This window comes from Marmota flaviventris, chromosome 5 (assembly GCF_047511675.1).
Source record: "Marmota flaviventris isolate mMarFla1 chromosome 5, mMarFla1.hap1, whole genome shotgun sequence".
Taxonomy (NCBI): domain Eukaryota; kingdom Metazoa; phylum Chordata; class Mammalia; order Rodentia; family Sciuridae; genus Marmota; species Marmota flaviventris.
Genome location: NC_092502.1, coordinates 150,246,904 through 150,386,817, shown reverse-complemented (window position 1 = coordinate 150,386,817; position 139,914 = coordinate 150,246,904). Strand labels below are relative to the sequence as shown.

General features: G+C 35.9%; 1 protein-coding gene and 1 pseudogene across 2 annotated transcripts; both read left to right on the top strand.

Moving 5' to 3' along the window:
- Nucleotides 1-34,702: 34,702 nt before the first annotated feature.
- C6 (complement C6) lies at nt 34,703-110,723 on the top strand. 2 transcript variants are annotated; one of them, XM_027936268.3, is made up of 18 exons: nt 34,703-34,817; nt 50,338-50,500; nt 52,400-52,556; nt 53,837-53,981; nt 60,702-60,843; nt 67,576-67,714; nt 70,274-70,474; nt 75,200-75,440; nt 80,095-80,217; nt 88,319-88,485; nt 89,813-90,038; nt 91,345-91,516; nt 91,766-91,877; nt 95,533-95,665; nt 96,538-96,726; nt 101,500-101,590; nt 104,082-104,323; nt 110,357-110,723. In XM_027936268.3, exons 2-18 carry the CDS (start codon nt 50,358-50,360, stop codon nt 110,536-110,538), a joined length of 2,805 nt encoding a protein of 934 aa, XP_027792069.2. In that variant the 5' UTR covers nt 34,703-34,817; nt 50,338-50,357; the 3' UTR covers nt 110,539-110,723. The 2 variants fall into 2 exon arrangements, with proteins under 2 accessions (XP_027792069.2, XP_071467991.1); XM_071611890.1 differs by lacking the exons at nt 52,400-52,556; nt 53,837-53,981; nt 60,702-60,843.
- Nucleotides 110,724-123,040: 12,317 nt separating this feature from the next.
- Nucleotides 123,041-124,030, top strand: LOC139705719 (peptidyl-prolyl cis-trans isomerase FKBP3 pseudogene; annotated as a pseudogene).
- Nucleotides 124,031-139,914: the final 15,884 nt, after the last annotated feature.

Sequence of the window (139,914 nt, the reverse complement as noted above, 5' to 3'; positions counted from 1 at the left end):
GTGGGACTCAGCCTATCCATTACACAGTTATTCTGTTGGTCACTTTGAGAATCCTCACTGATTCCCATGGTAAATGTCAGGGAGCCACCACCATGGCATAGCCTCCTGCTCCATGATTTATTTTCCTATTCAATCACTTTATACCTTTGTTAGTAACTTCATTCTTCAATCCAGTGCCAACTATAAAAGCAAAGACAAGAAAATCATTGACCTATATACTCCAACATTTCATATTGCAATAGTTTCTTTTTCCTTAGGAAACTATTACTCCTTAGTTGTAACTAAGAAAAGATGAAAAAACTATCTAAAATGAAAACTAAAATTACTTATTTTGCCACATGATCCATGAGTAAAGAATCAAGTACATAGAAAAATCCCTGTTTTTGAAGGAATGCTTTTCAGATAGTGGGTGAAAGTAATTTGTTATGCAACCTACAACTTTTTTTTTACAACTTTTTATTTAAACATCTTATCTACTTAAGTAAGTCTTTTCATAATATTGTAATGTTATCTACTTAAGTAAGTCTTTTCATAATATTGTAATGCTTTTTGTCCAAAGGGACTTTAAATATCATTCTCATAAGAAGTTCTGTCAGAACTGAATGCCTTTCCATTGATTCTAAGAATGAAAGCCCAACAAAAGGTTGAATTGCACCCCCAAAATTGGTAATTGAGTTATATATGTCCTGTTCTCATACACATGTGCAGAGTCTTGAAAATGGTCTTTTAAATTGTCCCAGGAGACAAAAACTTCCTGCTCACTAGAGGTCCTCCAAGAGAGAAAGGTAGTGGAATCAAAAACCTTTCTTGTGGAGTCAGAATGCAGGAAGCAGGGTGCAGGATGTGCAGTGGCAAGGCACATGGTCTCAAGAAGTGGATTCCTCCCTGACCTTCACACCACAGTACCAACTTCAGCTCCTACTGCATTGCAAATTACTTCAAGCAACTTTTACCATCTTGGAGTAAAATTGGAGCCTTTATGTAGAGTCTGTTTGCAAAAATTTTATTCCTCTTTATTCTCTCTCTACATCCTGCCCACCTCAGGTCTTTAATTCTAATTTTGTATAATATACTCCAGGAAAAGTGGATTTAGGAATGAAGGGAGGAAGGAAGGAAAAGAGAGAGGGTGAGAGATTGGGAAAGGAAAAGAAAGAACATAAAAGAAAAGGAAGAATGTTTTTGCTCACTTATTATATATGGACAAAATAATTATTAACTTTTTGCTAAAATTTTTTCACTCCAAAGGAATGTGTCTTGCTTTTACAATATACAGTAGATTTAATTCTATAGAATATTTTAAAATTCAATTTCTGTGCATTTCAAAATATGTCAGAAACATAAAATTTGAAAAATATTTTGGAAAAAAGAAAAATCATCACCTTCTGGTGTAGTGACATTGCTACTAAAAAGGACAATCTTGAGCCCTGCAGGGTGGCCCACACCTGTAATCCCAGTAGCTCAGGGGTCTGAGGCAAGAGGCTGTGGAGTTCTAAGCTGGCCTCAGCAAAAGTGAGGTGCTAAGCAACTCAGTGAGACCCTGTCTCTAATAAAATACAAAATAGGGCTGGGGATGTGGCTTAGTGGTTGAGTGCCCCTGAGTTCAATCCCTAGTACCCCCACAAAAAATGATAATCTCATTAAAATTAAAATAAAAGATGCAAGATGCTAATAACAGGGAGTTTAATAAATGACCATGAAAATTTTAATTAGAAGAAATATTTAGGTGCAACTTCAAACTATTTTTCCTATATTATTTTTAAAAATTAAAGTAGAAAGGTTTTTAATGTTAATTAATTTAATTTGTATTTGTTCCACAAAAACTGAAAACTGTTAGAACTATACATGAATTCAGCAACATTGCAAGATACAAAATAACGTGCAAAAAGCTAGTAGTGCTACTGTCTGCCAACATCAATTGTCTGAAATAGAAATCATGAAAGCAATTTCACTAACAATAGCTTTCATGACTCCAGGAATAACTTTAACTAAATGCATGACAGATCTCAACAATAAAAAGCATTGATAAAAAAAAATGGAAGAGAACACAAAAAGTTAAAAGAAATCCCATGTTCATGGACTAGCAGAATCAATAGTGTTAACATGTCCATACATTCCCAAGTATTAAACACAAAAACTATGGAAATCACAAAGTACTATTAACATATGACAATCTTCACAGAACTAGAAAAAAAATGAATATAAAATTTTTATGGAACTACACACACATACACTGAATAAACAAGGCCATCTTGAGCAAAAAGAACAAATCAGGAGACATTACATTACCTAACTTAAAGCGTAAGTAAAAAGCTGTAGTTAGCAAAACTGCATGGTATAGGCATAAAAACAGACACATAGACCAATGGAATAGGCTACAACATCTAGAAGTAAACCTATGTATACATAGTCAACTGATTTCCAACAAAAGTGCAAAGAACACACATTGGAGAAAGAATTGTCTTTACAATAAATTATGCTGAGAATATTAGAAAATCCACATGCAAAAGAAAAAACTAGAGACCTATCTCACACCAGTTACAAAAATAACACAAATGGATATAAATTTAAGAACTAAAATCATAAAACTAATGAAAGAAAACAAGAGAAAAGCCTCATAACATTGAAATTGGCAAGGATTTCTTGTGCAAAAGCACAAGAAACAGAAACAAAAATAAACAAATGGGATTACATAAAACTAAAAAGCTTCTACCCAGCAAGAAATAATTAACAGAGTTAAAGAGACACCTGTAGAATGAGAGAAACTATTAGAAAACTACATATCTGACAAGGGGTTGATTTTCAGAATATTTAAGGAACTCCAAAAAACTCAATGGTAAAGAAATCAAATAATCTGATTTTTAATGTGTTAGGTGCAGGACAGGCTGAATAAGCTGTCTGCAGGGCATGCCAAACAAAGTTAGCTACAGGATGACCTGGCTGCTCAAACCCTCTGTCTGGTTCTTTATCACCTGTTTGCTTCAAGCCCAAACGCCCAAGCCCCCACTCAAGGCTGAGCGCTTCGCCCCCCTGCTCAAGGCTGAACACGTAGCCCGCCGCTCAAGGCCAAGCACTTAACCCCCTTGTGTGCCAACAAGGCACCTTGCAAACCCAGAGACCCTGTTAGATTTAGGCAACACAGCAGAAGGGCTATAAAAGACTTCCCCAGCTGCCCCCTCCCACTTCTTTCCTTCTTTCTTTTCTCTTTGTTGCACTGCTGCAATAAAGATCTCTTGGTTGCTCTGAGTGTTGTGGTCACTTTCCTTTCATAATGGATTTTTAAATATTTTTAAATAATTTTTAGTCTGATTCTTTAATAATCTATTTTTTTAATAGTGTCAGGCACAGTGGTGAGTGCCTATAACCCCAGTTAGTTGGGAGGTTGAGGCAGGAGGACCACAAGCTTAAGAACAGCCTGAGCAACTTATCAATACCTGGACTCAAAATAAAAATAGAAAGGGCTAGGAATGTAGCTTAGGTAGACAGCTCCTGAGTTCAATCCCTGGTAACATGAAGAAGAAGAAGAAGAAGAAGAAAAGAAGAAGAAGAAGAAGAAGAAGAAGAAGAAGAAGAAGAAGAAGAAGAAGAAGAAGAGGAAGAGGAAGAGGAAGAGGAAGAGGAAGAGGAAGAGGAAGAGGAAGAGGAAGAGGAAGAAGAAGGAGAAGAAGAAGAAGAAGAAAGAATAGACATTTTTCAAAAGAAAATACAAAGATATAAAAGAGGCCAATAGGTACATGAAAAAAATACTCCAGATCAGTAATCATTAGGGAAATGCAAATCAAAACCAGAATGAGGTATCACCTCACCCCAATCAGAACAGCTATTATCAAAAAGACTAAAGTCAACAAGTGCTGGAGAGGATATGGAGAAAAGGGTAAAGGAAATCCATGTACACTGTCGGTGGGAAAGTAAATTAGTATAGCTATTGTGGAAAAAACAGTATGCAGTTTCCTCAAAAAATTAAAAGTAAAACTAGAATATGATCTAGCAATTTCATACTGGATATACATCCAAAGGAACTCTGTAGGCTGGGAATACAGGTCAGTGGTGGATCCCTGGCCTTGCATATTCAAGGCTTGACATTCAATCCCTAGTATCATCAGAAAGAGAGAGAGAGAGAGAGAGAGAGAGAGAGAGAGAGAGAGAGAGAGAGAGAGAGAGCACTCTCCCATGTTCAATGCAGCACTATTGATGATAGTCAAGAAATGAAAAATGTCCATCAACAGATGAATGAAAAAAGAAAATGTGGTACATATACACAATGGACTACTACTCAGCTAGAAAAAGAATGGAATCTTGTCATTTCTAACAACATGGATGGAACTGGAGATCATTATGAGTGAAATAAGTCAGGCCCAGATTGCTAAGTACCTTGTGATCTGACTCATATGTAGAAACTGAAAAAATTTATTTCATATGAGTCAAGAGTAGAATGGTGGTTACCAGCGGCTGAGAGAGTTGGGGAAATATGGGATGGAGAACGATTGATCAATGGCACTAAGTTATGGTTAGACAGGAGCAACAGTTCCAGTGTTACTGCTTACTAGGGTGACTATAGATAACAATAAGGTACTGTTCATTTAAAAAAGCTGGGCGCAGTGGCACACGCCTGTAATCCCAGTGGCTTGGGAGGCTGAGACAGGAGGATTGTGAGCTCAAAGCCAACCTCAGCAAAAGCGACTCAGTGAGATCCTGTTTCTAAATAAAATACAAAATAGGGCTGGGGATGTGGCTTAGTGGTCCAATGCCTCTGAGTTCAATCCCTGGTACCATCCCGCAACATTAAAAAGATGGAAGAAAATATTTTAACTGTTTTCACATTAAAGAAGTGATAAATATTGAAGGAGATAAATATGTAACCTTACTTAAACATTATACAATGTATGTATACCTGTATCAAAGCATTACATGGTACCACATTAATATGTATAATTTTGTTTTTCTGTATCATTTAAAATAAATTTAAAATAAATACTAAAAAAATAAACAGGAGGTGGAGTAGGAAGATGAAGCAGATCAATATTTGTTTCTCTGTTTGCTTAGCTAATATCTTTTTAAAATAAACCTTAAAGATATATATATATAAAAGAATTTTTTTAGTTGTAGATGGAAACAATAGATTTATTTATTTATTTATTTATTTATTTAGTGGTGCTGAGGATCAAACCCAGTGCCTCACACATGCTAGGTGAGCATTCTACCACTGAGCCACAATCCCAGCCCCAAGATGTGTACATTTTTAATCAAGTTAAGAGTACATAGGAGTTCCTCCTTAAAATACATTTTCTCTTAATGTTGTATAGCTTCTATTTAATATTTATTAAATTTTATTATGAAACTGGGTCTTAAAAACTGGAACACTTTTGGAGAAACATGCTTCTAGCCTAAACACATCAGTACATAATGAAATTTCTGGTAACAGCCCATAAAAAGTAACATGAAGCTAATTACTCTGGATTTGGCCATTGCTGTGCCTGAGTTCTGATGATGTTTTACTCAGTCATAAGTAAATGGTAAGTTTTCCACTTTTATTATTCTCCTTTATTTTTGGACATGTGTGTGAGGTTTGTGGTTTTGTTTTTTTGTTTTTGTTTTTTTTTTGCTTTCTTTAGATGAAAGTTTAGTAAGTTCAGTAGACTGTGTTTCATAGTCCATTCATCCTGGAGTTTTTTATGATGCATGATTTCTGTGACAGTGTCTTCAGTAGATGCATGGAGATTTCCTTTACACATACTGGAAGCAAACCTTTCTGTAGTATCTTTTCATTACTAATTGAAATGCAAGTTCATCAATATAACTTGGTCATGTTTTCATTTGTTCATTCTGCTTTCTCTGAACATCTTATTCATATGTAGGACTGATGGTTAGGACTAGAGAAATTGTGGGGTATTTGTTTTTTTGTTTGCTTGTTAACTGAGCAATTCTGGATATATTGAAGTGGGGAGTCTGAAAACATTAAGAGTTTTGATATTATGTATTTGGAATTCAATGCCTCAAATATTTTCCATGTGTCATTTCTCTGAAGAAATTTATGTAACTGATCACAAAGCTGTGAATGTGTGTTTCTGTGTGTGTTCATGCCTGTGCACACGTGTCCTGTTCAGGTTAACTCTTAGTCCCAGACATTTGCCAAGACATTGAGAATTTGAAAAATATTGAGCTTGTATTTTGAAGCTTGCAATAAGGTTCTGGTTGAAGGGGGGAAAATTGGTCTAAATTACTTTGGGAAAAAAAAAAACTAAAAGAAACTTTGGCTGTAACTTATAAATAACATAGAAATCATCTCTGTAGGTGGATAATCAGTTGATACATTTTAAAAAATTACTTCCTCCTTCTCCAAGGGTTAGGTTTCTAGGTGGGGGTGTTGTGCTCCCTAGAGTACATTTGGAAATGTGTGGAGGAGGTTTTTATTGTCACAATGACTGGGGACAGCCCCAGGCTCTTGGTTCGTTCAAGCCAGAGATGCCAAATAATCTTCATTCCTATGAGACATTCTGGCTTAATGAACTCTAGCATTAGAATGCCAGTAGCACCCCTGTTGAGAAGTTATGGTGTCCCGATTCTTAATAGGCATGACATATGAAAGATATTAGGAATATAAAATAAAACAATTAGAAAACAGAAATCTCTTCTTTCTAAAATTACAATTAACACCCACTGTAAGCAACTGATGATTTAAGTTCTCAATATGTGTGAAAGGGGTTTTCAGGTTTTATGTGAGGTGCTAATGTGCTAGAAACTGTTTAAATCTTATTGAAGGAAAATGGTACTATTATTTCACAAAACAAAAGGCTGCTTATATTTCTAAGAGTTTTAAATTGGAATAAATATGCAGTTTTTAAGGTATTAAACTTGACCTTAAAAATAGGATTTAAAATCAAAATTAACTCTGTCAAGAGTCCAAGACATCATTTATATCAATGATGAAATGAACATGAGATTCTAGAAACCTATACATACAGAAAAGCTACAGAAAATAAAATAAACCATGTATTTAATTCACTCATAGTCAATTAAATATTTTACTCTTTGTTTTCTGCATTAAGAAGACTAGGGTTATATTCAGAGATATTAATATATATCTTAAATCTCATCAATTTATTTTAAGTCATAAAAAATCAAGTTTTACAAATTTGTAGAAATATACCATTTTATATAAAAAGTTTATATTTTTGTAAAATATTTTCTATATGAAGTTTTAAATGTGATTAAGTGTTTTATACTGAGAGTTGTTAGCTTATTTCTTTTGTTAAAGAAAATCAGATACGGGAATAGTCCAAGAGAGAGAATTTGATGGTGAACGAAAGAGAAGGGAAATATGATAGAGGAATCTGAATAATTCATCAAAAAAAGAATGGTATTTGGAACACCTGTTGGTGTCAAGTGGACAAATAGTTAAAACTATAAATAGCAGAAGGGGCAAAGTCAGTGCACATAGTTGAGAGAGTTGGATAGATGTGGTAGTAGTTGTTTGTGGGCATGTTATTCTGATGGATCCTTAGTAGTAGTTATGCCTTTAACTTAAAGAAGGCTCTCTCAGATATGTATTCATATAAAAGTGTAATAACCACTAAAAGCCTGATGTTTTATCCTCTATAGTATTTTTAGTATAACAAAAAAAGCCACCATTTAAGCAGTGAAAAGTCATTCAGACAACAAGAAAGAGCAAGGTGGACTTGGGGGCAGAAGTAGGGGGACATTTGAACCTTCCATTGATATTGCATAATGAAGAGACTGTTTCTCTACCCATCTATAAAATCTATTCTGTTTCATCTGGTGACCTTCAGTCTCTCTAATAAGTGGTTCAACCTTTATATAAAATGCAGAAGCTCAAGAATAAAGTTTGGTTTGGAATAGGCTGCAATTATTACACTTTTGTCACTAGAAGAATAAAAAGCAGGAAAGCATTAAGCCTGGAAATTAAATTCCAAAACCTCTGTGTGATACAAAGATCGGCTGCTGCCAAACTGCAAAATATCCTCAGCAGTGGGGTTTTCGGAATCCTGACACTGGAGGGATGGATTTTAGGTACCCTTAGCAGTTTGGAAGTTGTGGTCTAATGTGAAGCCCAAAATCACATTTAATGGAACATTTGTTCTCACCACACAGCCACCCCATTATAGTAACATTTTGAACTGATAGTGTAATTTTACCCCTTCCTATTAACATTTCTGATCCTTAATGTTTAGACATCTTTCATGGTGATTTTTTTCCTTTCTTTGGGAACTGCTCCCTCTGCAGATGCTAACTTTAGAGTCCTCCAGTTCCCTCTGCTTACTTTCTGTGTTCTGAAAATCATAGAGTGCTTTAACCACCTTTGACTCAGCCACTGCAGGATTTTTCCAGCAGATGTGAACCCCAGCTGGGGCCTTGAACATCCTCAGGCACTGGTAAATGTATCTAAGTTGTTGTCCAAAACACTAAAAGAAAGTGGCCCTGATCTTGAGACAAATTTCTTAAATCTTCATGTAACCCCCACTCCCTGACTCTCACCTGTGCATACTTTGGTAGACTATTCTTGTGCTCTCACTGTCCACCATGAGAATATGCTGCAGTATTCTGTAAGTTTTCTTAATTAATGTCTTGAACTAATTTTCTTAGCATTTAGTACTTATTGCTTTGAAATTCCAAAACTTTATCAATCACTCCACTTGTGGGGCAACTTCAGGTGTAAGGTTAGCAGAAAAACAGAGTATCCCACAGGGACAGACTCTATAGAAATAAAATCTCCTCATTGAACCATAAATGCAGTCCTAACCAAGCTGACCATTCATATGTCTTCCTTTGGGAATTAAGAATTGGGTCCCCCAATTTGCCTTTCCCTTTAATAGACCAATAGTGTATAAATTCACTTATGAATTGCTGTCTTCCCTTCATAGACTACATGCAGAGAAAGGCAGTCAGTGTAGGTACAAGAATATATATGGAGACTGAAGTGGAGATGTACTCAGGCTTCATAGTTTCCTATTTCCTGATTAAATTCCCCTCCCCAAGCCTAGCCTTGCAGCTGCCATTGATTCCATGAGTTACTCTAGTACTTCTGTGTACAATTCCCTTTAAGTTATTAGTTCTGTTACTTGCAACCAAAAGATTTCAACTTTCTGTCTACCAAGAGTATGAAATAATCAAAGTGGATCCTATGGCATCATCTCAAGATACTGATAAATTTCCTTTGCCCTCTCAGATCATTTGTTCTCTGGGAAGAGGAATAGATGACTAGAGTTCAAACGTGAGACCTGTGCATTGTACTCTAGGTCATTACTGCAAAATTTGGAGGCCCAGGCTTTATGTAACTGATTACTCATTTGTAAAATTATTCTAAGAAATTTAAGTGACTGTCATATAAACCACAGCAGCAGAAATTATATTATAGGACTAATCACTTGGTGCTCCCTACCAATGCTGTTTTCTGAGTTGCTGCTGTTCTTTCAGTCAAAGATTCATAAAGACTAAGCATTATCAAAGTCATTAAAATCTATTTCAATGCCATGTTATGACTTCCTTGCCAAAAGGAAGCTTTTACCTTCACATTGAACTAAAATACATCTATAATATATTGATAATCTCTAATCCATCAGAAGATAATTTAAATAATCTTGAAAGTGCTGTGAATGGAGGAATCAAGTTTCTTTCCCCTTGTTAGCTATGTAACAAGGCTAGTGATAGAATGTATAAGGAGAATCGTAATTAAACTTAAGAAATGGAGGCTGTGGGTGTAAGTACTTCTGCCGGAACTCTTCTGCTAGCTGAAGGAAAGGGTATTCGTTCTCTTCTGTGTAATAAGTTTCATATATACTACAAGCAGAGACTTACTCTCATACACAACACATCTGTAGAAAAAATGTGCTAAATAAAGTTGTGTGACATTTGTCCATATTTGCAAACTTTTAAAGTTGGGAGTAGGGGTTGTTTGCTTAGAGAGCTAAAAAAAAAAAAATTGAAAGAGTCACAGACTCTTAAATTACACATTGTTTTGGGGCATAATCATTAATTATATTTTTTTCAGTGCTGCATATAATGCATTTTTACAACTTAAAAATGCCATACACAATGGAGTATTACGCAGCACTAAAAAATGACAAAAACATGGAATTTGCAGGGAAATGGATGGCACTAGAGCAGATTATGCTAAGTGAAGCTAGCCAATCCCTAAAAAACAAATGCCAAATGTCTTCTTTGATATAATGAGAGCAACTAAGAACAGAGCAGGGAGGAAGAGCAGGAAGAAAAGATTAACATTAAACAGAGACATGAGGTGGGAGGGAAAGGTAGAGAAAAGGGAAATTGCATGGAAATGGAAGGAGACCCTCATTGTTATACTAAATTACATATAAGAGGTTATGAGGGGAATGGGAAAAAAAACAAGGAAAGAAATGAATTACAGTAGATGGGGTAGAGAGAGAAGATGGGAGGGGAGGAGAGGGGGGGATAGTAGAGGATAGGAAAGGTAGTAGAATACAACAGTTACTAATATGGCATTATGTAAAAATGTGGATGTGTAACCGATGTGATTCTGCAATCTATATTTGGGGTAAAAATGGGAGTTCATAACCCACTTGAATCTAATGTATGAAATATGATATGTCAAGAGCTTTGTAATGTTTTGAACAACCAATAAAAAAATAAATAAAATGATCTTAAAAAAAAAACAACACTATTACCTTTGGAGAAAGAAAAACAAAAATACCTTGTTTGCATAGCTGATGTTACAGATAGTAGCACAAATTATTCATATAATCATGTCCTTCTTTGGGCCAAAAAGGAGTAACAGGGACTCAAAATAACTTAAAAATAAGCTAAATAAAACAATGTGTTTTTTTTTTCCTTAAGATAATGGACTGCAGACAGCATAAAACAGGGATTCCTGATAAAGGAAAACAAATAGGGTGATCACCATGATTGCCCACTGAGATTACAGTCTGGACAAAGGTGTCTAAGTCTCAAGATAAGGATGAAAACCGAAGTGAAGCCTGAGAGTGTCCCAGAGCTGTGGAGACAGAGGTGGTAGTTAAGGATTTCAAACCCATTAGAACTCACAGGGCCATGAAGGGTTTTGCTTCTATTTGTCAACTGAGTTGTTCACATGAGTGAAGAAATTACCCAAAGACCAGCAAAGAGCCACACACAAGGATTAGAGGTACAATCCCCAAGTTCAGGCACAGCTGGGAATATTTTTACCTTTAACAGCTGGAGAGGAAAACCCCAAGCACAAGATCAATGAAGAAAGTATACCATCGCACTTCATAATTGAATTGCTATTACATACAACTCAGCATAAAATTGTTTGCATCCAAATCTGTTACCTCAAAGATATCCCAACTATTTATCATGAGCTTCTTTGAAATTTAGTCTAAGTTTGTAAATTCGTGCTAATTATTTACATAGTGCCTAATATGACGAGCTACAGCAGATAATCGGTTGATTAAATCTCCATGCCTCTGATTTAGCTTCTCTTCCCTGTGATTCTTTTAGAATGTGTGCACTGATCTCCAGCTTGATCAAATTATATGTAAGACTATTTTTAGAAGAGACAGCTTGTTAACAGGGAAGACACTTGTTATATTATAGTTGTAAGAAAAAAACTTTAGTTGTTTGGTTTATTTTTTTAATAGTAGAAAAGATTCAGCACCCCTGGGGTATTTTAGAATTCCAAGATTGTCAGAATGAAGTATTGTCAGATTCTTTTCACAATGTATCTTCAGAGTTTTTACCTTATCATTAAAAAGGAAAAAAGATTCATTTTCTTATTTAGATATTCAGAGTGGGTTAAATCACATATTTTCCTTTGACCTTCTAGGAAAGTTGTTTTTTAAACTACCATACCTATACCTTATATACATTTTCCTCGAATATGTTCTTATGTTTTTATGAGTGGTGAGCTGAGTTTCTACAATTAACCTTGATATTTGCAATTTTTAAAAAAGCTTGGATCTGGGGTGATCTGGAATTCATTTCAGGCTGCCCCTGGCCTGAATTTTCAGGCTCTCCACAGGTTGCTTGAGCTATTCAATCTTGTCTTAAATAAATTTCTTTTACCTACCTCAGCTATTGTCAGTTTCTCAAAGAGCTTGCATGTAGAAGCCTGATTTAGTACACAATAACCAAAATATATACCCCAAAGGCAGAAGAATGCTATGTAGGATGAACCTAGAGCTCGGATTAGAAACTCAGAAGTCTTAGTATTTAATTAGGGGTCTACCTGCTGTACCTGGGTAATTTGGGACAAGTAATAAATACTCTGCATCTTAAGTTCTTCAGCCATTAAGTGGATAAAATAGTCTGGTAGAAGGATTGAGGAATTAAATAATATTGTAGCAGCACACAAATCTAAATTAAGATTTTAAAAAGCTTTAAACATGAAATCATTTTACATTACATTAAACTTATTTGTGAGAAGATGACATTTTATTCCTACTAGATTTTAAGCTGGTGATATTAGTCAGCTTCTCGTACAGCAAGAAGAAACCACAAAACCTCAATGACATACAACTGCAAATATTTGTCACTCACAGGTCTGAAAGCGGATGGTATCCCAGCAGGCTCACCTGGCCTGTGAGCCTTGCCTGGGCTCAGGAATGCCGAGTGCTCTCATTCCGGGGCCAGTGACTTGAGGCAAAGTTCTTTGTAGAGTAGGTGATAAGAGTACAAAACACCAATTCAGAACTTGCCAGGACATTTAAAGCCGGCTTAAATTTGATGTACTACAGATCAGTTAATATTTCATTGACCAGACCCAACATGGATGGGGCAGGAAAGGATCCTCCTTACATAAGGTGGGTGCCTGGAAAAGTGGATATATATATATATATATATATATATATATATATATATATATATATATATATATATATATAATGACACAGGACACAGTCTACTACAGCTATTGATAGTCACACACAATATCTTTTATTTTTTCTTTTCAAAGTCTAAAATATAACTTGGCACAAATTAAGTATTTGAAAGGTGCTTGCTGAGTGGGATCATGAATTCTAGTGTCACAGACCCATAGCCAATAACGGTAGAAGAGTTCTTATCCTCCCAGGTAATTGTGAAAAAACAAAAGCTAAGTCCCATAAGGTCATATGATATATGGAAGTTCTCAGCTTGTCTCATGACTCTCTCTGTTGGAACTCAACTATTATTAACCCCAGTTTTCCTCTGAAGCCTCCAGTGTGGGTGGGAGTGGAGATTCTCCATTCTGGAATATACAGTCAACTCTATTAAATAGAGCATGATGTGAAAAAAAATTCAGAGCCTCATATTAAATTCTCCATTTGTCATTAACTATGGATAATTGGCCCCTGATTAAATGCTGTTGACCACAAGTTGACAAAGAGATGGCTTCCTACATGCAGTTAAATAAATGCAAATCCTCCCCCACTTATAGAATTAGGAATATACACTTTTTTTCTACTTTAGATGGTAGTGCCTGATTTATTATAAGCTGTCCTTCCATGCTTTCCTCTCTTCTTTTCATTAACATGACTCTGAAACACTTCATTGCTGGTTTTCTTAAGAGTACACCTGTAAAGTAGTTGTTCTGCTCATACTCTCAGTTGAATTTCAGATAATCCCTTTCACTATGAAAATTAAAAAGTTAACCAGGAAGATCATATGCCAACTCTATTCAGTGCTGATTCCTAGCATTCAGGCAAAATAGACTTTTTACTCACATGTAAAACTTCAGCCCATTAGTGAGCAATAAAGCAGAGGTATGATACATTGAGCAATGGAAACAATTTAGCTGGGTGACCAAACACATCTGGCTAATCTCTAATACTAATATCCCTGAAGCTTTTCTGGAAGTTATGGCAGAAAGATTATGGATGAAGGAAAATTCTCCTCTGTGGCTCTCAAAACCAGAGCTTTAAAAGGCAAAGTGATTTATTAGAGCAAAGCAAAGTAGAGGTTTTGTGTGTGTATGTGTGTGTGTACACATATATACATATATATCCATCCATCCATACATACACACATATATATGTATATATACACACATAGATAGATTTATATATTTATATATACATATATAAATAAACAAATATAGTTATATTTTCTTTGGTATTTTCAAGCATTTGATTCTTTTATTAATTTAATTTTTTTTTACAGAATGGAGCACAACTTTTCTTTTCTCTGGTTATATGTGATGTAGAGTCACACCATCTGTGCAATCATACCCATATATGGAGTAATAATGTCTATCTCATTCTACCCTCTCCCCCACACATACACACTCCCACTTCCCTCTCTCCCTCCCCTCTGCTCCATGAAAATTCCTCCATTCTTCCCTTGCCCATCCATTAAGGATCAGTATCCACATCAGAGAAAATATTTAGCTTTTGGATTTTTGGGACTGGCTTATATCACTTATTCTCCAACTATGTCCATTTACCCATAAATACCATAATTTTATTCTTCTTTAAGTCTGAGTAGTATTCCATTATGTGTTTATATAACACAGTTTCTTTATCCATTCATCTATTTAAGGGCATCTAGGCTGTTTCCACATTTCATCTATTGTGAATTGAGCTGCTATAAACACTTAGGTGGCTGCATTGCTGTAGCATGCTGCTTTTAAGTCCTTTGGATATAGACCTAGAAGTGGGATAACTGGGTCAACTGGTGGTTCTATTCCAAGTTTTCTAACGTATCTCCATACTGCTTTCCAAAGTGTTTGTACCATTTGTAATCCCACCAGCAATGAATCAGTGTACTTTTTTCCCCACACCCTCACCAGCACTTATTGTTGCTTGATTGTTTGATAATTGCCATTCGGAATAGAGTGAGATGAAATCTTAAAGTAGTTTTCATTTGCATTTATCTAATTGCTAGAGATGTTGAACATTTTTTCATAAATTTGTTGATCAATTATATAACTTCATGTCTCTGTTCAGTTCCTTAGCCCATTTATTGATTGGGTTATTTGGTTTTTTGGTGTTAAGTTTTTTGAGTTCTTTATATATCCTGGAGATTAGTGCTCTATTTTATGGGTGTGGTGTGTGTGTGTGTGTGTGTGTGTGTGAGAGAGAGAGAGAGAGAGAAATTTACTCTCATTCTGTAGGCTCTCTTTTCACTTCATTAATTTTTTTTTCTTTTGCTGAGAAGAAGCTTTTTGGTTTGAATCCATCCTATCTATTGATTCTTGAGCTTACTTCTTGTGTTTTAGGTGTCTTGTTAAGTAAGTTAGGTCCTAAGCCGATATAATGAAGATTTGGGCCTGCTCTTTTTTCTATTAGGTGCAGAGAATCTGGCATAATTCCTAAGCCCTTGATCCACTTTGAGTTGTGTTTTGGGCAGGGTGAGAGATAGAGGTTTAATTTTATTTTGCTGCATATGGATTTCCAGTTTTTTCAGCACCATTTGTCGAAGAGGCTATATTTTCTCCAATGTTTTTGGCACTTTTGTCTGGTATGAGATAACTGTATTTATGTGGGTTTGTCTCCATGTCTTCTATTCCGTACCATTAGTCTACATGTCTATTTTGGTGCCAATTCCATACCATTTTCATTACTATGGCTGTGTAGTATAGTTTAAGGTCTGGCATTGTGATGCTTCCTGCTTCACTCTTCTTGCTAATAATTACTTTGGCTATTCTGGCTCTCTTATTTTTCCAAATGAATTTCATTATTGCTTTTTCTATTTCTATGAGGAATGTCATTGGGATTTTGCATTAAATCTGTATAATGTTAGCAAATGATTTTTTAAATATTATTTTACTCTTCGTAAAAAGAATACTCAAGTTTAAAAAAAACTAGAATTGCCTTCTTTTGGGTAGAATAATCAACATAAATCTGATGCATAGCTGAGTCAACTAGCATTTAATATGGAAGAACAGGGTTACTCATATTTGACCTAAAATATATTAGTGTATAACATATAATCAACATTTTTGGATGTGAGTTATCCCCCAAAAGCTCATGTGTGAGACAATGCAAGAAGGTTTAGAATAGAAATTATTGGGTTATAAGAGCCTTAACCCAATCAGCAAATTATTCTCGTAGGTGGTAACTGAAGGCTGGTAGGGTAGGGCTGGAGGAAGTGGGTGATTGGGAGTGTACGTCTGGGGTATATATTTTGTATTTGGAGAGTGGAGTTTCTCTCTGATTCCTGATCATCATGTGAGCTGCTTCCCTCTGCCACACTCTTCTACCTGATGTTCTGCCTCACCTGAATCCCTGAGGAATGTAGCTATCTATCTATGGATTGAGACCTCTGAAACCATGATCCCCCAAATAAACTTTTTCTCCTCCACAGTTGTTCTTGTAGGGTTTTTTAGTCACAGCAGTGAAAAACCTTACTAAAACAACTGATATCTGTCATTCTTGTATGGATTTAAACTCTTTTCAAGTCTTGTTATAATTTCATTGTCTTACCTCTTAAAGTAAATTGTTTCAATAATCTAAACCGTGGAATATAAAGATGTATTACATTTATTTATCCAAAATTATAGTTATGATTAGTTTTCAAATAAGTCTGTCTCTCCTATTCTCTTCTGAAACATATAAGGACTTTGTTTAGCTGCTAGGAGCAAAGATTCAGCCACAGCAGCTTAAATACATAAGGGTTCCTTCCTCTCATAAAAGGGCAGCCTAGAGTTAAGCAGCTCAGAACTGGCTTATGGGTTCCCCAGTGTCCCCAGCCTCCTTTGAAAATTCTTGGATAGACACATCCTAACCTGGTGAGTCACTTGTGACTCATCTGTCATTCTGATAGAGCAGATGTTACTTTCAGGGGTATGACTAAGTTTTTCCCACCTAAAGATGACTTTGGACACTCTCTACCTGCACATATGGCAGAAAGGTTTTTTATCAGATCAATGCTCCCACCAAAAATAATTAGAATAGCTGATGCAATTTCAAAACCATCAGTCTGAAAGCATCAGTGAGGATGTGAAAGACCAAGATCCCAAAGAGAAGCTAAGTGCAGAAATGAATCCAGCATTTTGGCCCAGCTTTTAGCATAGAGGCATTTGTTGACTTATAAGCAGTGTCCCAAAGATCCACCCAACATCAAGGTCAAGAGGAAGCCAGGAGGAGAGCAGCAACAAGCACCTGGAGGCTCAGCAGACTTTTCAAGTCAGGGTGGGGACAAGGCAAACGGTAGAGCTCATGGTTTGACAAGGAAGAGAACCTAGTCACCTTTGCTAAAGTCTTATCCTTCAAATCCTCTCTACCTTGCAAAGGATTAAGATTTATCCATACCATTAGAATAGGGGAAGGAGAAAGAGAGGGGAAGGAGAGGTGCTGAGGAATGAAATCAACTGAATTCTGCTATGCTCATGTACAAATATAGCACAATAAACCCAACTTTTGTGCATGTGGTGTGTGGGTGTGTGGCTTTTTTTGTTTTTGTTTTGCTTTTTTGCAGTTCTGGAGATTGATCCCAGGGGTGCTCTATCACCAAGCTACAACCCTTTTTATTTTTAATTTGAGATAGTCTTGCTAAGTTGCTGAAGTTGGTTTGAATTTGCCATCCTCCTGCCTCAGCCTCCAGATTTACTAAAATTACAAGTATGTATCACCATGTCCAGCTTTTCACATAATTATAATGAACAAATTTCAAAAAAGAAGACCAGCAAAGTAAAGGGAGAAGAAAGAGGTAAGAAGAGAGGAAAAGCAGGGGATAGGGGGTACTGGGGAATGGAGATTGGTCAATTATGTATATGTAGGAATGTCCTAATGAATATTATGTATAATTATAATGCATCAGTAAAAACATTAAAAAAAGTTTACCTCCACCTTAACTACTTTTCAGAAGGGAAGTATACTGTCTTCAGAAAATTGTTGTTTCTCCACTTATTTAGGATTCTAACTTTTTTTTTTTTTTTTTTTTTTTTTTTTGCGGGCAGAGGGGGCTGCTAGAGATTGAGCTCGGGGCCTTGTACATGTGAGGTAAGCACTCTACCAACTGAGCTATATCCCCAGCCCCAGTCAACATAATCTTGATCCCAAACCTGAAATGGGTATATTACAAGGGGATAAAAGAAAGAAAGGAAGGAAGGAAGGAAGGGAGGGAGGGAGGGAGGGAGGGAGGGAGGGAGGGAAAAAAGATAAAGAAGAAGAAAAGAGGAAAAATTCTAGGCCATCTTTTCTCATGAGCAAAAAATACAAAACTCCTAAATAAACATTCAGAATTTCTAAATAAAACATCATCAAAAACCTGTCATGGTTAAAAAAAATTAAAACCAAATTGGATTTACTCCAGATTTCTAAGTTTGATATAAAATTAAAAAATAATCATTTATATTTATTTATTTATTTATTTTTATTGGTTGTTCAAAACATTACAAAACTCTTGACATATCATATTTCATACATTAGATTCAAGTGGGTTATGAACTCCCATTTTTACCCCAAATACAGATTGCCAATGTCAATTACTACAGAATAAAAAAGAAAGATATACTCTTGCAATTGATGAAGAAAAGGCTTTTGATAGAATTCAATAACAGATCATGATTTTTAAAAAAAAAAAAAAAATCTCTTTTCAAATTAAGCTACAAAGTTGAACTTGTGACTAAAAACATACTCAGAATAAAAACTCAAGGCTCAGATAACTGTACTGGTGAATTTTATTAGATTTTTGAGGAATAAATAGTGATGACATTATATACATTTTTCCAAAAAGCAGAGGAGCAAATAATATTCCCCAGTTCATTTTATGAGCTCAACATCATTCTTAACCTTATCAAATCTTAATTTATTCATTTACAAACATAGAATAAATATAGTCATCTAGAGAATCTGATGTACCTCAAAAACATAATGTTTTTCTTTGAGTTCTTCTTGTCTTCTTGCTCCTGGAAGACATCTTATATTTTTTAATTAACTTTATTCAAGGAAACTATTCAATCAACTCAAAATGTAACTGCCTTCAAGACTTTTTTTCTTAATGGCTTACAGGTGTTCTAGTCTACCTTTCCTTTTTAGGATTTATCCAAATAACTATGCAGGTGTTGGAATGGTGTCACTGATCTGCAGACTCATTTCACGCCATGCTGGCTGCCATATGATGTGTTTTGTTCTACTAGTTACTAAACATCCTAAACCAGTATTCATCTTAAACCAGTCTTGCCATCTGGTCTATAAGGTTTTATAGTAACACTCACTATGAAACCTGTGTTCCCTGTCATAACATCTAGTCACAGCCTCTTCTGTTTTATCAGTTTTCTCTACATTTTCTTGTCACCCCATCTGGTCAAACAGAGCTTGTGGATACCATAAATAATTTTTGTGTACTTAGGAAAACCATCCCAGATATCCACTTCCTTCAAAATTACTGTTTTATGCTGCTCAGCATGTTGCTTATAATGTCATTCTGAGTTCAGGGTTTCTCTGCAAAGTCCATAATCTCATCAGTCTTAAGAAATCAGAGTTCAAGGTCCAATACTTTTGGATTTCTTCAAATTTATTTGCATGTGTTTTGTTCTCTCCCAGGAGTTCAGCTCAGAGAGAGAGAGAATTCAAGATTCAGTGGTGTGTTATAGCCAGCTCATAAAAGTAACCTGTTAAATTTTTAGGGATTTTGTCCACCATACATTAAACATAGATATTATTTTAAGATAACTATATGAATTTGTGTTTAAATTAGTCATATTTTTAGAAACAAAGGTAAATATTCTAATTTATCATACTCTAACAATTTTAATACAACCTCACTAAATTTGTTGGTACTTCATTAGTAAAAAAGACAACTATAATCTCCATCCTTCAGGTTATTGTGTACATTTATTTTTCCTGGTCTCCATGCAATGAAATCAAATTGGTAACTTGAAATTATCTGTGATGTGGGAATTAACACTAAAGAAAGTAGCAAATGCTGTGATTGTTAAACATTTATCAGCACATCACTGCTCAAGTCTCACCTCTTGATCATCATTTCCTTGAATTCATTGTCTCTTCTCCTTGTACTCTTCCCAGTGGTCTAAAGGTTTTATTACTTCTGCTTCACATGTGAAAATCCCTGCCCCTGTATCCTTCTCTTTTTCTGGGTCAAAAAAGGCAATAATAGAATTTATTACTTATCAATAAAGATGGGCAGCAGGGGACTTAGAGTTTCAAAAATATTATCCTCATTGCTTGAATACTAAATTGCTTTCCAAACTTCATCTTCATAATCAATAGAAGGACAATTCAATTCTCAGCCAACACTCCAAATCATCCCAAACTTCAAATTAATAAATCCATACGTGAGGATTTATTATAGCAACAAGCAGCAATAAAATGTCTACTTTGGGTTCTGAGTAATTCACAGTTGCAAATGGGCCTCCATATTTTACTACCTTGGCATTCTTGGTTTCTCATAACTTTCTCAGTTTCCCATGGTAATAAAGCTGATTTGATTTAATAAGCAATTAGTGAACATGAGTAATTGTGTTCCCTTAGCATCTTTAGCAGCTGGAATCACCTTAGTACAGCAATTTCAAGACAGGGGATTTTCTGTTTCCACAAATGGTACAGAGGAGGTAGGTGATTGCTTCATTAGTCACTAATAATCATTGATATAATTGGAGAAGCCAAAAAGTAATGAGTGATTCAGCTTCTCCCAACTCCTAACCTACTCCAATTTAGCTCTGGACTAAATCTCTATTTTCTCAATCTGTTGATTAAATGGACAATTTTCCAGAGACAACTTAAAAACACAAACATGTGGGCAATATATTAATTGCCAAATTCTCTGATATTAGTTCACTGAGTTTTTCAATTTTTTTCAAGCAAAAGAAGCTTAGAAACTTAGCATAACAAAATTTTCCTTACTAGAAAATGCTAGTTTTCTCCCCTGACCAGGATAGTACAAATTCTATTGTTAAAACACAGATTCTAGTTTGTCTCTGAGTTATACTGATACCTTGGAATCTTGTCATACTTTATACCTTTCTTCTTCAAAAGAAAAATGTGAACTTCATTGGGAAAAAATGACTTCTGTAGCATTCTGTAGATGATGCCGTGCAACTAGCTTTGCAAATTCTGCCCACCAAAACCTTGACTCTAATGGTTAACAAAAACCCAACTATCCCAGGTGTCATATAGAGTAATATTTGAAGATTAGAATTTCAATCTCAGAAATTGATTATGGAAACATAAATATTTGTGGAAATTCTTGAAGCAATATTTCAAGTTGATAATGCTGCCATATACTTATTATAACAGAGATAATAAAATAATTTAATATGCATGCACAGATGAGTCTTTTATCACCTGACAATAATCTAGCACCAGAAAAAATAAATAAATTCTGCACCAGAAAAAATGATCGGGTCTCATCTGAGTTTTTCTGTTTCTCTCACAGTGCTTTTGTTTCAAATCTTCTAAAGTGGGATAGCTTTTCCCCTTCTTATCCTTTATTAATAATTACAATTATTTTTTTCAGGAATTTGCTTAGAAGCAATTATTTATTACGTTTTTGCAGATGTGTTTACCTCCTTCCAAAGTGCTTTAAAAAGCTAATTGTCTGCTTTGCTATAATAGAAATGGCTGCCTCTTGTTTTAGCTCTATATTGGTTTTCCCCCCTATTCAATGGTTCCATGACAGATATCACTTTGCCATGATATAAATATTCTTTGTGTGAAGAGTTTTTCCATCTGTGGTGAGGAAGGAAATTTCCTTGGAAATCTGAAGTAAACAAGGACTTCATATCATATAACCCAATTACACTTTTTGTTGACCATCAACATGAGAAGAGTTAGAGGTATCATTGTTTAGCCATTTGGGGTCCAATAACTTTTATACCATAAGTTCTTTGTAGATCTATGATCTCATTTACTTTAAAAAATAATCAGAAACAGTAGTTAAAGAGTCTTCCTTTCCTTACTTTACAGCTGAGGAAATTGCTAAAAAACATTAATTGACATTTTCAAAGTAAAAAAAAAAAACAATGGCCACTGAGCCAGGTATGGCACTGCACACCTGTAATCCCAGAGACTCAGGAGGCTGAGGCAGGCAGATTGCAAGTTCAAAACCAGCCGAAGCAATTTAGCAGGTGTTAGGCAACTCAGTGAGGCCCTGTCTCTAAGTAAAATACAAAAAAGGCTGGGGATGTGTCTCAGAGGTTGAGTGTCCCTAAGCTCAATCTCCAGTAACAAAAAAAAAAAAAAAAATAGAATTGGTGACGGAGCTAATATGAGAAACAAATCTTCATACAGATAAAGGTTTATATGCTTACAAATTTAAAATATATGGAAACTACAAAATTGCATATGAAACTTATACATATAATAGAATTTTAAATGAAAATACATATATGTAAAGAAGAAATAGTGCCAGTAAAACACATTTTATGAAGTCACATATCTACTATGTCCTAGGTTTACAAAGATGAGCAGCCATGGTCCTCGCCACAGTGAAACTAATAACTTAATGAGAGAGAAAACTGCTTATCAAATAAAGACAAAAATATATAGCAGCACATTGTGAAAAGGGTGAACAATAACCAAGATGCTGTGAATGGCATTTAATAGTATAAATGATGGAAGTTAATTAGGCTGAAAACAAATATGTTTAGGAATTAACAAGGTGAAGATGATGACGTATAAAGTCCTGGAAGATTTTTCTTTAATGTTTCTTTATACATCCTGAATCTCCAAATTTCCACAAAATACATATTACTTTGCTAGTCAGAAATAATGCACAGAAATTGTTTTGTATAACAACCTTGATTGACATCAAATTCTGTCCTATCAGACCAACCCTCTCAGCACAAGCAACTCTAAAAGCTAAAATTAAAAAAAAAATCCAAGAAAAAAAATATTTTAGCAACTAAGAAAATGAAAGAAGAAAATCCATTAAGACAAATTTCCTGCCATTTTTCTTTTTAAAGAATGTTCTAATCTGTAAGTAAAGTGGCTGAGAAGACTGTAAAAAGTGAAGTGTCAGGGGAGATAAAAATTTCTCAGAAAAACATTTGGTTGTAAAGCAATTCACCAAATATGACACAAGAAATAGATCATCTATATAATCCTGTTTCTATTAAATAGAATCTATATTTAATTAAGTCTTAAACTTTCTATCATCTGAAAGATGAAGAAACACTTCCAACTTTGGAAGCATAATCTTAATATTAAATGTTGACAAACCTTCTTCAAGAATGGAAAATTATAGGCTGTTATGGTTTGGATCTGAGGTATTCCCCAAAAGCTAACCTGTGAAACAATGCAAGAAGGTTCAGAGGAGAAATTATTGGATTGACCCAGTCAGTCTTGACCCAACCAATGGTTTAATCCTCCTGATAGGGATTAACTGAGTGGTAACTGAAGTGGTAGAGTCTGGCTGAAGGAGGTGGGGATTGGGGCATGGCTTTGGGTATATATTTGTATCTGTGGATTGAAGTCTCTCTCTCTCTGCTTTCTGATGTGTGCTGCTTCCTTCTGATATACTCTCCTGCCATGATGCTCCGTGTCACCTTGATCCCTGAGGAATGGAGCCAGCCTTCTGTGGACTAAGACCTCTGAAACCATGAGCCCTCAAATAAACTTTTCCTCCTCTACAATTTTGCTAGTTGGGTCTTTAAGTCACAGCAGAGAAAAAAACTGACTAAAATCTAGCCAATCTCTCATAAACACAGTCACAAAAACACTAAAGATACATTTGCAATTTAAACAGATATTCCCAAACTGAATTTATTCTCAAAAGGTAATGGTTGTTTGAAGAATATTCTAAAAATACCTGACCTTTCTTCTTCAAAATTGTCAATGCTTTGAATGACAATGAAAATTTAGGAAATTCCTCTCTATATTAAAAGAGATAAAGCATCATTGTAACTAAATGAAAAATGTGATCCTGAGCTGAACCTGGACTGGAGAGAAAAACAAATCAACAAAGATATGATAAAACAACTAGCAATATTGAAATATGAACAATATTGACTGTATAATAAATGAAAACATTGTCAATTGTTAAAATTTCTAAAATGATTACTGTATTTGGATCAAGATTAGACTATGTATATAAGCTGTGAAATTCCTGCTATGGAATCTTTATTATTTTGCATGCCTCTATTAAAAGAAAAAAAATACTAAAAATTTAGTTATAGACCTAATTGGCTTTTATTTGTGATTCATGTATAGTGTCAGCCCCCACTGCATACAGCAGAATGAGACCTGACACTGGGCAATAAGCCGAAGGATCAGTTTTTCAAGTTGAAAACAAGAAAATAGAACAAGTTGGGGGGAAACCTGGTTAACATTAGGTTATTCCAGTTCATTTTTTTTTTTGTAAAGGATCAATCAAAAGGGACTTTCTTATTTATGCTGATGAAGGTAAATTGGAATCTCACAGTTTTCAGGGGAAAAAAAACTTGTCTGTTTTGCTATCTGCTTACTTAAAGTTTCCGTTTGATTGTGTGGCCTTTTGCATGAATGATACCATTTTGATTTGGTCTGGTCTGTTGGAGCCGTCTGCTAGAGCTCAGTCCAAAACAATAACCTTCCATAATTTTTATCACATCTAAGCTAAGAGAATATTGTTTTTATTAAAATAAACTACTTTCCATTCTACCTTCAACTTACCAATTAGAAAATTTGGAGATCATAAGATTACACAAGAACAATTAGGCATATATCATGATGCCAAGAAAAGGTTTGTGAGACCTTCTTTTCCATGTGGCACCATGTGAAGGTAGCCCATCCTAGCCATTGTGAGAGTTTTGCATGGTGAGCTGGCACAAGGGCTTTTGCACCCACCCAGGCTGCTGTATAATGGTTGTTCCCTGCTGGTTTTCTTATGAATTACTCTGGAGAGAAAATTCATTTTTATTCAGGCATAGTTTCACTCAACCATCTAGTCATTGTAGAATAATAAAAGCACAGTTTTTTGACTCTAATTCTCTAGCATTTTTTTATTATGTTTTGTTTTATTGCCTTCTCTGGCATATATCACCCTGGTCCTGGGACCTAGAAGGTATAATCCCTAAATGTCAGCTATAGGAGAAGCCATAGAAACCAAAGCATTTGTTTATTACAGTAGTGCTCGAGGCAAGTTTGGTTTCAGTCTAAATGTAAATCTTTCTCTCACAGAAATATAAACTGTATTCTTTATATCTGGGATCCAAATAAATTAGAAGACTCATTTTACAACAGAAATTCAAAAGAACTTAAGCATGTTTAAAGTGCTTACTATGGGGAAGGAAGCTAGGGAAAGTATCTGGTTAAATACACATAGTTGAGAGATCAAATTTATATCCATTAAAAAGGCTTCATGAATTTCTACTGAACATAATAATTGGGCATATGACCTTATTTCATCCATCTCTCATTACAACGTGCAGAATAAAGTGTTATAAACCCAAGGTAACCAGTGAACAGAGGAATTCTCAGTATACATAACATTTCAACAATTTTGGAGAAATAGAAAGCAGCAGGAGAAATGGAACATGACTTACAACAGCAGAGGAAGCTAAATGCTGAAAGGCATTCAGCAGCAAGTACTAAAATGAGCCAGTTTTCACCTACAGAATCCTGTAGAGGCCAAGAACTCAAAGGACCAAGTTACCTCAAGTCAGTTACCTCCCCATCTTCTTCCAGCAGGAAATAGCTGGGAACATCAGATCCTCCTCAAAGAACCAAGAGCATCAGAAATGGTGAATAGGAAGATATTCATAAATGAACTATTTATCCTTTCCATTTATTTTTTTCTCCTTTTCATTTCTTTAAAATATATATGATAGTTTAAATCATATTCTCAACCTGTATGATTATCCCCAAGAAGACATTTTTAATTTTATTTTTTTCCATATTTGTATTGGTGCATTACAGTTGTACATAATGATGGGGTTTGTTGTTATGTGTTAATACATGCATATCAATTTAAATTGGCCAACATCACTCCCCAGCAAGCCCCCATCCACCCACTGCCTTCCACCCCCTGGTTCCCTCCCTGTACTGATCTCCCTTTCCCAAGGAGACTTTTTAGAGAGTCTTTCCCCCTAACCACTCCACCTTCTCTCATGAAATATATCTTTATACTTAAAGTATATTGTGCATTTGTCTATATGTTGTCTCTATAGCTGGCTTTATACATTAAAACAAAAATGTATAGAGCCTACATATTTTGTACAATGCAGGAGTTAGAATAACTTTTTCAATGTTGAAAGTTAAATTGGAAAAACTAAAAAACTATTATCATGTAACTTAATTTTGTAACTGCACGATTATTTCTGAGCAAATTTTAATGTCACTTATTTACTTACATATAGTAATGTTTAAGATCAATATTTAAAGTAGTAACATATAAATACAGTGACAGCTTCCCAAACGTAAGTTTTACAAAAGTATTATAATTTTAAAATTAAATGTCTCAAGAACTATTTTTAGGGAACTTATTATTTAACTTTTGTTTCATAAGAGAATAACTTGTAATTATGAGTGGCTAGATATCCATTTGGTTATTGTTGACATTATTATACTAGAACTTGACTTATTGATGGACCAAATAACTTGTTGAGACTTGAATAATTCTTCTAAATAACTGTGGGATAACTCCCAATAAAACTATTTTTGTTTAATTCTCTAAACCTGTCACACACAAAAACATTAAGGATCAAGCACAAAACATCTCCAAGATATCTAGTGCTGACCAATAGACAGAAGTAAGTGAACTCTTGCAATATGCCTTCAAGATTAAACAAAAGAAAAAGCAATATGCTCAACATAGTTTTATAGCATTGACCTCATATACATTTTGTGTATTTTCCAGGGACTCAATGTCTCTCTTGTAACACCCAAGAAAACTCAACAGGAGAAATTAAATTTTACAAAGTGAGATTATATAAAGTAGGGTTGAGCTTTACAGGAACACAAACATTATAATACCTAAGAATTTTTCACCACCAATTTCACAACCAATTTCTGTCCTCTTGAGGGAAGTACCATTCTTATGAATGCATTGCTTAAAGCAAAAGCTCTAACAATATATTGTAGAGTTTACATGACATCTGTAGCATAAATGCCTAAGATCAAAATAAATCCAAGTAGCAAGTATTAAGAAATATGAAGATAAGAAAAAGAAAGGAAGAAAACCAGCTGTAATGTGCAAGCAACTGGTGGACTGAAATAGTAGCTTTGGTTTGTTGCATGAATCTTGTGTTGCTATTTTTTAAAACCTTCATAAATTCATTAGTTTAAATAAAATTAATATTTTAATGAAACATTAAAATAAAACTACTGAGGATGCATATTAGATCCTTGTTCTTCTTTAATCTAGTTTATATAAAGACCTTATTTCTGATTTTATACAAAACATAATCAGTCTATTTGAGACCAATAAGCACGCCAGGATGTCTTGAGGTGACTTGGAGATACTGAAAGACAATAAAAAAGCAAAGTAGGCAAGTTCTACCAGAATGCAAAATACCTCTAATTCCTTTTCTACCAATTATTTATTGCGTTCCATTGACTAATTGCTTAAATTCCCAGGGCCTTAAATTCTATTTTATTAATAATATGTTACTTGCATAAAAATGGGGCCTAAACACCAAAGCTTTCTCTTCCTTTCTAGCAGGAAAAAAATAATTCTATAACTCTCAGTCCTAATCTGTCTCTCCCTACTTCTATTCCCTTTTTATCCAGTAGATCCCAGATCAAATGTTTGTCTTCCACCCTTTCCTGGCCTCTAATTCTAATTATACCCTTCACACTTTCTCACAGCACCCTATTATTTTTATGGCACACATCTAGCTTATAATGTATTTTTGGTATTTGTTTAATAAAATCAGATTTGCCTAGTATACTGTAAGCATGCTCTTGAGATCACGAATAATGTTTATTTTATTCACAATTAAATTCAGGTTTTATAATGAACCTAAAAACCAGACTTTTGAAATACTTCCTGTTTGAGGGTGGAAAATAGATTGAGTTCATTTTCAACTTTAAGATCAAATTTTCAAAGACAGATAAGAGAAAGTGGCTTTTATCCAGACATAAAAAGATCAACACGGCTAAATGAACAATTACATTTCTGCAAGCACTGGAAAAACATATCATCTTATATGTGAGATTAGAGAAAAATGTTTTTAAATAAAAAATTTTTAAAAGATGACATAAAAGTGGAAAGGTATCTGTTAGGGAAGGAGAATAGATCCGGGGAAGAGAGCATTAGAGAGGATAGTGGGCACATTATAATCATATATGGAAATGTCACAATGAAACCCATTTATTTGTACAATTAAGATGCACAAATAATTATAATAAAGAAGTCAGGAAACCTAATTCAACAGAAGTTGAATTTTTGTTACAAAATTGCTTCTTTCATCATTTATAAAAATACTCTTCATCATGTTTAGTTATTTAAAAAACTGTCCTTCACAAACACTTTATAATGTGTTCCTTTTCTTTCATTTCCCTCTCTTCTTTGGCTATAGTCCTGGTTATTTGTAGAAGAATGATTTGTGAGAACTGCTGTCTTTCACTGCTGAATTAGATGTGCTGAACACAAGCTGTTAATGGGATTGTCAGACTTCCAAGCATTTGACTTAGACAATCTCCCTCCTTGAAAAACTTGAAAAGAAAAATGCTATATCTTTGTGTAATCCACATCTCAAAGAGAAGGTCTGTTTTCTCTCTCACTGCTTTTCACCCTTAAATCACTTGTTAAAACTTGGAGTTGTTCTCATGCCCCAACACAACACTATTTCCTTTGCCTCGCAGCCATAAACCTAGCTGAGACTCCAGTAATCTCTGACCTGAGCTGAAGTCTTCCTTCTTTCCTTGCTTCAGGTTTTGCCCTATGCCCAGAAGATCACATTACTTGCTATCACCAGCTTCCAGTAGTTTTCCACAGCCTCAGAATTCAAAATAATAATAATAAAAAAAATCTTCCCTCAAAGCACTTTGTCAGAGGTATTTCAAAGACTCTGCATCTCCCTTCAATTGCTTTTATTGCTTCATTTATTAGCTACTCACAACCCAAAGAATGAACTCTTCAATACAGCTCTCTCCAAGTTCTCTCAACAGTCAGACCTGACCTTAGAATGGCCTTTCCTTCTCAGCCTCCTTTCATCCATAGTATAGACTGATCCTGGTGATCCTACCCGAAGGAACCTGACCTTATTTGGAAGCATGATTTTTAGCTCCCTCTTTCCATACTGCTCTAGGAGGTAAAGCATTTTTAGTAGATATTAATTTATCATATTAATTTCTGCAATTGCTGGTGGCAGCATGAAACTCATAGAGAGAAGGCAGTGTGCACCCTTGACGTAATTGTCTGCAGGGCTCAGGTTGACATCAGCCCAGATAAATGGTCTAGATGAAGTGGACAGTATCCATTCCTGTTGAACAGTGCTATATACAGTTGAGAAAGTGTTGGAATGTTTCTGAAATTATTTTTATATATATTTTTAAATCACAAAACTTATTTGTGGATTACTTGTTTTAAAGTAGCACAAGTATAATAAAAATATTATAAGCAAAAAAAAGATAATTTCACTCATGGAATGATGGGATATAAGGGAAAGAACTCCAGGGCTTCATGAGGGACATTTGCATTCTCTGGGGCCCCTGGTCTCAAATCTATATATTTTTTCAAGTCCCATCTCATTCTTTCTCTCTGTAGAATGGCCTTCTGCCTCTCCTTGCAAGTGGATTAATCAAGCTCTGTATTATGTTTATCTAGAGTCTGTGAATCTCACTCATAAAATACAGTCCACCCACACCCAATCCAAACCCCTCATCCTTGTTGAAGGGACAGAAGTGTGAGATCTGAAACCAACTAAGCAGATCCTGTAGGGTCAGATTTTCTGGGATCACACTGAACAGTTTTTCTCCAAGAAAGCAAAGGACTAAGAGAAACTAAAGGCAGAAAGAATAACCTATATTTTAAAAAGGCACAATATTTAAATAAATATTAAAGAAATGCTTCCAAAACATCATATAATTGGCTTAGATATTTTCTTATTTTCTGTCCTCTCACTCCAATAGATTATAAATTTCATAAAAGGAGGATTTTTTCCTACATTATTTTGTTTATTACTTCAGGACCTGTAACAGTGTCTTGTAGTAAATTTTTGTAGAATGAGTGAATACAAACCTCTGGACAATAATAATGGTAGTAATTATAGTGACTACCACCTAAAAACAAGGGAATGAGTGTCCAGTTGTACAAGAATGGTTTTAATTTCTGTGGTAGATTTTTGTAAACTTTCAGAACCTCTTGCTTTATTTTTCTATTGAACTATCACTTTTAAATGAAGTTCTTGAAAGAACTAACCAAAATTATTAATTTTTGAATATTTAGGGCTAGCATAATGCATAGCACATAATGTTTGAATATTTATGAACTAACTAAATGAACAAATCAAGATACTCTTACTCCTATGGCATTTTTAAAGCCATAAGGTGCTACCCATATGAGATATTAGACTGTTCTTGTCAACCTAGTGAAACTTTAGGAAAATTATCTTGGTAACAATATTCACGATGCATAGGACAATAGAAAATGAAGAAGTACAGTAGGACCAGTCGCAGTGGCGTACACCTGTAATCCCAGTGGCTCAGGTGGCTGAGACAGGAGGATCCTGAGTTCAAAACCAGCCCCAGCAACTTGACAAGGTGCTAAGAAAATCAATGAGACCCTTTCTCTAAAAAAAAAAAAAAAAAAAAATGAAAAAAAAGAAAAATGAAAAAAAGGGATGGGGATATGATGTTCAGTGGGTAAGTGCCCTTGAGTTCAATCTTCAGTATGAAGATGAAGAAGAAGAAGAAGAAGAAGAAGAAGAAGAAGAAGAGGAGGAGGAGGAGGAGGAGGAGGAGGAGGAGGAGGAGGAGGAGGAGGAGAGGAGGAGGAGGAAGCTGACCCTGGAGTATAGATAAGACCCATCTGACCTTAGTGAACATTTTTTCCTTGCTTCTACCAGAAGGTTCTAAGGTAGCATCTCTTCTAGGTTTCTCTATAAATCCTAGCGGGGGTAAAACTTGCATAGATTTGCCTTGTTTTGATTCTCAAACTAGATTTGAATTACTGTCTATGTTAGATCAGTTCTGAAACAGAAGGCTGCTATTCTTTGGATCTGGGAGGTTCCCTAAAGGCCTGTGTGTAAAAATCTTGGTCCCCAGGATAGCATTACTATGAGATGATAGAGTGGTTGAGTGGGATTTTTCAGGAGGTACTGACTGGGTCAGAGAGGTTATGCCTTTGAAAGAATTGTGGCCTTTTCCTTTACTTTCTCCCCAGCTTGTGATGTGATTGGTTTTGCTTCACCACATGCTCCTTCTATGATGAACTGCTTCACCACAGACCCAAGGCAATGGAACTAATTGATCATAAACTAGAACATTCAAAACTCTGAACCAAAATAAATCTCTCATTATAATTTACCTCAGGTATTTTATTATAGTAACAGAAAACAGACTAACACAGAGCCTACATAGAAGTTTATTTTTAATTTCAATGAATTGTCAAAGGATTTATTACATCTAATATTATCATTTTGTTCAAAATTCAACAGATATACAAATAAAAATAATTCTTTAAATAGTCTGCTGCCAAAACGATTGTTGTCTCTTATGCCAAGCCAACATGGTAAAAGTTGGCTAAGGGTATATGTGTTTAGACATATTGTAGAATTCAGCAATTTTCCTACAAAGTCATTATATGTATACAACTGAATTCAATAAATATTTGTACAATTTTGTGTTAATCAAATATGAAAATTAATATTATTTTGGCCTTATCGTTAAGGAACTTTGAATCTATTAGATGGAGTAAAAGATAATAGGTAATATGCAATGATCATAATACTGGGAAATAATCAATGTTCTCCCCAAAGGAGCTATATAAATTTCAAGGATGGAAGAATCACATGGCATTTCATCTCAAGAGTGAAAGCACTTATGGATTATAAAAAAAAAAAAAAATGTTTGAAAATGAAACCTTTGGAATGGAATGTGAAGAAGAGATATACAATTCACTAATATTTCAAAAATTGGAAAAACAAAAGAAAAATATTTAAGAAAGAAATATAATGGTAGGAGAAACTATAGCCAATTTTGAGGACCAACAAGTTATGTGATTTTTCCCAGATGGTAGAGTATGCAAAAGAAAGGAGAAAAAATAAGTCTAAAGAAGTTATCATAGAACCAAATTTCTAAGGGTTTCAAATAATTGATATTGGGATGCTGTTATTAATTTGGTGTCTTCCTTAAAAGAATAATGTTGAGATTTTGTGTAGGGTTTAACAACTTAGAGGTGATATACAAAGTGAGTAAGCTGGAAAAGTAGGTTAGGAGGGGATGCAGGAGTCCAAAGGCTCAGATGTCAGTTAAGCCTCTGGTACAATCTTCAAGGTGTGAGTGAGTTCATAGGGGCTGGAATGGGGCTGGAGTCACAGACATGGTAGTAAGGCAGCAAAGATGAGGAATGCATAAACAAGGGCGACTCAGAAATAAACAAGATTTAGCATCTAAAAGGAGAAGAGAAATAGGGGGGAAATGATACAATCACTGTGATACAGTTTGGATATTATTAATAAGCATTAGAAAACTGAGACCAGCAAACTAAGAAACAATCCACACAAAGGTGATTCATGAACCCATGGAAGTAGATGAAGTCACTAACTAAAGAAAAGAGACTGAAGTTAGAATCACACATGGGTGTAAGGAAAGAATCATAGATGGAAGCCAAAAAGGAGTTTTCTCAGTGTTCAGATAACTGCAAGCCTTATATAGTGTCTAGGAAGCCAGTGGTGAATTGAGAAGATGTCATCCAGTTAAGCAATTAGGGAGTTAATGGTGATAATTAAGAGAGTTCATGTAGGCTGCTTATTCTTTTAACCCATATTGCAAAAAGTGAACTGAATGAGGAGTAGACAGCAAGACGTTATATGCAGTTTATTTATTCTATTTAGAGTACACCTCTAATAATTTTAATAATAAAGAAAAAAGAGCATGGTAGCCTGAGGTCCAAAGCAGATTCTATTTCCTCCATATTTGACAGCATGCACAGTGTGTATATATACTGCCAGAAGTGAAATAGTTTAAATTTTCCATTTCACTTTATCTATTCACTTATCAACTGACAAAGTACACTCTGTGGGTTTATGAAATAAATGGGGTCATTAGCCTTGGTTCTAATGAGAATTGATAGTATTTTGTTGCTGTAATAAACAGTTGACATACAAATACTTAGCATGTGAAAAGGCCTTCAGATAGTCAGAAGCTTCCACTGTTTATTATCTTATATTTAGTATTATTTTCTTGGCAGAAAATATCATGTGGATGTGATTCTATCATCATTAGAAGAGGAATACTGGCTTGTAACAGACTCCATATTCTCCTTCTGGAAAAAATGATAATTGCTCCATCTTAACTTTCCCTGTCCTGGCCCTAATATCCTTCTGCACTCTTTTGCTCCTTTACAATTATAGCCGTTTTCTACTGGCTGGTCACCAGCAAATTTCCATGTTATGAAACTATAGGGTATTTTGTTTGAAAGAGTATTCCATGTCACCAGCCAACACTACAGAAGCCCTGTGGTTGCTGAAACAGCTCAGCTGGAAAACTTCATAGCGTGCTTGTTTCTCAGCAACACATATCCAAACGTTGTTTAGAGAGGGTTTATATTCTTTGCACACCCAGGGGCAGAACTCAGCACAGTTGCATACAAGTATTGGATTCCTAGCGCTGAAGCCCACTCTTTAGTCCCAAATAAAATCACCCCTACTTCCCAAAGCCAACTGGACACTGTGGTTGTATTTATCAGACCAGAATAACGTTTTCTGTATAGGACCAGCTAGTAAATATTTCAGGCCTTGCAGGCTAAATATAGTGTCTGTTGCAACTATTCCACTCTGTTGTGGTCCAAAAGCAGATAGGCTATAACTAATTGTGAGACTTTAATCCAATATGACATTATTTATGAAAACAGGCAGCAGGCTAGTTTTGACTCACTGATTTGTAGTTTACAAACCCCTGCTCTAGGAAAGGCCTCATGAATGGGATATATTATTTAACTATTCTTGGCACCCAAGATGGGGAAACCAAATACATCATTGAAAAGATGCAATATTCACAGCTGATTCCTGGTCAGTTCTAGTATTTGGATCAGACATTTGTACTCCCTGTCAAAAACTTTGCCATACCATCTTCCATTCTTTCTGCCTGTGCTTTTCCTGTGCAGTGGCGTACCACTATCTCATTTCTCAGTCCTTCCCATGGCTCAGGTTAATCAGCAGCCCCATTTAGACTCATTCTACTGGCTGCTGACTTTGCATCTCTCTAGTGGAAATTATATTTCATATTTGTTTCTGTGGGTGTATAGAAACATGTTTTCTAATGAACTTGTATCCAGCAATCTAACTAAATTCATTTATTAATTCTAAGGCTTGTCTTTCAGTTCTTGTGAATTTTTTTTCCTAAACAATCATATTGTTTACAAATAATAAATTTTAAATCTCAATAAGTATGCTATAATAAAAAACAATACATGTGTTAATTAAATGGTCACATGTCTTTTGGTGAAAGGAATGAAAAGCAATTATTTTGTAAGGTTTTTAAAAATAGTTTCGAAGATTTATTTTTTCCGTGGTAGCAAGTTTTTGCAATAACCTTGAATGTGAATATCCAGGACCCTGTATGATATATCATGCTTAGGGTTTCAGGGTTAAGTCCTGACTGGAATATTCACTTACAAAGTCCAAGTTTCAACATAATGTTTATTTTGGCAATGCCCTGGGTTATCGTTGGTCTCTGGGATACACAGTGCTACTTTGTATTCGCTAGCAATAGGGAAAGGAACCTTGTTTGGATTATCATAGAAACCCGCTTCACTGTGCATACCTATTATTTCCTCAGTTATTTGCAGATTAAGACCCTGGACCTCACAAACTCTATTTAAAGGTGAGTGACCTGATTATTTCATTTTTAATCTTAATATTTCAAAATCACAGATCATGATTTTAACAAACTCTTCCATGTATGAAAGTACTTCACTCAAATGTACTTTCGTTCAAACCAAGAAATTACTTATCTTTCTTTCAAACCAAGAAATTACTTATCTTTCTTTCAAACCAAGAAATTCCTTTGTTTAAATCTAAAACAAAAAAAAACACCAAATGTTCATTTTTTTAAAATGTCCTCTCAGAGGACATTTAAGATCGAGTTTCTCTGTGAGTTAAACTACAGCTAAAAGTGAAGCAAACACATTCTTTAACCAAGGTCAATCGTGTGCCTAGACTCCCTAGCCTACTCTAGCAATGGTAAATATAATTTTTTGAGCCCCTGGGGCATGTACAAAAATAAAAATAGGAAATAAGAGATTTGAAAAGTTTACAAGAAGATGAACAGGAAGAACCCACAATTGGGAATAAACCAAAGCATCCTTTGAAATGTGTCAGGTTAGATGTGCTGAACTGCCTTGTGGACACATGGCTCATGTGAGTCAAGGACAACAGAAGCTAACAGGCTAGAATAAGGAGGACCTTCTTCTGAACTAGAATTCTCTACTGCTCACAAAGCCAGTTTCATGGTTGAATGAGATAACTGAATTTTAGAGAGTTCAGGAGGGGACAACAGAAATGAGAAGACTGCAGAATTGCTGCTCTTCTCCCACAGCCCTGAAGCCGAAGATGATTCCTAACTCTCCCTCCAGTCACTTAACATCTGATTCCTGTTGTATGACAATTGTAAACAAGTGGGTAAAATGCCAGCATGAACACTAGCTACCTCCAAAATATCTAGAGATTTTAGAAATTAATAAATAAGGAAACATGTGGTGAGCTGTTTAAACAAAAAAAAAAACTTTTATTTGAATAAAAATTTTCCTAACACAAAACAATTTTTATCCATAACTACAAAGTATTTTTAAATGAAAAGCTATAACTAGCTCTTCTTTTTCACCTCATCAAGCAAGTTTTAATGTTACCATCTTAATTTATAATGTTTTCTAAATTGCCTCAGAATACTTATAACTAAAGAAGAGATCAAAATATCTTACATAGGTTCTGTTCTTGCAGTTTTTGATGATAATTGAAATAAAATCTACCTATACCTTCAAGCTTTTGTAAATTAAAACAGATAATATCTGCTGAAAACTGAGAACTGATAATTTCTTCCAGTTCCACTCCTGCCAGTCATTTCCATGCTGACCACACATAAGCAACAACAACAACAAACATGAGTTTAGATTTTCTTTTTTTTTATGAATATATTCTTTTTAAAATTCTAATTAGTTATACATGACCGTAGAATGCATTTTGACACATCATACATAAATAGAGTATAACTTCTCATTCTTCTGCTTGTACATGATATAGAGTAACACATGTAATGTAATCATATATGCACATAGGGTAATAATATAGGGTAATAATGTCCAATTTATTCTACATTCCTTCCTACCTCCATATCCCTTGGCCTCCCTTGACTCCCCCCTCTGTCTAATCCAAACATTATTCTTTCCTAGCCACGCCCAACCTTATTGTGAATTAGGAGCCACATATCAGAGACAACATTCAGCCTTTGGATTTTTGGTTTTAGCTTATTTTGCTTAGCATGATATTCTCCAGCTCCATCCATTTACCAGCAAATGCCATAATTTCATTCTTCCTTAAGGTCGAGTAGTATTCTATTGTGTATATATACCACATTTTCTTTTATCTTTTCATCTGTTGAAGGGCACCTAGGTTGGTTCCATAGGTTAGCTAGTGTGAATTGTGCTGCTATAAGCATTGATGCGGCTGCATCACTGTAGTATGCTGATTGTGAGTCCTTTGGATATATGCTGAGGAGTGGGATAACTGGCTCAAATGGTGGTTTCATTCCAAGTTTTCTGAGGAATCTCTATACCTCTTTCCATAGTGGTGCACCAATTTGCAGTCCCACCAGCAATGTATGAGTGTACCTTTTCCCCCACATCCTTGCCAACATTAATTGTTGCTTATGTTCTTGATAATTGCCATTCTGACTGGAGTGAGATGAAATCTCAGTGTAGTTTTGATTTGCATTTCTCTAATTTCTAGAGATATGGAACATTTTTTTCCATATGTTTGTTTATCAATTGTATTTTTTCTGTGAAATGTCTATTCAGGTCCTTAGTCTATTTATTGATTGGGTTATTTATTTATTTATTTATTTGGGGGTGTTAAGTTTTTTTTTTTTTAGTTCTTTGTATTAATGCTCTATCTGAGATGCATGTGGTAAACATTTTCTCCCATTCTGTAGGTTCTCTCTTCACATTATTGATTGCTTCCTTTTCTGTGAAGAAGCTTTCTAGTCTGATTCCATCCCACTTATTGATTCTTGATTTTACCTCTTGTGCTTTAGGGTCTTGTTAAGGAAGTCAGTTCCTAAGCTGACCTGCTGACAATCTAAGTCTACTTTTTTCTTCTATTAGGCATAGGATCTCTTGTTTTAGCGTCTAAGTTCTTGATCCACTTCAGGTTGACTTTTGTGCAGGGTAAGAGAAAGGGGTTTAATTTTATTTTGCTACCTATGGATTTTCAGTTGTTCCAGCACCATTTATTGAAGAGGCTATCTTTTCTCTAAAGTATTTTTTTATAACCTATATCTAGTATGAGATAACTAACTGTATATATGTGGGTTTGTCTCTGTCTTCTATTCCGTACCATTGGTCTATGTGTCTGTTTTGATACCAATACGATACCACTTTTGTTACTTTGGCTCTGTACTATAGTTTAAGGTCTAGTATTGTGATGCCTCCTGCTTCGCTCTTTTTGCTAAGTATTGCTTTGGCTATTCTGGGTCTATTATATTTCCAAATGAATTTTGTGATTGCTTTTTCTTGTTTTATGAAGAGTGTCATTGAGGTTTTAATAGGGATTACATTAAATCTGTATAATGCTTTTGGTAGTTTGGAGAATGTTAATTCTGCTTATCTGAGATCATGAGAGATCTTTCTGTCTTTGAACATCTTCTTCAATTTCTTTATTTAGTGTTCTGTAATTTTTTTGTAGAGGTCTTTCACCTCTTTTGTTAGATTAACAAATATTTATTAGGCTATTGTGAATGGAATGGTTTTCCTAATTTCTTTTGCAGTGGACTCATCACTGATATATAGAAGTGCATTTGATTTATAAGTGTTGATTTTATATCCTGCTACTTTGCTGAATTCATTTATTAGTTCTAGAAGTGTTATGATGTATTTTTTTTTGAATATTCTAAATATGGAATCATGTCATTGGCAAATAGTGATAGTTTGAGTTCTTCTTTTCCTATTCATATCCCTTTAATTTCTTTCTTCTGTGTAATTGCTCTGGCCAGACTTTCAAGAACAATGTTGAATAAAAGTAGTGACAGAGGTCATCCTTGTCTTCTTCCAGTTCTTAGAGGAAATATTTTCAATTTTTCTCCATTTAGAATGATGTTGGCCTTGGGTTTAGCATATATAGCTTTTAAAATGTTGAGGTATATTTCTACTATCCCTAGTTTTTCTAGTGTTTTGAGAACAAATGGGTGTTATATTTTGTCAAATGTTTTTTCTGCATTTATCGTTATGATCATCTGATTCTTGTCTTTGAGTCTATTGATGTGATGTATTACATTTATTGATTTCCATAGGTTGAACCAACCTTCCATCCCTGGGATTAACCCCATTTGAATCTTTTTGATATGTTTTTGAATGCAATTTGCCATAATTTTATTGAGAATTTTTGCATCTATGTTCATCAGGGATTTTGGTCTAAAGTTTTCTTTCCTTTATGTGTCCTTACCTGGTTTTGGTATCTGGTTTTGTTATCAGGACGATATCACTAGCTTCATAGAATGAGTTGAATAGTTTCCTCTTTTTCTATTTAATGGAATAATTTGAGAAATACTGATGTTAATTCTTCTTTGAAGGTCTTGTAAAACTAAGTTAAGAATCTGTCTAGTCCTGGGCTTTTCTTAATTGGTAGGCTTTTGATGGCATCTTTTATTTCATTGTTTGAAATTGATCTGTTTAAAGGGTGTATGACCTACTGATTCAGTTTGAGTAGGTCATATGTCTCTAGAAATTTGTTGATGTTACAAGATTTTCTTTTTTATTGGAGTATAGACTTTCAAAATAATTTCTGATTATCTTCTGTATTTCACTAGTGTCTGTTTTCATATTTCATTTTTCAGCATGAATTTTAGTAATTTGAATTTTTCTCTTTCTCTTCATTAGCATGGCTAAGAGTTTATCAATTTTATTTATCTTTTCAAAGAACCAACTTTTTGTCAATATTTAGAGTTGTTTGTTGTTGTTGTTGTTGTTATAATTTCATTGATTTCAGCTCTGTATTTAATTATTCCCTGTCTTCTACTGCTTTTGGTGTTGATTTGTTCTTTCTCTAGGGCTTTGAGATGTAATGTTAGGTCATTTATTTATTGACTTTCTATTCTTTTAATGGATGAGCTTAATGCAATAAATTTTCCTCTTAGCACTACCTTCACAGTATCTCAGAGATTTTGATATATTGTATCAGTATTCTCATTTACCTCTAAGTATTTTTTATTTCATCCCTGATTTCTTCTGCTATCCATTTGTTATTCAATAGCATATTATTTAGTCTCTAGGCATTAAAATATCTTCTATTTTTAAAATTTTATCATATCTAATTTCATTCCACTATAATCTGATAGTATTCAGAGTATTCTCTCTCTCTCTCTCTCTCTCTCTCTCTCTCTCTCTCTCTCTCTCTCTCTGTATTTGCTAAGAATTGCTTTGTGGCATAAGATATGGTCTATCTTAGAGGATTCATGTGCTGCTGAGAAGAAAGTGTATTCACTTGTTAATGGATGAAATAGTCTATATATGTCTGTTAAGTCTAAATTATTGATTGTATTATTTAGTTCTGTAGTTTTTTTGTGTGTGGTTTTTATTTGGAGGATCTATCCAGTAGTGAGAGAAGTGTATTAATGTCACCCAGGATTATTGTACTGTGGTCCTTTTGGTTCTTGAAATTGAGAAGGATTTGTTTGATTTATGTATACGCTCCATTGTTTGGAGCATAAATATGTATGATTGTTATGTCTTGCTGATATGTAATTCTCCTAAGCAGTGTGAAATGTCCTTATGAGTAACTTTGGCTTAAAGTCCATTATATCTGATATTAGGATAAAGTGTTTATGGTATTGCTTGTTTAGTCAATCCATGTGAGTGATATGTTTTTTCCCATCTTTTAATTTGGGTCTGTGGATATCTTTGCCTGCTTGGTTTCTTTTCAGAATCTCTATCTCTTCACTGAAGTATTCTTTTACCTCCTGAATTTTCTCTTCAATTTCACTCCTTACATGGTCCTTTACTTCACAGAGAAGTTCAAGTTTGTACATTCTAAACTCCTTCTCTGACATTTTTTTCCACTGTGGTGTCCTTGGTCTCTATTGTTGGTGCATCTTGGTTGGTTTGGGACGATTTGTTCCCTTGTTTTTTCATGCTATATATACCCATAAACCAAATAGCCCCTCCTACGACACCTACAGTATTGTCCCAATAAACAGAAATGAAGTGCTTAGTTATTGTCTACGATAAAACCAGTGAGTTTGCAAAAGGGTTTACAATTTCAGATGGTTGACAAAGAAAGAACAGGAGTGGTGTAGGATGGGATGTTTATGAGGAAGGAAGAGAGAGGATAGAAGTAAAAAATTATAAGAGTGGAAGAGGGAATAATTGAGGTTGATTTTTAGCAGGAAAAGAGAGAATCAAGGGAAACAGATACATGAGAGAAATATATATAAAATAAAAAAATTTTAAGTTTAAAAATAAAAAGAAAAAGGTATAAATGAAAGAATGAAAAACAAAACTGAAATATAATATTCAGACATCCCATTTTTGATATTTCCTGTGAGTCTCCAAACTAAGTGATACTGTGTTGTAAAGCTGCCTGCCAAGTGGTATCAGTTACAGCACAAATGGTGATAAATTCTTACTGGGCCACCTTAAGTACAATTTCAGGACACAGTCTGTTCTTGACCAAAACATCAGGTGGCACATAACTGATGCATGAAAAATAGTTGATTTCAAAAATAGTAGAAATGTGAGCAAAGAGAAAAGAAAGATCTTGATGAAAAATTGAACAGTTTGTTTCTATTGGAGTTCAAGTTTCTCAGCTTCCTTTTGCAGTAGTCAGGTGCTATTGTCATCTGTTCTGCAATAGGGCGGATCAAGGCTGGGTGCCATGACCTGTGGGCAGGCCACAAAGCTGCAAGTGATGGGCCCAAGGAGAGATTGGGGACTCTGGAGAGCTGGAGGGACCTACTGGGTTCTGGACTGGACTCAGGGAGTGGTGGACCCTGTACTGGGAAGGGACGGAGCAGGGGACCAGGCTGTACTGGGTCCTGGCCAAGTGCTGGCCCTAGGTGGGCCCCAGGAACCTGGTGGGTGCTGGACAGGCTGGCTGGGCAAGCTGGAGGCAAAATGCCCTCACACCCTCTTCGAACCTTCTGACTTCTACCCACTGTAACTAGTCCCTCAGTCCCCAGGAGCCTCTGGGATCATGGAGCTGGGGAGAGCCCAGCTTTCTCCTGCTTCTAATCTGTTTTCATAGGGTGAAGCGCAAAATCATGGATGTGGGTTTCCAGTTCCCTTAGGCTCTGTCACCCTGCAGTCTCAGGATGGATCCTGGATCTCGAACCAGTGGAGAGGCTTTTTGGGTTTTTTGTTTTTTGTTATTTAATATGTATCTTATTAATGAGTAAAATAGTCTCTGGATAGGCTAAGGCAGACAGGCCCTTCAGAATCAGGAATTTTCTCTTTAGACCTTGGGGAGATGTGTTATTCCTGCTGTTTGAGTTCTGGGTAGCTGAGCTAAGAGAAATGCTGCCTCACGCTAATCCATCATCTTGAGAACCCTGGTACTCTCATTTGAGTTTAGGTTTTCTTACTGAAAACTTTTCTGTATGAGAAGAACTTAATTTCAACAATGGGGGTGGTAAAGGCGGGATATCTCTAATGGGTCTAATGTTTGACAGAGAAGCTTCACATTGTTTAGGACCCTCAGCTCCCAAGGGCCCTGATAAAAGCCAGTGAGAAAAAGAAAAAAAACACTCAATCTGGAACTCAGGTTAGGTATTTAGGACTCACACCATTCAGTCTCATCCCAACCTAGATTCTTTCTGGTGATTCTTGACCCAGTCATTCTGGGATGCTAAGAAAAAACAAGACGTGAGTTGTTTACTAGGAAACCACAATCAGCAGGTGAGTAGAGTGATCTTTAGAGGAGATTCTCATTTTTATTATTGAAAAAGCTTAGGGATATAGCAGTTTATCTATGAGTTGGATGAAAAAGCTTGGATAAAAAGCATGAATAGTACTGGGAAGGGAGGGAGTAGGGGACCAGGAAACTCACAGGAAAAATATCTAGGTCCCTCAACCATCCCCAGACAGTGATAATGGTTTCTATTTCTATGTACTGTCCAGCAGCACAGAATGGACACTTAAATATGTATGGATTCCATTTTAAATTGAAGGACATATTCAGCCATATGCCAATCGATTTGGTTACTTTTATTCCATCATTTTTCTCTCAGCTTGTAGAAGACTTCAAAAAGGGTACTGATTTATTAATAAGAAATGCTCTCATTTCTGAGCATATTGGCAAAACACTTCTTATCTACCCTTGATATCTTGTAACCAAGATTTATGAAATGATTAACCCCATTTTATTTTTATCAAAGTATCCTTTCATCACAATTCAGAAACATAAACTAATCCTGTTAAAATGCAATCAGAAGCTCAGCCTCTAAGACACTTGAGGGAGCTATATATCCGTAGGGCAATTTGGCAGTATTAATAATTTGAAATTTATAAATCACTTGACTGAACCATTCTATTGCTAGTGATACACTTGCTGGCTCCATGGACATACAATAAGTATATGCCAAGATATAATTATCAAGATACTGCAGCATGTGTACTGAATGCCCACAGAAAGGATAATGATTAAATCCAATACCTCATCCATAAGGTATAAAATATCCTATCTTCTCCTTTGAGATATATATATATATATTTAATTTATATATATATACATATACATATGTATATATATATATATATATATATATATATATATATATATATATCCTATAAAAAAGAGGAAACAGTGATTATATATGTGCAGACCTGATGACAGGTATACAAGAACCCAGGTTTCATTTCCACAAACACACACACACACACACACACACACACATACACATTTTATTCTGTTTATAATTTTCAAATCTAGAGATGGATTTCCATTTGGTTGCATTGTAAGGTGTGTCAATTTTCTTCATACATTTCTATATTTTCAAAATACAATAACCAATATCAAATAAAAATAGACTAAGTGAATTATGTCTTTTAAAAATAAATCTGAATCTTGAGAAACCTAATTTTCCATTTTGATCCATGATCACTACAAACTAGTGATAAACCAGTCTCGCTGCATGCTGTCACTCTTGCAGAAGCAACAGGTGACTCCTGGACAGACAAGTCCAACCCTAAGGGCTATGAAATATGCACAGTCTGCTAGAAATTTTTAGACTAGTATTATGCTGAAGTGGCAAGAAGAATAGGCCCAAGTTGCATGATTCCAACCTGTTTCTAAAATTTATCCTGGACTTACTGAATTCAGCAAATATTTTTATTCAATATATGCTATGTTTGCTTTCATTCTTCGAAATGCTGAAATGAACAAAAGGAATAGGATAGACCATCGTGGTGTTTGCATTCTGTTGAGGGAAGATAAAAGGAAGAGGAGACATATTTAAACTTAACTAATAATGTATTAAATGTAAATAAAATTAAATATAAATCATGTACTATATTGGAAGCAGATGTATAACAGAAAATAAAGCAGTAAAGGTACATAGGAAACACTAGTAAAAATTGCTGTTTCAAATACCATGGTCAGAAATCAGATTTTATTTGTAAGAAGCAAAGTAACTAAAGCTGTATTTCTAAATATTTTGCAAATAAATAGCCTTATTTAATATCAAAACATATTTTTATACATATTTAATGAAATTCTGATCAAAATCCCAATGGCATTCCTCAAAACATATTTTTAATCTTTATTTGCTATAATTTGGGAAACTCTTCATTTTTTAATGCATGACTAACAGTTGCTATTAAATTTGTAACACCTTTTTTAATAAGTAACATTTTTATATTTTTCTGTTATTTTACAAATTATGTAAAATAAATATGTACAGTTGTACACCACCTGCTGTTTTGGTCAAGAATGGACTGTGTCCTGGAATTGTATTTAAGAGGAAACAGTAATTATATGTGTGCAGACCTGGTGACAGGTATACAAGAATATATCACCATTTATGCTACAACTGATACCACTTGACAGGAAGGTTTACAATACAATATCACTTAGTTTGGAGACTCACAGGAAATATCTAAAAATTTTTATTTATATATTAATGCATATTACCATACTGATCATATTACCCAGTCCATACTATTAGAAGTATGCAAATAATGAAAGTTAATTTTGATGATGTCATGAACAGAACAAAATTGTAAGATGGAATCTGTTGCAAATAATCATAATTCTTTAAAAAAATAAAATTGGCTTTAAAATCATGCCAATAGTTCCTCAATAACTACAGAAGCTAAATGTACAGGCTCATGAAATTATTGTATGTCACTCTTTTTGGTTTTATTTCCATATTTTACTGATGCACTATACTTAAAAATAATAATGGGAAAAAATAATAATAATAATGGGATTTGTTGTTGCATATTTATACATGCACAAAATAAAACAATATAATTTGGTCACTATCACTCCCTAGTATTTCTCCATTCCTGCCCCGGCTCCCCACTCCTGATCTCCTTCTTCTACTCTACTGGTCCTCCTATCTTCATTCATCAACACACACCTTGATTTTCCTTTCTCTTCTCTAGTTTCCACGTATGAGAGAAAACATATGACTCTTGACTTTCTGAGTATAGTTTATTTCACTTAACATAATGCCTTCAAGGTCCATCCATTTTCCTGAAAATGATATAATGTTATTCTTTTTGTCGCCTAGTAAAATTCTATTGTGCATATATATACCACATTTCTTAATCTATTCTTCCATGGATGGTGGTTCCATTCCTAGTATTTTGAGGAAACTCTATAGTGATTTCCATAGTCACTGTACTAATTTACAATCCCACCAACAGTCTAAAATTGTTCCTTTTACTTTGCATTCCCTCCAGCATTTATTATGTTTGTATTTTTTTCCGTATTTTTATTGGTACATTATAGTTGTACATAATGGTGGGATTCGTTGTTACATATTCATAAAATTCACAATATAACAATATGATTTGGCCAATATCATTCCCCAGTATTTCCCCTTTCCTTCTATTCTAACCCTCGGGTCCCTTTCCTCTACTGATTTTCCTTCCATTTTCATGAGACACCCACCCCAACACACATACATTTTGGTTTTCCTTTTCCCTCTCCAGTTTCCACATAAGAGAGAAAACAAATGACCCTTGGCATTCTGATTTTGGCTTATTTCACTTAATCTAATAGTATCAAGTTCCATTCATTTTCCTACAAGTAGCAAAAAATCCTTTTTTCTTTTTGTCTCTTTTTTCAATGAACATAGAATCACTTGATTGTATTAATATTTAAATATAGCAACTGTAAAACATAACAAAGTTGTCACATACAATATCACATTAACATTTATATGAAATAGAAAATATTACAAAATAACATTAAATAATACAAGAACAAAAGCTAAGTAAGATTTTATTTAATGTGATGAATGTGTTTTCCTGTTCAAAAGCTCCTTCCAGTCAGGAGCACAGAAGATAACACTATTTACATACCTACCGTGCCATTCAGCCCATTTCTTCCTTTGATTTTAACTGGGTTAAATTGAAAACTCCAGCTCACACTAATTAGTTCTCATGAATAGTAGTAATAGCAGGATACTCCTTCTACCTAGCAAAGGAATATCTTCTGAAATGCTGATAAACTTAGGGTCTCAGGAATGGGGATATAGCTCAGTTGGTAGAGTGCTTGCCAAACATCCACAAGGATCTGGGTTCAATCCCCAGCACCACCAGGAAAAACAAAGCAAAACAAAACAAAAAAAACTAAGGTTTCATAATTGTTTGCCAGTATATATGAAGAACTAAGCTGCAGTAATTCATTTTCTTCTCCAGACACTAAGTTTAGCCCAATTTTTGCTTCAGGGTTTCAAAAAGCAAATAGATCTTTTTTTAATATTTATTTTTAGTTGTAGTTACACAGAATACCTTTATTTTATTTGTCTATTTTTATATGGTGCTGAGGATTGAACCCAGGGCTTCACACATACTGGGCGAGTACTCTACCACTGAGCCATAACCCCAGACCCCAAAAAAAGCAAATAGATTTTTTACCAACTGTTTTCCCTCAGTGTCTCAAATTTCTCTACTGGAAATAAATGGTTGAAAGTTTGAGATAGAGAAGTAAGAAACAACAATATCTCTAATTTAATTTCTTTCCTTAACAATATTCTCTTCAATATGTTGTAAAAACCTTGGGAACACGTAGTAGCTTTTAAGCCTTGCATGCCATAACAATGTCTTTTGGAATGTTTGGATATATTCAGCATGTTGAAATACATCATTGTTTTCTCCTATAATTTTAAACTCACCTCATTAAAAATGTCAAAAATATCATTTGAGTATGACAATTTTATTACCCAAATATCATCTTCAAAAAATTTGCTAAATTATTATTTTTGGGGGGAGGTGGGTACCAGGAATTGAACCCAGAGTCTCCTAACCACTGAGCCATATCCCCATCCCTTTTTATATTTTATTTTGAGACAAGGTCTTACTAAGTTGCTAGGCCATGGCTAAGTTGCTGAGGCTGGCTTTGAACTTGCCATTCTTCTGCCTCAGACTCCTAAAATGATGGGATTACAGACAGTTCTGTATCTCATTCCTGAGTTCATAAACCCTGGTTAATATTTTCACTTGAGAAAACCAACAAACTTTGGGATGATGCAGTACATGCATATGATTAGTTCCAATTATGAACAAACTGTCTCAAGAAGCTAGCTATTCAGTGAGCTTCCTTTAATAACATTAACAGCATTTACTGCATTTTCCAATTCTACCTTGAGACTCTAATGGAATTTCTCTGGATGCTAAAGCTTCATGACTTATGAAACAATGATTCCACACAGCACCATTATTAGTAACTCCCAGCAACTTTTTAATTGCTCTGCTATGTTTTCCAGTTATTCTTGCTGGTCTATCACTTGTAATTACTTTATAGTTTTTCCAGTTGAATTTATATTGACCCACAATGCGCTTTCATATTTCTGTATCAAATTCACTTGGATGTGAGTTTAAATTTAAAAGGTACAAAAAAATCCTTCATAAAATCTAACATAAACTAGAAGGGCTGTGTAACTTCCAATATCAGTGTTTCCATCCAGCTGGATTGCAAAATTTACACCAGATTGTAACCAAATAATAAGTGTTGTTTCTAAATGTACTGCAATAGTCCAATTTCCAAGAGATATTGTTTATCACTAAGTACAGGTTTTTTGTTTGTTTTGTTTTGTTTTCAGGTTCCATTACTTCCCCTTACCTTCCTCTCCTCCATCCCCCTATTTCCTTTACTCTATTGACTTTTTGCTATTTTCCTACAGCTCTTAAAAAAAAAGTATTATGAATGTACATAATGCTGAGACTCACTGTGGCATATTCATATTTGTTATTCCCTTTTCTTGTCTCTCCTCCCTCCCCACCACCCCCCTCTTTCTCTTCCACTGACCTTCTATTTTGATGGAATCCTCCCACCCCCACTAATTTTCTCTCTTTTCCTTTAGACTGTCTTCTGCATAGGCATAGTTTTTAATTTATCAGCTGAATTATCATCAAAATTATAATATACCAAACATGCTGGAAGGACAATTTTCTTCAACAGTTGTCTGAACCTTTTCTTGATTGGTAAGAAAATATGATGACAATAAGATCTTCTCCCCATTAGCAGTAGGCCAATGAAGAAAAAATGTGTTGATATCTTTATGTCTTTTTTCTTCCTTGGAAATATTCAAGAGGCTTATATCAAATGTTCAGTATGCTGAGTTTCTAAGTATCTTTTTAATTTTGAAGGTTTTAAACTTTCATTTGCAAGAATATTATTACAAATAACACACTGAGGTCTATCATTTTCAAAAGGTTTTTCACATTTGATAAAACCATATTTTAAGTAATCTTCATTATAATATTTTGTACTTACTTTTTCCTTTTTGAAATGTGATTCAAATGAAGTTGAAGTTGGAAGATTACAGTCAATATTTTGCTCAGTATTGTCAACTTTTATAATTACAGATCCAGAACACATTTTCTATATATTTCATTCATTATCCTTTTTCTTTTTATAAAGACATGATCCATTTTAACAGTAATTTATTCTAGTTTGCATAAAGTATAATAATTGCTGCTAACTCAAAGAAAGAAAAAATATAGGTACCATCTTTCCAAAAAATGAACTCAAAGTTTGCAAATGAACTGAGTTGACTATCTCAGATTTTTCATCTCGCTGAGAGTCATGTTAATATCAAGCTATACTGCACAACAGTATACTTGCTGTGAACACTAAGTGACAGCTGCATGCAAAGGTAGCAAATCATCCCTTTGCCAATATATATATTTTACTCATCCTATCCCTTCCATCAAATACTTTTCTTGTACATTAAAATGTACCTCCAAATTCCTTGAAACATGCACAATTTAGGCCAAGGGTCTACACAAAACTTTTGGATATTTTATATTTTATTTTATTTTAAAAAGTTGTTCATTATGATTCACAGAATTGATTTCATGAGTCATTAATGGGCCACACATATGCTGCAGTACAATGCAGTGTTTGTTACTATAATTCTGTAATATGTCTCCAGCATTGATTTTTTTCTAGTTCTGAGAAGAATGCCATTGATATGTTCATGAGGATGGCATTAAATCTGTGTATTGCTTTTGGTAATGTGGCCATTTTAATATTAATTCATCCTATCCATGAACAGAAGCGGTCTTTTCTTATTATAGTGTATTTTGCAATTTCTTTCTTCAGTATTCTATAATTTTCATTGTAGAGCTTTTTCATATCCTTCATTAATTTTATTTCTGGTATTTTATTTTGTGGGTGGAAGGGTATTATTGTGAATAGGATTGTTTTCCTGATTTGATTTCAGCAAATTTATTATAGGTGTATAAGAAAACTATTAATTTTTTGTATGCTGATTTTGTATCCTGTAAGTCTGTAACACTCCTAAATGTCATTTCTAATTCGAAAAGCTAATTTTTATTGAATGATGAATCTAAGCTAAGGATTGTTCTAAGCTTTCTTATTTAATTCTAACAAAAACTTTACAAAAGAGGTAAAAGTATCATGTTGTAGATAATGAAACTGAGAGAAAAAGAAGTTAGGTTGATGGCATTACTCTTTTTGAAGTGAGAGTCACTATATTAATCCAGCAATATTGTGTATATTTATATCTATAAACATGTATATCTGCATATATATATACACATCTGTATGTGTATATATATGTATGTATGTATGAATCCTGTTGCATTTTGCTAGCTATATGAAGATCCAATTAGCAATATTTGGGGGCATACATGGTTTTGCAAATAATTGACAGATGCTCATGTGTCTAGAGCACATAGTAGGGAACCACTGGTAGAGGTTTTCATTGGCATATATGGATCAGACTCTCTTGTGGCCTGGATTGTAGAGCTCCAGGCAGCTTGATGCTCCATTAACACAATAATTAGTGTTGCTGGAAATTCAGTGAAGGAATGCACGTCACCGAGAACCAGGAGTCTTGAAGTCTTCTCATTCTGTCTCAATCCTTTTCCTCCTCCTTGCACCTCATTTTCATCTCCATAATGAGAAGGAGTTTGACTTACAGGTTTTGAAGATCCATTCCAGCCATAATTTCTGTGACTCCATGCATAGTGGAGACAGACGGCGAACTCTCTTTAGCAGGTTTTTAGGATGCACAAAAGTAGCCCACGCTACTTTCCCCAGTCCCCCAAAAATCATAAAGCGGAAATGTAATTATGGGTACTTCCCACATAAAATGAGCAGTCACTTTGAGAAAAAAAAATAAGATTACATAAATCTCTAACATTTTATGGAATGGAATGAGTTACAGATATTTACTACATACTCTGTCTTGTATTCTACCACTACAGTTCAAAGAAAGTTAATATAATATACTGGATCTTATAGCCATGGTAATCTCCACCCCAAAAAATCTTTAAAATCAAACTTGTACTCATAAGCACATGAATTTGTATGTTCACTTGCCTTAAGGAAGGTAGAAAATGCAAATGTTTCCTAAAATTACATTTGAGTCTGTGACTTAGAATGACTTGTAGTGTTATCCCCAACAAATATTGAATATGTATTACATTATTCCACCTCAGGGCCTGGAGGTTCTCAAGACATGGCCAGACACTTCATCTTCTATTTCATCCTGCTGACTGCGCTGATTGACAGAGCGCAATGCTGCTTCTGTGATCACTACCCATGGACTCAGTGGTCCAGTTGCTCAAAAACCTGCAATTCTGGAACCCAGAGAAGGCAGAGGTAGGTGTGAGTTATGTAGTTTTTATGTCCTGGGAGACCTTGAGGATGGAGAGAACAGTATCAGAGGTGCCACACTAAGATATAGGGAAAAATATATCTCAAACAAGAGCTAATAAATTTGAATGGAATTTGAAATCTTTTGCACATAAAGTTAAAACAAAGCCTACTTTTTTCATATTTTTATTTGTACTTGTTTTTATTCTTCCATATTTTTATTAACGCATTATAGTTTTTCATAATGGCGGGATTTGTTGTTTACATGTTCGTAAATGCACACAATGTAACAATATAATTTGGCCCAACATCGCACCCCATTTCTTCCCCTTTCCCTCCCTCCTCCCTTCTCTTGGTTCTTTTCTTCTATTCTATTGATCTCCCTTCAATTTTCATGAAACCCCTCCTAAAACCTTTCTTCACCTTTTCTTCTCTAGCTTCCATATATGACAGAAAACATAACAACCCCCCGACTTTCTAGTTTTAGCTTATTTTGCTTAACATAATGTTTTCAACTTTCATCCACCCTCCTGTAAATGACATCATTTCGTTTTCCTTTGTGGCTGAATAAAGCTCCCATCATGTATATACAACATTTTCCTTATTCATTCATCTGTTGATGGACACTTAGGCTGGTTCTACAGTTTGGCTATTGTGAATTGTGAGCAAAGCCTACTTTTGTTCTCTCTATAAAAACAAAGGACACCAAAAAAGTTAATTAAGAATCTGTGTGATATCTTCAGTTGACTGACTTACTCAGAATTGCTTCGCAAGCTTTTTTCAAACAACATATAACTCTGCTTGCTTACAGTGAGTAAGTTAATTACAAAGAATTTTCTACTCATTAAACTGAGCTTAACAGGACCTCAGTTGAGCAGCACTGATTGTTGGCATACACAAGATGGCAAGAAAACTGTTACTTGATAGGATGTAGTATTTAGTCTTTTCACCAATTCATATTACCCACCCCTCATAATTTCTGTAACTCTGTTAAATGTTTCTGTACCATGGAGATGCTCACATGACTTGAGAGAGAAGGGCATATGGTTAATCTGTTTTAACTATTATAACACATTTTACAGACTTATTTTAGAAAGCTATTTATACATATGTAGTGTGAATCTCATGAAAAGTACCAGTTGACTTCCAATAAATCATTCACTAAGTGTATGAAAAAAGATTTGCTTATAATACTCTTCTACTCAAGAGTCCTTCAGGACCTCTCTACCTACCCAATAAAGTACAATATATGCCATGCCTCTCAATCACACACTCCTTCCTGGATGGTCATACAAGCTTCTCACTCTCTCTTTCAGCTCTAATTTTGTCATTCCCTCTGAATACCTTACGTCTTCTATCTGGGGAATTCACATACATTAATCAAGATGTCTCTCCTGTCACTTTGTATTTAGATCTTCAGCCTCACATTATCCTGACCCTGTCTGAATCATTGTACTTACACAGTTTGTTTTCACCTTTTAAGAAATTTACAGAGATTTTCTTTCCTGTCTTCTTTCTTTTCTTTTCCTTCCGGTCCTTTCCAGGAGATCTATCAGACCAGCTTCATGAATGTGACCAATACAGTGGCACAGACCCCCAAGCTTAGAATGGCTTCATGCTTGGCTACGTGATCTGTCATCACTGTCTTGAAATTCTTTGCGTTGGAACAAGATATCTCTCTCTCTCTCTTTTTTTTTTTTTTTTTTTTTTCATTTTGTACTGGGCCTCAAAAATTCTGGAGCTGATCTGAGTTCCTAGTGTGTAAACCGTAAATATGCCAACCTGCCCAAATTCCCATGAAAACTTGCTCTTCTTTTATTCTCTGTAATGTTCAATGACATTTTTTTTTACAGAGTTAGAGCCAAAGTGAATAACTCTAAGCCAATTTTTTCCTTATTGTTGCAGACAAATAGTAGTAAATAATTACTATTGGGATAACTCATGTGACCAGCTTTGTACCAAAGAGGAGACCAGGCTATGTAACTTGCAAACATGTCCTATCAACTGCCTCTTGGGAGATTATGGGCCGTGGTCAGACTGTGACCCATGTATTCATAAACAAGTAAGTAACGCATAGACTCACCCAGGATATCTGAATCACAACCCCAGTAGTTCTCTGATCCCTGATAGGTTTAACAACATAGAAATACTAAATTGCTTCAGATTCTAAAAATAAACTGTTCCACTACCCCTGGGAGAATTTTTTCATTTAGCAGTTTATTTTTGGAGGGGGTGGAAGAAGGGATTCACTTTATATGCCTTGCTGTCTTATGAATACCAAAAGGAAATTCCACTTCCAGGATTGCTCTTATTTTTATGCATATCTGAATTGCACTGCCTTTGCCTTCTGAGAATTTTGAAAGAGAAATCAGGTACAGATTCCAATCCAATGCTTCAAACTAACCAGAGGTGAGAGGAATGAATCAAAAGCCTGACTTTTTGCTCTACCTCTAAATCACCTCTCCCCGTAGGAAAGTCCCCCATTATGTTTATTGTTCCCAGCTGCAATATTTACCCACCTCATGCTCATTCCTGTAAGGGCATTGACCCATGTGAACCCAGTCAGGGTCATGTGTGCTGAGTATGCACATTTTAGAGAAGAAAATGAAACTCATGTATGGAGCACACATTCTCTGAGAAAAACTATTCTGGGTCCCTTACATGTACCACTTTATTCAAACTTCACATCACATAATATTTTTCTACCCATTTTATAGAAGAGTAAGTTATAGCTCATTAAGGGTTAAATAAGTTGCCCAAGAATATATACCATTAATTAATGAAGCAGCTACATTTTGAACTTGAACTTTTCCATTGTCAAAGTCAATACTTGTTAGTCTTGTCATATTTCTATCCTTCCCTGACTCTCCATTTTACTACTCACCATTTAAAATCCTTTTAAAGTGTGGAGATTGTGTCAACCTTAGTTTCCATGGTGACTTCCTTATGCAAAAAGAACCTCAAAATCCTTTCATATCTCTCACCTCACAAAGTCTTTGAGATATAGAAGGACTATTGTTATTGCTTGGAAGAATTTACTGTGCTCAAGAGATGCTCAGTAAACATTTGATGTTGATGCAATTTAGAATTATTATTTCAGACTCAAAGGAAGCTTTAGAAATCATTTTGCCCCACTTCTACATTTTACACGTCGGGAAACTGAGGTCCAAGAAGGTAGTGGTTTCCCTAAATATGCACAATAATGAAACTGCAGGAATTGCTAATAAAACTTAAGAAACACCACCACAGGAAGAATCACCACTGTAATTGGAAATGCATTTAGATGCATTTTGACCTTCGCCCTGCCTTGAAGTTACTTACAGTTTTCTCCTTTCCTTTTAGACTAAAGTTAGATCTGTCTTGCGTCCTAGTCAATTTGAGGGACAACCATGTACAGAGCCCCTGGTGACCTTCCAACCATGCATTCCATCTAAGCTCTGCCAAATTGAAGAGACTGACTGCAAGAATAAATTCCGCTGTGACAGTGGTAATGTACTTTTGTAAAATGTTCAGTCACCATAAAAAAAATGACCTGACTAAATCAAAGCTAGTACAACTGACTACTTGTTTACCAAGTAGTAGTGCTAAGGCCCCTACAGAGAAAAGAATGGGAAAAAAATAAAGGCACATTTTTTAAAAAATTGGCTATTAATAAACACGACTATATATAAGAATAATTGAAAAGAGGTAACAGATTAAAAATATTAATAGTTTATTAAGACAATAATATTGAAATATGTTAGAGGGATGACTTGAAATGATGTAACAAATTTTCTAGATTGACTCAAAGGAAATTCCAGAAGACAAGATGAAAATGATTTGAATGATGGTAGCATTATCTATAAGTCCAATCCTCTTCACATGCATGAAATCTGATATCTAAGTATCATATTATAATCAAATCTGGACTATATTAATCTTATGTATTCTTTTGTTAATTAACAGCTCTTTAATGGTTACCATTTTGAATATTCTACATCAGATTTCTGCAAACTTTTCAGTAAAGGACCAGATGGCAAATATTTTAGCTTTTGTAGGCCATATGGTCTATCTTGCTACCCCTCTGCTCTGGCACTGTAGCACCAAAGCTGTCCTTGACAGTATATAAACAAATGAGCATGGCCATGCTCCATTAAAATTTTATACAGAAACAGGTCAGTGTTAGCACATGAGCCCTCATTCACTGACCTCCTGTCTAAACAGTCAATGTGAAGTTACAACTAAATTAAATATCAGATGAATGAACTCTATATCATTTCTATGTACTCTGGGATCTACTGAAAAGTAAAGTATTTATAACAAGATAGCAAATTTCAAGTTCCTTAGAAAATTTACCCAAGAGCTTGGAACTAACCCTCCCCCCACAACCCCCACCGCCTGCTTAATAGTCCCTGCCTCTTGCCTTTAGCTTTGCCAACATTTCTGGATGTCAGGCAGAAATTCTGATGTCACACTTTCCCTTTATGCTACCCCAATTCTGGGAAATGAGAGTGGGATTTGGGTAGGGAAATATACATCATGTCTACATGAATAAGGTCATGTCACAAATTGACTTGAAGAGAAAAAACAAACAAAATTTTAATGACAATGGCTGAGGGTGATACAGATGAAAGCATTACATCCAGAATATTAACCAGGTTTCAACTGCGTGAATATTTCGGTGAAATTGGCACAGTTGCATTAAAATAGTTTGGAAATAATAATCTAGTTTATATATATTATTAAATTAAACTATAGTTATACAATAATGATAGAATAATTATGTTATCTTTTTAATTTTTTAGTTGTAGATGGACACAATGCCTTTATTTTATTTATTTATTTATTTTTATGTGTTGCTGAGGATGGAACCCACTGCCTCACACTTGCTAGGCAAGCGCTCTACCACTGAACCACAATCCCAGCCCCAATAATTATATTGTACATCATGTACCATATTGAAACTTTCATACATGTTTCCAGATCATCCCACATTTTGGGATGATGCAACAAATTGAGTTAAAATCAAGATTTAGAACTGAAGTACAATTATTTGAAGCTGTAAAGATGGTTTTTGCAACAAATAACCAGGAAAGGCTCCTTTATTACAGTAGATGTTATGAAATTCATTACAAAAGAGTTTTGAATAAGCCAAAAATATTCACAAGCTTGAGACGGCTTTTGATTTATCCATGAATCACCAGGACACAATGACTGATTTCAGAAAAGTTAGCCGTATAAGTACAGCTAGTTTCCAATTCACCAGTTATATGTCCATAGACATTTTTGATGGAAAACACACACATACACACACACATACACACACACAAATATACACACACAACTCCAAACCCTGCATTATTGCATGTCTGTAGTATTTGGTAAGCAGATAATACCCAGAGCTCCCTGCTGCCCAGACCCATTTACCCAGAACTTTTAGATGTCCCCACAGTCCAGCCACTGACTGGTTAGCTCTCAGCACAAGTATGGTTGATATCCTTTCTGATTTAGGGATTCCATGGCTTTTTGTCTTTAACTATTCCATTGTAGGTGATATGCTGTTGTATGGTCCTTTTAAAAACCCACTAATGCCACTGGGAATGAGAATGAGGGTTTGGATGGACAATTGTTTGCCTGACTTGGGATGTTATTTGGCCCTCACTTAACAAGAATTAGTTAAAACTAATACTCTATATTAAACAGACTCACCTTGTTTTATTTCCTCCCTCATTATCACTGTACAGACTATCCCATGAGTCCCCAAGATTAAATATATTATTTTAATGTACACATGGATTTTGAGAATTCTTCATAAGACTAATTCCCATGCCCTGTGAGCACTTCTCTCTCAAAGCCCTAATTTTAAGCATCAAAGACTAGAGAATTTGCAACTGATCAAAAAAAAAAAAAAACAGTGCAAGTATAGCGGGTTTTCGATTGACCAGCAATACGTTCATAGCTATTGATAAAACAGAACAAAATAAAACAACCCTGGTATTGCAGTAACAGAAATCAGTTCAAGTAGGCAGGAAACACCTGAACAACATCTAAAAGATTGCATATTTCCAAGGGTCAGTATATACAGTAATCACCCCCTATCCACAGTTTCACTTTCATGGTTTTAATTTCCCATGGTCAACCACAGTCCAAAAATACTAAAGGAAAAATTAAAGAAATAAACAATTTTTAAATTTTAAATTGCACAATTACATTTTATTCTGAATAGAGTGATGAAATCTTGTGCCATTACATTTTGTCCTGTCCGGGACATGAATCTTCCCTCTGTCTAGTATATTCACACTGTATACACTACCCACCCATTACTTTCAGTTATCAGATCAACTACCAACTCATGGAAATGCTTGTGTTTACTAAATCATTAATAATGTACTCCAAAGCTCTACAGTAGTGGTGGAAATTCAGATATGTCAAAGAGAAACCATAAAGGGCTTCCTTTAAGTGAAAAGGCAAAAGTTCCTGACTTAAAGAACATTTTAAAATAGTAAGCTGAGGTCGCTAAGATCTAGGATAAATTATGATCAAATTATGAAGCAGGAAAAAGAAACGTGTGCTGATTTGGCTTTCAGACCTCAAATTGCCAAAGTTATCGTCACAGTGTGTGTTAGCTGTTTAGTTAAGATGTAAAAGGCACTTTAGTTAATGTATAGGATTTGACACTATCATAGTTAATATATAGGATTTGACACTATCAGAAATTTCAGGCATTAGCACAGAGTCTTGAAACCTAATTCTCACATATTAAGAAGGCTGTATGTGCATGTGCTAGCTAAAATATACTAACTCTATGAATCCTGTAATATTAAAACTGCCCTTCGTCTTTCCCTGCCTATAAGATATATTTGTGACTTAGAATATCGGTTCCTTTCTGTGTTGTATTCCACTGAGTTTCATTCTCAGCTATGTCCCACTAAGACTATATTACTGCCGTCACATATTCCTAAACATCACTCAAGAGGTATTGCTGCAGTCTGGCTGGGCAAACTAACCGAGGGGTGACAAGCAACTTGTGAAGATTGATACAGTGGGAGCCGCTTTATTGCAGGACAGCAGAGGTATATATACATAACTAATTACACACAGCTTATCTTAATTAACATAAACTAAATACAGCAGTCAACCAATAAGGAATCCAATGATTACACACAGCTTAACTTAATTGACATAACCTAGACACAGTAGTCAGTCATTAAGGAATCTCTATCATCTTAATGGCTCGCTGGCGTTACTCAGAAACCACTCCTCCTAGCATACTGCCAGGCGCCATCTTGACTTGGTTGTGGTCCTCATCAAGGTATCATCTTTCTTTCATTCCTATACTTGATAATTGGCCCCTTTCAATATCAAATGAATAGATTTGCTTGTATTCTCCTGTATCCTATGCCCTAAGTACAAAGCTAGGCTAATAACAAACATAACCTGCATGAGTATCCTGACTTCTTCTTAATAAAATATCATACTTTTATAAGGTGAAACTATACCAAAAATTAGATTCTTCTTAAATTTGTAAGTGCCAGGATCAAAAAATTTTAAATGCAATGTAGATTCATTTTTCAAATGGAATCATCTCTGTTTCAAATTAAATCATCCATTCTGTTCTTTCCTTTAAAGCAAATTAAAGATACATTGTTGTGTGTGTGTGTGTGTGTGTGTGTGTGTGTGCTTTTTAGACGCCTCTTCCAGGTTATAGCTTGAGATTGACAGAAATTCAGTTTCATCTACATTTTCATTTTTGTATGATTGTGCTTCTTGCAGGTATAATTATAATAATGGTCTGGACACAATGCAAGATCTTGAATAATCAAAGGAAGATAATTATTTTCATTACACCCTACTTTTTATGTGAAGATTATTAAATAAAAGACTTGAAACTAAGTGTTTTTTGAGGAACCCCAGCTATCCCATTCCTTGGTATTTATAAAAAAAAAAAACCTAAACCCAGAATACTATAGTGATATAGGCTATAGGCATACCAATGTTTATAGCAGCTCAGATCACAATAGCCCAGTCATGGAACCAGCCCACGTGCCCATCAACAGATAAATGGATAAAGAAAATAAGAAAATGTGGTATATATTCAAAATGCAGTTTTATTCATCCATAAAGAATGAAATTGTGGCATTTTCTTGTAAATGGATGAAACTGGAGAATATCATGCTAAGTAAAATAAGGCAGGCCCAAAAGGTAAGGGTCCAGATATTTTCTCTCCTGTGTAGAAGCTAGACCAAAATGAGGGGGAAAAGATGCTCAAGGAATCCCATTAAAATAGAAGGAAGATCAAAGGAGTCGAGGAAGTGGGTTAAGGGGGAGGAAGAAACAGTGGGAAAAGAGAGACTCTGCAGAACAAAACTGGCCAAATTGTACTCTGTACATATATTAATATAACAGTAAATTCCACCTTTATGTATATCTGTAAATCACCAATTAAAAATAAATAAATACATAATAAATAAATGGGAGAACAGCGGAGTAGAGGATGAGGAATAGGAAGTTGGAAAAGGGGAGGGGAAAAAGGAGGCACTGGGAACTGAAATGCAGCAACATTTCATGCATATATTATTATATCAAAATGAACCCACTATTATGTGTAGCTATAATGTACAACTAAAAATGTTTTTTAAAGAGACAGGAACACATCCCAATTCATACTACTATGCCAAGCAGAAGTGTCATAAGAAAATTATAAAACAATATCCCTCTTGATTGTGGATAAAAAAAATCTTCAGAAAACTGGCTCTAACAACATATAAATCAATTAGACCTCAATATATCATGCTAGTAAAATAAGGAAAAATATTTCAAAAATTTGATTGAACAGAATACCCAATTTCCCTAACCATTTTAGTCAAAAGAGTAATGCATAGCTATAGTGAGATTCCAATCACCATTTAAACTAGTCAACCAGATAATCATGAGTAAGGCATTTAATTTTTGCCAGTGATACCAGTAACAATGGTACACAAAGCAAGAGACTAAAGGATAGGAAAGGGGTTTATCCATCATTGTAGCCAAGGCATTTTAATTTGCACAATATGCAGTTACTCACTGATTTCAAGGATCTTTATGAAAGTCAGCAAGACAAAAAGGGAAGGGAATTATCTGAGTTCATGGAGTTTGTATTATTTGTCAAACTCACTCAGATAACTTGCTGCCTCAGCACTTACTTTGTTACCATGGCACTTAAATTGTCCAAAAATATAATTTCAGATGATAAGTTACATGTATAAAAACAATTATATACAGTAATTATATCTAGGAAAATATACAGCAAGTCTATTTTATCAAATAAATAACAATTTACAGTGAAATAGTGACTTATTTAAAACACACAGATCCCAAGTGTGCAGTTTGATTTTAACAAATGTGCACACATTTGTTTACGACCATATAAACAACCCCCAGTGAAGATTTTGAAAGTTTCCATATGCTCACAAAGTTCCCCTCTTCCTTCTAGTCAATGCCCCACCTTATTCTTGTTCTTGAAAATCATACGGGAATTATACAGCTTGACTCTTATGTGTGCCTTCTTTTGCTCAACATAAATCTTTAGAGATTCAGCCATGTTATTCTTGGTACCAGTAGAGTGAATGAGTGAGTGCATGTGTGTGTGTAAAATAATATTTTTTTCAATAAAAAGAAAGACTCAAGCCAGATGTGGTGGTGCACACCTGTAATCTCAGCAACTTGGGAGACTGAGGCAGAAGAATAGCAAGTTCAAGGTCAGCCTCAGAAGATTAGCAAGGCACTAAGTAACTTGGTGAAACCCTGTCTCAAAATTAATAAAAAGGGCTGAGGATGTGGCTTAATGGTAAAATACCCCTGGATACTAAAAGAAAAGAAACAAAAAACCAGGGGCCCAGCTTTACCATCTGAATGAAAAGAAAATTCTGAACCTACGGGAAATTCTATTTCTATAGAGCATGATCTCTACAGCAGGTTCACCATGATGAGACTGCAGAATTACTTTTCTTTTTAAAAATAATGAGAACTGTTGGCAACTAAATCATTCTATGGAGACTCGTATAGACTCAAAATCTAAGGGAAAATATCAGTATATCACTCCCTTTCCATACGTACTAAACTGTTATGAAAAGTAATAAAAACTTCTGTCACCCTTCCCTTGAAATGTAAAATGTTTGTGTCTCAACTTAATACACACTTTCTTAAATGTGAACGTGTTACAACACTGTTGTGTGCTTTCCTTGACCAGGGCGATGTATTGCCAGCAAGTTAGAATGCAATGGAGAAAATGACTGTGGAGATAATTCAGATGAAAGGGACTGTGGAATAACAAAGGCGGTATGCCCACGGAAGTATAATCCCATCCCCAGTGTAGAGTTGATGGGCGCTGGGTATGTAACATTTTTTTATCATTTGGGGGAAAGGTATCTCAGAACAAGTGAGCTACAGGCAGCAGTGCAACAGTGAGCCACATCATTAGCCATCTTCCTCATTAACTTCTTACAACTTCCACCAGCCCCGTCTGATACTGTGTTATCTATCATGTTCAGGCAGCATGTGGTCCCAATCCTTACTGCTAGGGTATAAAATAATTTGGAAATGTTATGGGTTCTTTTTCTTGTTCTAATTCACACACATGTCTCTGAAAGCCCTGTTATGGATCAGGTAGATTAGCTGGAGACAAGCCAGTCTAGGAGTCACCAGCATGGAATCTTCAGACTAGGTCTTGAATAGATAAGTAACCACTTAAAAATACTAGGAGTAAATTGAGAAGGAGGGTATCAGAAAAGTCTGAATGAAAAGAAAATTCTGAACCTATTGGAAATTCTATTTCTATGGAACATGATCTCTACAGCAGGTTCACCATGATGAGATTGCAGAATTATGAGTGAGTATGTTGAGGTCACTCACTCATAATTAGGAGAGAAGTATAGTCAGTCCTTTGGTATAAGAAGCAAGCCCAAGAGTCAATAATAGGAGACAAAGGCAGAAAGAAAGGAGTTGGGGAAACATAGAAAATATGAAAGAAAAAAAAGTAAAAGTAAAATTTTTATGAATATGACTAGGGATACGTAGATAGGCCAATATAGTCTAAAGACAGAAGTTGAGACCATATGGTAATGTTTCAAATCTACCAAGTAGTAAATGGTGAAAACAGGATTCAAATCCAGACTTCAAAATTCAGGTTATTATTTCTTTCATTTCATGCTGATTCAGGAAAAAATCTGCTTAAAGACAGAAAAATACTGGGAAAATCCTCAAGAGACCACACAGCCCTGTGTTTGAATAGAGCCCAGAAATTCTAATTTTCCTGTTTCAGGAATATTCAGTCATGAAGGGCATTGGGAGTTTAGCAAGAATTTCCAAATTCATTAGGCTGAGCCAGTACTTTGGGATAGTTTAGGAGATAATAGAGAAATCAGGGGAAACAGAAGAGTTGAGCCTTCGTTTGAATCATTAAAAAAAAAAAAAAAAAAATCAGTAAGGCCAGTCTCCAGTGCCCTCCATTCCCCCTTTCCATTTGGGCTGAGGGCGGGCAGGCTGCTATCAGCATCTATTGCTTCATACTGGACTTTAAAAATTTAAGTCTTCACTTATGTTGCCAGAGTTGCATAATATGAAATCTTGAGACCTGAAGAACAAACAGCCACAATTGTAAATACAACCTCATTTGATTTAGAATAAAAGCCGGAAGCCATTGACCAAACTCAGAGGCACCAGTAAAGGAAAGATATTAGTATGGAAGTAAGAGGAGCTGGGTTGTAGGCCTGGTGCTCCAGTAACTCACTACATTACAGCCAAGTTACTTAACATCTCTGGGCCTCAGTTTTCTCATCTGTATTTTGGAAGGTTACAAACTGATTTGAGTTTCTATTCTAAGAGTTTCTAATTACTGCTGAATTCACTGAGAGCACTTCAACATACCTTTTTTTTTTTTTAATCAATGTGTAGAAATGATTTCCTTCTTTTCCTTTCTCTGGAAGAAATCCTCAGCCAAAAACTCCTACTAATAATCACATTTTCTAATATTCTTACTGGTGAAAGGAGACATTACAAACTTACCTCTTGTTCTGTGGGTCTAGACTCTGCAGTTACAGATGGGAAGGACCACATGCTATGTGTACTTTGGCAGGAGGACTGTGTGGCCTTCTGCCAACCTGAGAAGTTGTCCCAAGGATTCTCAGAAATGAGCAAAAACTGCTGGCTCAGGGACAGCCAGTCCTCTCCTTGCTCTGCAGGGACTGAGAATTAAGAGTTGCTTAACTGTAATTTCTTTCTCATCTGCTGGCCTTAGAATCTTTGCCTCCTCTCCTGCCCTGCCCCCGCACATTTCAATCCACAAAAGATATCCTAAGGTGGCTGTTCCTTTTATACAATGACATCACTCCAAGAAAAATTTTAACAAAATATACCAAAATCCCTACATTGCCAACATTAGTCACCAGGTCCTACATCTGAATTAAGAATCTGGCAATAATAGTATGCTGTTTGTTTTTTTATCAGGCTCATTCAAGGTGCAAATATAAATGTACACATATTCGTGTGTATGTGTATGTGTAAATATGCATGTTTATATATGTATAATTTTTAGTTTATATATTTTTAATTAGTAGTAGAACCCTTGCCTAACATTTGTAAGGCCCTGAATTCAATCCCCAGCTCAGACAAAAATAAAAACTAAAAAAGTTACAAAGTAAACAGGCAAAGAAAATTAAAGCACTTGAGAAAGAAAAGGTATTACATATCACTATGTATTTGAAACATGAAAATATTTAAAGTCAACATAAACATCTCAGAGGGGAGGGCAAGAGTGAAGCTAAAAACTGTTCCATAGTTAGCTCCCCAAAGATTCCGTGGGCAGGCCCTGATGGAGCCTCCTTCATCAGAATCCTATCTCCAGACTCTCTGCAGGTGGCTGCTAGCTTCATAGATTCCCCCCAACCTGGGAGCCACTTTCCTCAAATAACAAACAGAAGTGCATAGTATGAGGTCTTATAAGACCAAGAGTTCTTTTTTCCACATCAATTCCTCTTAACTTAGAAAATGCAAAAAATGAGTCTCAAGCACACTTGTGTCTGTCATGTGAATTTAAGCAGTTTGGAAAGTTCTTCCCAGATCAACTTCTCATACTTTCTCCTTCAAATACCCAGTGATAGAAATTCAAATATGAATGGAAGCACATCTCATGTTGTGCTTGCAGTTCCTGAATTGTGAGGTGCATCTTGAAGAACACAAAAGAATTGTTCCTTTTTTTAAAAAAAAATTAATTTATAATGCACATATTATACAATTCAGCCACTTAAAGTATAAAATTCAATAGTGCTTAGTGTAATCAAAGACATATGTAACTATCACAATATTATTTTAGAATATTTTCATACCTGTATTCGTCCACACACACGTGCCCCTAAAAAAAACCCTCTGCACCTGTTTTCCAAAATGGTTGCATCATTTTACATTCACACTAGTTATGCTTGATTGAAATCTATTTCTCCAAATCTCCACCACAGTTTGTTTTCATCCATCTTTTTGATTACAGCCATGTAATCAAAATGCTGTGAAATGCTACCTCACATTGTGGTTTTGATTTGTATTTCTTGAATAACTAATAACATTGAGCATCTTTTCATGTACTCTTTGGCAATTTACATGTCTTCTTTAAAGAAATATTCAGTTTTCTGATCCCTTACCCAATTTTTAACTGAATAATTTGATTTTTTTATTATTGGTTTCTAAGAGATTTTATCTATTTTGAATACAAGATACTCAGCAGACATATGATTTACAAATACTTTCTCCCACTGTGAGTTGTCTTTTCACTTTCTTAAAGGTGTCTTTGGAGCACAAAAACGTTCAATTCTGATAAAGTTCAATATATTAATTTCTTCTTTTGTAGTATGTGCATTTGGTGTCATATCTGAGAAGGCCTTCTTCAATCTAAATTCACAAAGATTTAATCCTATGTTTACTTCTAAGAATTCTGTAGCTTTAACTCTAAAATTTAAGTTTCTGGTCTAGTTTGAATGAATTTTCCATATCATATGAGAAAGGGTTCCAACTTCATTTATTACTTGATATGACTTTCAAGCTGTCCCACCACTCTTTGTTAAAAATCAGTTTCACCTCATCAAGTTTTCTTGGCACTCTTGTTGAAAATCAACTGACTAAACATGTGGATTTATTTCTGGACTCTTAATTCTTCCCCATTGATTAATATGTCTGTCTTTACGCTAGTACCACACTCTCATGATTACTCTGGCTTTAAAGCAATCTTTCTACCAGGAAATGTGTTTCCTCAAAATTTGTCCTTCTTTCTCAAGATTGTTTTGGCTTTCCTGGATCTCCTATATTTTCAGTTGAATTTTAAGATTAGCTTATCAATTTTTAGAAAATAAAGGCAATTTGGATTTTGATAGGTAATATTTTGAATCTGTAAGTCAATATGGGAAGAACCTCCATTTTAACTAAAATCGTTTATCCCATGAATATGCAATGTCTTTCTATTTATTGGAATCCTATTTAGTATCTTTCAACAGTTTTTCATACTTTTAAGTACATAGATTTTAGGTTACATTTTAAAAATACATCCCTAGGATTTTATTTCTTTTAGATACTATTATAAATAGATTTTTTTTCTTAATTTTATTATTGGCATGTTCATCACTATTATATAGAAATATATTTGATTTTTTTAATATTCAATATTTTGAATAGTAATTCTGCTTATTTATGATGTTTATTGTGGAATTTCAGTACACACATACACTGTGTATTAATCAGATCTGGGTAATTGGCCTGTCTATCATCTCAGACATATAACATTTTTTTAGGCTTGGAACACTCAAAATCTTCTCTACTATTTTGAAATATTCAATTAGTTGTTGCGAACCATAGTTACCATATTGTGTTATAGAACATTAAAAGCTATTTCTTCTATACCACCATACTCCTGGACTCATTAACCATCCTTTCTCCATCCCTCTGTCCTCCTAGGCTCTGGTGACAGCTATTCTAGTTTCTCCTTCTTTGACATCAACTTTAGCAATCCCCGTACAAATTAGAACACGTGGCATTTGCCTTTCTGTGCCTGCTTATTTTGCTTAACATAATAGCCTCCAGTTTCACCCATGTTTCTGCAAATGACAGAATTTTACTCTTGTGGCTGAATAATATTCCCTTGTGCAAATGTACCATATTTTCTTTGTTCATTCATCGGTCAGTAGACACATGAGTTGATTCTATATATTTGCTATTATGAATGGGACTCCAATAAACATGTGACTGCAGTATTTCTTTGACACACTATTTCAATTCCTTTAAATATATGCTCCACAATGAGATTGATTTATGATGTGATAGTTCTATTTCTAGTTTTTTCAGGAACCTCCATATTGTTTTTCATAGTGGTTGTGCTAATGTACATTCCCATGAACAACATATATGAGTTCTCCTTTCTCTATAGCCTTGCCAGCATTTGTTATTTTTGTCTTTTTTTATAATCGCCATTAGAACTAGATTAAAATGATATCTCATTGTAGTTTTTATTTTAAGAACTTTAAATTCTTTGTGTGTGTGTGTGTGTTTACATCAATGTGATTATATTAGTTGAGAATTCACAAGCACTTTTATCAGCCAATTATTTATTTATTTATTTATTTTTATATTTATTTTTTTTTAGTTTTTGGGTGGATACAATATCTTTATTTGTTTTATGTGGTGCTGAGGATCGAACCCAATGCTTCATGAATGCTAGGCAAGCGCTCTACCACTGAGCCACAACCCCAGCCCCAATAATTTATTTTTAACATTATTTTACAACTTCAAAAATTATCCCTGCATTTCTTGGGTAGAATGGTGCTATTAGTTGATTAGAATAAGTGTCTAAATAATTGATTGAATTTTTTACTTTGAATCCAAATGTGTAATAGAAGATCACAAAAGTCTCACCTAGTGACCTAACTTCTTGATGTCTTCCCAACCAGGTGAGTCTGTCTTTTCTCACCTCTGTAAGGTAGTTATGGAAGATAATATTGCAGCCTCTGAGAGGGGTGAAATCTGTTAGTTTCATTTTGCCTTTTGAGTTACTACTATAGATGTACAAAATAAATAGACATGTAGGTGGTAGATGACCTTCTTGAGTCCTCTCAAGTACCCCACCACCACCAGAACAGACAGGTGTACCTATGGATCAGGAAGGAGGGAGGCCGGGAGGAATATTCCTCTGCTACATGGAATTTCCCAAAAGGTATTCTCTAACTATGTTATATGCTCTGTGGAATACAAGGTTATCTCATCAAATGTATTTGAAAACAGAAAATTCATATTTTTAAAGGCTTTGGCATGACAGTTAGAAGATATATTTATCACTACATAATACAACATTACTAAACTTTTTGACAAAAACTATTTATTTACAGAATGCATATTACAATCTCTATGAAAATTAGTAGCATCTTGAAGAAGTTTTTCATCTACCAAAAAGAACTTCTTAAATGTGTGATTGAGTTAAACTTCTTAAATTTGTGCTGAGTTAATTAACCTCTTTGTGCCTCAATTCTTCATCTGTAAAATGATTGTAATAATCGTATATGTATATGTATATCATATGGTTATAATACATATTAAATGAGTTAATATTTGCAAAGCAATTACTATAAGCATTTGTTAAATAAATCTTAAATATTATAATGAGCAATTGATAATAATAATAATTTATTCTAATTTCATTACCATGTTGATATTACTAACTCATTACTACCTCTCTATAAGAATTCCTTTATTGTAGTGTACTTAAGGGAGTGGCCCCAAGTGATACTCATTATTTTATAGTCTAATTACAAAGTTTGCACTGGCTTTTTAAGGCATAAAAAAATTATGAATTCAGTTTTTATTTTATATTGAAAATCTAGAAAAAAGAGAATTTTATTTAGTCATGGGACAGAGTTTGGGCTTTTATCCCTCTTTGGATGCTTCACCATGGATTAGAAAAAAATGGATTTTTCTTCCAGTCGTTTGTCATGAGTCAAAATTGTTCAGGAAAAGAAATTTCTTTCATATATCCAAGGTAAATTTTAAAGATTGGTTTACATCTATTGAATTTTTGAAAATTACTTTGTTTCTAGGTTTCATTTTCTGGCAGGAGAGCCCAGAGGAGAAGTCCTCGATAACTCTTTCACTGGAGGAATATGTAAGACTGTCAAAAGCAGTAGAGCAAGTAATCCATACCGTGTTCCGGCCAATCTGGAAAGTGTCAACTTTAAGGTATGCTAGTCTATCATGGTGGCAGCTCCACCACCATGATTATAAACTAAAATTATAATGAAAAATTAGTGAGAAATGAACAGAATAGAAAGGTAGTGAACAATTTTAAATTGCCTATTATGTGTGTTATGGTAAATTTACAGATGAAAATAACCTAAGACATCTAAATTTAAAAAAAACTATAGAAAGAAGTGGATTAGAGGGCCAAGTCCAGGTTTCCCTGATTAAAATTCATCTTTTCTCCAATAAACATAGACCTCTAGCATATCTCACATAGATAAAAGGCTCAATTTATTCCGAATTTTCTCATATCATAGCTAGTTTTCTTCTATAACAATGACATTTAGACATAAGAAAGTGTTGGGAACCCAAGAAAAATCAGGAGTAATCCAAGTATGATAAACTAATTCTGCTTACCTTCCTTTCTATTGTATTAGTTGGTTTGGTTGTTTTTGCTTGTTTTTCAAAGTAGCAATGAGCTACTGCCTGTTGCAACTGCCTGTTCTCAGAATCTACCCCAGTGCTTCACATGTAAATGCTCCATACTTTTTATGCTAAGGTGATCAAATTACTTAACTTGTGTTAAGTGAGACAGAAAATACATGATTTTAATTGTGAAATCCATGCATATAAATGTGACATAGTGGAGAAAGTTTCAAAAGATCCAATTATAGTTTTTGACAGTATGCGTTCACCAAGCAGTCATTCAACCCTTCCTTTAAAGAGACCTTCTTATACATGTAAATATAGGCATTTTAAAATTTGATACACTCAATTTAAAATCATCTAATATACATAAATGAATTTTGGGAAGGTGTGGGGCTCTACTGTCATATTTAAATACCTCTGGGAAGACGAATGATACTACTATTAAGATGCATTATATTCAACAGGATTTGCAGACAGAGATAAAAAGTAAACATTTATATATAATGTTATTCTACTGGAAGAATCTTTCTAGTTCCTAAACAACCAGCTCATAAGCTCACTTTCAAAATACAACATTTTTTTTAATGCACCTACCTGCTATTTCTTGCACCTCCTTTCAAAAGTGGCCCTGGATTTCTCTATTCCCTTTACAAAGTAGCATACCCATCATCTACACTGTCTGTTCCTTCTTCTCTTCCCCACATCTGTTTGATCAATGACTTCTGTTAATTTTCCTCCTCAATATCTTTGCAACACAATCTTTGTAAAAGATGGGCACTCTGAATATTTCACTCATTTACTTCATATTTATTAAGAACTCATAATATTATAATATACAAATTCTTGCCTTTAGAATAAAATCCAAATACTTTTGGAGGGCATACAAAATTTGGCTCCAATGTCCCAGTCTAATTTTTCACTACTGCTCATGTGTAGACCCTCCTGCCCCACCATAATACATACAGTCAGATTTTCTCTGAGCTTTTGTTCAAGATGCCCAGTGCTCCCTGTTGACACACTAACATCTTTTTCTTTGGTGTGTCATATATTTTCTTCTTGAGAGCAACTTGTAAAACCAAATATTTGTAATCTGAGTTTTTTAAAGAGATATTAAGAAAATGTAAGCAATGACATATTTAAATAAAATAATTTCATTTCTATGTTATTAACTAAGAGCTTTACTTTGTGAACACTTTAAATGTGAATTAGCATACACTACAATATCTGAAAGTCACACTGAACTCTTGACTATATTTTACTGGTAACTATACTCTTTTGCAGCTGTGTTATTTTGTCTTAACTAATTTTGCAAGTTATTTAATGGTGACAAGTGGTTTATCTCTCAGTGCCTCTTACTTAATATTAAATATTTCAAAACAAGATTTTTCCATTGCAAATCAGACAAGTATATTTAACATTAAGAAGTACTCTTCAATTTTGAAATTTTAGAAATTCATCTATTATCTCTTCATACCTGCATAATCATAATAGTTTTACTTCTTCTTGAGAAATTCACTTTTCTACCCTTAGCTCAAGTGGGTCCCACCAGGTATTTTTTTCCTCTTACTCCTACTTCAAACCAAGTAATACTATTAATCACCCACCGGGCAGAACCAATTGATCAACAGTCTTCCATTTCAGAAACATGGCCAGTAGAGTACTGAAGTTCAAGATCTCAATAAAGCAAAGAGCACACAGGTAGAATGAAAGCAGGATCAGACAGAATCTCTCCCCACTTTTGCTAGTTATTATTTTTCTGAAAGGTACCTTAAGTTACACTGAACACTGAATCAAAGGCACAGACTAAAACTAGCCTTCATTGTTTATCATGAAGTCCCAGTTTAGGCACCATTTCAGGAAATATTGCTCCTCTAGATCTTATATTTATCTGTGGAATCTGATTGGCAGCACAACACATACCACATTGCATTAAGTGTTTGTGGTTATCACTCTCCCTAACTAAATGATTACTCCCTGAATGTAAGCACTAACATTATTCCTTGTCCTCTATGAGTCTTCAACGAATGCACGTTGAATGCACAAATGAATGAGTGATCATTGCATTTGATATTCACAAGCAGCTTTAACATTTCCCATGTTATACTTTACTTCATATGGATCATTTCTCAGGTACAAACTGAAGAAGATGACCTGAAGACAGATTTCTACAGGGATTTAATTGATTTTGAAAAAAATGAAAAACAACAAGCCTTATCATCAGGGGCAAAGGAGAATTCTTTTTATGTACCAATTTTTTATTCCTCACAAAAAAGTAAAAATGTCCAACATAACTCAGGCTTCAAACAAGCCATTCAGGCCTCCAAAGCAAAGGTAATACAAATCTTTTCTTATCTGTTCATTCTTTCTTGAAAAATTAACACCAATGAAAGTAATCAGGTGCAAAAAGGGGAGAGTTTATATATCCTAACAGTTGAATTTCTAACACACACCTCAATAGATGTCCTTTTTGTTTTGCTTTGTAAATACCACTTTAAAAGTTACAGAAGATATATCTATCTGTGATAGATAGATGATAGATAGATAGATAGATGCTTCCTTTTAACATTTGATTGTGTTTTTGTTTTCTATTTTCTTCATTATGTCATTATAGATGTGTTTCTTATAAATCACATGTAAGAAAACTTTGTCTTTTTGTGGAACATAAAAATCTCAAGCCTTTATTAGGGAAATTCAGCCAAGGTACATTAGTGTACTCGCTGAAACATTTGATCATACTCTTTCCATTTTTAATTTTTTTTCATCTCACTGTGTTTGAACACAGTGTATATATTTTAGTTTTCTTACTTTTTCTGTTTTTTCAAATTTTTATCTATTCCCATTTGTCCTGTTGGTCATTTTAGAACTTCTACTGTACTTTTAAGTTCTGGGGTACTGACCCCACCCTTTTTTTAAGTATGTTTTTACTATATTATTTGCTTATATTTTTATGCAGTGCCTAGGACCTAACCCAGCACCTAGCATATGCTAGGCAAGGGCTCTACTGCTAAGCTACAACCCCAGCCCCCTAACTCTTTTCTTGAGGGTACATTTGCTTTCTTATTCATAGGCTTCCAATACCATAGCTTTATTGAAGTAGTTAAAAACCTTCACATTCTAAGCTGTTCCTAGAGATTGTTTTGTATTTTTTTAAATATTATGTGTATTAGTTTGTGTTTAATTCTGGTTCGTTTATAAAGATTTCTCATATAATGCAGTGTGCCTAACAATAATCTATATTTTATATTTGTGTAATATATAATATATGTATCTATGTATGTGCCACCATTTCCTTTACTCTCATCTTCTCTTTCCTGAGATCTCTATTCTCATTCAGTTGCCATTTTTTTAGTGTTTTCCTCAAATAGGATACACGTGAGGTTTATTTCCTAAGTCCTTATATATCTAAAATTATTTGCCTTTTCCCTGAGCAATGAAGATACAGAATATACTGGTTGTATCATAGTCCTCTTCTCTTGACAGTAGATGATATTCCATGGTCTTCTGATTTCCATTGTTGTATAGGAAAATAATATGAAAAGCTGATTTTTTTGTTGTTATTTTCACTGTCTGGAAATTTATGAGAATTTATTTTTTACACTTAGAATTTAGGGTATGTCTACGTATTAGATTTTTCCTATTTTCCTTGCCAAAAGCTTTTTACAAAATACTTTCAATGTATAAGGAAATCTTTGTTAATCTTACTTCATCTATTTCACTTTCTCCATTATGGCATGTGAAATCTCTTAAGTATATCCTGCAACTCTTAAATTTTATAGGAAACAGGTTTCTGTTAGGAATTTTTATACATTTGCAAAGGTCTTTTAAAATAGTGTCATTCTCCACTACAACCACCATTCTGAGTAGCATTTGTTTTTTCCCAAGAGATGAATTAGGAGAATGAGCTTTGAATTTTAGAACCTGGTAGTGAGGAGGGAAAAGGACAGGTACTAACACTGGAGCCAATAAGACCAGCAACTGGAGGGACCATTATATGGCTCCTGCTACCTTTACCATAGAGTCCCTCATACTTTATCATTGACACATTTATCTACTTATATCAAAATGGGACCTTATATCACCTCACAGATAATTTTCCTAAGCATTCCATTTATCTTCAAAGAAACCCTAAGAGGTAATCAGAATAGATATCATATTACATTTTGGTAGAAGAATAAGTTGAAGTATATGTATTTATTTTTAATTCAATAAACACTTATTAAATACCTACTTGTGGAAGACAGTGCACTTCAGTAAAGACGCTGTGTGCCTAGGGGTATAGCTCAGTGGTAGAATGTATGTTTAACATGTGTCACGCCCTGGGTTCAATCCCTAGAAAAAGCACCACCCCCAAAAAGAAGCTAACTGACTTTCAGTGATCTTGGCAGTCAGTAAATGTCAGAGTTGGGAACTGAACTCAGTTATTCTGACTTTTATCCATTGTTCTTATACATTACATTACATTTCAATATATTTGATAATCATTCATTTATTTATTCTTAATTTTAACAAACTGTGGAAAGAATACAGCCCTGGTGATAGGCATGTAGAAAATGAGAATAAAATAGATTCCATTAATAACATATTGTTCCTTTAGTTTCAAATGGACTATGGTTATATACTTCCTCCAAATTTAGCTAAACTTATTAGTAAGACAAGTGAGTGCCAGTATCACCAGGAAGTGGAAATACACATCTCTATGAGCTTCTTTTAATCTACTGATTTGGAATATCTGAGGCTGCACATGTCTGGTCCTTTGTCTTTTCTTTTTTTAAATCTCTGATACAGCATTCAGGACTCAAAGTAACTACCTACAAGTAGATCCAAAAATGGGAGGGAAATGGAGATGCAAAAGGGACACAGATGTAGGTATCAGTCCTGACATTAAGACATGTTCACTGAGTTGGTTTATAAATGTTTTAAACATTCTAAAGAACAGGTGTAAAACCCTCATTTGTATATAAACAGGCATTTTTTGATCCCTAAGAATTTTCTCCCAAGCAGAAACATGCAGGGTCATTTGCAGTATCAAGTCAGAACATATGAAACTACTGTCATTCAACAATTTTGTCTTACAAAATTGTCACCCAAAATCATGACTGCTATCTTCAATTAGATCTGACTAGAATAAGGAAATCTTAGTCTAGATGAAAATGCTACTGCAACTCCTCTCCATCTTCAAGCAGTGAAATCAGCATGCCACGCACTTGAAATTTAATCCAAGCCCTTCATTTGATCTTAATGCTTTATTTTATTGGATGAAACCAATGACATTTTTGCCGGGGGGAGGTGAGCAAAGAATCTATTAAAAAAAAAATAACAATCAGCTCTGTAAGATCCAGGGCTTTTCTGATTTACAAAATTGAAACTACATAGATATGACTAAAATGCAGTAAGATCTCACGAATGATTAAATGCATGTTTTTAATAAACTGCCATAATAGTATTCTTTAGTCTAAAATAGCCAGTTCCAGCTATCCCATATTGGTGAGAAGAATAGTATGCCTGTGCTTGTGCTAAGTTTAATTTGTATTTTCTATCATTCCATTTTTTTAAAAAATGGAAATATTGAACCTCCCATAACAGGCATTTCAGATACCCAGGGAGATTATATACTTCTCTCTAAAAGCAAAAGCCCCTCTAACTGTCGAAAACTATGGTTCTATCACAAAATTCAAGTGTTAAAGTTAAAAATAGAATTAATGGGTACTTACTAAAATGTGAGCTCCACAAGGGCACAATCTTTGGTTACCTTGTGCCTTCTACATCCATAGTGTTTGATGGCTGAAAAATAAATTAATGGAAGGCAAAAAGGTAAGAATGAGAAAGGAAAAATCAAAGAGAGGAAAATGAACCCTGAGTCTTTTGATCCTTGTGATTTTCTTTCTTTTGCTTTCACAGTCATTTGGTGCCATAATTATAGTATACAGAAAGATGGCTGCTTAATAATTACCAGTTATAGTTCTTTTGTTAAAATATGGTCATTCATTCTGTTACTATTATTCAAACATTACAATGTGTTATAATTGAAAGACCAAATAAAGTATCTATTTTTTTAATAAGCTAGTATATGTGAGTATTCTCATAGGCCTCAATGGCCATTTAGGACAATATAAAGAAAAGAGATTTTATTTATTTATTTATTTATTTATTTATTTATTTATTTATTTATTATTGGGGATTGAACCCAGGAGCGCTTAACCACTGAGCCACATCTCCAATTCTTTTTATTTATTTTGAGACAAGGTGAGGCTAAGTTGCTTTGGGAACTTGCTACATTGCTGAGGCTGGTTTCTAAATTGTAATCCTCCTGGAGTCCTCAGGAGTCAGGAGTCCCTAGGATTACAAGCATGCCCCACCGTACCTGGCAAGAAATGAGATTTTAAGTGTTATAACAACCATCTAATCCTAATTAACCTAACAAAAAAAGAAATGATGAAACAAACAAAAATCCACATCTATTTTTGCCTATGGGTGGAGGATACAGAATATAAAAAAAAAAATTTGTTTCAAATTCACCCCTAAATCATTTGGAATCACAGCATTTTATCATTGAAAGGAAGTGTAAAGTATTCCTTGGGGCACTGCCCTCATCTTGTCACTGGACAACAAAAGTTTAGAAAATTTAAATGCTTTTTCCAGTTAGTGATGAAGCTACACAGTTGCCAAACTCCACTTGAATCTTTACACAATCATTTTTCAATTGTTTGCATTAGTAAGGCATTCTAAATAAAAACTCAGTGGGGATGCAGCCATGGTGGGCAATCAAGAGAGAAAGATTGATCATTTCTTTTTTGGTACAGAACATAGGCCTCAGTCACACAGTTCCCATTATTGAGATAATCTCATCTGTTTAGTGCTCTGAACATCTCAGGAAAAGGTACTGGAACATAAAATGAAAATTATAATTGTGTATGAGAGAATATGCAATAGAGTTAAAATTGTTTTCATATTGTGGTAGGAAACAAGCTTAATGATAAATTAATGGCACCTAAAAGCTTTAATTACCTTTGATCTTCCTTTTATTTTTATTTCTTAACTTTTTTTAATTTCATTTAGGATTCTAGTTTTGTTAGGATCCATAAAGTGATAAAGGTCTTAAACTTCACAATGAAAGCAGAGGATCTGCAGCTTTCTGACGTCTTTTTGAAAGCCCTTAACCATCTGCCTTTAGAATACAACTCTGCTCTATACAGCCAGATATTTGAGAACTTTGGGACACACTACTTCTCCTCCGGCTCCCTGGGAGGTGTGTATGACCTCCTCTACCAGTTTAGCCGTGAAGAGCTGAAGAACTCAGGTATGTTTCCCTCAGCCGCCCCCTCCCCTTTTTAAAGTGGTAGGATGGCATGCAATTCATTTTTTTCTCCTACTCTGCTGTTTGAATAATTCTTCTTTGACTTTATTTAGACCTGCTTTATTTCCAGAATGATATGAAGAACAATAAAAAGTTCATACTCAGATAAATTAAAAATAGAGAATTGTACCAAAAAATAAGTATGCCTAGTCTCTGTGATTGGGCATTGTATTTGTCTCTGAATTTTCTGACATCTCAAAGCATCATAAGCTACACAGCAGAAGATAAATAAAAGGGAGAGGTTTTCCAATACCACAAGGAAAACAAAGGTTGTCCTGTAACTCCACTCTGAAGATAATTTACTTATAGCATTTTTATTGCAGATAATTATATAGAGCAACATTTATAGCAAATTCAATAGCAATCATTTATTTTTAATGATTTTAAGTAAAAGTCAAGGGCATAAAGTGGAAGAACAATAAGGAAACTGAAAAGGGACTGAGTTACTACAGGCCCGTACATACTACTAATGATAGAACATGAAACCAAATTTAAAGTTATTTTATTTGAGGAAAGGTTACAACTTCATGTCTTGAGGTTTGGAGCAGACATTTTTGTGCTTGCATATAAAATAACAACATAAACCACGCCTCTTTCTTAAATATTATCTGAAATTGTCAATATTAATTATCATTATAGTTTAAGTTCCTTTGGATTATTATTTTTTTCTAGCTCCTGTGTGAAATGACCAAGGGTCCTTGTGATGACTATCATGTTTCTCTTAAGAACAAAACTGGGGGCCTGGGATCGTGGCTCAGTGGTGGAGTGCTTGCCTAGCATGTGTGAGGCGCTAGGTTCAATTGTCATGTACCACATATAAAAATTAAAAAAAATAAATAAAGGTCCATTGACAACTAAAGAAAAAAAGGTTTTCTTAAAAAAAAAAAAAAAGAATAAAATTGGGAAACTATGATAGCCAGAACTGAACTCATCAATTCCCCTAAATAAATCAAAATTATTCATCATTAAACTTTTATCAAAAAAAAACCCAGAAATTTATTTTAAAGTACAGTAACAGGCTAGCCCTTGGGTCAATACAATTTTAGTCCCTCTGTTCTTATATCTCACTGTGGCAACTACTAATGTTTAATATGGCTTCCCTGAGTCCCTCCAAATCTTAAGGTACTTCATAATCTATTTCCTAAGAAAAATACTGGGAAAAATATCTTTCAGAAGGATTTTTAATAAGAAGGTTTTAATAAATTTTTATCTGACATGTTTACTAAAATCCAAACTATTCATGCTAAGTTTATTTAACTATTATATTATTATTATTATTATATTTTATTTAACTATTATACTGTCTGCCCCTCGAGTTCCATTTCTTTATTCATTCTGCTGTAGCCAAGCTTACATAATGAATTTGATGTCTTCAGCCATTGCTATAGTATCAATGCTAATCCTGAGCAAAAAAGTCTGGGGCAAATCCTAGCGCCTTTTAGATGCTGTGGAGCCCAGACAATAATTTCCTGTTTGATGAGTATACTCACATATTCAAAGCAAAGCCTTTAAAAGCTTAGAGATCAGGTTAGTTAAAGAACTGTGTAGATCTCTAATCAACCACCTAATGTTTCAATAGGTGAAGACTGATAGGCTAAACTTTACAGCTAAAACACTCTCACCTTCCCTCTCTTTCTCTGTAAATAGAGATTGACTATTAGACATACATGATGAAGGAAAAAGAGAGTTTGAGGTGCATTGAGTCACTGAAATTAATGCTCATACATATTTATATACCCATGTACACACCAGATATGCATAGACACATGCTATACATAAATTCACACTATATATATTACTTATAGTGTGCATATGAACAGAATATGTATGTGTGTATATTTAATATACTTTACAACATTATATTCAATATTCTTAGATTCTGAATATTCTTATGTTCAGTAAATAGACATATTATACCTATACGTACATAGATGTTTCTAAGTCACAATAATAATGTGGCTGTGCAATTTTAATTGTAGTTAAAATGAAGCACATTCAAATAGAAACAAAGTTCAATAAAATGGAATTAAACAATGGGTGGGCTTGCTTGCTTCTGCAACATATATTCTGGTCTTCTCTCTTTTCTCTCTTCCTATTTCTTCACCCTTTACCTAGACATAATATGAAACTAGAGTATAGAATTAGTTTCTGTTATACTATATTCAATGAGCATTACACTCTCTGCCTTTGAGAAAGTTACTTGAAACTTGAATGAAATAAAACAAAATTGCTTTTTGTTTTCATTCCTTGATTTATTCCTCTATTATTCAGTGTCCCATAGTCATGTTAAAACCTTGAATAAAAGTTGACATTTCTTCAGTGTGCAAGGTGAAAAGAATTTCAGAAACACAGTGAAAACATTAAGCAATTAAAGTATCATACAAAATGGTAATTTAAAACTTTTGTTGGGAAGTCATCTTCTGCTCTGAATTTGAGGTGAAAAAGTATTCACACTACTATGTATTAGGATGATATTTTGACTAACCCTATTGACTTAGAGTACCTGAGGACCTGATAGAAATACTGATCCCTGTGTTGCAGCAGAGGGACACTTAGGTGTGAAATTTGGATATTGGAAGCTCCTTGGTTAATTAATAGATAGAGGCCAGGCATCAAGGACAGGACATATGATGGGGAAGAAAAAGCTTGTGCAGAAATTTATTGATAAAGACCTAATATCTTAATGATTCTGTTTTCAATGCCATAAGAAAGACTCAGACTTTGGCTTCTTTGGGATTCACAGATAGCCCTCAGGAAATAAAATTGAGTTTATAGTTTTTGTGTGTGTGTCATAGTTAATTAACTGGACATATAAAATTTAATTTTCACTTATAAATAATAAAAACCTAAAGAAAGGAACTGTGTGTTATGAAACTAAATTCCTAGCATGTCCCAAGGATTTTGCTGATCCACTTATAAAACAGTGCTACCACCAAGAAAAGGGAACTGTATTTATTTAGCCAGCTTCAAATAGTCATCTTTTTTGCTAGCATTGAACAGGCCAGGTAAACATGGGGGCTCCAAGCTAATAATTTTTTACTCCCAACTAGTAACACATCTCTTCAAATATGTCAAACTGTCAAAAAAGAAAAGACCTGTGTAGAAAGCAGTTCTAATTCACAATACCCAGCCTTATTTCTCAGAGATCTGTGCCTTCAGGTTTGCATTTCCCATCATGCCCAACTGGTGCCTCAATCTTTAAAAGTGCTCTTCCCTGTTTATTATAACCTACAACCCTAAATATCAGTATTTGAAAAAAAATATGTTGCTTTAAGGTGCTTAAAATCTGATAGTAACAGTGATAACTCTCATGAACTTGTTTTTTGTAAGGCAACTTTCAACTAAATAAAAAAGCTGGATTCTAATTTTGATATTTCTGGCAGTGAGTCAGGAAGAGTGGAGAGCTGTTTTAAGAAAAAGACAGGCTTTAAGGTCCTGGGCAACAGTGAACAGAAACAGGGAGAAGCTAACACAACCCTATGAGGTGGGCTACAGTGTTCTCATGGATGCTTCCTATGGTCAGTGTTGCAGCAGGAGATGCAGGAACTCAATCATGGATTCCCTTCAAATTAGCCCAGATAGGTAGGAACCACTAGGTGTATAAATGTACTCAATCTGTTTCCTTGCACTGTATTCTACTCATACGTGGTATTGAGGTCACTGAGAATGACTACAGACATTGCCGTGGGAGTGATTCAGATGGCAAAATATTCAATGGATGAGGACTGGGAGTTTGGAAAAGGACAAAAGCAATGAGAATTAAAGGTACCGTATAACCCAAGCCTTAGAGCATCAAGGATTTTACAAGACTTAAAAGATTGTAAAAAGTCATCCAGTAAAAGCAACTTTAAGAAACGAGGGAGATGTCAATCCCAGAGCCCACAACTAAAGGGGTGGAAATAAGGCAGTGTCGATCTCCCGCAGAGACCACAGGGAAACAGGATGGAATACAGGCTTGAATTCAGGAGAGCCAGGGAGGAGATGAAGAGTTCAGAGTTCAGAGAGTCAGAATTTCTGAGATTAAAATAAGAAATGTTGGGAGGTAGGAAAGAGAGAAAAGCTGAGTCCTGGAGAGGACGCATAGAAGATGAAAATGAGTGTTCAGGGAAGGAGAGATGTTTGGCATTTACATTTTAGGTCATGTATAGGTGAAATACGCTTAGGTCTCATGGAATCAGCTGTGACCCAGAAAGCAGGCCTTATAGTGGGGTTCAGAACAGAGCATGTCTAAATCTCTTGATTTTCAGGGCTACTCAATGGCCATGTGCAGAAGAAAAGATAGGCTTTAAGGTCCTGGGCAACAGTGAATAGAAACAGGGAGAAGCTAACACAACCCTATGGGGTGGGCTACAGTGTTCTCATAGATGCTTCCTAGGGTCAGTGCTGCAGCAGGAGATGCAGGAACTCAAAGACATGCTTTCTGTTCAGGATCATCTCTGGTCCTATGCAAGTCTGAATCAGTATATAACACTGTCTACTGGAATTAAGGACAGAGGCTTAGAGTGTCTCGCTCCAAAAGGGACCAGAGTTTCATATTCCTCTTCTGAATCCTCAATGGCACAGTCTAAGCGGGTTTTGTTTGTATTCCATTTTCTAGGGTTAACAGAGGAAGAAATCCGAAACTGTATCCATATTGAAAAGAAGAAGCGTATTCTTTTTGTTAAGAAAACAAAAGTAGAGAAGAAATGTACTACTAACAAGCTGTCAGAAAAATATGAAGGTAATGGTCCTTTCTTAGCCACTTGTCCAGTGTGTCCAGTGTAAGTACCATATTGCATATGACTGTGCTATCTTTAACATTTAACATTTCATTCACCTGCCTCACAGCCCTGTGTGTGTCAGGGGAAAGGTGCAAATAAAATAACATTAGCACTACTTAAAATATTTTCAAGTAGTGGCTAAAGTTTTCTTTATCTAATTCTTAAGCTGTTAAATTTGGGTGGAGAGGCTACTGGAGATTGAACTCAAGTGGCACTTGACCACTGAGTCACATCCCAGCCCTATTTTGTATTTTATTTAGAGACAGGGTCTCACTGAGTTGCTAAGGGCCTCACTAAGTTGCTGAGACTGGTTTTTAACTCACAATTCTCTTGCCTCAGGCTCCTGAGCTGCTGGGATTGCGCCTGGCTAAAGCTGTTTAATTTAATGAACAATTTCTAAGTATCCCCGTGGGTAGAATTCAGTATGAAGCTTTGTAAGGCGAAGGAGTAAGATCTGGACATTCTTATTAAGAAACTTACAGAGTAAGGATATATATAAATGACCATTAAAAATAGACTGATAAATGTTTAGAAGAGGTATTTTTTAAAGGCTATGAAAGTACATTGGGCTGAAGAAGATGGGCAGATGGAAATCCTGAGATTAAAATGTATCAGGTCTTGTGACAAGAACTATTTGGGGGCTGTGCATTGAAGGCAGAAGTTGACTTTGGCAAATGAAGAGGAAGAGAAAGAAAATCCAGGCCAACCTTTCAAAGAAAAAAGACACTAGTCAGGTTTTGCAGAATGATCTTCCTCTTTCCCAGAGTTCTAGCTACTGCCCTCTTACATCCTAATCCCCAACCCAGCTTTCCCTTCTGAGCTCCAGACACCAGCTGTTCACCAAGCAAATCTACCTGAACATCAGTATGTTCTTTCCCTTCTGAAGCTGTTCTCATCACTATCTAGTATTGCCTTAGTTTCACAGCCTATAGGGATTATTGTGAAGGCTTAACAGTACGACTAGCATAGGAACCAGCAAACTGTGCCTACCTCTTTTTCCCTCTCCTTCAACATTCCCAGGCTTGATGCATGGCGGTGCCATCCACCAGGTCAACCAAGCCAGGAATCTGGGAATCACCTTTGATTTTTTTCCTTCTTTCTAACCCCCATATTTAATAAGTAACCATGTACAATCGATTCTATCTCCTGAATACCTCTCAAAGTGTTCTCTTCTCTTTAATTCCATGTACATAACTCCATTCATTATATCCAATCTGGACTATCACAAAATCTCTAAAACTGGTCTCCTTGTTCTGAGTATTCCCTTCTTGCAGTCTATTCTACACATTTTTGTGAGAGGGATTTTCTCCAAGACAATTCTTATTCATGAAATCCTTATGCTTTAAATATGTCATGGTCCCATATAGCCTCAAGGATAAGCCCGCACATCTCTCTGCATAGCTCAACTTTATGTCATCTCCTAAACACATCATGCTCTCGGCTATGCCTTGCCTCTATATATAACTCTTTACTCTGTGCACAATTTTTTTATTCTCTTACTTTGTCTGACTGCCACTCATTTGTTCAGAACAAAGGAAAGGAAACAGGATCACAGAAACTCCCAGATTTGAAACTTACACTCTCATAAGGAATATGAGAGAAAAATAAAAATGTAATATTCATCACCAAAATAATAAATATATTATTCTAAATGCATAGAAATTCGGCTTGAATATAAGTAAAATGAGAAGAACTGTATTAACGATTACATTTGCATTCTAGCAAAACAAAAAAGGAAAGAAAATGAAGGCAAAAAGAAACAACATACAAAACAGACAAGTAATTTAGTAATATAAATCAAAGAATGGATACAGATTCTTTACTAGCTTATCATGAAATAGAATATTTTAATAAGAACATGAATTCGATAAGTCAAAAGCTCAAAAAATGTGTGTGTACATGTGCGTGCATGTGTATGTGTGTACATTTGTACATGCATTGGAGGAAGGGTATCCTAGCATCAGAGGAAAAATGAAACCTTTGTTAGCACAAAGCCCTTTGTCTTTGCTGCCCTCAGCTGATCTGTTATTTGCCTACCTTGGTCCTCATCATTAGACACTGGCACCCACCACCAATGCTAATGGTCCTGCCATACCCTTTGAATCTTCTTCACATCAACCAACATCATGCCCCTTTGTCTAAAACCCTTTCTCAAGATTTCCTCATCTTCTTTAAGATTTAGGCAACTCCTAACTCTTTCCTGAACACATAATAGCAAACTGTGAGAGCCTTTAAAGCAACTCAGGGGACCATTTGCTTGGGCACCATGTGGGACATAAAATATTCTCTACAAGTCTCACCATTCTCATTCTACTCATAGAGAAGATTTAGATACAAACGACTATGCATTGCTATCAAATTTCTCTTGTATTACCATCCCTCCCAAGACTGCTCAGTGCAATAGAATCCCAGGTCTGAGCTAAGAAATTTGTCACGTCTAAATTTTCATTATACCATATCTAACATTCTCCATTTTCCCTTCCACTCAAAAATCTATTTTTTTTTCCTTTTGAGAAAGAAAGGGGTTCTTATGTCATTGTTCATTTTTTCATTCTATGATTGGTATTATAAATTCTATGGTTTGAATCCTAGCAGGTTTGGCTCTTGGTATTTAAGTTAAAGTTTTAAGAATTCCAAGAATTCTTTTCTCTTTCAACAGCCTGGTTCTTGACTTTGAAAACCATGGCCTTCAGGTCTATAATTTCTGTTAGATTCAAAAGTATACTTGAGAGTTCAGAAGAAAGGTTTTTTATTCTTTTTTTTCTGTCAATCTTCTCTATTTTGAGGCTGTACTGTTGAAAAACCCACGATGTGGCTTTAATTATGAGAGGAATGGCAGAGATAGAGCTTGAAAAAACATAGAAAGCTTATTGACAATAAGACTGGGATCCTAATTAGAATAAGATGTACTTCATGTTAGTATAAATATGTCAAATTATACTCTACTGTCATGTGTAACAAAAAAGAACAAAAAATAAATAAATAAATTGCTGAAGACCAAAAAATTAAGGAAACAGACAAAAGTTAATACCAAGACTTTAATCCAATAAATAAAAAAAGAATTTAGGAGTGAAGAAACAGTGGGCAAACATGAGTCAAGGAAGACTGAATCATTTAATATATAAAACTAACATTAAATAAGGGGAATGAGGATTTTGTTTTTCTGAATTGCTTAAATATTTAATATGCTCAAAATGCAATATTTATTTCAAAACAAACGAGTCTATAAATTATTAACTTATCAGGCAGTCCAAGGAGCCATTCTGTTTACCACCTGTTGTTATTCATGATTAAAGTAGCTACACTTCTTTTTAATCTCACTGCAACCCCTATTCACAGTATCATAGCACTCATTGCACTCTTTACTTCCTATTTCCTTCATTAAGATGTGAACAAATTTAGGACAGTGATATATAGTCTTTATGTCCACCATGCCTAACACATTATAAATGTTTAATCAATGTATTTATTTTTATTGTTGGATACAGAATAGTGGGATTCGTTATGCCAAATTTATATGCGCACATAGCATGATTTGATCAATCTCATCTCCCATTAATCAATGTATTTCTATAAACATGAAAAATTGAAAGAAATGATGCACAAATGATCAACATTTAGTAAGTTCCTATTATGTTCCAGGCACCACTCTAATTGCTTTGTGTGTGTGAACTTTTCATCCTCTCAGTGACCCCAGGAAACTGCTTCAGTTATTACCTTATAGATGAGGAAACAGAAGCACAGAGAGGCAAAGGCTGAATACATAAGTGAATAAATGAATATTTCAATTTAGTTTGAGCATAAACTTGTGAAATAAATCAAGAAAAGCAGTTTTTTTCTGTATTAAGCACGACTGTATGCCTTGGTTAAATATTTGGACTTAATCCTATTTAAATATTCTCACTGTAACACTTAGGATCTTCAGGAAGGTAATAGGTGTGAAGTGTGAAAAGGGAGTTGTTGCATCTTTAAATTTGAAAACTCCCAGTGTAAAAAATAGTTAAAGAGAACTCCTCTAAGTTTTTAAAATCATGAAGAATACTATGATTTTCTTTTTTCAATAAGCCTATATGGTATGCAGTTACCACACCCCCTTTCCCCAAAAAAAGGCCTTACCAAGAAATTTAGATTTAGTATTGGGCCAAACACTCTGGTGAATTCAGTAGAAAAACAGTAAAAATCACTAAGTATGGAAGTAAATTCTCCTTTACAGATTATTTCTAGTTGTGATGGATTAAGCACATTGCATTTCTATTAAATTTACAAGACAGACTATATAAATTCAAATTTTGGCTCCACTATTGATTAACAATGTAACCAACATCAAGACCCTTCTTTGCTTTGCTTTGGGTTTTTGACATATAAAATGAAACTAATAGTATTTATTTAATGTATGTTTCATGAGAACTTAACAATCTATATAAAATGATAAGAATAAATCCTGTCTTGTACTAAATACTGAGCTCGTATAAGTTATCCTTTGGTAGTTGTCCAGGTGACATATAGTAAAGACATGTAATGTAGGGAAATAGTAGAAATTTAGAAATAGGCAAAAATAATAAATAAGCCTGTCATGAAAGAAGATATTTAAAGAGCAAACATGAAAAGAACATATCAGGAGTTGAAATAAATTTAAATTCCATAAGATACTACCTCATACAAATGGTGAAATTTTTAATTTTTGTTTTGGCTTTTGCTTAAATTTTTAAAATTTTTTTCATGTTTTATTGGTACATTATAATTATTTATAATAGTGTGATTCAGCATGGCATATTCATACCTACACATAACATAAATTTATTAGTCTCACTCACCAGTCCCTCCCCTTTCTCTTCTCCTCTCCTTCTTCCTGAACCTCTTGCTCTACTCTATTGATCTCCCTTCTATTATTATTATTAAGTAGTGCATTAAATTTATATATATACATATATATGTATATATAGAGAGAGAGTGGTATATTTGTACATAGGCATAGCATAATTTAGTAGATTTTTTTCCTTGGTACTTCCTCATGTCCCTCCCTTTCAGGTAAAAAATTTTAAATTGACAAATTTTGACAGAGTATGGAACCAATCACCCAAACTGCTGATAGAAATTTAAATTGATGAAACTATTTGGACACTGGAAGTGCTTACTGAAGTGGTAATTTTTATATATATAGACATAGCTATCAATAAACATTTTATATATATAAACATATTATATATATATATATATATATTTATAAATAATAAATATATATAATATATATATTTATAAATAAACATATTATATATATATATATCATATATAAAATATTTATTGATAGCTATGTCTGTTTCTACACATGAATATATGTATATATAATGTATGTATTAATAATCTAGCAATTATACTGCTGTTTGTTCCCAATAGAAACATGCACAAATATGCTAAAAAAGTAATGTACAAAAATATGCACAGTAACATTTTCGAATGTTAGTTTGAATACATATATGACTGGATACAACTCAAATATCTGATCAAAACTGGATATGACTCAAGTGTCTATATCAAGAATAAAATGGACAGGGATATGAATTAATGAATGCTATACACAATGTAGACAAATCCCACAAACATGAGTGAAAAAAAACATCACAACAAAGTACACATTTTATACCTTTTCATTTGAAATTCAGAAACAGGCAAAACTAATGTACAAGGATAGTGAAGCTGTGGGTTGGATTTGAGAATGAAATAACAGTTGACAGAAGCCTTCAAGGAGACTTCGAGGGTGCTGCTGGTGCTCTTGGTTAATGTGGGCAATGACTACGAAGGCATGTTCACTTTTAAAAAATTAATTGAGTTGCATACTTACCGTGATGTGCTTTTATGTGTGAAAATTATACTTCAGCAGAAAAGTTTACTTAAATATATGAGAGACAATACTAGATTAGAATCAGGACTACTTTGGAAACTGAATTGATAGAGAGGTATTGGGATGAGAAAATACCATATATGGAGCCTGGTTTTCAACTTGTTGAAATGAGAGGACACTGCAAAATTAGGGACAGACATAATAGTTTTCAAACTGGTGTGTCAATCTCCCACGGCTACCCAGTTGGCACAGTACTGCTAATGTACCTGAATCCTCTCCCTTCCCCATCACAAAACCTTTTATTGATTCTAGAGAATGTAGTGGTTTTGAAGCCTAGAGAATAAACCCAGTTTTCTTCATTTTCCATTCATATCTTCTTAATTCTGCCATTTTTCCTCTTCAAATTTAACTCAGACTGATGCCCATCTGCCTTCTCTTCAGAATATAGCACATCGACCAGATTTGGGCATGTGCCTGTGGTGTCCCAGGCTTTGAAGCCCACCATCTTCATAGCAAGTCTTACCTATGCCCCATGGTCATGACAGTCCTCTTTTCAGAGTGCCACCCTCCCTAACTGCCCAGATCATGGCATTCTTTCACCTTCTTAACTCCAGAATCATGAATTGCTTACACTACTCAGTAATACTTGGCAAAACTATTTGCATTATTGTTCTTTTGTTATGTTTTATATCTTTTCTTTCCATTTCTCCCTTCCTCCCCTTCCCGTCTCCCTCTATAAATGGAGAACTATGAGTCTGTGCTGGACATTTTCTCTTCCAGTTCCTTTAGGTCCACCCAGTTTTCTAGTAGTCTGATGACAATAATAGTATTCCCTCATATTGTCCTTACCTTCCTCTTTTCCCTCCTTCCTCATCCTTCATTTAAATTTTTTTTTATAGTTTTGCTAGTATATTTCTGTACCTATGCTGTCTCCTCATGGAGGGTCAATATTTTACATTTCTCTCAGTCTTCTGGCATATGGCAACTTCTCAACAACTTCTTGTTAATGCCATTTACCCCAAATCAATAGCATATTAAGGAAAAAGCATACACGGCAACACAGATTTGTCCATTTCTAGCTCTGAATTGTTTCACTTAAGCAATTGGACTCCAAATTTTTCAAATCCAAAATATTGTAGAAAGTTATTTTGAAATAATATACCTAATACATGTATAGATATATACTAACAAGTTGTATAAATTTATTATTCTAAAAATATAGAATGCCAAAAATATGCAAATGTATAAAAAAGTTACAGAAGACAGTTTAGATGAAATAAACAGAATTTTTTGTTGTTTTCCCCATAGTGGTGGCTACTTATGCTTAGACTAAGTCTTCCTATTAACAAGAAAGCCCTATTTCATATAACTCCTTGAAATTTTGACATGAACACAAGAAGTTTTCATTTGATATTTGTTCTCACTATAATTGCCTACTACTCAGATCCTACCCATATTGTTAAAATTGTCATTAGTTAATGGGAATTAATTTGAAATTTGTATTAAAGATCTGTGTGGTGTAGTTCCTCTAAAGAAACAGTGTCAACACTGTTTCAAACTCACTACTCTTGGTGAGTTTGAACAATTTTATTCACAAAATTTCCTTTTCCAGTATTTTTTATTTTTTTTTCCTTTTACATATAATGCTTTTAAGTTTAAAGTTTAAGTTTAAAGGCATTCTATCATTTTTTTATCTGCAATTGAAAGTTTCCAATGTGGCAGGCAATTGATCAAATACCAGAGCTATGTGGTTATGTTATTTTAGGGGCCCATGTCTGTAAATCAAAAGCTGGAGGGTTGGCATCAAACCATAAAGGGAAAAGTACTCAAGAACTCTGTTGTATTTGCATGCCAGTAATGCCTCTCCCTAAACATGTGTTCCAGGACAAATTATTTTCAGTTTCAATATATACATTTAAACTAATAGCTACTAATGTCTACTGCTCAGGGTTGTTGTGAGAATTATATACCACAATGTGTAGGAAGTCCCCGGCAGATGCCATATGCTCAATAAGTAAGTGGTAGTGTTGGCACTGTTATTATCATGTCTCTATTGAAGTCTCTGTGGGAATGAGAATTGTTCTCTTGTTTTTCCACTTAGCTTTTCTTATTGGAGATGCTTGACTATACCATCTACTTCTCTGTCCTGTGCAAATTGACATTTCTTTAAAGAATAAATTTTCAATACAATTAAAGGGATAATTTTCTTGAACACCTTGTAGGTTCATTTTTGCAGGGAGCAGAAAAGTCCATATCTTTGGTCCAAGGTGGAAGGAGCAAATATTCAGCAGCTTTGGCCTGGGAGAAAGGGACCTCAGGTCCAGAGGAGAAAGTATTTTCTGAGTGGTTGGAATCAGTGAAGGAAAATCCTGCTGTGATTGACTTTGAGGTAAGATTAAAATGCATTGAAGGTAAGAGAGCTAAAGTAGTTCTCTAGTAATCAAATTTTACATTGTGCAATTCTTTTTCCATTTTCTTTTCAGATGATAAGGAAAATGTATTTCTTTAATATGTATGCACAATATGCTTTTTTAAAAAATGCACATCTAGTGCTTTTGCTATTCAAACAAGCATTCTGATACAGTATTTAGAATTCCTAGCATCTATGAAACACTGGAAAAGGAAATTTTGTGAATAAAACTGTTCAAACTCACCATGAGTAGTACTCTTCATCTCACCCATGCATACAATAAATTTAGTTTCTATATCTTTCTGGCAACTCTTCATTTGATGAGCACTTATAAATCTTTATTTATAATGATGTGGGATAAATGGGATTTTAGATCCATTTGACTTCCTGTTTCTATCACCATTGATTCAATTTACCAGTTTTGTATTTGCTGTAATTACATTAAAAGTTGATTTTTGTTATTTATGGAGTACTTTGCCCACATACCAGTCATATTCCATTTAGAATCAGTTTTGCTTTTAACAACCACATTTTAAAAGGCCTCCAAAGAGGCTATTATGCTTACTTCATTTAAATGAAGATAAAGGAATTCAATTATTATGAAAATGGAGCCATTTACATGCAGCATGAAAACATATTGAGCTCCAAAGGTTATGGTGGAAAAATGAGGCACGGCTACCCATCTGGGCACTTTTTAGTCATACAGTAATTTAAATGGCCATTTCTTTGGGATTTTAAAATGCTAATAAAATTAAAATAAGCACTGCCTTTCTTTTATTGTTGTTAGTTTCCTTATTTGTTACTGTAATTTTTCTATCCATCCCACTGGCAAGTTCCTCTCTTCCTTTTCTCCTATTCCACATTTTCTCTTCTGGCTCCACCAAAAGCCAGTACTGTCCTTACCAATACAGAGAACAAGAAAAGCAGTCTTCAGCAGCCTCTCTAGATTTTTTTGCATGAATCAACTTGATGAGGTTTCAGCAGAGCATTTGTGTGCTACATAGCCCTTGGTCAACCATCTCAGTACTTTGATCCTTAATGAATAACATGATGCAAGTCCAAGTAAGCAATGTATCACATATGGCTTCCTCCACAATAGAAGTGCAGAGAAGTAGTTCACACCTGCCCTCAGGTAGAGGGCCTTTCTCTACTGGCTTAATGGGCAGCTCTTGTAGATTTTACAATAATACCTTTGAAGTCAGGATTTTCTCAGACCTTGCCTCTCATTCCATGAGAACTGGACAGTGATGGCAGTGTATTGTCAGACGGCATGTGACTAGATCTCCTCTCTCTTGGCTCTTCCTAGCTTGCTCCCATCATGGACTTAGTAAGAAACATTCCCTGTGCAGTGACTAAACGGAACAACCTCAGGAAAGCTTTTCAAGAATACACAGCCAAGTTTGACCCTTGCCAGTGTGCTCCATGCCCTAATAATGGCCGTCCTGTGCTCTCAGGGACCGAATGTCTGTGTGTGTGTCGGAGTGGCACCTATGGCAAGAACTGTGAGATACGGTCTCCAGATTATAAATCTAGTAAGTATCAGTAATTGATTGTGGGGTAGGCACCTTTTCCCCTCCAAAAGATATTCTAGGTTGGCCAATTAAGACAATATTTCTAGCAAATTCCACCTTTTATAAATGCATAAAGAAAATAAGCATTCAAAAAATTAAGACTCTAAAGTCAAAGGACTTCATATTAGTCTCAGCTACAACCTACCAGTTATGTGATGCTGGAAAATCTCCATGACATAATCTGTTCATCCATCAAATGAGGATAATCCTAGTATGTATCCAAGCATTAAAATGTATTTATTTGTTTATTTGTGTTTTATAATATAAAACATAATACCTGTAACATTAAATAAATAAAAAGTAAAAAATTATAAAATAAAATATGATAGTATTATCATAAACCTCTAATGTATCATAATATAAGAGGATGACATTGAAATATGGGATAGATTAAGTCACAACCAAAGTTTTCATGCAGAGCTAAGTAATGTTCAAAATTACCCCGAATTCTCCTTAGAAAGAGAATAATGCATGGGATTAAGAACATATCCTACTGCCTTTGAAAAATAATTTGATATATATTCTATTCAGAAAATGTTCATGTTTATACATATACACGTGTGTGTGTGTGTGTGTGTGTGTGTGTGTGTATATATATATATATATATATATATATATATATATATATTTACTCATCAGATTTTTTGCTGCTGTGGCTGAAGGATCTGACCAAAATAACTATAGAGGGGGAATAATTTATTTGAGGGCTCATGGTTTCAGAGGTCTTAGTCCATAGAAGGCCTCCATTTTCTGAGGGCTCAAGATGAGGCTGAACATCATGGTGGAGTGTGTGGCAGAAGGAAGCAGTTCATATCATGGTGATCAAGAAGCAGAGAGTGAGAGTCTGCCCATCAGATACAAATATATACTCCAAAGCCACTCAGCAATTCCCATCTCCTCCAGCCACACCCTGCCACTTCAGTTAATCCCGTCAGGAATTAACTCACCTGTTAGGCTAAGGCTATATATTCAGTCATTTCTCCTCCAAACCTTCTTACATTGTCTCACACCTGAGCTTTTGGGGGATACCATATCTAAACCATAACATTTGTAGTGAAAATGATCCATAATTTCTGCCATTTTATTAAGACCTATGGGAACAGGAAGAGAAAATCAGGCCTTGTATCAGATCCCTGTCAGCAACTATTTCTTTTAATCCTTATTAGGATCCTGTAATATTCCACAAAGCTGGTCAGGCTGGCCTTTCTTCAAGGCGCAAATTCTCTCAGATGCACCATGATTACAGGGGGGCTTTCCTTTCTTCCAGGTGCAGTGGATGGAAATTGGGGCTGCTGGTCTTCCTGGAGCATGTGCAATCCCACTTATAAGAGATCAAGAACCCGAGAGTGCAATAACCCTGCTCCTCAACAGGGAGGAAGGGGCTGCGAGGGAGAGGGGCGTCAAGAGGAGGACTGCACATTTTCAATAATGGAAAATATGTAAGGTTGGGTAAAAGGAAAGAGGAAAGTGAAGTCACTTCCTTCACTAACACAGTTTGGATATTGATTATTCTGCTGCTAAGTAAAGAAATAATTCAAATTTTATCTATGTCAACACAACTTATTAGTGAAGCATTGAATCTGCTGTCACCCTTGTCTCTGAGTAATATTTTCCATTCAATCTACATACATGTATGTAATCAGTGTGTAAATATATGTGAACATATACACACATGTTTCCCCTTTTAGTGGGCAGCCATGTATCAGTGATGATGAAGAAATTAAAGAGGTAGATCTTCCTGAGCTAGAAGTAGACTCTGGATGTCTTCAGCCAGTTCTTCCAGAAAATGGATTTATCTGGGTAAGTATCTTGACCTTCAGTTTGTTTTGAAGTTAAAAAACAAAAACAAACTTGAAAAATGTGTATTTTCTTTTAAGTGGAGTTATTATTTTTCAATTTCAATAATCTTTGTAATATTTTTATGTAATCAAAGTAATATTTAGAATGCTTGACCACTCTTTCATCTTGAACTCACTGAAGATGTCTTCATACCTGCTTATTTGATCAAAGGGCAGTAGGTTGCTTGTGTTCCTTGGTACCACTTAGTCAAATGATAATGGTATATTTGTTGAATAGAGAATGGAACTTCTGCATAATATAGGTTTGGATGACTTGTAACAATCTTCAACTAAGTCTGGTTGTTTATTTCTGAGTTTGAGAAAAATAATGCCTTCATTTAAGGTATGTCATCAAAAAAGATAAACTAGAGTTTGCCATAATCTATCATAGAAGTCCCTGTGTCTGTATTGTCTGATAAGGTGAGGAATCTGTAGAATCCTGAAGCAGTCAATACCATTGTAATGCACCTTTTAATTTAATCTGTTTTTATTAAGCCACAGAATGGTTTTATGCTTTTTCTGAAAATCAAATGCAGTCCTCAAACAGTCTGGCTTTAGATGTAAATCTTTCAGTAGATACATAATACTTAAAATTGATCACAGAAGGCATGGTCTCTATTCATTTTACATTTCTTAAACCTTTAAATTAGTGTTTTTCCAATTTTATCACATTTATGATTAAAGATCAGTAACCCTTGATTCTCCAAGCTTAGCACATAAATATCCATGGGCTATAGGCTGAGCTAATGTGTCTTTCCTGGTCACTTATGTTCTGTCTATGTGCAAAGTATCATGCCTGAAGATTTTAAAAGGAGGAAAATTATTGGAGGGAGGTAATTTTAGCTAGTGTTTATTCTAGAACAGAGGTTCTCAAATTCACCAAAGCACTGAAGAGATTGTTAGGTCACTGTCCCTTTCCCACAGTTTCTGATTCAGTAGGTCTTGGGTGAAGCCCCAAAGTTTCCATATCAAACACAGTACTGATGCTGTTAGGTCAGGAAGTCTCGCCTTGGGAATTAATCCATTAGAACAAGGGCCAGCAAACTATGCTCTAATGACCAAATCTGGCCTACTACTTTTTTAAAATAAAGTATTATTAGAACACAGTCACATTTATTTATTTATATACTGTCTATGACTACTTTCACAGAATAATGGCAGAGGTGAATACTTGTGACAGACACCTTATGGCTTGCAACTGACTATCCAGCTCTTTATAGAAAAGGTTTGCTGGTCCTGCTCTAAAACAGTATTGTCAAAATTACATTTGATCAGATCCAACTACCTAAATAACTTTTAATCCATTATAGCTTCACAGAAAAAAAAATGTTAAAACTGTTGACATCCTAATTTTAAAAACATGCAAAGTCTCTAAACAGTAATTTATGATTCTTATGACTCCATTATAAAATTAAATGTTATGTGTCTTAGTCAATTTTCTGTTGATATAACAGAATACTAAGAACTGAGTAATTTATAAAGAAAAGATATTTATTTAACTCACAATTCTGGAAGTTGGCAAGTTCAAAATTATGGCACCAACACTAATGAGGGCTTAGTGCTGTATCATAAGGTCATAACACAGATGAAGGGCAAGTGAGCATTCTGAGTCACAGAGGAAGGATGGAGCAGAACTTATCTTTTTATCAGGATAATGGCATTAATCTATTCATGAGGGCGACCAGCCCTCATGACCTAATTGTCTCTTAATACTGTCACAATGACACTTAAATATTCAACATGAGTTTACAAGGGGACACTCAAACCACAGCAGTATGTTTTTATTTTCATTAATAAATTCACTCCTTGTCTTATTATAAAGGTTTGATCTCTATCTGCTAACAGTTTTTACTCAAAAGTAATACAACCTTACTTTTTCCTAATGAGCACTTATTTTGGATTTCCTAGTAGGAAAATGTCAGGGGCCACCCTGAACAGGAACTATGCACACATCTTGAAGTCCTCAGCAAAGAGGTATTGCACTCTGCAATGCAAGTGAACTTTACCTCTGCTCCGATAAGAAAGGTGCAGCTCTGGGAGTGGGCATCACCAGATGGGGTTGAGTTACACCCACCTGTTTGTTGTAATTCTACCTTTTGTCGTTGTTTATTTGTTTGTTTGTTTTGTTTTGTTTTGTTTGGATAGAATGTTCCATGTATTAGCTCTCCCCATTAATAAAACCCAGGTTGGAGGCATGCTCCCTCTCTTTCTTACCTGCCTTGCCTCCTTCGTGGGAACTGGGTCAGAGGGACTGTCACAGAACCCAGATAAAAGGTATTTCTCTGTGTGTGTGTCACTAATTCATGCCAGCCTAGTTCTCCTGGAGTGACCCTGGCTGATTTAGTCATGTGTCACAACAGGAAAATGCTCCTTGTATGGATTCAGAGACAGACACACCTAACTCCAGGTTACAATAATCATGTTATTACGCATGGGGACATCTGTTCAGTGATCAAGACAAGTCCTATTCCTGTAGGCAAGTGACAGTGACTTTAGATAAAGTTTTCTTGTTTAGTCAGTCTAGCAGATGTGTGGTTTAAGCTTAATGGTTACAACATACACATGTAGATAATAGCTTTGTAAGAGAAATGGAAACAACAAATGTTCAAGACAATCATTTATTTTAGGAGAAATTCATGAAAAAATAGTGTGCAGTCTTTGAATAAGACACTGAAATCATTAATCCTATTCATCATTCCATTTTGCTTGGAAACAAAGACACATCTGCAATAATCAACAGTAGGACAGTTTTATATATCCAGGAAATTAGGACTCTTCCAGGGGACAAGTTAAATCATGTGCCCAAGTAATAGTAAACATTGACAACTGAGCCTTCACCTCCCTTCAGAACCCCAACCGCAGTTCTCAGAGAATAACTGACCAGGCAGTTCCTGGCACTCTCCTGCCTCTTAGTAAAGGGAGAGGATGTCGCATTACAAGTCCCCCCAGGAGGGATAGTGGTTGCATAGTTTCAAAGTTATTAAGGCCTGTGTAAGTATGTGGGAGACAGAGATCTGTAGAGTTGCCACCAAGAGTCAACATGGGGCTTATAAATGTGATAAACCTTATAAAACAGAGCTCTGTAGGTTGCCCCCAGCACTGAAAGGATGATATACCACAAGCTGTGGAAACCAAGGCAGTTTTCACAGAGGACGTTCTATTTGAGCTGATTCTTGAGAGAGAGGAAAAAATGTGTTTAGTGGAGAGAGAGGGGCAACTGAAGAAATAGAGGCACAGAAGAGAATTATGTTTGAAGAATGGTAGGTAATTGTGTCTCACTAGTAGCATATAGGTTTTATGGGATGAAAAAGTAGGTGAAAGTTAATATTCAAAACTTAGAAATATAAGATCCATCTTCATCTTGAAAATTTTATTCTTCCTTTTTTTGGTGGTACTGGTTAAAGATTTTAGTAAGCCCTATCCCTACATGACAGTATTTGTACTTTAATTATCTATTAATTAGAAAAGTATATAATAACAAATGGGTTACTACAAGATGAATAACATTTTTAAATTATATGTAGGTGATGGAATAGACAGAATTCAGGTTGACCTGAGATGTTTATATATGGTAATTTGTTGAATTAATAATTTGGGGGGTTCTGTTTTAATTCTAGAATGAAAAGAAACTGTACTCAGTTGGGGAAGAAGTTGAGATTTCATGCCTTACTGGATTCAGAGCTGTTGGATACCAGTACTTCAGATGCCTACCAGACGGGACCTGGAGTCAAGGAGATATAGAATGCCAACGTGAGAACTGGGCAAACATTTTGTGTGACTACTCTGAATGTGTCCAATATAAATAGAAAAAAATCACACCCTCAGATCAGTACACTTTACTATTTTTTAGTAACTATGGTGAAAAGATTTAGTGAAGCAGTAAATGGAGCTCATTTGCTAAAATTAGATTTCAAAATGTCTCATATTTCAGTTCTTCTGCCCCTGCATATTAGCCTCATGCACAGAAAACTGTGAAGCATGCTCTTAAAAAGAAATACAGGAAGTCTGCAAACCATATCTAACTGCAGACATCTGTCTTGCCTTGTGTACAAATTGATACAAATTGATGAGTCCCAAGAAGATGATACTTAGACTCTTTGTGTATCAGAAATGGGATTCCATGTGAGATGCAGTTTTCTCTGGGGCACAGTTCTTGGAGCACACTGACATCCTCTGCTGAGACAATGAATGAGCTTGTAGGTCCTGTGCACAGACATGCTACAGTAAACACTGATAATCAAAAATGCCCAAATGGGGACCCTATGCATTATTATGGGATATGTTGCATCAGAGTTAAGACTAGTGTCAATTATAATGTTCTACCTCTGTGCCACTCAAAACATGGTAACTCACTTTGGGGAAAACCCAAAAGATAGAAAAGGAAAGGAAATTGTTCTTTGAAAGTAAAAGGTCCCAGTGATGTACTAATGAAAGTTGGATATGTCTGGACTCAGTTCGATAGAAAGCAATCTCAGATACCAGGACTCACAGAAGTTTTTCAGAGAATTGTCTCAGGGGAAACAGCTAAACAAATCTCAGTCACATCACCTTTTGAGTCATAAACAACCTGCCTACAGTCGTTTGCATCGCTAACCACATCTGAAATATTGCTCTCCTTGCAGGGGTAGAGTGTCTCAAGCCAGCTGTCCAAGAAGGCCTGACCCTTACACCATTCCAGAGAACATATAAAATTGGGGAATCCATTGAGCTAACCTGCCCCAAAGGTTTTGTGATTGCTGGGCCATCACGGTACACATGCCAGGGGGATTCCTGGACACCACCCATTTCAAACTCACTTGCCTGTGAAAAAGGTAAGTAGCAGGTCAGGATTCAGAATTCTGATAAGGCCAAGATCCCTGAGATTATATCTACAACAGTGCTATTACTTCATTGTGTTTTGGAGTCAGAAAGCAGAAGATTCCACTGGAAGGCTAGGTCATAGTCTACCCCACGTAGATGGTTTCAGGCAGCAAATAATAAGTAAGTGGTTGAGTGGATGTCTTCAAATTTTATAGGGTGAGTTCGAGTTTCTTCCAATATAAAACCTTAATATTTAGAAGAAGTTGAAGATCTCTCATCAAACAACATAAATTGAAGGCTAACTGAAATTTTTGTTCAAGAGGGGAGCCATAAAGAAGTAAGAAATACACTAAATTACGTACACATGTTACTATTAACCTAAAACAGAAATTTCCTAACGCTCTTTGAACAAAATGAACTTCATTTATCATTGTTTTAGCCAGCTTTTTCACTGCTATGACTAAAAAGACCTGAAAAAAACAATTAGAGGAGGAAAAGTTTATTGGGGGGATTCATGATTTCAGAGGTCCACAGATGGCCAACTCCATTCCTCGGGGTCCGAGATGAGGCAGAACATCATAACAGAACAGTGTGGCAGAGAAAAACAGCTGGGGGACATGGCACCAGGAAGCAGACTGAGAATCTCCCCTCATGATGGACAAAATAAATACCCCAAATGTATGCCCCCAATGTCCCACCTCCTCCAGCCACACCCTGCATGCTTACAGTCACCACCCAGTTAATCTTTATCAAGAAATTAATGCACTGATTAGGGAAAGACTCTCATAACCCAATCATTTTTCCTGTAAACTTTATTGCAATGTCTTACACATGAGCCTTTGGGGGACACCTGATATCTAAACCATAACAATCATCTACGTTTTTTTGTATCAACTTCTCTAAAACAAAGGTTTTTACCTCCAGATGGTGAACTTCTAAAAATCTGCTCCAGACACATTCTTCAGACTATGGTCATTGAGCTAAAATGGGATCAGCATTGGTGGGTTTTCTTTCTTTCTTTTTTTTTTAATCCTCTAGTCAGAATGGTTTTTGAATGTTTTCATCAAAAAAGAAATGACAACTATTTGATGACATAGATTTATTCACTCCAATTTAAACATTACCCAGTGTATACATGTATGCAAACATCACATGAGATTGCATAAATGTGGACAATTTTTGTGTGTCAATTAATAAAAATTCTAATCAAAATAAGCAAAATTAATAAGCACTCTCCTAGCTAATCCAAATGTTCTACTAGAGGTGAGAACCATTATTTTGAAAAGAAAATTTTAAAACATTTTTAAAGCAAAATATTTAGAGAATGTTTTGAATTTTTGTATACCTTCTCCTAAATCTTTCAGTGGTTTCATCCACAACTAAGTCAAAAGTGATTTTTGCAAATCTCTTTTATTTACTTGATCAAAAAATTCACCTTGGTTTTTATTTTAAAAATTCTGTTTCTCACCCTCTGCCAATTTATATATTGAATCAATTTATACAACGATATCTGGCATAAGTAGATTTGAAAACAAACAAAGCTGACTCTCAGGAAACACATAGATGTGTTGAAATCAAATAATGCAAAATTTTAGAAGAGAAGGGCCCTCAATCCATGCAAGTTCAGTGTGAGATAGTTAGCTGGTGTGGGGGCTGGGGACGTCTGCTCATGCTCTGTATCTGTATAAAAGAAGTGAATATCGTATCTTACATAATATTGACAGAAAGACTAAGGAAAGCAGTCAGAGAAAGAAAAAGACAGTGCAGCGGCTGGATGCTTAACCTACACAGGGATGAGCTAGACCAAGAAAATTAATTAGAACTATAGAAATAAGATTAGACTCATTTGTTAGTGAAAAGCAGGGGACACTGTTGGATGGTCCAGCTTTGATGGAGACTGGATCTAACCACAAAATGGGGCCCGAGCAGTCATTTTGCTGGGAAGGTACAGTGAAAGGACCGAGTGTGAAAAACTTCTTTAGGAAAACAGAAGGAAGATGGGAAAAACAAGTTGTTTGGGCTTAGCAGGTTGTGCCCATCTCTTCTACCTCAGGACAGGATGGGATTTAGAAATCAAAGCTTTTTGAATTAGTGAGTTCCATGACAAACACAGAACTTCCCCATCAACAGGAATCATCTTGCAAATGGGCGTTCCCTGGGCACCCTCTTACCACCAGGCTCCCCAAAGCAACGATTCACTACGCAGGGTTTCTCATAGTTCAAAGCAATGATTTATCAACCACCTTTGCAGGACAACCTGGACTCAGGAGGTAAAGAGACTTTTAAGCTGTCACATAGCCAGGAAAGATTCTTGATTCTTTCAGTGTGAAAAAGGGTTTTAACCATGAAGAAGCAAGATGCTGCAGTTTCTTTTTCTTCCTTCTGAGAACCCAACACCTCCAGCAGCACCTCAGACGATCCTCTTACCCTCAGCACGTCAAAGATGAAAGAATTGCTCATTTCCAAGTTGCCCCTGTGCTGCACATGTGGGCAGCTTAGAGCCAGCAGCAGCTTCAACATGAGGCTGTGGGGAAGACCAAAGGCCCCTAGCATGTGGCCACTGACCATTTCAAACCAGCAGTGACAGAGCAGTGCTCTGGGCCACTCGACAGTTGGTTCTCTTTGGGGCCTTTTCTGGCCTTTACAAAGGGCAAAGAAGCAAAACTCTATAAGAAACCAAAGAAGATCAATCCCATGTCATTGCAAATCCTAGTAGCTGCCACTTTCCAGAGCTACAGGCCTCTGTTTATAAAGGTTCTGGGCCAGACTTCACCAGAGGCAATGAGGGTCTTAACAGAGGATAATAGTAAGAAATGGAAATAGCTGTGAAGAGGAAAACCTATGGATCTTTCCCATCTTTATTTTTGCCTAAACCCCTCTCCTTCCTTTTTCAGACCTTCCACCTAATAGGCTAAGAGGAGAGACTGTGGGTTGAGCCCACTGTTCTGTCCTGCAATCGATGACAATTTCTTCATACTGCCAGTTTTCCACCTTTGACAATTAATTGGTTCCCAAAGGCCATTCTAGTCCTGTGGGGGTCGGATTCATCAGATCCAGATCAAAGAAGGTGGTGATACCACCAATCACCGGTGATGACTTTTGCTCCCTCACATGTTGAAGTATAACATTAGAGAAGCACACTGAGGCAAGCATATAAAGCAGGGTTTATTTTAAAACGGGAACATAGACTTCTCCCTGGAGGAAGGCCATAGCTGGTATCCTGGTATCCCAAGAAGTGTATGACTAGGCCCAGGAAAGCTCAGCTGGATGGCCAAAAGGTGGAAAACAGGGGGCTCAAGGGGCCAGAAGCAGTGATCCAGTCAGGAAGGAATGGTAATTAACAACTCCCTGAGAAGAGGGACAATCCCTGGGACAGGTTACCTTAGCAACAGGGGCAGATTGTGATGGTGGAGGAAGGGCTCTGAAGGAATTAACATTTCAATGCCTCCATTCTCTGGATCTGACCCTTGCCTCTCTGCCTGTCTAATTCTGGCTTCATTGGTTTCATCCAACATGCTCAGGAGGTCAGTTTCAGGCCCAACAGAACCAGTCTAAAGGTTCTCTGGGTTGGCCTCAGTGTAAACAAAGGTAACCAAGGTTTTCCCCTTGGTTTCCCCTAAAAGATACCATAAATTCAACAAATGTAGAGGAGGACTGTTCATTCGTCTCCTTTCTCTCCCTAAAACTAAGCATCATCTAAAATTTTGCATTCAGATAAGATGACAATGCCTAGTCTCTTATGTAAATCAGAAACCTAAGGATCATACTTGAAAGCCCTCACAACTTACCATAATATGTAATATCATTGGTTTTAACATGCTGTGTATAACTCAAATGCATCCATTTCTCTTCACTTCACCTAGGGCACCTTGACCCAAATTACCATCCCCTTCACCCAAATTACCATAATAGCCCCATGGATCCTCTAACATGCCTCTCTTGAATCCCCATGCCTCTCCAAATCTATTCTCTGCACAGAAGCCAGGATCCATTTCTTTTTCAAAACCCATACTTGACTTTTTTTCACACCACCCCCTGCTTAAAACCCATCAAAGACCTTCCACTGCTTAGCAAATGAAGAGAAAAAGGCCCTTGTTATACCGTGCACAGCTGACTACATTCCTGCTTCTCAGGCCATTTCATATTTCATGCTTTAGCTTTTCCGCACTTCAACCACAACAACCTGCCCTTCTTTCAGTTCCAGGAAAGTCACATGCTGCCTCCCTGGGGAGCACTTTCATACGTGATGTTCCTTCTGCTTCAAACAGTCTTCCTCCCTATTTGGCCATTCCTAACCTTTCCACTACATCAATTTGCTTGATTATATGCTTTCTCTTTAATAGCCTTAATAATGGCTGCAATTCTATATGTATTATTGTGTTTGATCAATGTCCGCCTGCCCCACAAGACTGCAAACTCTGTGGGCACAGACCAGGTCAGGTTTTGCCCAATCCACTATCCCCAGAACCTAGCAGAGTGCTGGGAACATCACAGATGTTCAATGAGCACTTGAAAAACAAATGAACAAAAATTCCATCAATTTATTTTCTTTAGTTCTCTGAACTTCAGAGCATTTCTGGACGGGAAATGACTGTGTAAGTGAGCTGGAAAGGACATTTCAGCAGGAATATTTCATGACAACCTATTTGAAGAAGCTGAAATGAATGATTGAACTCCAGGAGATAAATGAGAACCCTTGGCCCTTGGTTTTTCTCCTAAATTCATGCTTATCAACGGGAATCCACACTGTGCACTGTTCTTTTCTCTCTTTTCTTTTGTTTCAGATATTCTGACAAAATTAAAAGGGCATTGTCAGCCAGGTCAAAAACAGTCAGGATCTGAATGCATTTGTATGTCTCCCGAAGAAGACTGTGGGTAAGTGGGTTGTGTTGGCAAACTGGAAAAAAACTTGTCTTTCCGGCTGGATAGAAAAGCTGAGCTCCTGACGCACACACATGAGGCATATTAATTTTCACATAACTGATGACCCTGTGCTCTATGGAACTGCTCCTTCCCCACTGGGCAGCAAATTTTAAAATTATTTCTCAGCCTATTTCCCTAAGTTTGCATAGCTTTTCTTTTTTTTTTAACAGTCTCACTTCTGTTTTAAATTACTCTTCTCCATTTTAAAATGTCAAACTCACCTATGCTAAAAAGCCTTCCTTTCCCCTACTAAGAACAGGAAAAGGTTGCAACTACAATAGCTTGAAGTAAATAGAGGAAGTGGTGTGATCATGGACCTCAAACACACAGACACACAAACACACACACACACACACACACACACATCTTTGCCACTTGATTATTTTTTCTTCATGCTGGGAATCATAAAGAAGAAAAATGACATGTCCTCTCATGACTTCCATGACTGTCTCCTCTTTGTTGGTTAACTGCCTTTTCCATACTAAACAAAACTGGAGTGTCAACATTGCTCGTTAATTTAAGGGGTAGTTTGGGCTGAATTTAAGAACAATCAAAGTAGCATTCACTGAAGATAAAAGATTGTTTCTTTATGTCACAAAATAAATGTAGAGATGGGTGGTCCAGAGCTGGCTTGGTGGTTCCCCCATTTTCCATAAGACAGAATTTCTTTTCTGTTCTCAGTTTTGCCATCCTTAAAATTATTTCACAGTCAAAACTGCTGGAACAGGAAGGGAGACCAAAATCAGAGTGCATTCTTTCTTTTTAAGTTTTCCCAGAAGACTTACCCTTTGCTTCTATCTCATTAACTTTTTCTTATTCCCAGAGCCACAGGCACCTGCAAGGAATGTCTTTCTTTAGTGGAACACATGACCATTCTGAGTAAAATTAGAGTTCAATTACTGAAGAGGTAAAAGAATGGATGCTTGGGTAGAAAGCCAAGACTCTGCCCAGTTGGGAATATTTCACGCTTTACTTTGACTGGGCTCTCATATTCCTCTGGGCTCTCATATTCCTCCTCCTATATACTTCAGATCTTTTTTTTTTTTTTTTTGGAAGGATGCAAATGTTGTTTTCGGAGAGTCCAACAGGGTGCTTTTCTTTTTTCATTATTTTTTATTTTTTAAAATATTGAAATTATTCATCAATTTTTTTTTAATTTCTTAAATTCATTTTCTGTAGTTGTAGAAGGACAGCATGCCTTTATTTATTTTTATGTGGTGCTAAGGATCAAACCCAGTGTCTCACACATGCTAGGCAAGTGCTCTGCCACTGAGCCCCAGCCCCAGCCCCAACAGGGTGCTTTTCCATCTAACTCCATGACATAATTCAGCCCAAAGGTGACTCTGTCTACCCTCCTCCATGTGGCTTCTTGCCACTACAGTCTCCTCACCAGTAGATGGTCTTCTGGAAGATACACAGGACATTCACATTGTCTATTTAATCAGAGGAAGCTTCTTTCTTTTTCAGTGTGATACCAAATCCTGAGAATACAAGCTGTGTCCTGGAAATCCTATTTTAACTCTGATTTTCCTCTCCACCCACCTCCTATATACTTCAAATCTTTTTTTATGTGGGGTTTAAGGTGTTACAGGAGCCACAGCTTTTTGCTCTCAGTTTGGGGTTCTAGTTCCTGGGAACAGTCTTTCATATTGGCATGTTGACTTTAAGGTTGACATTGGACAAGAAACTCAAATTTGGAATAATCAAGGAGAACTTGATTTCTCAACAAGAGAAAAAAAAAAAAAAAAAAACAACTGTGGCCACTTGTTACCTCTGGATGGTAACAGGCCCCATCCATCTATTCAGGAAGATGAAACAAGTCATATGGGGAACGATTTAAATGTTCATCCTCTTAATCACAGCACACGCTTGAAAAACAATATAATGTTCTAGAATCCATATTACATGTTCTAAGTTGATGTTTCAATTTAATGAGTAGTTTAGAATTCAGAGAAGCTACTCAAGGTCATGGGCTGGGTTGATCTGGGTGAACTTGAAAATGTCACCAGACACTGAGCTGGATATACATAGGTAGAGAAGAGAGATAACACAGTGCCGACTGAGCAGGGCTGGATGGCAAAAAAAGGAAGAATTATCTTAGCAGTCAAGAAAACAATCAAAGCAACCATCAGGTGATAAAGAGATGTTTAGGAAAATGAGAAAATAATTTTAGAAAAGAAAGTTGTTTGAAGTCGAATTATGGAAGATCTTTATTACTGCATTCTTTTGACTAGCTTGAAGTCAATTTGGAGGAATACCAAGACTAAAAAAATGAATCCCAGGCAGCATGCAAGATGAAATGAGGGATTGAAAGTGGGGAAATTGGGCAAAAAAAAAAATGAGGGAAGAAAACTGGGTGGTAAGTTTACGTATTAAATCGACTAAGTGCCATCTATGTTTTCCGATCTTCATATATAAATGCTTGCTTTCCTTCCTTGGGCAGTCATTACTCAGAAGATATCTGTGTGTTTGATATGGATTCCAGCCATTACTTGACTTCATCTGCTTGTAAATTTTTGGCGGAGAAATGTTTAAATAATCAGAAACTCCATTTCCTGCATATTGGTACCTGCCAAGAGGGACCACAGTTAAAATGGAGACTTGAAAGGATAAAACTTGCATCCAATAGCACAAAGAAGGAACCCTGTGGCTATGACACGTGCTACGACTGGGAAAAATGTTCAGGTAAGCCATAGCCGCAACTGTCCCTAGACATGCTCTCCCTGATGATGTATCTCAGACGGTATGGTGTATCTTGGTATTTACACTTCATCAATTTAAAACTAACCTTTCCTTAATTAAAAAAAAAATACATTTTGGGGGGGAAAATTTTTTTTGAACTTATTTTTATTTGTCCTAATTAGTAATACATGGCAGTAGAATGAATTTTTACATATCACACATAAATGGAGTATAACTTCTCATTCTTCTGGTTGTACATGATGTAAAATCGCACTGGTAGTGTAATCATATATGTACATATGGTAATAATGTTCAATTCATTCTACTATCCTTCCTCCTTATACCCCCTCCCCTCCCTTCACTCCCCTCAATATAATACAAAGTTCTTCTATTCTTACCTAGCCCCCACCCCTCAACTTATTGTGAATTGTCATCCACATATCAGAGAAAATATCCAGCTTTTAGTTCCTTGGGATTGGCTTATTTTGCTAAGCATGATATTCCCCACTTCCATCCATTTACTGGCAGATTCCAAAATTTCATTCTTCTTTAAGACTAATATTCCATTGTGTATATATACCACAATTTCTTTAGCCATTTATCTGTTGAAGAGGGGGTGGGGAAACATGCTTGTAATTCCAGTGACTCAGGAGGATCTCAAGTTTGAGGCCAGTCTCAGAAACTTAGCAAGACTCTCAGCAATTTAGAGAGACCCTGTCTCAAAATAAAAACTAAAAAGACTAGGTATGTAACAGTGGTTAAAGTGCCTTGGGTTCAATTCCAAATACACACACAAAAAAAATTAATGATTTAAACAGCACAAAACCATCCATGATTAGAAATAATTACTGTAATGTGGATGTATATCTTTCCAATTTCTTTTCTATTCAAGTGAAATCAGTAAAACCTTAGATCCCAGTGAGAAGAGCATTTCTCTGATTTCATGCTTCAGGTCAGAATTGTCTAATTTTTTCTTGGATGGTTCAAACATACAAGGGGCCAACAGTGTAGTCCAGGAAGGACTAGGTTTCACATAGATAACAATTGCTAGATATATCTTCCAGTACCTGGAATCAGCCAAGGCTGGCAATGTTTTTCAAGTAGATACCCTGAGCAAACAGTAGTACACAGAGACCCCGGCTTGGTTTCTCTCCTATAGATATTCTCCAACCCTCTGCTGCCTCTCTTACCCACCATGCATGCAAATCAACCAAATGCCCCCAGAGCTGTGTGACTCATGCCTATGGTGCCACTTCCAGCCCAGAGGTAGATCCTCACTCCCAGAGAGCAACCAAGATTGCTCCTACTAACTGGTAGGGTCTTCTTGCTCACGATTACTTAATATTGGACTGCTGGTATGGTGCTGACACACTAATTTGGGTGACTGATTATTTATATAGACAGATGCTCTCGTAAAAATTATCCCTGGGGCCTTGCACACCTCAGGGGTGACCCTGCACATAGTGCAAATTTTAAAAAATAAAATATAATTACTTTCTATGTGATATATAAATTGTTGTTGTTCACTTAATAGATCATAAAACAAATTTCTCATCATTATCTGTGATTCTTCCATATAATTTTCGATTTCTGCAAAATGGGCATTCTGTGATTTATTTAACCAATTTTTGTTTTGATTCTTGAATTTCCCCCTGCATTTTTCTATTGTCAACAGTGCTATGATAGATAAATCTATCACACAGAGAGATATATAACTTAAGATTATTTCCTTAGGATAAAACTCAGAAAATAGAATTTCTAAGTAAGTATTATTTTTAGGAATAAAGTTTTGACTGATTTAATGCATCAGCTTGCTTTCCAGAGATGATTTTACCATATTGTATTCCAATCTGAAACACATAATAGAGACTGTCCTCCCACACCTTCACCAAGTCTCAAAATCATGCTCCTATCTCTGCCAATTTAATTCTTAAGAAGAGGCACTAAATCTCCATTTTCCATAAGTACGTTGCTATTGGCAGTACATTTGTGAATTTCTTGGAAGTAGGATTTTCACAGCAGTACATTTGATGTAAGATGAAGTCTGACCCTGAAATAGCCCCAACTAAGCTTCATATAAAACACAAAGATGGTCAGAGATTAGGAATTAATAGAATTCAAATAGGCATCTAAATTTGCCTTGCAATACATTTTCAAAAATGTATCTCAAATCTGCAGGTAAAGTATCCAATGGGAACTTGCTGAATTGTTACATCTAACTTTTGCTAAAACCTCCTTAGTTTACAAGAAGAAATGCAGAAATCATAGGGTTCCTCTTGCTCTCTCTTTCCTTTTCTGGCCCAATCAGCTCAGTCCCAAAAAGAAAAGAGGTATTACCCAAACCCAGTTCTTCCTGATCCATGCAAAGCTGTTCATCAAGATTCAACTTCTTTGACAGGCCAAAAGGTTGGCCCATGAGAGAGGGTACACACGAGTGGCACAGATGAACAGGCCATTTAATGGCCACAGGTCAGGAGGTGAATACCTGGGACTGCTGACCTTCATGCCACATCTGAACCAAACAATTTCACACAAAATACAGAAAAACAGAGCCCTGTATGTACATTGCCCAGTTGTAGACACTTTTAATTCATCTCATAGATTTAAAAACTCTATTATTCATATTTTGGGTGCTTGGTTAACACCATTACCCAATGCCAGCTCTCTCAGAAACAATCATTTGGGTAGAAAAAACCTGAAGGCATTTTGCAGCATTCTTCTTGTACTAACTCTAAGGTTTTTTTTCTCTGAAAAAATGTAACATAAAAATATCATTAAAAATATAAACAGAAGGCTGGGGATGTGGCTCAAGCGGTAGCGCGCTCACCTGGCATGCGTGCGGCCCGGGTTCGATCCTCAGCACCACATACAAGCAAAGATATTGTGTCCGCCGAGAACTAAAAAATAAATATTAAAAAAATCTCTCTCTCTCTCTCTCTCTCTCAAATATATATATATATATATATATATATATATATATATATAATAAGAGGAATATGGATATCAGGGAGGATTTCCCAAATACCTGACCCATCTACCTGTTCATACTATGGTAGATGGGTCAGACATTTGGGAATGTGTTTAGGGTTAGTGTCCATTCTTCTTTGTTTGTTATGAAGAAAAGTCTTCATGAAACTCTTTTATTAAAAATATTTTTTTTTTCTTTTGGCTATTTTTCCACAAATTTTTCTTTTCAAATCTGTCCAAACAAAAATTAACTAACAGCATACAACTTTCATCAAATATCTGCTTTACTATAACCCCTCTGTTATACCTGCATCTAAGTGCCCAAAGACTTCAGAAATCTAAGTTGGGGCGGGGGTGGGGTGGGGGGGGGGAGGCAGTTGCTAAAAATTTTGAATACTTAACCAGTATTCCTCAAACTAGCAGGACATTTTGGAGCAACCAACCCAACACTTGTTCATTTCTTAATAAGAGATTTAAGTAATTTAAAATATATTTTAATCCCAAACATAATCAGAAAACTAAAAGCATTTTTCCCTAAAGATATGGTCTGTCTCTGCCGGGCTTCTTAAACTGGTGAACAAAAGTTAGTGTCACCAAGAATTCTGTTTGGAGTAGCACTATAGAATAGCATCAATGTACAAGCTAATGCATTTACAAAGGAAGAGAAAGCTAGAAATGTGTTTTATACTCCACCTACTCATAGCAAGTTGGGATATTAGTAATTTTGAGTTGAATTGAATGTCACCTTGATTAAATGGTGTTCTTGATTACATTGTGCTCTTTGCTACTCTTTTCCTTCTCTATCTAAAATGAAATAAGAAACACTTTAGAATAGAACTTCAAAGTAACATAAAGTTCACTTTTCAAAAGTTAAAAGAAATGGCTTCCCCAGGGAGCTTATTTTTTATGAATATTAAATGTTCCGTCTAAATTTCAAAAATATCCACCAACAACCAACAGGAAAGGGAAATTCATTCAGCAAAAAATCCATTTAGCATCCAATATGTGGAAGTCACTGAACAAGGCCTGTTGAGTGGGCGGAAGATAAAGGACCCTTTGTACCTCTCAAATTGTTCACAGTAGTTGGAGGAGTAACATTGCACAGTAATTGCATGAATCACTTTAATGCACAGCAGCATGTGATAAGAGCTGTAGGAGAGAGAAATCTTCTGACCTGGGAGGGTTTCCTAAGCATGGGAATGTGAAAACTGACTGTGCAAGGATTGATTAGTGGAAGTGGTAGGAAGGGCCCTTTGGTGTTGGTAGTCTGAAAAAAAAATATAGCAGATTAAGAGCATTTAAACTATGACCATACTAAAAGAAGGGTGACCATGGCCTTTCCAAAAGCTAAGAAAACCAATTTCCTTACCAGAGGTGGAATGGTACCTTGAACTTCTCTAAACTCTATTCCTTCCAATGATGGATGCGACTTTCCACAACTAGAATCTTCTCTAGTTGGTTGACAGAGAACATAGAAAGGAAATGCATTTTTGCACAAAATGTTTCCTACCAAGGGCAAGATGGCTGTACATATGGCGCATGTAAGTCATTCTTCACTTCCTTTCCCTGTTTTCTCCTATGAGACGCAAAGGTAATAACTATCTTCTGCTTAATAGAAGATAGGTATTAAAGACAGCATTGCTGATACGCAGGCTGACTCCCTTAATGCGTTAACTTCAGTTTCAAAGACCCATAAAATATAATTCTTCTTATATACATATATCTGCACCCCAAATCCAGAATTTAAGATCAATTGTTCCAGCAGAATTAGTTGAGCATCTGTTTAATAGCTGAGTAGGACACCCAGGTGTATGAGCAACCACTGAAGTTCTAAAAACAAAGCACTTAAAATTGTCTTGGGAAAAAGGACATATGAAAGCTAACAAGAAAATGTCAAATGTGGTACTGAAAAATGTATACTCTTAAAGTTAGTAGAGGAAAAGATGGGGTTGAGTGTTTGTGAATTGCTTCATAGAGGAGGTGAGACTTATAGAAAATGTACACTTGGGGGCGGGAATAGAAAAGAACACCTTAGTCTGGCAAAATAAGGTAGTGGTGTGAAGGAAAGGACAAACACTGGAATACTTTGGCACCTTGGACACTTGGGGACTTTTTTGTTTCTTTGTTTTTTAACTGAGATGGATTTAATCCACTTGGAATGGAGAAGGTTGAAACATTAATACTGGAGAGGGAAGATTAGGGGAAAATGTGAATGACCTTTGAAATTTGACTAAATCTATACCATGTAGAATGGAGCTAGTATAGTTTTTAGTCAATTAAATAAAGCATGCGAAGTGCTTGGTGAACACTAGCAGCTCCATGTGGGCGGTGATTGAGAGGGAGGTGCTAGAGATAGCTTAAATCCTGACTGGATATGAGCAGTGAAACTGGCAGAGGTCAGAGATAGCCTAACTCCTGAATCCTGCTTAGGGGTGCACCCTGCCATCTTGCATTCAGGCCTCTCCATTTAGCCACTGTTGGGTCTTTTGGGTGACTGCCATTGTCTCAGCTTTCTCAGTCATTGCCACTAGGGAGTTCCCCCCACTTGGGACAAGTAAACTAAACCTTTGTATTAGTTAGATTTTCTTTGCTGTGCTTGAGCTACCTGGTAAGAACAACCTAGAAGAGGAAAAGTTTAGTTGGGGCTCATGATTTCAGAAGTTCAGTCCATGATCAGCCGACTGATTTATTTGCTGTGGGTTTAAATGAGGCAGAACATCATGGCAGAGAGGTATAGCAGAGGAAAACTACCCAGCTCAGGGAAACCAGGAAGCAGAGAGAAGATAAGGATCCACGGACAAAATATAAACTCCCAAATCATGCCCTCAGCCACCTACCTCCTCCAACCACACTGTACCTGAACACAGTATAGCAGTATTTTCAAATTATTTATCCATCACATGATTGATCCACAGTTAAGCTGCAGCTCTCATAATCTAGTCATTTCATCTGTACATTCCTCCATTTTGTCTCACCTGAGCTATCGGGGACACCTCATCTCCAAACCATAACACCCTTTAAATCCTGTGATAAGTCACACTGTTTCTCTCCCTTTCTCCCTCATCATAGCTTCCACTTCCAGTTGTGTCTGCCTCTTGCCCCCCAAGTGCTTCAAGGGTGGAAACCAAGTCTACTGTATCAAAATTGGATCCTCAACACGCGAGAAAACAGCGAACATCTGTGAAGTGGGAGCCGTGAGGTGTGCAGACAGGAAGGTGGAAATACTGCACCCTGGGAGGTGCTTGGCCTAGCACCGTTACTTTCAGATTTGTATATAAACATAATCCATAAAAAAGACATGTTCACATGGCCAGAAGTTACTGAAAAATTCTTTTGTGTTAGTTTTATATCATAAATCACTTCTAATTCTCCTGTTTTAGCCTCCTCTATTATGTTCCAATGCATGTCACCCTAGAGTGTACCCCTGAGTTATATTTCCACATCCATCTAACAAATTCTTTTGTTCAGGTTACTTAAAAATAATTGATTTTCTGAGGATCCTATGAAACGAAGCATCCTCACAATTAAAATAAGAACAAAAATCATGATTTTCATTTTGATGAATTAATAAACATTGAAATCTACAGAACCTGTAAAACACATTCTGGAAAACTAAGAACATCCACATATTCATTTAGCAAATAACTTCTGAGTGACTGCATTGTGCCAAATACTGGTCAAGATCTGGGGGAATCAGCATTATGTAGGCAAGACACCTCCACATGGATTTAGAAATATCAAAAACAAAACGAGCATGTAAAATGTGTAGTAAGTTTGATGCTGAACATTACTGTGAAGGGAACACAGGCAAGAGTAGATCCCATTCTTAAGCCTCATCTTGTTCAAGGAATATTCCATAGCCGTAAACATCACTTTAAGCAAGATTGAACTCAAGTGGAAATCACCTTGTTGAAAGTAGTTAAAAATAAACTTCTGGAGTTTCATTCTTGAGGCAGGAGAAAAGAGATTCTCTTTGCTCCAGCTAAAATGTATCACAAAGCTTTTAAGCTAAAGTATCTGAAAATTGCAAATATGCAAAGAAAATTGTCAGAGAATTTTGAAGGAATAATTTTTTAAGTAAGTCAAATCATTTTATTCAGCCACATGAAGTAGACACTGTTTCTTAGTCAGGGTGTCATTTTGAATTGGGAAAGAGAGGCATCATTAGAACAGCAGTTCTCAAATATTAGGGTGCTTCAGAACCACCTAGAGGGTGCGTTAACACATATTCTGTGGACTTGCTTCTGATTTCTGATCAGCAAGTCTGAATTGGGGCATGAGAATTGGTATTTCTAACAGCATCACAGGTGGTACTGCTGATGGCCATCAGGCAGTCACATTTTGCAAACCTCAGGTTTAGAGATGAGCCACTGGACAGCTGACCCTGTGTTTATAACTGATCTCAAAACCTCAGCTGGGGCTGGGGATGTGGCTCAAGCAGTGGCGCGCTCGCCTGGCATGCGTGCCGCCCGGGTTCGATCCTCGGCACCACATACAAACGAAGATGTTGTGTCCACCAAATACTAAAAAATAAATATTAAAAAATTCTCTCTCCACCCAGAGTGAGTGGAAGCTGCCTTCCTCCTTCTACCACTCCCTGAAATTCCCCACCGTGTGGAAGACATTCTTTTGTTTGGAGATGCAGCACTCCATTTTCTGCCTCCACCATCACACAGCCTCTTTGCCATCTTTCTTCTGTGAATGTCTGCCCAAATTCCATTGCCTTATAAGTACATTAATCATATTGGATTAGACCCACTCTGATGACCTTGTCTTAACTTTATTGCATCTTCAAAGACCCTATTCTAAAATAAGGTCAAATTTACAGGTCCCAGGGGTAATGACTTCAGCATACTTTGGGGGGGATGATATTCAACTCTTATCACTGAGACTGGGAACAAAAATAATTCCTGTTTACAGCCCCTCATATAATCCAAGGGTTATACCAGCAATTACATTCATATTGTTTGATTAAAATAGTCACACTTGCTTTGCAGCATTTTATTATTTTACTTGTAGCAATCTTTCCATTTAATGTTGATTAGTTGGTCTTTTTTCAATTCCAGTTACTTTTGTCTCAAAGAAATTTTTGAGTGCACTAATCCATTAAAGTTTGCATTAGGCTAATTTGCATACCACTTACCAGCTGAATTTTTCACAGTCTGATATTAATATTAATATAGCAATTTAGTACAAAAGGTGTTAAGAGCTAGTGATAAAATTATCATCATGAAACAGAGAGCAAAACTGGAGCATATTAAATACATGGAATTTGGACCTAGACTCTCCAACTCTGTCCTAGAAGATTAAATAAATTCTAGATCAAAGGTAAAAGCTTTTTCCTCTTAGGCTCTTAGAGATGAATGCTAAGCATTCATGTTTGTAGCTTAAGTAACTGAAAATCAATTCATGTATTTTTTTTAATACAGATTTTAATTTTTGTTGGTTCTGCAACATACTGACAAAATAAGTGAACCCCTCCCATTTAAAGAACTTTATGAATAGCAGGTTATATATTTCAGATGTCCTGGGAGCAAAGACACAAGCTTGATTTCTAAAACTACTATCTTAAAATTCTAGTGCTCAGGTGAGATGACACTCAAATTTAACTAAGGTTTCTTCTACATGGTAATCTTCAGTAAAACTCACTAAATTTGAGAATACAATTTTCGGTTTTTTTGTATAAAAACCCTTCAATTCCTATAACAAACACTGCTTAGTTTTGATGATTGAGCTCTTCTGTTGTCTCCAGAAGACTACCCACCGGCTACACCTAATCCACATCCCTTCCTAGACTCTAATTCTGAGTAACAAGAATCTGACAGATCATGATATTTCGGGTTGCTGTTGGATGCCAAACTTCCCTGAAGCTTGATTAATTGGATTCCAAATGGCTGGCTCTCTCTAAGGTCACCTTCATTCTTTCAGAATACATCATGAGTGGAATCAATGAGGCAAACAGCTTCTAACCAAACAAATGGCCTGCAAAATTATAGCTGTTTCCAGTCTGCTTTATGAAAGTGAGACAGGCCACTGCTACCCTATTTGTCTTCTTGACAAGCTCTGGCTGCATAGTTCCAGTTTCACATGTCCAATGTCAGTTAGTAGAGGTACGTGTCACCAATCAAGGGACTCTGGGGCACAGATGGTGCACTGAAAGTCATGCTCACGGAGATTTATATAGGAAGATGTTCATCACAACATTATTTATAATACCAAACACTGACAGACCCCAAATATTCAAAAATGAATTAAGACCCTTCCTACAATGGGAAAATATGAGGCAAATAGTGTCTTTCTGAAAACATTTTAATGGGCATAATAAAAAGTTAAAAACCAGGATACAAAAGTATATGTGATTACAGCTGTGCAAATTATGTGTATAAATGCCTTTAAAAAGAATGACTGGTTAAAACAACATCTGTTGCTGAAATTTGAAGTGAATTTTATTTACTTATTTATATTTTTCTGTATGGTCTAATTTTCTCCAATCAGCAGGTAACTATTTTTAATTGGGATAAACAGTCACTTTGAACATTTTTCTCTTCCATTTAGGTAAGAACACTTAGTTCTACCCGTGTACAGACAGTGGTGGGCTGTGTACAGCACACCTCCCTGTTCTGCTCTTGTCTACACAGGGAGTTTTTAGCCACGCTTGACAGCCTCACATGGTCATTCCTTCATTCACATGCACTTTCTGAATTTTTCTGTGAGTTAGGTCTCTAATCATGCAAAGATTTGGGAGGCGTGTGTAGTATAAAGGAAAGACTTTACAGGTCTACTTAAGCCAGTGTTGTACAAAGTGGAAGGCAGTGAACAGCACCTTAAAAACTACAGGTACAGGTAAATGCTGCAGTCTGGCTGGGCACAAATCATGAGCCACTGAAGCAGGAACAAACTTTATTTTTGAATTCCACCAAAACACTTCACACACGCTCCTGGGGAATTCTCCTGAATGCCACGCGGCTCGTCCAGGAACCCGCAGCCAGAAAATCTCCTCCGGAAATCCCTCCTCCTGCACTTCCCCAACCAATGGGAACTCTCCGGGAATCCCCGGGAATCCCCACAAGAACTCCAAAAGTAGCGGCTGAGGCGGATAGTAATGCCTCACCTGTCAACCAATACTATTGGCAAAATGCCAGGGGCCATTCTGACTTGGCTGTGGCTCTCAGCATCTCCCCCCTTCTGTTTAATTAAACAACAAGCAATGTGGCTTAGGGACCATGCCTGTTAGGTTGTCCAATACAACATATGGTCCTTACCCATCATCGGATGAGCTGACCTCTAGGCGTCAGCCTCCTGTCTTAGGTTGGTACCACTGCAATTGGATCAAACCCGTCACTGACTACCAGTCCAGCAAACAGCCATACTTGTGGATAGGCCTATGCACCAGTGGGGGGGGTGAGGTTCTTTGCCTCACCTCTGTTGGCCCCCAAATTTGGCCTTGGTGCCAGTGGGGGGTAAGGTTCTTTGCCTCACCTCTGTTGGCCCCCAAATTTTAGACCATCACTAGCAGAAGGGAGGAGGATACAGAAATGCCACGACACTAAGCCAATTGACGGCTCCTTTGAAAACTTGTACCACCGGTGACACTATCAAATATACTCCAGCATTACCACAATTCGCTGCACCAACAGATAGTTCACAATGTATACAAGTGATACATAGTCCAGGCAAGTTCTGCAAGCAGTTCAAAGCCGAGAAATTTATCAATATGTCCATTTCCTCCCAAAGTAAATCGACTCCTTGATTGAGCATTACTTGTTGAGTTATTATTCATTGATGCATCAGTTTATACAGTTTGTTGTGATAACTATTGAAGAAGCTGTAGTTTGGTTTTATCTTTGTCTTCACTGGCACTGGGATGAAGATAGGAATTCTGGCAATGATGCTAAAAAAAAAATGTAACATTCCAACAGGTATTAAGAAAACAATATTCTGAACAATTTACATTATCCTGAACAGAATTATTAAATATAATGAAAAGGAAAGGTGAAAGTAAACAAACAGATCTGTTAACCTCCTTTTGTTTTTCACATATTAAAACAATCCTCAACAGCTATTTACCCAATTTAAATTAAACCATTTAAATCACGTGAATAAAAAAAATTCGGATCCATTTTTTCATGAGCGCTCCTCATATATGAATATATGAACATATGCACATACACACATACAACACAAAACAGAAGTGTGCACACATAACATAATATATACAACACATAACATAATAGTAAAGGCCTTGTAGTTTTTCACAGGTGAAATTTCCATTGCAATGTTTAAAAACTCCACAGTCAAAAAATAAAACTGATCAGAAAAACATTAACCTAGGTCTATATGAGCTCAAAAATAAAATAGAACTTTATGATGTGGGAAAAGTCAATAATAAAATAGATATTGAAAAAAGCATCCTGGTTAATCACTGTTGCAGATGTAAGAATAGCCAAGCTGGAGCTCTGGATATCAGCAGTTATGCATTTGAGTCAAATCATCTTCTTTTTGGTCTGTAGAAATTGCTTTGATTAGACTCTCTGGAATCCAGATCGGCTGCTGTTCTCCCTGTGGAAACACACAAACAGAACCCCGACTCCAGGCAATCACTGGGTCAGGACTTTTCCATTGTCCTGTTAGAATATCCTTCCAAAGTACCTTAGGCTTATGTACATTTTTTGGACACATATGCCTTTCCACAGCACTAAGCCCTGATGAATCCAAATTTTAAAAGTTTAGAGTAAAAAGGGTTATTTTAAGTTTATCTTTGGGGGATATATACCCCTTTCAAATTCCCTCTTTTTGCTTTAATAAGTACATTTTAATAGTTTGATGAGCTCTTTCAACTATGCCTTGTCCCTGTGGATTGTATGGGATTCCTGTTATATGAGTAATGCCAAATGATGCGCAAAATTGTTTAAAAGAGGTAGAGGTATAGCCAGGACCATTATCTGTTTTTAACTGTTTTGGAACGCACACAGTGGCAAAATTTTGTAAGCAATGAGCTATAATATCTTTAGTTTTTTTCTCTGGCATGAAGGGAGCCCATCAAAAATCCGGAAGAAGTATCAACTGTAACATGCAAATATTTTAATTTTCCAAATTCTGGCAAGTGTGTGACGTCCATCTGCCAAATATGATTAGGTATCAATCCTCTAGGATTGACTCCAAGATTAACTTGTGGTAAAAAGGTCACACAATTTTGACATTGTTTTATTATTTGTCTAGCTTGTTCCTTAGTTATTTTAAAATGCTTTTGTAAAGTATTAGCATTGACATGGAACCTTTTATGAAAATTTGTAGCTTCTTCTAGTGTAGAGAAAATATGTATGTCATGTGTAGTTTTATCTGCTAAATCGTTGCCCAAACTAAGGGCTCCAGGCAATCCTGTATGTGCTCTGATATGTCCTATAAAGAATGGATCTTTTCTGTCCCAGATTAGACTTTGTATAGTGGAAAACAAAGAGAAAACAGTAGAGGAAGGAGAAATCCTACCAGCATCTTCAAGGGATACTATAGCATTAACTATATACTGACTATCAGAAAATAAATTAAATACAGAATCTTTAAACATCACAAAAGCTTGTAAAACTGCATTAAGCTCTACCTTTTGAGCTGATTGTTTGGGTACTAAAAATGTAAAAGTTTGATCAGGGGTAACTACTGCTGCTGTACCATTATTTGACCCATCAGTGAATACATTTGGAGCATTCATGATAGGGGTTTTTCTTGTCATTTTTGGAAAAACTATAAGATGCAAAGACCAAAAAGACAACAAAGGATTAGATGGTAAGTGATTATTAAATGAAACATTAGATTTACACATGATTATTGCCCAAGTATTTAACTCATTAGCTAACTCATCAATTTGATCCATAGTATATGGAGTAATAATTTTATTGGTAGAAATTCCAAATACTCCCTTTGCTGCTTTTATTCCTTTGAGTATTAATTGTCCTACAGCCTCAGGATACCTAGTAAGAATAGTGTTAGGAGAATAAGATAAATGTATCCACAATAATGGACCTTCTTGCCAAAATACTCCTGTAGGAATATTTTTGATGGTATTACAATAAATAATAAAGGCAAACTTATATCAATTCTATCCAAATGCATATTTTCCATATATGTTTCAATAATTTTTAATGCCTTTCTTGCTTCAGGCGTTAACATTTGGGGTGAATTTGGATCTGATGGACCTTTTAGGATATCAAATAAAGGTTCCAACTCTCCGGTTGGTATGCCTAGATAAGGCCTTATCCAATTTACGAATTTTTGGTGGACAGACCATGATTGAGGATAATAGAACTCCTAAATAATTAATTGGAAAATTTAATTGTACTTTATCTATTGCTATCTCTAGATTATAATTTTGTAATAAATTTGTAAGTGTGGCATAACATTCTAGCAATGTGTTTTTATCTTTGTGTGCTAACAATACGTCATCCATATAGTGAAATATTTGTAGTTCAGGATTTTGATTTCTAAGTGGCTGGATTGCTTTGTTAACATAAATTTGACACATAGTTGGGCTGTTAGCCATCCCTTGAGGGAGTACTTTCCATTCATATCTCTGATCAGGACCTTCATGATTCAGTGCAGGGATAGTAAATGCAAAACGTGGACTATCCTCAGGATGAATTGGAATTGAAAAAAAAAAAACAATCTTTAATATCTATAGCTAAAACGTGCCAGGTTTATGGTAAAGCAGACAATTGAGGAATCCCTGATTGAGCAGGTCCCTAAATAATCATCTCATTATTAATGGCTCTTAAATCTTGCAATAATCTCCATTTACCAGATTTCTTTTTGATGACAAAAATGGGAGTATTATGGGGAGATACGGAAGGTTGTATATGTCCCTCCGATAATTGTTGTTTGACCAGGTCATGGGCTGCTTGTATCTTTTCTTTAGTCAGGGGCCACTGAGGAACACATACTGGTCTTTCTGATTTCCAAGTAATTTTTATTGCCTCAGTGACCCCTTCTGAAAACCCAATCCATGTCTATTTATTCCTTGATCTATTTGAATTGGTGCTGCTATGCCTTGTTCTCCTAATCTTTTTTCTTTCCTGAAACCTTGTCTAGCCCTAATAGTGGGCACATTTGGATTGATGTTATTTGTTAATATCAAACCTAATTGATCTAGGACATCTCGTCCCCATAAATTTATAGGAAGATGATCCAATAATATGGCTGTATAGTTCCTTCACATCCTTCAGGATCCTTCCAATCTAATACCATTGCACTTCTATGGGGATTAGTTGCCACTTCTAGGCCTCGAAGCATTTGAGTGGCTTGTTGTAACGGCCAATGTTTTAGCCATTCTTTTTTTTTTTTTAATTTTTTTATTGTTGGTTGTTCAAAACATTACAAATTTCTTGATATATCATATTTCACACTTTGATTCAAGTGGGTTATGAACTCACATTTTTACCCCATATACAGATTGCAGAATTACATCAGTTACACATCCATTGATTTACATATTGCCATACTAGTGTCTGTTGTGTTCTGCTGCCTTTCCTATCCTCTACTATCCCCCTCCCCTCCCCTCCCCTCCCCTCCCCTCCCCTCTTCTCTCTCTACCCCCTCTACTGTCATTCATTTCTCCCCCTTGTATTATTTTTCCCTTTCCCCTCACTTCCTCTTGTATGTACTTTTGTATAACCCTGAGGGTCTCCTTCCATTTCCATGCAATTTCCCCTTCTCTCTCCCTTTCCCTCCCAACTCTCATCCCTGTTTAATGTTAATCTTCTTCTCCTGCTCTTCGTCCCTACTCTGTTCTTAGTTACTCTCCTTATATCAAAGAAGACATTTGGCATTTGATTTTTAGGGATTGGCTAGCTTCACTTAGCATAATCTGCTCTAATGCCATCCATTTCCCTGCAAATTCTATGATTTTGTCATTTTTTAATGCAGAGTAATACTCCATTGTGTATAAATGCCACATTTTTTTTATCCATTCATCTATTGAAGGGCATCTAGGTTGGTTCCACAGTCTTGCTATTGTGAATTGTGCTGCTATGAACATTGATGTAGCAGTGTCCCTGTAGCATGCTCTTTTTAGGTCTTTAGGGAATAGACCAAGAAGGGGAATAGCTGGGTCAAATGGTGGCTCCATTCCCAGCTTTCCAAGAAATCTCCATACTGCTTTCCAAATTGGCTGCACCAATTTGCAGTCCCACCAGCAATGTACAAGTGTACCCTTTTCCCCACATCCTCGCCAGCACTTGTTGTTTGACTTCATAATCGCTGCCAATCTTACTGGAGTGAGATGGTATCTTAGGGTGGTTTTGATTTGCATTTCTCTGACAGCTAGAGATGGTGAGCATTTTTTCATGTACTTGTTGATTGACTGTATGTCCTCCTCTGAGAAGTGTCTGTTCAGGTCCTTGGCCCATTTGTTGATTGGGTTGTTTGTTTTCTTATTGTCTAATTTTTTGAGTTCTTTGTATACTCTGGATATTAGGGCTCTATCTGAAGTGTGAGGAGTAAAGATTTGTTCCCAGGAAGTAGGCTCCCTATTTACCTCTCTTATTGTTTCTTTTGCTGAGAAAAAACTTTTTAGTTTGAGTAAGTCCCATTTGTTGATTCTAGTTATTAACTTTTGTGCTATGGGTGTCCTATTGAGGAATTTGGAGCCCGACCCCACCGTATGTAGATCGTACTGTTTTGGCCATTCTTGACGAGATATGATGCTAAGGTCTGCACCTGTATCCAGTAGCCCATTAAATTCATGTCCTTGAATATTTAGTTTTAGCATTGGGCGAGAATCTAAATTTAAAGACAGCATAGCCCACTCTACACCTTTGGAGCCTAATCCCCTGGAACCTCTTTCTATACTACTGCTGGATAATTTATCATGTAGGCTGGGTATTATTAATAACTGTGCTATTCTATCTCCTGGTGAAATTACTGATATACCTCTTGGAGAACTAACTATAATTTTTATTTCACCTTCATAATCAGGATCAATTACCCCAGGACTTATCATAAGTCCTTTTAGAGTAGAAGAACTGCGTCCTAACAATAAGCCTACTGTTCCTTGGGGAAGAGGTCCTTTTACTCCTGTGGGAATTATTTGAACTCCCATCTCTGGAGTTAGTACTGCTCTGGCAGAGGCACAGATGTCCAAACCTGCACTCCTTCTGGTTCGTCTGATGAGAGATCTGATGGATAATGTGTCATGGGCACTACCCTGATGGTGTTGCTGGGTTCCTCCATTGTGTTTCTGGGTTCCTCCAGTGCCCCGTATATTTGTGGTCATGGGCCCTTGGAGCATTGGGCCCCCCCTGTCCGTTTTTTGGCAATGGAGCCCGATGCCTTTCTCCACGATATCATGGGTAAACACCTGGTCCTTGTCCATTTTTTGAAAACGGAGTACCCTCTATGGTGGTTTGAGAACGGCATTCATTAGCCCAATGTCTCTCTCTATGGCATCGTGGGCAAATACCCGGTATTCTACTCCTTTGATACCTAGCCTTGTTAAACCTTCCTCCTATGGGGCAACTCCTTTTAAAATGTCCTGTTTGTTCACAATTGTAGCATGTTTTTGGCCTGGCATCTAAAGCCTGTTGTACTGCAGCTGCCAAGTCTTGCCCTTGTTCATTAATGTCTCTACATAATTTAATATATGTGTTTAAATCTCCATGTTTCCATGGTCTAATGACCTCTCTGCACCAACGATTTGCTTGGTCATAAGCCAGTTGTTTAATTAATGGCATTGCTTATTCTGTATCCCCAAAAACTCTGGTAGCTGTTTGAATAAGCCTATCTACAAATTCAGCATAAGGTTCATTAGCTCCCTGTATTACCTTAGATAATTGACCTTGTAAATCTCCATGTCCTTGTAAAGTCTTCAATGCCCTAACTGCATCTGCAGCAATTTGTGCATATATAGCAGGATCATATTCAATTTTTTGTCGTTGACGCTCATAAGATCCTTTTCCTAACAACATATCTAGATTTCTTTGAGGGTAACCAGCTGCTGCATTTCACCTAGCCGTCTCCATTGGCAACCTTCCATAACAAATATTGTCCTCCATTTAGCACAGATTTACACATGCTAGCCCAATCTGCTGGCATCATGTCCAAGTTGGTAATGGATTCGACCATGCTTACAGTGAAGGGTGCTTCACTGTTTTGAAATCTAGATCACGGTGAATTTGCTGCCCTCCTGCCTGCTCAAGTACAGGGCATGCTAATCTTTGAGGTCCTGTCTCAGGATCCCATCTATCAATTACAGGGGTTGAGGGCCACTCAGCTGTCTCTATAGGTGGAGCTGTTGGTTGAATTACACCCTCTGGTGATAGAACGGTGTTAGCAGCAGCCTCCTGTTGTAGCTTTTTCCCTAATAGCTGTTTCTCCTCTAAGCTTTCTTCCTTTAAATTTTCTTCCTCTATCTGACTAGCTCGAGAGACCTTCTCTTTTGCTTGATCTAAAATGTCTTTCTCCATGGTCTGAACCTCTAACAATTTACTTAACACTCTTTCAGTTTGTTTTTTACTAATTTCTAATCTACTATAAAGATAATGCAACCCAACAAGATAACACAAAACAAAACCGAAACAGAATGAAACAAAAATGGAACAAAAAATCATTGTATCAATTTTCCTATTTTCTTGACATGTGCATTTGTGGTCTATTTCTATCTCTTCCTCAGGGGCGAACAACTTCAAATCTTGAGCCAACCTTTTTTCCCAGTTTGCCTGAGAAAGTTCTAGAGACAGGCAGCTTGAAACAAAAACAAAACAAATCAAAACAAGAACACATTGTTTTTTGAAATGGTCAACCATTCTCTCACCTTCCCTTAGGGGCGAGCAATTTCACTTACCCCAGAGCTTCAGGCGTTCCCCGCAGGGGCCGCCAAATGCCGCAGTCTGGGCACAAATCACGAGCCACTGAAGCAGGAACAAACTTTATTTTTGAACTCCACCAAAACACTTCACACACGCTCCCGGGGAATTCCCCGAATGCCATGCGGCTGGTCCAGGAACCCGCAGCCAGAAAATCTCCTCCGGAAATCCCTCCTCCTACACTTCCCCAACCAATGGGAACTCTCCGGGAATCCCCAAGAGAACTCCAAAGTAGCGTGAGAACTCCAAAGTAGCAGCCGAGGCGGATAGTAATGCCTCACCTGTCAACCAATACTATTGGCAAAATGCCAGGGGCCATTCTGACTCGGCTGTGGCTCTCAGCAGGTAACATCTTCAGAGAATAAGTCTTAAAAACTAGACAGTTAATAAAATAAAATCAAGCCTAGATCCTCAAAGTCTGATAACAGTTGAAGGGACTGAGTAGCTGTTTAAACTTAGACAAACCTCTCCCACACTCATTTTTCTCAGGGTAAAATATCAGCTCACTCTATTTGTTCTGAGGTTTGGCTAGAGCGAAAGGAAAATAGATAGATAGATAGATAGATAGATAGATAGATAGATAGATAGATAAAACAACTACTACTCAAGAGCCTACAGTGAAATGTCCATTCAGTTACTTGGTATCATTATTAGCACCAATGAAAAAGAGTGGCTGGACTTCACACTCTATTTTCTGTAACATGACACTTTGCCAGTCTTGCCATTTGAAGCCTGATGTGTTAAGGACACCATGGGCTTACTTAGATCATTTAGGTGAAAGACATGGCTGCAATATTCAGAATCCATATCAAACTAAGGTGGTAAGATGTGCTTGTTCACTGTGCTAATGAACACATTCTCTGGGGGACAGATGGTGCAATGAAAATTATGCTCACAGAGTAAAGCAGAGGCGGCGGGGGAAGATGGCGGCGGCCGTTCCACAGTGGGCGTGGACCGTGGAGCAGCTGCGCAGTGAGCAGCTTCCCAAGAAGGACATTATCAAGTTTCTACAGGATCACGGTTCAGACTCGTTTCTTGCAGAGCATAAGTTATTAGGCAACATTAAAAATGTAGCCAAGACAGCTAATAAGGACCATTTGGTTACAGCCTATAACCACCTGTTTGAAAGTAAGCGATTCAAGGGTACTGAAAGTGTAAGTAAAGTGTCTGAGCAAGTTAAAAATGTGAAGCTTAATGAAGATAAACCCAAAGAAACCAAATCTGAAGAGACTCTGGATGAGGGTCCACCAAAATATACAAAATCTGTTCTAAAAAAGGGAGATAAAACCAACTTTCCCAAAAAAGGAGATGTTGTTCACTGCTGGTATACAGGAACACTTCAGGATGGGACTGTTTTTGATACCAATATTCAAACAAGTTCAAAGAAGAAGAAAAATGCCAAGCCTTTAAGTTTTAAGGTTGGAGTGGGCAAAGTTATCAGAGGATGGGATGAAGCACTCTTGACTATGAGTAAAGGAGAAAAGGCTCGACTGGAGATTGAACCTGAATGGGCTTATGGAAAGAAAGGACAGCCTGATGCCAAAATTCCACCAAATGCAAAGCTCATTTTTGAAGTAGAATTAGTGGATATTGATTGAATTAACCAAGTACTTGGGATCTAAAGATGACAACAACAACAACGATAAAACTTGCCCTTGAAACTGAATTAGAGCTTGTTTCTGTTATAAGGGAAGAGTCAACTGGAAAATTCAAAGAGTTAAAAGTTATTTACTTGACCCCAACTTTTAAGAAATGTAATCCTTTATAAGTCCCTGAAGTCTAAAATATTTTATTATAGCTGCATAAAACTTTGGTTAAGGAGAAGAACTGCTTGGCCTTTTACCTCATGTAAACTAAAAGGCTCAATAAAAAATGTCTCCAGTAAAAAAAAAAAAAAGAAAATTATGCACACAAAGATCAATACAGAAAGTTGTTCATCAAAACATTGCTTATAATATCAAATATTGGCAAACCCTAAATATCCAATATGAAGTTATGAACCCTTCATATGATGTTCTTGATAAAAAAAAAACAGCAATAAATCTTTTAAATTCTCTATGGAGTAGGACATTGTTCATGCTGAATAAATAGAAATGACCCAATGTTTAAAATTTTTTAAAAAAATTCTTAAAAAACATAAAAATCTATGATCACAAAACATGTGTACAGAAAATTCATGAATTTAAAAGTAGGTAAAATTAGAGTCGGTTGTTGGAAACACACCCCCAAGAATTATATGTTTATTATCCTCATCAATCCTTCCACAGTAGGTAAGAACACAGTAGATTTAGAAAAGTCTCCATTTTACCAAAACATGACCCTTAACATGAGAGTAAAGCCAAATCATGGTTCAAAGCCATGAGACAAGCAGCTGTTGTTACCCCTCATAAAACTGTATTTGTAATAACACCAGATTCTAGAGCAACACCCTGAGTGAGAAACATTTCCATTATTTTTTTTTTGTAGTTGTAAATGGACAGCATGCCTTTATTTTATTTGTTTATTTTTATGTGGTGCTGAGGATCAAACCCAGTGCCTCACACACGCTAGGCAAGCACTCTGCCACTGAGCTACAATCCCAGCCCAACATTTCCATTATTTATTACAAATGAAAACTAATAGTTGCTTTGGAACATGTCTCCCCTTGAGTTGAAATGCAGGGATATACACTGACACATCTCTGCAGCCATCAAAAATACTGATGACTGGTATTGGTACTGGTACATCTCTCAGGAGACCTGGAAGGACCACACTTTCCAGCTCTCCCAAGGGTTGGGGATTTGGAATTAATGAAATTAATCTGGATCAATAAAAGATGACAGAAGTACATGTGTTGGTTTTTCTTTTTTAAAGTATTGCATGATTTTTTTTCTAATACCTTTATTTTATTTTATGTGGCAATGAGGATCAAACCCAGTGCCTCAGACATGCCAGGCAAGTGCTCCACCACTGAGCCACAGCTTCAGCCCACATGTGTTGCTTCTTGATTGAACATGTGACTGCTGCCATGAAGATTCACCCAAAGCTCCCTGTCCCTGTGGCATATTTGACATGGTGGCTGCTCCATCAAGCCTGAGTCCCTGAGTCACTAACATGAGCAGAGCTCCTAACACTCCTTTGAACTTTGGGGGGGTATGCGGGATGAGCAAAAATAAACCTTTCTGGGGCTGGGGTTGTGGCTCAGTGGTAGACCACTTGCCTGGAACATGTGAGGCACTGGGTTTGATCCTCAGCACCACATAAAAGTAAATAGATAAAATAAAGGTATTGTGTCCAGATAGATAGTTAGATAGATAGACGGTTAGATACACAGACAGACAGACCTTTCTCGTTTTAAGCCACTGAAATCTGGGGATGATTTATTTGTTACATCATTACCTAACCTATCTGTCTGTTGTTAACTGTGAGTATAACGAATTACATGGTGCCATTAGAAGCTGATCTCTTTAACTTCCCCAAATTGCATTCCAGAAAGCTTTTGCTTTTCTCTGGGTTTTACTGAGTATATGGGAGTTGATATTCCTTTGAACATGGACTAATTATCACTTATTTGGGGGTGGGGATAGATGAACAAATTAAAATTAGAAGGAAGAAGTTATTATGTTTAGTCTTTAGATGCATTCTAAATTGCATCCGTCACTTCAAAGAGAAATTGGTTAAAAGAAATTAAAGTTAAAACTGCAAAATAAATCCTTCCAGATGGACTTTACCTGCTTTACCTGCTATCATGAAAGACAAACATAAATACGGAAAGAGTGAGCACTCTCCTAAGAAACTCTATTATATTTGAGTAATTTTTTGGAATCTTGGAAATGTTATTTTTAAAAGCATTTCAAAGTTAACTGAATCCATTTCATATTTCTTGATTACTAAATAATTCCCATTATGTTTCACACCAATGACTTGTCAAAACTGCATTTTGAGGAACTCCAGAAACTTATTAATGATGCAGATATACAAAATTGAAAACTTCATTCTAGTTTCTAACGCTGTGATATAACTTAAAATCTAATTTGAATACATTGTAACATACTATTTATCATTCCATCCTTTCAAAAATCTATTCATCTTTCTCTCAAAAGTCAGAATTTCAGGAGAGACTCATCCTATTCTCAACCCCAGAGCCAAGAAGTGGATCTCAACTGGCTGTTGTCAGTAAAGAGGGCCCCCTTCCTCTCTCTGACACATCTGTGAGTGCCCATGAGGCAGGTTGGCAGAAGGAGGCGAGGGGCACCTTCCAGAGTACTTCTGAGAACTTTCTCATTCTTGAAGAGTTCCCAGGAAGAAATGATCACTTCTCCTGAAAGTTGCCATACCTGAAAATGATGTTTGAGACAGCTGCAGGCCTCTTGTCACCATGACATGTCCCTGGTGTAAGCCAACACAGAGAGGAGACTCCAGCCAATCATAGAAAGAATAGGACCTTTGATGACATCACTGAGCTACTGAATTGACCAATTCTGGACTTTCTAGGCTTCCGGTCTTATTACCAAAAATAAATTCTCTATTGTTTAAACTATTTTTGAGTTGGATTTTCTGCTACTTGTAACCAAAGGTATTCTGATTCAGAAACAGTCATGTTAACATTTGTTTTCGTATTTGTGATAGATTGACAGAACAAGTTTTGCTCTTAAAATAGCTATAACTTGTATAAAAATAAGGATTGTTCCCCAACTGAGTTGAAGATACTTATCTCACATCTAAAAAGGGGGAAATGAGTCTTCCGAAATTTGAATGTCATAGACGAAAAGTATAAATTTACAATAAATTACATCAGTATGTCTTACAAAGACAGCCACCTCTAAAACTTCCCCAATAAGCAATAATTAATGATAGGCACCCTGAACATTCAACACAATATTTAATTCTATGAGGAGGGAGATCTAAAGGTTAGAAAATCACTACTAGGTCCCAGACTCATCATATAATTATTTTATTTAACCCTGAAAACATCTTTAAGAGGCATACTGTTATAGAGCTCATTTGGAGATGAGGAAACTGAAGATCAGAGACCAGTTACTTGACAAATGTCATACATTTTCTAAAAGGCAAAGACAGAATTCACACATGGTGGGTCCAACTCAAGGACTTCAGCTGACTGTATTAAAGTGACATTGATTTTAGAATTTTACCGTGCTTACTGTAGTGGTTACAAAGTTCATTGCAAAATATTTGGCACTTTTCCCTTTGAGATCTGGTTCTAAAATCCCTTCCCCTTAGATCTTGGCAACTTTGTGACTACTTTGACTAGTGGAACCTGACAAAAGTGAGACTATGTGACTTCAGAGCTTATTAAAAATAAGTCTTTGAAGTTTTCATCTTGCTCATAGAAATACTTGCTGTTGGTGTCCTGAGCAAGTAGAAGCCCATACTAGAAGCCATGTAGAAGCCCAATGACCCTGAGGATACCATGCTGTGAAGAAATCAAAGGCATATAAGAAGCCACATGTATGGGGCTGGGGATGTGGCTCAAGCGGTAGCGTGCTCCCCTGGCATGCATGTGGCCCGGGTTCGATCCTCAGCACCACATACAAACAAAGATGTTGTGTCCGCCGAAAACTAAAAAAAAAAATAAATATTAAAAAAAATTCTCTCTCTCTCTCTCTCTCTCTCTCTCTCTCTCTCTCTTTAAAAAAAAAATCCACATGTAAAGACCCTGGCCAACAGTCACCATTTAGCCCAAATTTTGAGAAATCCCAACCAAGACATGTGAATAAAGGAATCTTCAGACATATCTAGATTAAGGTGTTTGAAATCTTCTGAGTTTGGAGTCCTCCCATTTGAAGCTCCTGATAGCAAGAACAAATAAGCCATTTCAACTGTTCTCACTCCTAATTCCTGATCCCCAGAATACATAAGTAATGGAAAGTAACTGTTGTTTTACATTATTAAGTGTGGATTTGCTTGTTACATTGTGATAATTAAGCAAAATCATTGTACAAGAGAATGTCTCTGTTCTCAAGGACATACACAACAAAATATCTAAGAATAAAACATACAATGTCCAGCTCTTATTCTCAAATGACTGAAGGGAAAATATATTTATAATATATAGAGAGAGAGCATGTGCAAGAGAATATAATTAGAAATTATATATATATATACATATATATACATACTTCCACAAACACAACATATGTGTGTTTGTATGTGTGTATGGGTATGTGTGTAAGAGAGAGAGAGACAGAGACAGAGACAGAGATAGAGAATTGGTGAATCTGGGTAAAGTGTCTATGGGAGTTCCTTGTATTACTTTTGAGATTTTTCTATAAATTACAAAGTATTTAAAAATAAGCCTTCCACCATAACATGGATGAAATCATACCTAGAAAAAAAACATAGCTAACAACCCAAAGCAGTATCCAATTTTATGTTAAGCCACATGGTACGGACTACATAATTCCATTTCTGTGCATCATTATTCATCTGCAAGGGAGCTATTCAGAAGTAAAATAGAATTTCCATCTCACAGTGAGGAACAAGAATCACAAGAGCATTGTGACTATCTGGAATGCAGAACATATTCTGACATGTGCTTATTTTCTATCTGAAAAACGGCTACAAGACAAAACCACAACTTGTTTCCCAAAACACTAATTTGTATAATTATTTAAAAGGTAATAAATAGGCACCAAGAAACTGGGTCGATAAAATGTCTACCTTCGGGCTGGGAATATAGCTCAGTTGTAGAGTGTTTGCCTTGCATACATAAGCCCCTGGGTTCAATTCCCAGCACCACACACACACACACACACACACACACACACACAGAAGTCCACCTTCTACTCACAAGTGGCTCAGGGAAAACAAAAAATATACTTCTTTACATATCTATCTATATATAAAGAGAGAGAGAATATAGAGTTAGGAACTATATATAGCTATGTGTATATGCACATATATATGGTGTGTATGTGTGTGTGTGTATGTGTGTGTGTGTGTGTGTGTGTGAGAGAGAGAGAGAGAGAGTTAGTGAATTGGTAACTCTTCAAAGATAGTCATCCATTGCTAAGACGTTTGCTCTTAAAAATTTAAAAACATAGATGACAACAGATTGGGGAAAATACAAAAAAAAAAATGTTCTTTACAAACAGAATTGAACTCTGAGTAGAATTGTTTTGTGTTCCTTGCCTGGCTGCACAGGTAGGCTGACCACAGCTATCTATGCAACACTGAGTAGATTCATTGACCAATACATAGACACATTGACCATCACAGCTTCTACTAACAGAAGGTGAGCAGAGGTTAAAGTGGAGTTGTGGGATAAATTTTCTTTATTGGTTTTCTTCTTCTGGTCAATATGCCCATTTAACTCACAATTAGAAATCGCATTTTCCATATAATTGTGACATTTTGCTCTTGGTTATTAAAAAAATACCTTTGGTCTTTGTAGGACTCTATTTCTTGCCTCCCTTATCAAAGAGAGAAAGTGAGTTCAAACAAAGAAGGAGGGCGGAATCAGAGCCTGAGGCCCTCTGTCAATGAAAGGGCACCAAAATCAAGAGCCATGGAACATACTTTCACAGATCTATGGGCAAGAAAGTGAAGGGTAACAAAGGCTGGTGCTTTCTGGGTCAATTACAGAAACCATGTTTTGGCATCATAAAACTGACCACTGACTAGCGCCACAATATTTCTAATTGTGCCTTTGTTTTCACCTGGCTCGTTAGTTTTTTATTGCTCTTGTAACAAATTAGCAAACTTAATGGATTAAGCCAACACAATTTTATTATTTTTTGGTTCAGGGATGGAATCCTGAAGCAAAAAGTGGATCTCACTGGCTAAAACCAAGGCACCAACACAACTGTATTCTTACTAGGTTATGGGACAGTCCCTTACCTTGCCATTTCCAGCTCCTTGAGGCCACCGTATTCCTCAACTCAAGGGCCCCTTTCTTCATTTCAAAGCCAGTAATCATATTATTCCAACCTCTGATTCTGTCACATCCCCCTCCCTTTATGTTCTTTTTATTCTCACTTTCCATTATAAAGACCTGTGTGATTACACTGATCCCAAACAGATAATTCAGGATAACCTTCCTAGTTCAAAACCTTAACTTAATCACATCTGTAGAGTCTCTTTGGCAATATAAGGTAATATATTCGCAGGTTATGAAGATCAGTACAGGACTATCTTTGGGGAATCTGATTCTGTCTATAACATCTGCTATACTAATGCCTTGATGGATTTAGGATCCCCAAGAACTTGGAAGTTTTTCAGATTGAGTACAATCATTTTACAAAGTAGAAAAGCAAGATCATCCCTCCTAATACTAAATGTATCTAACATCTTTGTTTCTGATCTCATAAAACCAAAGTTGCCAAAATTATCTTTCTAACTCCTATGTAAGTTTCCATATGCATTCTTCTGTATTCTTTATTTCATAGTAGAAAACATGACAAACAGGATTTTAAAATATACAAGGGTCTAAACCTGTGTTCTATGAGTCTTAGAAGATTCTCATTAGTCCTGCGTCAGTGAGGTGTTGGCCCCTGAGACCATCAACTGTGACAAAGGAGTAAGTTCATGTGATGGCACTAGCCTTCTGGGAGTATGTGTGTGGCTAGCATGGGGTGGGGTGGGGTTTCCTTCCCTTGAGACTGGTTACCATAACTCATATGGTGGTGCAATGGCACAGCCAAGTATAAACTTCCCATTGATCAATAAGGATCTTGAACTGAGATACTAATACCTCTTTCAGAAAAAGGAGACATTGTTCCAATACGAGATCTGGCAATGGTTCATGTGTTAGTTCACTTTCTATCACTTTAACAAATATTCAAGATAATCACTTTATAAAGGGAAGAAAATTATTTTGGCTTATTTGAAGGTTTCAGTTCGTGACTGGCTTGGTTTGTTGCTTTTGAGCTTGTGGTGAGGCAGCACATCATGGCAGAAGTACATGGAACAGCAAAACCTGTTCGCCTCATGGATAGGAACCGAAAGAGAGACAGGAAGGAACAGGGTCCCATGGAAACACCCCCCCACTGTGACCCAAAATTTCCACCACCTCCCAATAGTATCACAGGCTGTGGAGGAGGACCAAACCCCTAACACATGGACCTATGTGGAACAATTATCCAAACCATTGCAGTTCATCAAACATGGTGGTTATCAAAATCTTCTGGAGTGCTTTTTCAATATATTGTTTCCCTAGTTCTACCTGATATCAACTAAAAATCTCAAGAACTTGAATAATAGCACACACTCAATAAAAACCTAGTCAAGAAAACTAACCATTCAAGGTCTGGGCTGAGGCAGGCAGTCTGTATCAGGAATTAAACTGCCTGCCAGCTCTGAAACCTTGAACATTGCCCCTAGTCCAAACTCTATCCTCGTCTGTTTTCTTTTTTTAAATTGATTTTATTATTTTTTTAAATACACGACAACAGTGGAATGCATTACAATCCTTATTACACATATAGGAGCACAATTTTTTGTATCTCTGTATATAAAGTATGTTCACGTCAATTTATACCATTATACATGTACTTTTTTGCATTACAAATTCTTACTACACATATATACCACAATTTTTCATATCTGTTTGTATTTAAGGTGTGTTGACACCCAATTCAAGTCTTCATACATGTACTTTGTATAATGATGACCATCATATTCCACAGTCCTTGCTAACCCCCTTCCCCCTCCCTTTCCCTTTTACCCATCTTCCTTATATAGAATTAATCTAATCCCCTCATGCTCTCCCTCCCTACCCTACTATGAATCACCCCCCTTATATCAGAGAAAACATTCGGCATTTGTTTTTTTGGGATTGGCTAACTGCACTTAGCATTATCTTCTCCTACGCCATCCATTTACCTGCAAATGCCATAATTTTATTCTCTTTTATTTCAAGTAATATTCCATTGTGTATATATGCCTCATCTGTTTTCTTACACCTACTTTAAAGTCTCTACCCCTTTCCCAGATAGGTGTCAGTATAACTATCACAAGGCTGTAGATATTTTTTCTAAAAATTTATTCCTTAACCATCCTTCCTAGATCTTCAAGTTTGATCAAATCCATTGGCCAATTCTAACTTTAAATTCTGAAATCATGATGGAAATTTGGACCTACTTTTTCTTCCATTATGTGCAAGGTCTCTGGTTTAATTCCTAGGTCTTTGATCCACTGGGAATTGAGTTTTGTGCATGGTAAGAGATAGAGGTTTAATTTCATTTTGTTTCATGTGGATTTCCAGTTTTCCTAGTACCATTTGTTGAAGAGGCTATCTTTTCTCCAATGTACATTTTTGGCACCTTTGTCTAATATAAAATAACTTTAGTTATGTGGGTAAGTCTCTGTGTCCTCTATTCTGTACCATTGGTCTACCAATCTGTTTTTGTACCAATACCATACTATTTTTGTTACTATTGCTCTGTAGTAGAGTTTAGGGTCTGGAATAGCAATGCTACCAGCTTCACTCTTCTTGCTAAGGATTGCTTGGGCTATTCTGGGTCTCTTATTTTTCCAGATTAATTTCATGATTGCTTTTTCTATTTCTATTAGGAATGTCATTAGGATTTTGATTGGGATTGCTTTGAATCTGTATAGTGTTTTTGGTAGTATGGTCATTTTGACAATATTAATTCTGTCTATTCAAGGACAAGGTAAATCTTTCCATCTTTTCAAATCTTTTTTAATTTCTTTCTTTAGTGTGCTGTAGTTTAGACCTCAACTTCCTTAATAAGACTCCTATAGCACAAGAATTAAAACCAAGACTCAATAAATGGGATGGATTTAAACTAAAAAGCTTCTTCTCAAAAGAAACAATCAGTGAGGTTTATAAAGAGCCTACAGAATGGGAGAAAATCGTTATCAGAAGCACATCAGATAGAGCACAATTTCTAGGTTATATAAAGAACTCAAAAACCTTAACACCAAAAAAAAAAGTAACCCAATCAATAAATAAGCCAAGGACATGAACAGACACTTCTCAGAAGAGTATCAATCAACAAATATATGAAAAAAAAATGTTCATCATCTCTACCAATTAGAGAAATGCAAATCAAAACTACTCTAAGATTTCATCTCATTCCAGTCAGAATGGCAGCTATCAAGAATACAAACAACAATAAGTGTTGGTGAGGATGTGGGAGAAAAGGTACACTCATACACTGCTGGTGGGACTGCAAATTGATGCAGCCACTCTGGAAAGCAGTATGGAGATACCTTGGAAAACTGGGAAAGGAATCACCAATTGACCCAGCTATCCTACTCCTTGGCTTATATCCAAAGGACTTAAAAACAGCATACTATAGGAACATAGCCACATCAATTACCCTAAGTACATGTATGAAGACACAAATGGTGTGAAAATACTTTGTGTACAGTGACTTGAAAAACTGTGTTCTATATGTGTAATATGAGATGAATTGCATTCTGCCATTGTGTATAACAAATTAGAATATATAAATAATAAAAAATTTTAGAATCAGAGAAATCCACACTTGCTTATTTAGAGAGTTGTTTCATTCCTGCTCATAACCTCCACACAGTTTATTTCTTTAAAATACTGAGGAATAAAAGAAAAATAAGAAGAAAAAAATGATGGACAGTAAATACGAGTACAAAGACAAATGGAGGTGTCATGTTAAGGGGTATGCAATTTGTACTGCAAGTTAGTAATCATCAAAAAAGGTGCCAAAGATCATATACCAACATTACCTCAAGTACTTCAAGTGAGCAGTCTGTTATTATTATGGTCTCCAACAAGATAATGACCCAACTCCAGAATGTAAATCAACAAACTTCTGATGCTACAACAAAAATCTGGCTACAGCAAGCTGTACAGTTAGTGATAACATTAAAGTATATTCTTTCACTGTCCTCTTGTCACATGAAAACCAGCAAAAACCTGTTCTATGACAGACATTTTAAGTATATTTGACCTAGTACTGAATTTATGTAGCAATAGTAACAATAACATATTTAACATTTCCTACTTGAGGATAGAGTTCAAAGCACTTGATATGGATTAATACACTGAAACCTGCTTACAACTCTATGAGATCGGTAATATTTTTCTCATTTTTTAAATTTAGAAATAATGTAGGTAATTTGCTCAAGGGAACAAAGGGATATGGAAAGTTATTTCTCTGATAAATCTAATGAAGTATTTTAGTAAAGAACCCAGGAAGTCTTGTTTTAAATAGATATTCAGGTTGTCAACTCTGAAAAGAATCCTTTAATGTGTTACAGTAGGGAATAGCTAATTTGAATTTTAGATTAGAAAGGTAGCTGTTAGTCTAATAGAAACAGCTGGTTTGGGGAAGGAAATATTGGGAGAAATCAAAGCCTCTTAGAAGACTCCTAAAATAAGCCCATGAGGATGAAGAGGGTCTTACTAAAGCTGGAGAAATAAATTTTTTTAAAAAAAGCAGATATCAGAAATGTGCTGAAGACCAAATTTAGTTTAATAATTAAGTACCCCCATGGGCCACACACTGCAAAAAGCACTTCACATATGTAATCTTGACAGTAACTAGAATCTATATGGACAGTTCTGCAGTACCTCACCTCAAAGCAGGAAATGACACCTGATCACATCCCAACCCAACATTACCGAGTCATATAGATTCTACTAAAGATTTTGCATGGCACAGAGTGCTCCGCCTTAATCCATGTAGTCTAGAGAGATTAAGAGACAATTCTCTCTTCACTTCTCTAACTCCATGAATGCTGCTGCCTCTGGGTGACAGCCAATCCCCTGCGCTCCTGTGCTCCTACATCTACAATGGCAATGGAAGAGGAATGCAGGGGGGCAACCTGCAACAGATTCTGAGTAGTGCCATGTTTTTATCCCCCAGGTCTGCGTTTCTAAATGTTAGAGACTCTCTTGCTATTTTCTTGGGCACAGTCTGGTTCCAGGCTACCTTTTCATCTCAGCCTTAGACTTTGTTTTCCATAGTTCAACATGGATCCACCATTACATTGTGAGAGACTCAGGGGGGCTTCACAAATGACCTTATAATACTCTTTGAGCCCTGTTCTATCATTTACAACAAAAACAGGAACCATTAAATATCCAATTAATTTCTGTTCGAGGTTGTGTCAAGATGAGTCATTATGAAAAGAAACAAGTAAGACTACCTGGTGAATGATCTGAGAGGCATTTTCTGGTAACTTACTGGGCAAGACAGGAAAAGTCTTCTTCCTGCAGGGGCCCTCACTGAACTAGGTTAAGAAGGATCAGCAACTAGTGTTCTCATACATACTGTGAGACACCTATGCCCCAGAGTAAATTATCTACATATGGACTTGTTCTCATGAAAGTGTTAGAGAGGGGAGGGAGGCCAGGGAGGGTCCTTATCCTGGAGTACAAGCCCATCAGCCCCTTGCCCTGTTCCTACACACTTCCTCTGCTGAACTGCTAGTACATTGACCAACCAAACCTATACATTAATGCAATCAGAGTATACATTAAGTATTTGCTTTTATTAATCTTTTCATACCTGGGGAAATTTTTTTCTTATAATGTCCATATTTTATTTGATCCATAAGTTAACCCTATGACCACATGAAGTAAATTTTAATATCCTCAATTTTATAGATAAAGGATTTTGTTGTTGTTGTTTGTTGCTGTTGTTTGGTTGATTGGTTCCAGAGATTGAACCCAGGGGCACATAACCACCGAGCCTCATCCCTATTCCTTTTTTTATTTTTTATTTTGAGGTAAGGCCTCACTAAGTCCCTGAAGCTGGTCTCAAACTTGTGATTCTCCTCCTTCAGCCTCCACAGTAGCTGGGATTACCGGTGTGAACCACCATGCCCAGCATTATTGGTAAAGTTCTAAGAAAATAACTTTCCCAAGGCCATGAGTGGAACTGATTAAGATTTCAACTCAAGTCTTTCAGCCTTTGGAGAATAAGAAGGAATATTGAGGGTGATTTTAAATGGTCTTACTTCAATATCTAAGATGACAATTATTTGAGTAGAAATATGGATCACAAGAAGAAAACATTTTGGGCTAAAAAATGAATTTAGTTTGAGACATCTTAACTGTCATGTACAAAGGAAAATTGTAAGCTTTACTAATTGTGCTTCATCAAACTGATGGTAATGTACATGAAGAAAGTAGCTATGTTAAAAATCTTGGTGTACTTCAGAATAACTGGCACAAAGCAATTTACACAGCAAATGATCAAAGCATATTTAATTGATTAAAGTAAAAGCATAGAAAAATAAAGAAAACATTGGGTTAGAAATATGAAATTGGAAATCATTTACCAGTGACACAAAAGAAGCTATATAAGTAAACAATTTCCCTAAGAGATTAAAGCCCAATTCTTTTTTGAATTATTCATTCAATAACTCATTTCAGCATTTATTTATTCATTCACTTGAGAACTTACTAAAAGTACCATTAGGGACACAGATAATTCTTACAGAGAAGGTTATCTCCTATTTTTATGGAGCAGATAAAAAATAATTGTTAATTATTGATAACTTATTACAAATGCAACAAGTTCTATGAAGGAAATGAAAACAGAATGCTCTGATAGAGAGTAATGAGAAGAAAGGATAAGAAAAACCCTGCTTTAAATAGCAGTCAAGAAGTATGTCTGTGGGAAGGAGATATCCAAGCTGAGAACTGAAGATGTGACCGAAGCCAGACGCTGGAAGCCTCAGGGAGACAGTGTGAACCATTTGTGTGAAGGACCTAAGCTGAGGAATAGTCTGGGCTTTTCTCAAGAGATGACACTAATTTGACTTCTGCTGTCACATAGGTAAGAGATCAACAAGTCTCTGGAGACAAAAAGCTAGACAGATATGAAAAGCATTTATTTGAGGCACAGGAAGGCTGTAGAAGCAATGGGACTGAAGGAGATAACAGTTCAGAGAAAGAACCTTGGAGAGGTGAGCTGAGGGTCTGCCATAGTCTCTGGGGGCACATGAAGTGGCTGTGAATCAGGCACAGGTAGTGAGCCACTGCTGGGGGCCAGAGAAACCACGGGGCTGTTTTGGTTATATAGGATTCCAGTGATAAAATGGGAGAAGTGAAGGGCCTCAGGCACAGGGGCATGTTCTCCCCCAAACACTGACATAGATTTCAAAGATGCCAAACAGAAGGCTAAAACATTAAACCCAAGCCTCAGAAAAACAGACAAGTATTTGCCACAGTTTCCAGGTGCTGAATAGCAGAAGATCTGAGAGGAAAGGAACAAGTAAGAATTCAGTCCTTGGGGGATTGCTGAAATGACTGACCCTGGCAACATCCAGCCACATTTTTCACAGAGGCATTTGCCAATATGGGGTTATCAGCACATCTGGAGGCTGAACATTCAATCTGCATCACCAACAATGAGACATTCCTGGAGGGTAGGTAGTGTGATAAAAATGGGGACTTATGGGACATCAGCATAGCAGAAGTCTTCCTCAAGACATCTGCCAATTCTGAAGCCACATAAGGTAGAAAGCTAAAGAACCAATTCAAACACCTCGTGGAATGTTCTAAAATGAGATCATAGTGATGACTGCACAGCTCTGAAAATATACTAAAGAGCACTGTACACTTAAAACAGGCAAGGTTTATGATTTTTAAATTATTTCTTGAAAAACCTGCTAAAAAAGAAAAAAATATTTTTTAAATTAGAGTGAAAGTTGTATTATGTCTCACCATGGATGAACACAGTGGCCTAGTAGTAACTGAAATCCTGCCTCAGCCCACCTCAGGCAGTAGACTCTACCTCAATCTGCTTAGTCAGGAAAGGGTGAAAGTTTTCTGGTGGAGAATAATGTCAACTGGAGCTATTACTTTTTTTTCTAAATGTATAGTGCTTGATATTTAATCAAAAATTACTAAGCATGTAAATAGGACCACAAAATGGTTATATAACCAATAACCCCCCAAAATTATAATAATATACGCAGATTTTCATATGACTCAGATATTGGAGTTGAGAGATAGGACATTAAAATAGCTGTGATTATTATGTTCAAGAAGTTTTTTGGGTTTTTGTTTGTTTGTTTGTTTGTTTTGTTTTGTTTCTGTTTTTGTTTTAAAGGAGGAGGAAAAAGAGGAGGAAATAATACCACTGCAGCTACATCACATAAGAGTGAGGTATTAGATTGAAAGTAAGGTTTGGTCATGCAAGAACTACCCAGAAGAGAGAAATAGCTAGATTTAAGAGGCGTGTTAAAGGTAGGATCTGCAGGACTTGCTGGTAGATTTGATGTAATTGATTGGAAAAAGACAGACACCAAAAATTAAGTCTCAGAATTCTGGGTGGAATGAAATGAGACAGGATGGTAAGGAGAATCCCATTTAAATTCAGAGTTTTCCTTATAATCACCAAATAGTGGCAAAACAAGAACTTTAGAATCTAAGGATCCTGACTCTTACTCCAGTGCTCTCTACCATACTAAATCAACTTTCCTTTAGAAATTCTATTCAGCACTATTTTGTCTGTCTGTATTATACAAACAATGCACAGAAAAATGTTTGGTTAGGATTCCACTTTCCAAGAGTGGTCAAATGTTAATTTTGTGGTTTACCATATGGGTGGCCAATGCAAATGCTTTCAGAGCCAGGAAATATAAGATGGTGAAGATGAAGTTGTGTGATCATAGGGAACGGGAATGGGGAAGAGGCTCTTTTGATGAAACTGCAGTGTACATACCATCTAAAGACACTCTGATTCAATTTTTTAAACTATTTCAGTGACTTTTCTGGCCACTTAAAATAAGTTTATATACAGTTTACCAACTGCCGCTAAGTAAATGCAAATGTTCTTAGTAATACATTATTTTGCCTTTAAACATAAACAAAAAAATAGATGAGTCCTGTCTGAGAACCCTCCTTCTGCTCTGCCTCATATTGAAAATGGCAACGTGTTTGTAATTCCATGCATATCTGTATTCAAAATAGAAGTCTAAATTTGATTCCATAAGCAAACAGAAATCTAACAGAGGGCCATGCCTAAACTAATGATGAGAAATGTGGTCCAGGGATTATGATTAATCCAACCTTTTACAACTAAAATCCAAATAAATTAATTGGATTAGCTTGCCTGATGCATTTATTGTTCCCTTGAGATTGAATCCTCAACCTCATCACCCAGGGAAGAGACAACAGAAAGAGGAAGAGAAGAATCACAAAGTAGAAGCTGCCAGGGATACATCAGCATATGAGTATTCAACAACAACAACAACAAAAAATGATGTGAAAAGAACTACTTTGTAGCTATTTTACTAAATTGCTTAATGATCAAAGAAAATGTTTAATTGTGTGTGTTTCACTGGGAAGCCTTTCAAATTAGATGCTTCTTGCCAGCTTTGTAATTTCTAAGTGTGTTAATATAGAACCAAATCTGCCAGGGCATCAGCATAGTGCGCCTTTGACAAAATGCCTGGATGTCTTTTACATGCTTAATTTTTAAAAATGTATTTACTAAAAGGACGAAAATTGAATCAATTAAGGAATGTATGAAGCAATTAAATAACAATGAAATATCTCACAAGTATATGACCCACAAAACTGTTGTTATCAAGTTAAAATTTTAAGTTTTATTATCACTTTTGCATTGAATTTTCAAACTTTTCATAACTAATTTTTCTTGTTCTCAAGATACCTGTTATGACTTGACTGTTATATAGTTTGTTATAAATATAGCTTTTAATGACTGTAAGAATGTTCTAGTTTCCCCCTTCTGCTTGGAAAAGTATATGAATGTACAACAAAAATGCTATTGTGCATGTAGAAAATCAAATACAGGCTTTATAACAGTTCATCTGAAAAAAATATCAGAATTCTAAGGAATAACAATCTTAAAG

What these genes read in the sequence shown, in the direction of transcription:
- C6 (XM_027936268.3), top strand. Translation starts at nt 50,358, where the DNA reads ATGGCCAGACACTTCATCTTCTATTTCATCCTGCTGACTGCGCTGATT. An exon ending in GCTGTCAGAAAAATATGAAG is followed by an intron (nt 80,218 to 88,318) that starts GTAATGGTCCTT and finishes AACACCTTGTAG; the next exon opens with GTTCATTTTTGCAGGGAGCA. An exon ending in CTGCTGTGATTGACTTTGAG is followed by an intron (nt 88,486 to 89,812) that starts GTAAGATTAAAA and finishes GGCTCTTCCTAG; the next exon opens with CTTGCTCCCATCATGGACTT.